General features: G+C 38.7%; 6 protein-coding genes across 8 annotated transcripts; 2 read left to right on the forward strand and 4 right to left on the reverse strand.

Moving 5' to 3' along the window:
• Positions 1-5582: 5582 nt before the first annotated feature.
• LOC135461486 (transient receptor potential cation channel subfamily M member-like 2) lies at positions 5583-53846 on the reverse strand. Of its 3 annotated transcripts, XM_064738611.1 has the most exons (36): positions 53484-53488; positions 48143-48295; positions 44128-44287; positions 43437-43525; positions 40825-41005; positions 40188-40368; positions 39366-39529; positions 37619-37802; positions 36892-37004; positions 36529-36626; positions 35920-36125; positions 35350-35450; positions 34657-34791; positions 34178-34228; positions 33385-33535; positions 32482-32591; positions 31372-31472; positions 30332-30557; positions 29825-29917; positions 28345-28415; positions 27846-27960; positions 26823-26951; positions 25996-26250; positions 25161-25335; positions 24329-24485; positions 21942-22141; positions 19879-20014; positions 17922-18063; positions 17135-17252; positions 12712-12869; positions 11809-11900; positions 10876-11070; positions 10043-10148; positions 9178-9321; positions 8591-8704; positions 5583-8217 (listed from the first exon to the last, which is right to left on the reverse strand). In XM_064738611.1, the coding sequence occupies exons 2-36, from the start codon at positions 48247-48249 to the stop codon at positions 8101-8103; spliced, it is 4875 nt and encodes a 1624-aa protein (XP_064594681.1). In that variant the 5' UTR covers positions 48250-48295; positions 53484-53488; the 3' UTR covers positions 5583-8100. The 3 variants fall into 3 exon arrangements, with proteins under 3 accessions (XP_064594681.1, XP_064594683.1, XP_064594682.1); XM_064738613.1 differs by lacking the exon at positions 48143-48295 and having other exon boundaries at positions 53484-53846; XM_064738612.1 differs by lacking the exons at positions 48143-48295; positions 53484-53488 and adding an exon at positions 53710-53836.
• A 162-nt stretch (positions 53847-54008) lies between these two features.
• Positions 54009-63738, forward strand: LOC135482323 (prefoldin subunit 5-like). The gene is made up of 6 exons (XM_064762251.1): positions 54009-54046; positions 55888-55972; positions 57840-57974; positions 60863-60937; positions 62087-62192; positions 62549-63738. Exons 2-6 carry the CDS (start codon positions 55895-55897, stop codon positions 62620-62622), a joined length of 468 nt encoding a protein of 155 aa, XP_064618321.1. The 5' UTR covers positions 54009-54046; positions 55888-55894; the 3' UTR covers positions 62623-63738.
• A 15451-nt stretch (positions 63739-79189) lies between these two features.
• LOC135481819 (alpha-1,6-mannosyl-glycoprotein 4-beta-N-acetylglucosaminyltransferase-like) lies at positions 79190-98872 on the forward strand. The gene is made up of 5 exons (XM_064761543.1): positions 79190-79236; positions 81095-81390; positions 90583-90641; positions 92987-93023; positions 95215-98872. Exons 2-5 carry the CDS (start codon positions 81252-81254, stop codon positions 96369-96371), a joined length of 1392 nt encoding a protein of 463 aa, XP_064617613.1. The 5' UTR covers positions 79190-79236; positions 81095-81251; the 3' UTR covers positions 96372-98872.
• Positions 98873-102064: 3192 nt separating this feature from the next.
• LOC135482075 (uncharacterized) lies at positions 102065-107876 on the reverse strand. The gene is made up of 5 exons (XM_064761909.1): positions 107616-107876; positions 107128-107189; positions 105854-105927; positions 105432-105455; positions 102065-102709 (listed from the first exon to the last, which is right to left on the reverse strand). Exons 3-5 carry the CDS (start codon positions 105915-105917, stop codon positions 102417-102419), a joined length of 381 nt encoding a protein of 126 aa, XP_064617979.1. The 5' UTR covers positions 105918-105927; positions 107128-107189; positions 107616-107876; the 3' UTR covers positions 102065-102416.
• A 1225-nt stretch (positions 107877-109101) lies between these two features.
• Positions 109102-113968, reverse strand: LOC135481704 (fibrinogen-like protein 1). The gene is made up of 4 exons (XM_064761374.1): positions 113304-113968; positions 112746-112872; positions 112278-112388; positions 109102-110099 (listed from the first exon to the last, which is right to left on the reverse strand). Exons 1-4 carry the CDS (start codon positions 113947-113949, stop codon positions 109709-109711), a joined length of 1275 nt encoding a protein of 424 aa, XP_064617444.1. The 5' UTR covers positions 113950-113968; the 3' UTR covers positions 109102-109708.
• Positions 113969-115156: 1188 nt separating this feature from the next.
• LOC135481692 (uncharacterized) lies at positions 115157-123317 on the reverse strand. The gene is made up of 9 exons (XM_064761367.1): positions 123149-123317; positions 121521-121684; positions 120760-120916; positions 119668-119819; positions 119013-119151; positions 118332-118663; positions 117051-117153; positions 116104-116470; positions 115157-115436 (listed from the first exon to the last, which is right to left on the reverse strand). The coding sequence occupies exons 1-9, from the start codon at positions 123281-123283 to the stop codon at positions 115162-115164; spliced, it is 1824 nt and encodes a 607-aa protein (XP_064617437.1). The 5' UTR covers positions 123284-123317; the 3' UTR covers positions 115157-115161.
• Between the last annotated feature and the right edge of the window lie 7303 nt (positions 123318-130620).

Raw genomic sequence — 130620 nt, forward strand, 5'->3', positions numbered from 1 at the left:
ACAATACCAGAAACGATACAGAATTTGTAGGCGGCCAGTATGGTTAAGCATCTAGAGAAATCCAAACAGTAAAGCTGACAGTCTCAGCCGCAGTCTAGGTATTTCTGACTGTTTCAGCATAGTCGAATACCCAAGAGAACAGGCTGTGGTGGATGAAGATCAGCACTTTTTGTTGAATTATAGCAAACCAATTAAAAGCCGTAGTTTTGTATCGCCATGGAAGACATACAACAGTTTACTTGCTACAGGGGGACACTGGGTCTCTCCAAAGCCTGAATCATCATGTACATGTTGTCGTTGTTTCGTAGAGCTATGGAAGAAATGCTGTCAATGAAGGCTTACGGCAATGAATACCATTCTCTCAAAACCAATAATATTCCTATAAAGATAGTAGTGGATATTACATGTTCTTTTCCAGGCCTCATTGCACCGGGATGCATTGGTGATGAAAGGCTACCCCGGGAGCCAGCTTCTCAAAGTGACTGCAGGACTAAAATTCTAATCCCATAACTAAACTCTGTTAAAGAACATCAGATCGGTAAAAGGGCCAGGTGCAGTAAGACAGAGAATCAGCCACTGAGAGGCACCGTAAGGCAGAGGATCAGCCCCTAAGAGGTACGATAAGGCAGAGAATCAACCCCTGAGAGGTACGATAAGGCAGAGAATCAACCCCTGAGAGATACGATAAGAAAGTGCAAATTTTAAAATCCCGGCACAATGCTGTAAATTTTGGTAGAAGCGCCCATAAAACTTATATGGCCGTATAAGAGATGGTTGCTTAGCAATAACCCGCCAAAAATGCACTCTCGATAACAAAACATCTAATTTTGGTTCAAACGAAGCATTGTTTTTTTAATTAGCTGTTTGAAGAGCGATTTTAAACAGAAAAAATATTTTTACTGAAACTATCACGTATGTAAGCCTATTTCTGTGTGTTTTAAAAAATTCGGTTTGATTAACGTTTGTCTTCATATGTAAAACATAAATTTCATAATGCGATCAGTTTTTAGTTTCACAAGTTTAAATCCGTATTTTTGTTCATAGTGCAATGGACTAACGAAGTCACTTTGGAGAAAAGTAGACCTATTTGAAAGAGTTCAAATCCTAGTGGTTCTTTTTATTTCTGTGGAAAATACCCTTGTGTGTGGAAAGTTATAGGCCAACTTAATTGTACTAAATAAGTGTTATCATGAATTAAACTCGACAACTGTGAAAAGTGTGCTAATAACTAAGATGTGGTAACTATACCGAAGCCATAAGTGAAGCCTGCTTGAGAGCACATGTGGTCGTCTAACATTAACTTGTCATGCTTTGTGTAATATGCAGCAGAATTATAAGGCTGAAAGAAGTCGGCTGACCTCAAGATCAAACCCGGATCGGGTCATACCAAAGACTTTAAAAATTGTACTTGCTGCTGCGTTGCATTGCCTTCAGCACTGAGAGGTTAGAGCAAAGAAACAGAATTGGTTTGCTGGTGTCAGTATAATGTGGGTTGGGTGTCATGCCTGGTGTCTTCGGCATGATACTTCAATGACGGCCGCACGTAAGCGTCATGGACACGGCCTGTCACAAGAATACATCTTTGTATTCAGACTGCAGTTTCGAACGTCTTGTTCTCTCTAATCAAGGAATGAAGTATAACAGTTCGACAGGCTTTAATATGGGCATGTTTTCAGGGAATAAATGGTCACTGGAACATACATGGTTGAAAATTACGTTTGCTATATATTTATTTATTTTTGATGGGTGTTTAACGGTGTGTTTAAGATTTTTTCAGAAAGTTACATTTGTGATACGGTGATTTCCCTCACCCTACAATGTCTAATACAAAAAAGAAATGATATTTAAGTATGAGTGAGTGGGGTACCAGTTTTCGATTTTATGACCTATACATCGCGATGACGGATATAGACTTGCTTTAGCGCATGTTTGGGGCTTTATAACTCGCACGCTTGCCAACAGTAGAACGGGAATAAAACAGAACTGAGTAAAGAGCTGGCCTTACGATGACGTCAGCAGCTATCAATCAGAACTATAGTCAGTTTCGCTCCCTGAAGTGCACAGTTTCTTGCACTGGGGCCGATTCCCGCCCTACCGTACCATACCTTTTGACGACTTATTAAACAGGCCCCATTTACTACTGATATATAGGAAGATCTGCAGAAACATGTTATAATTAATTCGCATGAATGATTGTAAAACAGAACTAACATCCCTCACATAAAGTACCGCTGTGTTTTCTACGATTAGCCTTGAAGGAGTTAAGCCACCCATGAACACCTGTGCCTTGTGACAAACTCGTGTGTTTACACGGCTTACAAGATCACAAAATTGGAATATTGGTCGCCCAGGATGGTAACAACCCGGAGTCGTCTTGGAATGGTTTGACCAGCCAATGACTGCGAACGTAAGTGGCAATCAGCCGAGAGGCTAAGCCATTGAGATGTGACTGTCAGCAATGAATTAAAGGGGAAATTCAGTGGAAATCGATGATCGGCTTTTGTCCGCAGAAAAGGAGAGTTATCTGAAAACGTCACTTGATTAGATCATGCAGTGAAAAAGCACTTATGTTCACGTGTTCTTTCTAGATGTTGGAATACCAATGAGAAATGTTTGAAATAGTGAAGACAGCCACCACGAAGTTCTTACGATGCAATAACAAATTCAACAATCAGGCGTTTCCTTCGCATGGACAAGTACAGCAGTCACATGATTTTGGCAAATGTATAATATGTGATATAATATGAGCATATTAAAAAACCCATATTTGTTGGTGTCGATAAACAGCCTTAATAACAGATTTATGATTTAAGTCTCAATGCCTCAGTACTGAATTTGGATGTCTGTATATTTCATGATACGACAACAATAAATCTATCCCACATCAACGCTATCTAGGACGAACATAACAGTTATATTCGTCCAGATTCTACTGACAATTGACAATCCGTCAGTGCCAGCGTGGTGTTAGCAGTACAAGCGTATTTGGTTACACGTAACTGATTTAGGGTTAACTATAACACATCAATCACTCAGAGTTCACAAATCTGCCAATTACTCATCTATAACAGACAATTCAGATACGATAAGAATTGACAGTATTTGCTGTGTATGCTAACGTTTTAATGACTTATTTCAGTTATTTCGGACAAGCGGTGAAAACACAACTAAACGCTTACAAGCATTTTTTCTGAAGTACTTGGCAATTATATAATTCAACTTTCAATCATGAATTCTTACGAGGTCGTGGGGTGTTAGAACAACCGGAAACACGATGTCGCCTCACTCGTTCCCTACGGTCATATATGGTTAGAAGACAAAACAGACTTCGGGTGACGTAAGAGGAAACAGCTGCGAACTCGGGTTATGGTAAATAACTGACGTTGCACTGTCTCAGTGTGCTCGATTTTTCTGACCGGTACTTTAAACCGTGATATCTCGTTTGTGCTGCATCACAAAACAAACAAGTTATGCTTTTTAAACTTCCTGTGGGATACTTTATCGAAGCATATATACATTTGGCCTAAAGCTGTCTTTTCTTTTAAGACCACTGCCATTATGTATATCGAAAGCAGTCAAATCTGACTTTGGTTGACAATCCCTTCATTTTCTACATGCGTATTCTCATGAGTTATATTCTTGTACGTTTATAACAATTCGTGTGAATTTCAGTTCTGAACTGAAACTATTAAAAACTTGTGATAAAGACATAACAATAAAAAGAAAGAATCAAAAATCTTTTCTTTTGGGTTTAGGTTTACAGATACGTACATACTGATGTGTGTCAACACACGGATTCAGGAAAAAACGTATTCGGAAAATGGTTCACGATCTTCTTTTGATATACTTGAGCATTGTTTTCCTCAGTTTTCCAATTACCATCCCGGATTATCGGCTCTATCTAAAGGGTGTCGTTCAAAAATGCCATTTGTTTGATCTTTGTGTGGACGGTCAACCGTGGCCGCCTGGTCAAAGACGGGTTGGGCTTAATCTGGTTAGTCCAGCCACAAGCATGAGGCACGTATTATAGGAATCAACGGCTGGACTGCAAATCTTTGTCACACATGTATACCTTTTTTAAACATTTGTTGTCATTAACACCAATGAACACAAATTGAAAATAATTTCATCGTAACCAAAGTTCTCGAACACAAAATTGAAAATAATTTCATCGTAACCAAAGTTCTCGAACACAAAATTGAAAATAATTTTATCATAACCAAATTTCTCAAGTAAAAATGTAATTTATGTACGCAGAAGGAAGCGTATGGATTTTTTTTCAGGGGTTATTTTCGACAGGCCCATGATTTAGTAGGGGTATTTCACCAAGTTTTCGACACGACAAATTACAACCTCGCATTTATGACAACTACGTTTGATTGATTTATTGTTGGATAAAACGCCATGCCCAATATTATTTCACTATAAAACAAGTCATTTTCATGGGTGAAGAAATCCACCGACCTCACATATTTTGGCTCTCTGCGTGTACGACATATTTCTGAAAAGCTAGTAATCTTGAAAGAAACTTCATTTAATAGGGCGTAAGCGGCGTACCAAAGATATTCGTGTTAGCAGACTCATTTGTTTCGATTCAGTACTATAATTTTGAAGAAAATTCACGGTATTACTCAATACATGCACTCTATCCTCAGCAAACGTTATCGATCGCTTATTGCCACCAAGGTTTCTATATAGAAGAGTGGAGAACCATATGATTGAAAATGAATATATGTAAGTATGCTTAAGTTTGAACAATATCGTACTTAATAATATTTGACGATGAATCATGAGGTATGTGTACGTATACTGTTTCTTCTTGTGGCGGGGTGAGTCCATGCCGCCAATGTGCTGCCATTATTGAAGTATCGTGCCGAAGACACCAAACATGACACCCCACCCAGTCATATACTGACACAACGGGCCAACCAGTCATGTTTCCTTGCTCCAATCTCTCAGTGCTGAGCGCCAGTAGAGGCCGCAACAAGTACTATTATTAAAGTCTTAGGTGATGCGACAAGTCATGCAAAGTGGTTAGAAATGACAAAACATAATGAATGTGTATATACACGTTAACTCCCTTACCATATCAACAGTGTATAGGAGGAATAATCCGTCCCATCTAGATTAATGGGTTTCTCCAGCTCGAGCGGAGACTTCCCTGTGCTACCACTACACACACACGCACTAGGGCACTCTTGATATTGTCGGTCGTCTATAGATTGGAAAGTTAAAGAAAACAGCTTGCTAGCCCTCGTCGTGTGGTTTTCGGAACAAGGGAATAACTTTTTCGCCAAAACTGCGAACTATCACCACATGAGGAATTTGTGGACAGATGTTCATTTTTGAAGGTCAGCACAATTAAACAAGCGAAATATTTGGATCCAGTTTTCCAGAGTCAGAAATTCTTTTTATAGTTACATGCATATAAGGAAATTTCGGGGGAATTTTTTTTTATACTGGCGTCAATTAATTTCCTTTTGAGGACAAATGTCTGCACACTGGGTTTTATAATAAAAAGGTAAATAAGTTTGAGCAAAGATAAAAACACAAAACAAAAACAGTAGGTGACTTCAGTGTGCAGGGTTCAACAGAACTTTAATACTATATGGATCAGATCTTAAAAGAAATTGACACTGGAACCACTGAGAAAATGTGAACAATATATAAAAGACAGATATCAAAAAGCAACTGACAATAAATTTAACAAATGATTTCAATAAATATATTCTTCCAATTAAAAAGTGCAATCTAAAATCTTCTGAAATATTTAAAAGTTATGCAATGAACCTCCAGTACATCAAACAGTAAAGCTAACTTCATGAATCAGAAAAGCCACAAGAGAAAAAATGCTCATGTGACTAAACAGTTTTCAAATAAAACGATGACACTGGTATACGAATTATCTTCATTATCGAGGGATGACACTTTAGAAATATACACATAAACACTTATGTCCAGAAACTGCCTATAAGTAAAATAATTACATTGTACTTTATATTTTCACCTGTGTCAATCAAACTTACAGCAAGCCCATGGAATTAATTTCATATTGATTCACAAATGTTAAAATCATCAAAAACACCAAAAAAAGATAATTTCTTCCACAAATTTCAAATTACGCTTGATTTGCTGCACCTTATGTATTATTATACCCCACAATATGAGTCCACCAAATACTGACACCACGCTGTATGTACCAAATCACAAATACACGTACACACAAGAGCTTGCTGCCATTTAGGTCCTATTTCACCTGTAGTGGAAGAGCTTTAATCTGCTCTTTACAGATCTCATTACACATGTACTAGAGACTCCACCCACAGTGTTTTCACGAAACATCTGTTACTGTAGTCATACTTCTGGAATATGGCAGAACACAACATGTTTCATGATGACGCAAATGGCCTTCCAACTGTCTAGTACAGATCTTCATACAATGAAAGGAAAAAAACCTTATAAATATTTAATCATCACAAACCTTTGTAATGTAGGTTCAATGCTACAGAAATCAGTAATAATAAGCACAATTAACAATAATTATCACAAATATAAACACAGTACCCTCACAACAATACCCTTTGGTTACACTTTGGTTTTTGGTCGATGACAGTTTGTCATGGAAACAGCAGTATGAACCAGAAAACATTACAGGCCATCTCCGGTTGTGACGGAAAAATCGCATTAACATACTGATTGTAGGTCCAATTAAACTGGGATTATTACTCCACATTAACGTATAAATCCTTCTAAAACTGGTATATATGTTTGTAAGACATAACACACTCTACATGGACTGTATCTGATATGGTTTGGATCTACTCCTTGTTCACTAGATTATACAACCCAGAACTCCTGTTTTCATTTTGGAGCTGCAAGACAACTCTACCCACACAAAAGTATGACTCAAGTAAGATGAATGAATGATAAGGGTTTAATGCACCATTGGCAGTAAAGGTGTATTTGTCAGATTGTGCCAAGATTGAAGTACATGTAGATACCCTACCCAGAGTGCAATGATGATACTAATAATATAAATTACAGTGGATGTGAATTACACAACCTACAGGACTGCAGAGCTGCCATAGATTCATTCATTTATTTGATTGGTGTTTTATGCCGTACTCAAGTATGTTTCACTTATGCGACGGCGGCCAGCATTATGGTGAGAGGAAACCTAAATATATCTTGTATAGATGTACATGTGCAATCAAAGATCTATTCAAGGTATATTCATATACATGTACATTTCAAGTTCTATTTATGGTACATGTATACGTGTGTGTAGTTGATGAAATGTCCCTTAGTCCAAGGGAGCTTTCTTTAGAGTGGAACAAGCCGTTAGATTTAAAACCGATTGGCTATTACGAAACCACTAAGTGTTAATATCTTACACCTAGAAAAATCCAACATAAAGTTATGCTCCAAAAATACACCATAAATACAGCTACAACAGCTCTAAGGTTTTCTGTCATCAGGGTATCATTATGAGGATGAAGGATGTGTTGATGGTACAGATGAGAATGGGTAACTATGGAGGATCATCAAATAACCATATCACAAGATCCCCATCACCATTTATCCTACAATGTCTTGGTTTTCTCATCTTTAGACCTAAAATGAACAAAATGAAAGTGTTCCAGACAAAATCAGAATGACTGGGATCTGGTTTCGTCCAGTGCCAACAAGAGTTACTTCCCTTCTATTACGGCATTTATTATGGTTTTGTGAAGAATAAGCAGTATTTTGGTACTTGACACTTTGGTATTCATCATTTTGGTTCTTCATCAAATCCAAACGACAATATGCAGTATGTGCAAATGTTCACTGGATTCGGGTTTGTACCTTCTGCTGTCAAGTAGACTGGCACAACCTGAAAATCCTGATCACATTTTGTGCCTGGCCATCACAAAAACACAGGTAAGCAAGCTTCATATGACAAACTCCCTGGATATCACAAGACCCTGATTCGAAGGCCACACACGGCCAACACAAACCTGTAGATCAGGCTGTCAATAAACTGGCCCATAACGTCCTAGTTAGAATATGAAGTTAAGTTTAGCTGAAGCCAAACTCCTATCAGTGCAGACACGATGGTGATCAGAATGCACAGCCTCTCTTCTGGGCTAACTTCTGTAGAATGAAGTCATGGCAGCCATACATTGGCACCTTGGACGTGACTGCTAACCAGGTGACTCCCTCTAAGCCTTCTCCTGCCTAAAGGATGTAAAACAAGTTCTTTTCAAAAAGCTTAATAATAAATGTACAAATAACAATTTAACAATAAATGTAAAGAGACATTCTTTTTGTGCAGTATGTTGTTTTAAGTGGCTATACCAGAGATTTTCACAAAAAATCCATCAGTGCAAATTATATCAAACTTTAGCTTTTACTATCGAACAGCCCAAGTACCTTTCACAAGACAGCCACCTTGTCTGTGCACATCCTACCATTCAAAATAGGTCATAAAGTTCTCAAATCTCAAATGTATCCTTTTAACACTATAAATAGTACAGGTATGGGTATGGTATTTACTGACAGGCAATAATTTGATATTGCGAGAACTCCACAAGATTTTCACGTAACTTACCCTGAGTTCAAAGAATTTGAGAATATCTCCATTTTCATCATGATAGTTAACAGCCCTAGTCTCCAGCCAGGCATTGTCTGTGTTACGAGGATCATCAGCGTAGCCTGTATAAATCTGACGGGAGAGAAAAAATCAAACAATTTATCAACAAAACCAGGCCGTTGGTTATTGGTAGTTAAGCATGGTAATAGTCTCAGTCCATACTAAAATCCTATTGGTTTTGTACGAGAATAAGACTGGCTATTCTGCGGGTTTAGGTACTTTTTTTTTGTCAGTTTTTACACAGATCTGAAATTTGCCAGGAGTTAAATGTGATTTCAGGTCTTTGGTATTTTGTGTTGTATGTATTACTGGCTGATGTAAGGACTACAGAAGTCAACATTTATAAGTACAAGTAATGTTAGGTTTGTTGTAAGGAGGTCCAGCCCTTCCACTGGTGTACACTGTAAAAACAACCCTGTCAGTCTGTTGATGTACACTGTAAAAACACACAAACTCCATGCAGGTGATCACAAATGAACACGCACAATGGTACAAGACAGAACAACTCAACCTTTCTGCCTACAACAAACAGCCACTTATCTCACCTCCTCCCCACGGGAAAACAGAGCGTCTAGCTGGGTCTTGATCTTCGCCTTTCTGTCAGGGTCGTTCATCAAGGTACCCAGGGCTTCCTGGGTGAACTCAGACCTCAGACAGTGTACTACAGCCTGACCTGGGTCACAGAAGCCCTGCCAAATGAAATGATTACATAAATCACAAATTTAGCAATGTATGAGAGTATTAGTTGAAGACAACAAGCATGCAGTAAACAATACAGAACATTGTCACATCTCAGTTTATTTAACCTATTTCCATGCACGAAAGTTACAAGTACATGTTTATTTCAAAGAATTATACAAATATTTTTTCACATAATTGTTTATTTCACTGTTTATTGCCTTACTGAAAAACTTTTCAGGTATATGATGGCGGAAACTGAAGGGCCCAGGGTGAACCACTGACAGATGCCAAGTCACTAACAAACCCATGTACCTGTATGTCACATTATTATATAGGGTGCGAGTGAGTGAGTGAGTGCTTGGGGTTTAACGTCGTACTCAACAATTTTTCAGTCATATGACGACGAAGGAATCATTAGGGTGCATGTATGTGTAATGTGCCTCCTTGATGCAGGACGGATTTCCACCGCTCTTTTATTTAGTGCTGCTTCACTGAGACGACTTACCGAAGGCAAGTAAGCCGCCACGCCCGAGCCATTATACTGATACGGGTCAACCAGTCGTTGCACTATCCCTTTCATGCTGAACGCCAAGCGAGGAAGTTACAACTTCCTCTTTTAAAGTCTTAGGTGTGACTCGATCAAGGATTGATCCTGGATCTACCGGTCCCGAAGCGGACGCTCTACCCATTATTATATAGGATCTATTAAACAGAAATTTGACAACTAACCCCTGGGAATGCCCACTGCTTGTTATCTTCTCGCTGGACAGCCACAAACTCTAGCACTGGCTTTCCTCCCTCCATCATCTGCTTGCCATCAGCGCTGCGTTTCCATCTGGGGAAATACAACCATGAAAAACCTTTCCTGTTCAAATTATCTTAACTACATGTAGACAATGCTACCAGTGATAACTTCCAAGTACGTAACAGGCTGTGTATGAACGCTCCAGGATTAGAAACATTAACCGATGAATGCAAGCATGGAATTATTCCAGGAAATTAGTCCGTCAAGGCATTAATATTAAAGACAGGGCTAGATTTCAGAACTTAAAGAGTTGCATTTAATCAAGAACACAATCTATGTGACAGCAATGGGGACCCGCAGTAGAATCTTGACATGACAATGTTTTAACACACTTTTCTGTCTGCAATGAGCAAAAATGATGCTTTGGAGCAGGTCTAAATCTGGAACATTATTATCTTTTGGAATATGAAGGGCCAATATCAAGTAGCCATGCAGTGGAACCCAACCCTCAGACTTCAGCATTCTCAGATATTTCAAAAGTCCTTGTCTCAATATATGAATTACGTACTTTTTGAAATACAGACCTTTACAATGATTCTATTACATAAACAAGGCTGTCATGAAGTTTGTAATGTACAGCACAGTAATTAATACAGCATAGCTAAAGTCAAATTATGAGATGTTTTGGATCCACACAGTTTTTTTTAGATACCTGATCCCACATGAATTTTTAAAAAGAAGCTCACAGATGTGTTTGATGTCCAGTAATTACCAGTACCTTGTTCACATGCAAATTATAAATATGCAACGTCTGTACCTGGTGACGACTGGGTCCCCGCAGTGATTGGGCCCCCACCTGCCCAGTAACCCCCTGCCGATGAGGCCAGTACGACCCTGGGGATTCAGAGGTAGCCCATCCTGTATCTTGTAGGTACCCAAGATGCTCTTCCTGTTCACACGACAGTAACTGTCATATTGGTTCCAGGGTAACATAGGGCGAGCAGCAGGGTCCCTGTAACAACACAACAAGCATAGGTTACAGTACGTACACAGAATCACACAAAGCAAAAGGTAATACAGAGATCAAAAGAGAAACTTAAGCTAAATTAACTATGCAGTATGTTAAAAAAACTTAAGAGCAAGTAAAGAACACAGAAGAGCAAGTATGCAGAAGCACAAGTGAAAAACAAAGAACAGCAAGTAAAATACTACGTACAGGGAAGAGGGAGTAAAAAACACAGGATAGCAGGTCAAGAAGAGAGGCAGTACAAAGCATGTACAGCAAGTAAAGTTCACGGCTAGTGAAGCACACAGCAAGCAAAGAACAAAACCAGCAGAAATATTCCACAGCTGTATTAAAGTCACATTTGTAAGCGTATACAAACTACTAGATAAAAGCAAGCATTTAAATACTGACTCCTATTTCAGTAAAGTTAAATATGCTTTTAAGGGTAAAAACATATGAACAAGGTTTTTGTCTATGTGCCTAAAAATCCAATTGCTTGTAAACTTAACAAATGTAAAATAATATTATTGAGAGCGAGTTTACATTTAAAAAACAGGATGTGTAACTTTAGTTCTTCTAATTTCTCATTTTTTGCCTTTATTTTGACACCAACAGACCAAAGACCACTAATAAACATATCAATAATGAGCTTAACAGATTTTAATACTAGTAGTATAAATGCAATCCATTGTTGTTTGACAGCAAATCTACAGACAGGTAATCACTGTGCACAGAGCTACTCACATATCTAACAGGTTTGCCGAGTCAGCCCAGTCTGGTTTGTTGAGCACCTCACGGCTTGTATATTCCACAGGTGAGTAATCTTCAAACTCCACCTAATCAAGAGTGAGCAGGGTAGAATCAGGCAAATACAGTTATAAAGGTAGAATCGATTAAAATGATCAACTGAAGTTGATTGCAACACATGCAGAAATAATATTGTTCCAGTCAAAACATTTGTACACACTATCTGTGCCTAGTGAAAAGTCACCATATACTAGTACGATCAATAGCCGATACAAGTAACCATTAAGCCTACTACAGAGTGAGAATTCAGGCTTTTCGGATCATACGTATAACAATATTTTATTCCTTTAACTTGCTGTTGTGGTATACTAATACAGGGAGATATCTGGAGGCATTTTTGTTGCGGAAAACTTTTGGGCTTCCTAACAACAAAGCTAATCTAGTAAACTGAATAAAAAATGATGGTTTAAACAATAACAAGTTTACTTTCCATACAAATTTGTTTCATTTACAGACATAAATGCTCTGAGTTGCATTTAATTAAATTTCTAATGATTTAATAAATTGTTTTTCTAGATATGATCCTGTATCATATATACCTTAAAGATAGCTACCTTATTTCAATGTAGACACACACAGCTGTATACCTACAAATAATTACAGTTTAAACTTTTAAACCCACTACATGTATAACCTTGATGATGGCAACAAATTCTACACTTCAACAAACTTCAAACCTGTTCTTCAGCTGAAAGTTACTCTAGATTTTAGCATGGGTCAATCACGTTAGGAATGCCAATTAGCAAATGCAAATTAGCACTGTCAGCCTGATTTGGTCTAACCCAGTAGAATTTATTGTTGTAACACCTAACCGCTTATTTCAGTAATACAGTCCCTCACCTCCCAGTACACCTTCTCATCTGGCACCACCCCCCTCACCACACTGGAGCCTGGGTATGGCGACTGGCGGGACTTGTAGTGTAGCTCTTTACGGTCGACAATCATCTTCTTCACCAGCTCCTTGTCCTTCTTAGCTTTCTCCTCAAGCTGTTTTTTCTCTGGGAAGGTAAAGAGAGAGAAACATGCATAATGTTACAGGATTTATGGGAAAGCTAATGGACAGATGTGATATTTTTGCAATCAGCCACATGTACTGCAATTCTTCTACCTTTTGGTATGTTTTGTGAGATGTTAACTCAAGCATATTCTCAGGCATTATTCTGTGTTGACTGATAAAATTATTTATTTGATATATTTTGCTTATACGACGGCGGTCAGCACTATGGTGGGTGGAAACTGGGCAGGGCCAGGGGGAAACCCACGACCATCCACAGGTTGTGATAAAATTATACATTTTGAAGTTGTAAAATTGGCTAAGCCAAACAATGTAGTTTTGTCTCCAAATCAAATTACACCGGTGCACAATTATGAATGACTGACAATTTTTCGTTCATGTGTGAAAAGTTTGAGGAGTTAGGCTAACACTACTTGTACATGTCGTGAGGTTATTCGGCATATCATTCCTCAAATCTGAGCCACAAATATTTTAAACATCACGACAACTAGATATGCCATATGTGAGAAGGTCTGCCAGCAATCTGCGGATGGTCGTGGTTTTCCCCCGGTCAGAGGCTGGTTTTCTCCCACCATAATGTTGGCCATTGTGTAAGTAAAATATTCTAAGTATGGCGTAAAACACCTATCAAATCAATAAAAACTACAAATGTTTAGTTAGTAACAAATTCCTACAGAAATGTTTCCTAGTTCCACGCTAGTTTGCTGTAGAATGATTAATTTCTGATTATTGCTACAGTTATTAAAGCATATACATACATGTACATTTCAAACACACCTCCGTAACAACAGGAGAAGCTTCAATGAAATACATATATGTGATTCTATAACACTGGGCACTGATGTGACTTAAGACAAAACTTTATACTCTATATTCGCAACATAAAAACCATGAATTATACCTATATCATGTGTCTAACATTGAGCTATTTAATGGGCTCCCCTGGGCTATGGCTGAATCAATTTGAGTCTCTGACATCATTATTCTGACATGTTACTTTCATTCCCAGCAGACGGCAATGATGTCATAAAAAAACCTAGAATAATGCCACAAAAGACACATAGTAATTTAAACGGTTTGTACCAATACAGATTCACTGCAAAAATGCTCCTAGATCTGAGTTGCACAAAGCACCATTATCCGGCATAAAATAAAATGTGAGATTGTCATTAATAAATCAATCATGGACAAAATATAAAACTGAACAAGATATACCACAAAGCCATGAGAAGCTATGAATTCCTACACATGCTAAAGCTTTGGAAAAGCAATAGGTTTGTTGGCTGTTTACCATATTAAATACAGACGGCAAGTATGCTATTAAATGATTATAAGTTGCAACACAAGACATATGCGCCAAGATGCCTTTCAAGGGGAAGTAACTCTGATGAGACATGCATTTCTCAAGACACTTGGATTACTAAATAACCACCCAACCACTCAAAGACTACACTATGGTACTACTCTCCTGAATGATAGCGTTATATATTACCACAAAAACAATCATATTCTTCCTTAAAGGCAAAGAAAACAACAAAATAAAGTTTTTATCAGATAAAAGACTATCAAACACTGTCCTGGAAAATAATTTGATTTGTTTTCTTAGAATTTTTCTAACCGATTAAAATGTATGTAAAACATAGGATTCTATGGTGGTCAGTTGGGACCAACTAAAATGTATGTAAAACATAGGATTCTATGGTGGTCAGTTGGGACCAACTAAAATGTATGCAAAACATAGGATTCTATGGTGGTCAGTTGGAACCCACAGAGTATTGGTGACATCACAACACCATTTGGGGCTTGAAATAGTTTGTTTCAAGGTCCATTTGTTGGATGCATTCATGTCTCTAAATGAAGATGCATTCTGAATGATGAAATGTAGCAATCTATGTGTGCCAAGTGGCAAAAAGTGACATCATTAGTTTCAATATGGTCAGAAAAGGTCAGAGTAGACTCCAAAGTTTTACATGCATTTTACTAGGTCAAAAAATATCTTTTAAAAATTAAAAAAAATATATTTTACCCAAACAATATTTAATGATCTTTCATCTGACATGTACTTCATGCCAGTGTGTTCTTTGATGTTAACATTTCAAGGGGAAGTAACTCCAAAGAGACATGCATTTCTCAAGACACTTGGATTACTGAATAACCACCCAACCACTCAAAGACTACATTTTTACACGCATGTACATTTCAAGCTATTCACAATGAGGTTATATCATATAAAAGCCACAGGTTATATTAATATTTAGCATACAAATTGTAAAATACTTATCTATATGGACTAACGCATGCTTGCAAGCAAGCCTGACAACCTCTATAACATAGCCACAATAACCGACAATATAACGTGTAGTACAAATTAAAATGGCAAAAACTAAACATCACCACTTATAAACTTTTGTGGACAAAATGACCACAATCTCATCTTATGCAAGAATAGAAAAAAAAAAAAAAAAAACAGTGTCAAATCCAACTAACCTGATTGAACTCAACTACAACTACAACAGAATGACTTTTTCAAAGCCACAATAAATAACATGATACATGTACACGGTAGCTTTATCACTACTGCATTACCTGGTTTATGTTTTGCTGTGGAACAAATCAAATGATAAACATTTCATCAAATTTATGTATCATAATTGTTTATTTTATAAAAATGATTCACACAAGACTGTCTTAAGAATCTTATTATGTATACTCAATTATAGCTAACAATTGTTACTAACCATCAAGCAAGGAAGATGTAATATCTCAAAGGCAACATTTTCCAACATGTGTCCCAACATGCAATGCACATTAATGTATACTATGGAAAATAACCTGAAATTTCCTCAAAAAAAGACAAATAAATGTCACAGGATATTACTATGTGGTGGTGTGGCTTACATTTTTCCAGTGAGAAATCACTCAGGCTTTCCACACAAACCTCCACACACCTTTCACAGATCAATAAAACTGGCAGAGTCAGGCCAGATAAGTAGCTTAGATATGTGTGAAGTTTATGCCGTTTTAGTAATGTTACTGTGACACACAAACATTGTACCATCGTTAAAACTGGCAATTCCTTTGTTTATTTATTTGATTGGTGTTTTACGCCGTACTCAAGAATATTTGAGTTATAAGACGGCGACCAGCATTATGGTGGGAGGAAACCCACAACCATCCACAGGTTGCTGGCAGACTTTCCCACGTACGGCTGGAGAGGAAGCCAGCTGGATTTGAACTCACAGCGACCGCAACAGTGAGAGGCTCCTGAGGTCTATTCCTTTGGTAATGACCTTTATATTCATATTCATGTATATTACATAAGTGTACATTAATTGAAATTGGTGAGAAGCAAAGAGCAGGATTAGCACAGGCGATAAAAATGTAAATTCCAGGACTTTTCGGGACTTAAAAGACTAAATTCAAGCATCCACCCGAATTCAAAGTCGAAAGTGCTATATGTTGCATCATGGATGTCATACTCACACAGGCCCCCCACACTCACACAGGCCCCCCAGTCTCATGTGTAAAGCCCATCCATAACGATGCCTGTATGACACTGTCGACCCTCGCCATGACGGCAACTCTAAACTCAGCTTGTGTACAATAGTTAGCAGTTGGTATGTTGGTTCACCTTCACACCCTAACTTCCCACTATGTAAAATAACTTCCACTCCTGCAGCCATTATGGCCCTGGCGAGTTGGACTGTTCATCAACAGTTACCTTCCCAATCAAATATATACTGAACTGGTTAACCTCTAGTTTGTAAGGTATGCCCATCTTTAATACTTGCTGTATCATACACAGCCAAGTTGGAAGCATCACGATGGCTATACAATAAGTATCCATGCTCCAGGGCCACAAACTTGAATTACGTACATGGCCCTGGAACAGTAACACTAAGATGCTGCAAGTTACGAGTCGACCAAATTGTGGTCTGGAGCGTAAAGTATAGTACACAATGCACAAACATGACAAATACAATAAAGGAGAAAGGTTTTATGCTGTTATACTCTTTCACATCTATGACATTTACTTCGACAAGCCTCCTTAATTTGAAGCACCTTCACGGACCTTTACTAAAAACAGTAAATTTCAAGCACTTTCAAGGCCTGGAATTTCTACAAAAAATTCAAGTACTTTCCATGTTTTCACGGCCTTGTACGAACCCTCAAAAAGATACAGGCACATTCACATGTGTTTTAGTCGTCAATCTATCCCAGTCAGGTCAGTAATTCAGAACAACATACCTTTCTGCTTTTGGGCTTTAAGGTTAGGAATGGAAGGACTCTTGACAGATTTCGCAGCCATGTTGTTTTCTGCCAAGGACTTGATGATGAAGTCTAATGCCTCAAACGTAACTCCCATCTATAAAACAAAACCAAACTGAATGATGATCATGTCTACAATCAAGAATGCACTTAAAAAAAAAACTTCATGAAAAAGACCACAAAAAAAAACCCCAAAACATTCAGCCATTTCGTACAGATGTATTTAGCATTTATTAGTATTTATTCATATCATTCATTCTGCAACTTTTGCATACTGCCGAACAAAATGTAAAGTATCAGTATGTATCACATGCACAACATAGCATTTCACTGTAAATGTACTGGAAACTATGAACAGCTTCGAGATGGTGTTTAGCAGTTTATATAACAAGACAATCCAAATGGCACATCATTTACGAGTACCGTAAATGACCTAAAAGTTTGCTCACAAATGGCATGTTTAGAAATACATGTAAATATAGGTCATAAAATATTTGTCACTGAAACATTTTTATAAGCTTCCAATAAACCTTATAACATCTTTCTAAGATCTGTAGAATTCATTCACACAATGCAATTTGTCGTATTCATTCATGAAAGTCAACAACTGGATTTCGTGTCAAGTTCAGGAAACCTGATATGAGTTTTATTTTCATTTCGCTATAACAGAAATGGATTAAGCAGAGGTATTCAACACCCGAGGGTCACAGGTTACAAGGCTACGCAAATGGGAGGGAGGAAGGGGATCAGGCGAAATTGGCCTCACCTGTTCCTCTAGTTTTGCCAGCCTACGGTCAATCTGTGGGGGCATCTTGAGAGTGGGTGCAACCAGCCCAGGGAGGGCCACAGCTGCTGAGGTGTTCTGCTGTTCCTGCAGCTCATCCATACGTGACATCATCTGGTCTAACCTACAAAAACACAACACAGGATGGACTTTGCTGTAGTACTATTCATCAGGATCCACGTCACAATACAATGTATAAACAGTAACCACCTAATCGTCAGGTCAAATAAACCCATGAAAGACTTCCTTTATCATGCGTTCATGTTAGTGGCATGGACATTTATGAGTGGACTTCTTAGTCTACCAATATATCTTATAAATACATCAGCAATCTGCAATTGTTTTGAGTTGAAATCCAGCTCATGTTGGCTTCCTGTCCTGTCAAACATGTATGAAGGTCTTCCAGCAACCTGCAGATGGTTGTGGGTTTTCCTCTGAACTCTGCCCGGTTTCTCCTTAACCTAATGCTGGCTGCCATTGTACAAGTGAAATATTCTTGAGTAAGGAATACAACTTCAATCAAATAAATAAATTCATCACCAATCTGTTCGCAATTGGGTTCATCCTTGATGATGGTAAGGGTATAAGTACATATACTCTTACAGCCTGTTATAATAATGTATTAACTGGATGAGTCTTTCTGTGTATATCATGCTGTTCCAGTGAGGCAGCACTTCACATGTCAGCAATAAGACTAATATGATGAAGTAAACACTGTTGTTTGTTTATTTGATGGGTGTTTTACGCTGTACTCAAGAATATTTCCCTTATATGACCTCGCCAGCATTATTGTGGGACGAAACTGAGTACAGCCTGCCAGAAATCCATGACCATCCGCAGGTTGTGGGCATACCGAGCCGGAGAGGAAGCCATAGACATTGTTGTGACGTGATCATGGAAAGAAATACTGGAAGTGACACTTAAGACACAGGTAAACAAAGTCTTTATGACAGTTCATACTGAACAGTACCCACTGATGATGGAGCAAGCCTTTAGACAAAGGTAAACAGTCAGTCTTTATGACAGTTTTATACCACACAATACCCACTTACCTAAAAGTGACAATTAAGACACAGGTAAACAAAGTCTTTATGGTAGTTTCATACTCCACAGCAGTAACTTCCCTGGAAGTCAGCCTTAAGACACAGGTAAACAGTCAGTCATCATGACAGTTTCATACAGCACAGTAGTCACTTACCTGACATAAGACACAGGTAAACGAAGTCTTTATGATAGTTTCATACTGCACAGTAGTAACTTACCTGGAAGTGAACCTTAAGACACAGTCACACTTCAAGACAGTTTCATACCACACAGTACTCACTTACCTGGAAGTGACAGTTAAGACACAGGTAAACGAAGTCTTTATGATAGTTTCATACTGCACAGTAGTAACTTACCTGGAAGTCAGCCTTAAGACACAGGTAAACAGTCAGTCATCATGACAGTTTCATACCACACAGTACTCACTTACCTGGAAGTGACAGTTAAGACACAGGTAAACGGAGTCTTTATGATAGTTTCATACTGCACAGTAGTAACTTACCTGGAAGTGAACCTTAAGACACAGTTAAGCAAACACACTTCAAGACAGTTTCATACCACACAGTACTCACTTACCTGGAAGTGACAGTTAAGACACAGGTAAACGGAGTCTTTATGATAGTTTCATACTCCACAGTAGTAACTTACCTGGAAGTGAGCCTTAAGACACAGTTAAGCAAACACACTTCAAGACAGTTTCATACCACACAGTACTCACTTACCTGGAAGTGACAGTTAAGACACAGGTAAACGGAGTCTTTATGATAGTTTCATACTGCACAGTGCCCACTTACTTTGAAGTGACACTTAAGACACAGGTAAACAAAGTTTTTATGACAGTTTCATACCGCAAAGTGCCCTGACAGTCTCCGACAGTTTTATACTGCACACTTACCTGACATGAGATGCGGTCACTTTATTCTCCATACTTTCCATTGCCGTTATCTGAGTTTTCCGCATGAACTCATCTCGGTTCATATCTTCCCACAATTCCAGTCTTTTCTCATCTTCTGATCTCTCTATTATTTTTCCTAGAAAATGTTCAGCATGCAAACTTTAGATGTCCATTTTCTGGTGCTATGAAAATGAACAATGTATCATTGGTGTTACATGTATTGATGAATCACATGTACTCATTTTGTACATTTACGTCAATAACCAAATAATAACATCCCGTAATTTCAACTCATATGACATTTCATAATACATGTAATTATAAACTGTATGAAATCAATAGATTAATTTCTTAAATGAAGCTAATGATAAACTGAACATGTTAAATATCTTTTTCTTTTATTTAACATTGTATAATCTTTTCAATTCTTATCAAGCATGTCAATGAATAAATTTTGAAGCTCAACAGTTAGGACAACCACTCAAAGCAAATACAAGACAAATTATTTGAGAGGTTAATATCACTGCAACATAAAATGACTAGGTAAACACAAGCACGAGACACTACAAAAACGGAGGATTAGGGCTACATGTGGGGGCTCCAAAACACGGCTTCACACTCAAAAATGTTTCACCCCCAAAAGTGCATTTTAAGGAGTACATAGATGAATCACAAAATATAACTTTTGGTTCTAACACTCATATTTTTCCCACCACGATATCACTTTAGCTTTCAAACAAACCTCAATACACCTTTCTAAGATTAATAAAACTCTCACAATCAGGGAAAATGTGCAATGCCAAAGGCGGCCCTTTAAAGAGACACGGTTGCCCAAATATTAGGTATTTTTGCGTTGTTACAGAATGACATGAGTATCAGGGATTTTTCTCAAGAAGTGAAAGTTACAAGCTTTCCATTAATCCCATGCCCAGTATTGTATGTTACATGAATGTTTAAAAATAACAAAAAAACTAAAACTGAAAATTGTGCCAGAATATTTAAATGAGGCGCTGTCAGTTCAGTGGAAATGGAGCACACGCACAGCGCTCTGTAAACTTCATATGTAAACAAACATGGCTGATCACGTGGGTAAAACAAGGACTTGCGACTTGCTCATGACAGGATCGGCCAAAAAGAGGCGTAAACAAGAGCTCGCCAGGTTGGCAAGCAAGTCTAAGAGTTGTAACTGGTGGTAGGTTTGAATGGTGGAGTAATCTTCACTGAAGAAAGAAAAGGGTTTCACGAAGCACAGTCAGTGCTTGTTGAACCTGCCACTTACCGGCAGCTTAGTTTGTGGACAACTGTGGTCGGCCTTAAAACTCTATTATATGAAGCATTTTTAACCAAGATTCCTCTTTTTATTACATGTCAGTTATGGTACAATATGTATATCTTCAGTATAATACTTAGATGGAGCAATACCGATTGAGCAGGAAAGATAAGATCACACTGTCCCTGTTTCTGTCACCCACACGTACCTCACTTGACATGTTTGTTTTGACTGGAACTTTCCGAATGCTGTGCATATGCTTCGGGCCCTGACAGCTGAATATTAAAAATGTTCAAATGGCCCATCCTCTTCGTGTTGAATTTGAATAACGGGAGGAATTCTCTGGGCTCGTACGAGCTACATACTCAATGAATACTTTTTCAACATGAGTGATTCAGTTTATGAACGAACTTTAACACTTCATTAAGACGTCGCAATCTGAACTGTTCAAAAAAAAAATTTTTTTTTTTTTAAATTCAAATTTTGGGCAACCATGTCACTTTAACTAGGTTATTTACCTTTGGACAATAAGCTATAATACATGCATATATTAAAAAAAAAAATCGTACTCAACAATAAAATTAATTTTCAAATCTTCTGATCTGTATTAATACTGTTTTCATATAGTTAAATTTTTGGAACCAATAACAAATCAGCATTAAAAAAACAAAACAATTCTTCTCTGAATAACATAGATCAATCACTTTTTATCAAAATCTGCTTATTTAGAAAGCTTGGTCATCTTACTTAAAAACAATCAAAGGTGTCCATCCAAATGTCGACAATGACTTACTGAAGCTGACGGTGGCCTTAGTAGAGGTTCTATTTACTAAACAACATCGCCTGAAGCAGCGGACAGCCAGCAGGTACAGGTGGCTGACAATGATAAAGGGCGGGGGCAGGGGAGGGCGATCATAGTAGTCGTAGATCAGGTTATAGCGCAGAAAGTACCAGTGCAAGTCCGTGTTGTCCTGAATTTTCTGAAATGTGAAACTAAAGCAAAAAAAAAAACAAAACAAAAAAAAAACATTAAAAGCAGGAAAATCACAATATATGCACGCACACGAAATATCAAAACATAAAGCAAACAAAATATTTTCCTAAAAGGTTAATACGGCAGAGAGCTATTTCTTTTGCAGTGGTTTGAGGCATGACGTCGCTACCTCGTGTCTGACATCTGACAAACTAAGTCTCAACTATTCATCATGAATATCAGAGGCTCAGCACACAAATTAGTGTCCATGCCTGAAACCACGAGAAAGGAAGGGCTCCTAATAAGTATACGTCTACCATTACAAAAGAAATAAGCAGGCATTAACACGCCATAAGCAAAAGGCAACAGGACAGTCACAAAATACGTGTAGGAAAAGGAAATTTTACCACAAAGTGTTTTCGGTGAGTTCTAGATCAGGACAGAGTGCCTGAAGAACACAGAAGCAAATTAGATATAGAAAGCTGTGAGAGAGGGAGTCGAGAATGGTGCATGACAGTTAATAGACAGTTTGTTACAACAATTCACATGGTGGAGTATAGCAGCCCAAGGTTTTATAACCAGTAGCTACACTAGCTGCTGAAAGAGTATGAGCCGAATGTCTGCTGTAAGTGTTAGTACTTACTGAATCCCGAAGGTTTAGTCAAACAAGTACCACAACCTTTCTGCGTACAGTAACGCAGTATGAGGAAGAGATGAGCTATAAGGATGAGCGGAGCAGGCAACGGGGGGCGGTCAAAATACTCGTGAATTAAATGGAAGCGAGTGAACTTCCAAATACTGTCTGTGTTCTGGTGCATTCGCTCAAATGTGTAACTGGAAAAAGAGGTTTTGGATAAATTCTAACTACATGTACAGTTTTTCTAAAAATGAATTTTTCTTCATTAAAACACTCATTACACAGAAACAATTTTTGCATACGTTTAGTGCCATAATTTTGATAAATATACGACACATAAAATACAAATATATATTTATGTATGTATACACATGCAAGTACTCTGACTCCACCATTACATAAATGCATTACATGCTATATATGCAACAATGATGTAAAAATGCATATCAAATTTGCAAAGCCATATGTTCCAAATTCCAGCCATGCAATGAACAGTCAGACTGAATTATGTTGCTATAAACACAGTGTAAAAGCTCTCTGAAGCTGTGTAGTCTTTGAATTCACTGTTTATGAGACATATTTTGCACAGAAAAGCAATGAGAAAGTATGCAAACACAGCTGTGTTCACTGTGTTGATTAATATGCATCCAGCCTGAGACTAGCTTATTACAAACAAGAATTGGTCCTCACAAAACAACTACGTTCAAGTCACTGATAATATTCAGAAATGCATGAGTGAAGAACATAATATTATTTCAGTATTAATAGAGTGAGCAATAAGCATGGAATTAGTACTGGCATATTTAAAATCCTGTAACAATATTTATTAATATGGTAAAGACATCTTACTTTAAAAGAGCTTATTTTTTTCTTGGACTGTTGTCTTGAGCAGAGCAGTAATTCATTTATTAAATATATTTCAGGTTCAAGGACAGAGGAAACCAGAAAACCAGACAAAAATAAATAAATAAATAAACTCCAACTTGCCACATAACACTTAATACCCTCAATCATGACTGAATATTTGACAGTTCTGATATATGTAAGGCTACTGCAAAGTGTTATATCATCACTCATATAGTTTATTGGGCTTTGTTGATACCATAATACATTTACTACACTGACAGGCTGATTTGCTGTTTAATGCAATAATCTGTTTATTTATACATGAATGTCTTGAACCTGGCATTTTGTTGCGTTCAACATCCCTTACAGAGCTCCTCAATATTTGCAGACAGGGCTGATTAACCCCAAATGCAAAATTCTGTATGAATGGCCCATAGTACATTATCGTTCCCATGGAGAGTTAATATGATTTCATAACTTTTAGCACAGTCTATTTGAACAGACAGAATCACCCAGTAAGTGGTAACCATATAACTGCCACAAACTTAATCTGTGTAGTTAGACCCGTGTAAGTGAGCATACAAACTGAAAGAATGCATCTCCACAAACAGCATGCCAATAATGTCAAGTTATGTTAGAGAATGTTGTGGAACTGGGATTAATAAATTCTAGATTTGCCAGTGTGTTGTGGCCTCTCACTTTGTCAGTGAAAAGCCTTCCCTACCTGAACATGGCGATGAGGAGGTTAAGCAGTAGGACATTGGTCAGCAACATGTAGAAGCCCAGTAGGATGGGCACCACATAGGTGGCCACAACGGTGGGGCAGCGAGGTAGTGTGTTGTTTGAGTACAGCGCGTAGTCAAAAGTGCACTGATCCTGGCCTAGCAACAGATGAACCAAACTATAAACACCTAATTAAAGTTTATTTTAACGACAAAGAACTGATGAGAGCTTGTTAATCTTCATTACTGAATATCCAATGATCTTTCAATTAATATGTTTAATTACAAAGCACTGACATGAGCTCTTTGGCTTCTCTCAAGAAATATCCAATAGCCATTTAATTAATGTCAATTACACAGCACTGAGTATGACTAGAGCTGATTAGTTTTACTTTTTAAATATTCAATGGCATTTCAATTAATCACCTTAATCTGTTTAATTCATTTTTTTTTTACTTTAAAATATACATATTAGCTTTCATATTCATGCTAGATGCAATATAATGACATCTAATTTCAAATAATGGTCATTAATAGAATCAATGATGTTGCAAGAGACTGGGTATTTTAACCCAATACAGAACATTGCAGAACTACCATGCCTCAAAATCCAATCTACTAAAAAAACGGCAAAATCTCCTATTTCTGCTTACTAAACTTTCAATGAAATCAATAGCATGTATATTAAAAACTGTTTCTTCTAATGAAAACCTACACAGACATTACAGAACCGTGTAATTTTATCCTAGATTTCATTTCTGAAATATAAATGTACACGTACTTTCAAAACACTTTTAATCTGGTGTGGCAAGAAATACATCACATTACTAATACCTTCAATGTCCTCCAAGAAAAGTTCTCCAAACATCTGCCAATAAGCCTTCCTGAGAACATTGATGATAATGGCGGGTTCCAGTTCTGTGTTAGGGTAGAGTATGGCCTGAGAGGCCACACCATAGCCCACGATAATCACCAGCAGGATCACCACAAAGTACATCAGATCTACAACCTAATAGAGGATATTGTCACAGAAAGTAAAGAACGTGGTTACAAAAAACATAGAACATGGTTACAAAAAACATAGAACATGGTTACTGTAACAGATGACTGATTGATGATACAATTATTTTATTGGTAAATGAGCTCAGCACCATCTATGACAAAAAAAGACAAATCAGTTTTAGCATAAAGGTATATCCCTAAGAGTTTTTATTGATTAATTTATTTGATTGGTGTTTTACGCCGTACTCAAGAATATTTCACTTATACGACGGCGGCCAGCATTATGGTGGGTGGAAACTGGGCAGAGCCCACGAGGAACCCAGGTTTTATTGAAGAAATATACCCAAACGAAAGAAAACCTTAGTTTTCTTCATCCCTGAAAATCTAATTTTACTTCACCAGTATTCCATAACTATTTTCCATAATTTTCAATTACACTCCAAATCAAGAAAACTGCGTTTAGAATATTGTCATCTTGTCAGAACTGTCATGAAATCTGATTCTGAGAGATGGGTGATGAATTATTCACACAAAATAACCAAGGGTAGCTGGGGGTTGAGTATTTACTTAAAAAGAACATTTAAGACTCGGCTTGTAGTTCATTAATATGTATACCGGAAGAGAGCCAATCAGGTCATGGGTCTTCCACGATAGGTGCACAACTTACCATTCTACCAATCATGACAAGCTTTGGTCCTAGCTGCTTGTGGACGGAGAAAATATGGAGCAGTCTAGCAAAAAACGTAATGAGATTCAGGGCCAGGATGACACGTGCGGCCTCAAAGGTATCAGAGTGTGGTATTGACCGTAACACCATGCCAATTATGAAGAGAAGTATCGTCAGAACGTCCACCAAATTCCACATGTCACGCAGATAACTGCTGATTTTTGTGCCTAATGACGTGGAGCTCTGAGATATCACCTAAAAACAAAAAATTACAAATCATTTCAAAAAAAAAACAAAAACGAAGAGCCACTCAAATTTATTATTCACATGCTACGGTTAGTGCATGATCATTTTACCTGAAACAAAAATATTTACAATGAAATGTGTAAACGAACGTCTATCCTAAAACCAAGTGTCTGCACCAAAATTCCAATGACCCTAACAAAATTAAAAGGACCTGAAAGTTATGATAATATCATGCTTTCTAAAAATTCAATAACCATTTTACTGATCAACATGAAAACTGGCCAAAGATAAATTTTAAATTTTAGCAATTTAATAACATATATAAGTGGGGGCCCTCTGCTCATAAAACTGACAAGGATCTTAAAATTAAATATTTTTTTACTATGTCCTTGAACCATAATCAAATAAATAAATAAATAAAATAACAGTTTATTGTATAACACTGAACAATTTCTAGCATTGGATATGAAATTTAAGAGATTTTGGTCTTGTTTTATTTCTATAACCTATTTTCATTCCAAAGAATAATACTCTGGAAAGTGTAACCATGAGAAGGTATGAGTTGTAGTAGTAAAACTTACCTGTCTTAATTCTTCTACAAATATTGTGAACACCCAAACAATGAGAACCAGCTCTGCATTGGATAGTTGGGGAGAAAAGACAACCAATAGGATGTAGCTGTACAAAACAAGGAAGGCCAAGTAGGAAATCTGAAACACAAGTAGAGCTGTTTATTTAAGGTGCACGATAATACTCGGCCTCCATCAGTCAAACCTGAAGGCCCACATGAAGATGCGACAAACAGAACAATCACAATCAGGGAACGCACTAGAATATTCTTCTTCTTGTACTTAAGACATGCCCTGAGATGATTGAGGCCTTGTGTATTCCACATCATAAAGTCCCTTAATCTATGATTAGACCTCCTCACATTATGAATAGGACTTTGCTATTAACTATTCACCACACCATATGTTTAGAGTGATTCAGACATACCTCACTCACCAGATCATGATGTGATTTATGTCTAGAACTCACCAGATCATAAAGTTATTTATGTCTAGAACTCATAAGATCATCTGTGATTTATGTCTAGAACTCACAAGATCATTTGTGATTTATGTCTAGAACTCACCAGATCATGAAGTGATTTATGTCTAGAATTCACCAGATGATTTGTGATTTATGTCTAGAACTCACCTGATAATGAAGTGATTTATGTCTAAAATTCACAAGATCATTAAGTGATTTATGTCCAGAACTCACAAGATCATTTGTGATTTATGTCTAGAACTCACCAGATCATGAAGTGATTTATGTCTAGAATTCACCAGATGATTTGTGATTTATGTCTAGAACTCACCTGATAATGAAGTGATTTATGTCTAAAATTCACAAGATCATTAAGTGATTTATGTCCAGAACTCACAAGATCATGAAGTGATTTATGTCTAGAGCTCACCAGATCATGAAGTGATTTAAGTCTAGAACTCACCAGATCATGAAGTGATTTATGTCTAGAACTCACCAGATCACAAAGTTATTTATGTCTAGAACTCACCACATTATAAATGTATGAAAACTGATTTATGCCCAGCACTCACCACATTGTAGCAGAATGTGATCACAGGAGCATTGAAGAAGAACCAGAATTTCTCTCCAACGGTCAGTCCAGATTCTCTGTTTGAGGAGTTGTCTTCTAAAGGCTCATCAGTGGATCTTCAATATAATACATGCTACTAGTATCTCTCCATTTTAATTAATCTTAATTAATTAGTTTCAAATCCTTATATATGATACTGGTGTTATCATTTACTTATGAGTTAGTTTTCAGCTTACAAATAAAAACATTATTTGCTTTTGTCAAGCCTCTCAATTTAAACAAATTGTAGAAAGGTTGAATACTGGCAGCTAGTTTTTTCTCCCAGTCATGAATTCAGGTGTTTTTTGGGGTACAACTTGCCCTTTAGCTACAACTGCAGGGGCACATCTCCTATCATAAGCATGGTTACATCATCAGCACTGTTAAATCATCAGAAGTGCATTGTTTCCCGAACTGCTGCAGCCAACTGACAGAAAACAAGACGATGGTTCTTCACTTACTTGTTACCATTGTTTGTCATCACTGACATTTTTGTTTGTTGCCGCCTCATGCGAGGTTCACTGTGATGATCCTGCAATGACAAAACAAAAAACTTCAAGAAACAGGTATATGACTATGGAAACAATGCTTTCACAATAAAAGTCCCCTACCAGTGTGAGACATCAGAATAATAGCTAATATATTGAAGTCCACACCTAAACAAGTAATTTTGCTGAAAATGGATGAAATGGCCAAAACTTGGTCAGTAATTTCAGTCAATGAAACAAAAATTTTGAAAAGTTTGGAAAACTATTTTGTGCACAAAAGGGACAGAATTTTTACCAAAATAGCAAACCTAAACCAGATCTCTTTACATTCTGATAAATTCTAGCCTGGACTAAACAATCTAAACTAAAAACAGGACATGTTTCTAGATTTACTTCTTAACGGCACATTTTGAAGTGTCTCTTTTAAAGAGGATCTCCAATGCTGTACTGTCATAATAATGCTATAAGCATCCTCATTAGGACTGGGAGAGTTAGTGATTGGGGTCTAATGTCGTACTTAACAATTTTACAGTCATATGACGACGAAGGAATCCTTATAGTGCATGTAATGTGCCTCGTTGTTGCAGGATGGGTTTCCACTACTCTTTTATCTAGCGCTGCTTCACTCAGATGACTTACCAAAGGCAAGTAAGCCACCCTATTCGAGCCATTATACTGATACGGATCAACCAGTCGTTGCACTATCCCCTTCACGCTGAACGCCAAGCTAGGAAGTTACAACTTCCTCTGTTAAGGTCTTAGGTGTGACTCGACCCAGGATTGATCCTGGATCTCCCGCTCCCGAAGGGGACGCTCTACCAACTAAGCTATCGGAGCCGGTAAATCATCCTCGTTAGGTACACAGACAGTACTACCACATCGTTAATAGTTAAGCATTCTTGGAGTTTTGTCATTGTTGATATACCTCTTCAAAATCTACCCTGATACCATGATGTGTTATTTCTAAGCAGCTTTTTATCAAAGACAAAAAAAACCCCACTCACATGAAGTGTATGTCAGATGAGAGACAGTTAAACAAGGTCCAGGGAAGTAGTTTGATTTCATTTTACAATATTTTTTTTCATCTAGTGAAATGCACTTGAATTTTGGTGGCCATATCGGGGCCAGTGACGTCACATCAGGTTTTTACCACTTATCATACATAAATCATAACACAGTATTTCACAGTTATATGAATGCATTCACTGAACGGATCTTGCAACAAAATATTTCAAACTAAAAACATGGCTATGATGTCCTTGATACCCCCTGAGTCCTAACAGGCCACTGCAGAATTCTATATTATGAAAGCATTTTTCTCAGTTGAAAAAAAAAATAACCTACTTTCCATGACAGTGTTTAATGGTCTTTCCTGTGACATACATGATTTTAGTGCTTTCTTTGGCTGTAAAAAGGTTTGTGTATTATAAACAGAAACAGGATAGTTCATTACCTCAGATTTTGACTTGTCATGACTGATCTTTTCCAGTTTCTCAAAGCGGATCAGACAAAACAGCACAGGTGGAAATAATACACACAACAAGAGCTGTAAATACAAAACAATACATGTAGTTTAAGATCAAATACAACTGTCTGCATGAATAGTTTTAGTCTGCTGTAATGACCACAAGAATCATGGCATGACAAACATGCCATGTACACATGCATGCATGGATGTGGGGCACAGATAAATGAAATGCTACACATTAAATTAAAATTGCTTAATAATTTGCAAAATACTACTAAACTAAGAAGAATCAGCCTTGAAGTCATGACAATTAAGATCAGGTTTTTAAAAAACACAAGGGTTAATTTCTATGTTAAATTTAGGCACCCATCGACATAGATCTTGCCTAAATCATGACAAATGGGAAAGATCGGAGGGAAACGTTACACATGTACATGCCAATACATCAACAGCTCACAAGTCCATAGATTTTCTTTGTATCCTCTTTAGTACCTTCCATATCTTTGTCTCCTTTGACATCTGTCCCATCCATATGGTATTGAGAAGAGCCTGGCAGGCGGAGTGTGAGATAAACCTCTTGTTGTCCGCCTGTACAGCTATCAGAACACAGGTAGCTTTTCCCCAGTACTTAAGCTCACGCACCAGCAGAGACAGGGACCTTTTCTCATCTGCCTCATAGCACTCATTTAACACTCCTATGGCAAGGTCCTCGTATTCACTGCAGGAGGCAAAACTTCTTGTTACAAAATTTCAATGTACCTGACAAAAACACCTGCTTTATTCCAAAGGCCAAAATCAAGGTTAAAGAAGATAATTCTATGTATAAAATCAGACTTGGTAGCAAGGCTACCTAGGAGCTTACCTGTAAGAGACACTTGAATGCAAATCTTATACTCAACACAAAGTACTGAGAGATGTGAATTTGGACACACTTCCCCTGAGTCATTGTTTTTTAAATATATATAAAACTTCAGCTCAAAAGATGCAGTGCTTTTTGAAAATACCACCATTAACATTTACTTAAGTATTGATTTTAATGCACTGAAGTCATGAATATGCACTCAGCGCATCAAAAATGGAAAATCCCCCTCATATTATTGTGCTTTAATGTATATCTGTAAAACCTGAGCTCAATACATGCAGAACTTTTTGAGATACCACCGCTAACATTTACTTTATAAGGTAAACAATGATTCTAATACACAGCACACTAAAATATTCAAAGCAATTAATATGTACTAATTGATTAATGATTATCAACGATGGAAAATGCCCTTTGTGTCAGTGTGCTTTACATGTATACAGTACTATTTCACATACCACCCCTAACATTTACATTAACATTGATTCAAACACACAATACACTAATTCATGAAGTTTTTAATTTACAGCAATTAGTATGTACACAGCACATCAATCAGCGGGTTAAAATTTACTTATAATCATCTTTAAAGATTTGTTAAGCATTACCATCACAAAACTGGCCTTAAGGAATCGACCCCTTGGGCCTGGAATAAGAGTAGCTGACTTACACAGCGTGGGCATGTAGTTTGGTTTCCAGGTCAGAATCCTCCGTCTGCTCCCCTAAGGACTTCAGCAGTTTGTTGGCCACCAGGGCAGAAGGGATACATTCCTGCTCAGACAAAAGCAGAAAACACACATGTACACTGCATACATATGTATCAGGCAAAGGTGATAGCTGAATACTTTAATTACCTAGCAGTTCTGAGATTGAAGCTGAAATCCCTGATCAGGATAAAGAAGCATCTTGCTTCAAATATTTCGAAATTCCAATTATTACATTTCAACTGGAGTTGATAACACTAAAGCTGACAAGTGAATCATTGTAAAGACTTTGTTACGCCAATTTGGTCACATTGCTCAAACACTCCCCAGCCTACCTTCACTTCCTCACAGAAAACACACATTCCTTCCCTAAGCTGGTTTGCTTAGAATGCTCGTATATATACATCCCCAAGCTTACTTAAGCCCCTTTTCCCAGAACAGTTTGGTTTATTAAGGCAGTTTGTTCAGAATGCTCCCAAGCTTACTTAAGCCTTTTCCCAGAACAGTTTGGTTTTTCAAAGTAGTTTGTTCAGAATGCTCCCAAGCTTACTTAAGCCTTTTCCCAGAACAGTTTGGTTTTTAAGGCAGTTTGTTCAGAATGCTCCCAAGCTTACTTAAGCCTTTTCCCAGAACAGTTTGGTTTTTTAAGGCAGTTTGTTCAGAATGCTCCCAAGCTTACTTAAGCCTTTTCCCAGAACAGTTTGGTTTTTCAAAGTAGTTTGTTCAGAATGCTCCCAAGCTTACTTAAGCCTTTTCCCAGAACAGTTTGGTTTTTAAGGCAGTTTGTTCAGAATGCTCCCAAGCTTACTTAAGCCTTTTCCCAGAACAGTTTGGTTTTTTAGGGTAGATTGTTCAGAATCCTCTCAAGCTTACTTAAGCCTTTTCCCAGAACAGTTTGGTTTTTCAAAGTAGTTTGTTCAGAATGCTCTCAAGCTTACTTAAGCCTTTTCCCAGAACAGTTTGGTTTTTCAAAGTAGTTTGTTCAGAATGCTCTCAAGCTTACTTAAGCCTTTTCCCAGAACAGTTTGGTTTTTTAGGGTAGATTGTTCAGAATGCTCATACATCCTGAAGCTTACCTTAGATTCCTCCCAGAACAGTTTGGACATCTCTCGTCTGTTCATCATCACAGCCCAAAGGAAAAGCTCTCTCTCTGGACGCTTGAAAGCACTGGCACTCTTATTACCTCCTGTCATAACAATACATTACAGACAGAGAACATGTAGCAGAAAATATTTGATCAGTGGTTTTAATGACCAGCTTTGAAAAACTGTTAACTGCAAAAAAGGTAAAAATTATTCCTGTCCTTCATACTTATTTACCTGTGTTTGATTGCAGGACAATCTCCCTGCAATTTTGCACCTATATGATGACCGGTCACTTCCCACACCTGATATACAGTACAGACTTGCAAACCAAACTGGTGGAAGGCGTGTTGTCTTTTATGCCTTGTCGTTGGAACCTTTTACCACTGAGCTGCATTCAGCTATACTACACTAATTTTCGCTTCAAACTACTACGTTTATTTGTGTTATAACCTAAAACTATCACCAGGGGTTCTGGTCTTCAAACACTTGTCTTGAAAGTCGTACGTCTATTTATTAACTGTACATTTTACCCTCTAGAGTGATGTCTAGAAAGGGTTTATACAGCAGTCCATGAGTGGGTTTGCTTGGTATGATTGCCAGAGCTATTCCCATTGTGGACTGAACATGTCTGAAGTAGGTGAACAACAGGTAACAATATAACAATGAATGGAATAAAATACTGAATAAAAGATAAACACTGATATGACATGTATGTAGAAAATTGCAGTTCTATCAGCGACATCACACAAGCACATAGGTCACCTATAATAATACATGACAAACAATGACCTGTGCAAGTCACTAGGCGATAAAACCCTGGATACACGCTCACTCTGCTGGGATTAACAACCTGCATTACATTATGTATCATGCACAACAAGCGCATATTCTCACCTGGTTCAGTTGTCTCGTGTGGTTCTTGCATGAGGGCATCAGCATCCGTGAACATGTATCTGGAGTCTCGGAAATACAGGGGCTCATAAAAATCCCCCATTAACGTTTTGATCAAGGTTCCAATGTCATGTAAAGAAGCATATTGACGTGTCTGAAAAAAATTGTGCATGAGATAAAGCAAAAAACCTAATACACTGATGCATATAGAATATCATATCTGATGTAAGTTTCAGAAAACTTCATTGTATTCATGGCATTAACAAAACTAAAAACCTTATTCCACTTAAAGCACGTACGGGCCTTAAGATGATACTTTTGATTCCAACACTTAAGTTTTTTCTGACATGACTGATAAGAAATTAATCAAACTTCACAAAAAACTCTTGAATCACTAAGGTAGATAAATCAGACTCCAGCAAAATGTGTCACTTGAAAAAAGCTAAATTTCAGGTGAAATACAGTGGCTAGATATTGATTAAAGTGTGTCCTAACTTCTTGAGGCATACACAATTCAGTAAACCACAGTTGATGTGACCTATATATAAACCTCTGTTAGATGCTTAATACATGCAAATTTCCAAGCAAAATTTGGTAAAAATATAAAATTTCAGATTCCTTTTTTCTATAATGTTAAAAGTTTATTTCACATTTCAAACGGTCAGACCATGTTTAGTTCATATTTAAGACTGGCATCAAATGAAACATGAATGTCAATAGCCAACCTGATCTGCACCACTCACTATTTATTCTTCTAAAGCTGTTTAAAATTATCAACAGAACAAAAAACTTGTACCTTGCTTTTAGTCCTGAGCAACAGCTGGTAGAGTTGACTTTTCAGTGGAATCTAAATAAAAAAAATAAAAATAAAAAGAACAAAAACAAAAAAAGAAAAAAAAAAGAACATGTTATTTTGAAATAATTTTCTAGGATGTTACTATTGCGACACAATAAAACTAATAGTTCCAATCTCCTGAGCTTGCTTTCCAAATGAGATTTTATGTCACAATCTTAGACACTGTGTTGAAATCAGTACACACATACCAGTGACTGTATGTATCTGTTTTATAAAGTATATCTAACAGCTGACTTGACCTGAAATTTTTTCAATAGCCATCATTACTATTTTCCAAATTTACAACATTTCATATGTTATTATGACAAGACATGTCACAAAAATTAAAAATTATTTTTTTTGTTAGTGAAAGTATCTGATACCACAGATGCTACCAACAAATCCAGTCACGATGTAGAAAATGTGAACAACACACATACCTGGTTATACAACTGTAGGAGGCGCTTTATGGTGAGAAACTCTCTCAGACTGACACCATTCTCCAGAAATAGTTTAACAAAGTCTGTTCTGTCCAAGAGTATAGCAGACAGCATAATGTCATCTAAACTGCCCGTCTGGGGAAAAGATCACAGTGACAGCTGGGTTCACATTCACATACTAATCAAACCAAACTCATTTTGTGATGCTTTGCAGATATATGTACTAAGATTCCATGCAAGAACAATGTCATTTGAAATGTGAAGTGGCAAAGAATTAAAACATCTGTATGTTTTTGAATCTCCACTTAAAACCATGAAATCAAACTTTTATATTATCATTTCTCACCTTCCTCTTACAATGAGAATGAAGCATTTATTGTCCAGGTCACCTAGTATATAGTGCATGTACCATGCAGTATATACTGTATGTAGCATGCATATTCAAGTCATCAAAGCTGTAGGGTGAGTGCTCTAGCTTTTATCTAGAATTAAGTTCAACAATATACTCACCCTAGGCATTAAACTAAATCAATTATTCTACCCTACGATAGACCCAATAAAAAATTGTTTGCCCTAATGTAAGAGTTATGTCAATCATCGTAATTTCCATCTCGTAACAGCCTTATAAAAAGATATTTGGAAACAGTGAGTCAGAAAGGCAGTTAAGACAAGGGGAGATAATCACAGGATTACCTTCCATTCTCTGTCATCCGTGAAGATTTCACTCTTGGCCACATCAATTCTGTTCCAGGCAAGAGCAAGTCGCAGCTGATCCATTACCTGATTACTGTTGGCTAGAAACAAGAAATCAAACCAAATATGCATGGTCAATGATATTTTTGCAGCTATCCAGAATAAATAAATACTACCACCAAGGTCTCACATGATTGAAAGGCACACACCTTAACCCATTCCACCACATATAAAAAACTCACACCTACTTGTATCCAAGAAAGTTAGTGAACCAGATTTTATTCTTTTTATCTTCCTTTTTCATTAGTCGTAACTGACAAGTTCCTGTGATGCTGGGGATCAGTTGGTGGATGAAGTGTTACTTTAATCAGAATTTTCCCCACTACTACTCTTACTCTTACAATTAACGGCAGCAATCTTAACACATTGAGTTTTTCGAAAAAACATTGTAGACAGGTTTATACACAGGGCATACATGGCTAAATCCGAAAATGATATCTAAACTGAGGCATGCAGATGACGATTGCAGTTTGCATTTAGACTATGTATATTTTGCTAGTCACATCCTACCCTTCAACATGGCTTTCAGGATAGCGACATCCACATCTTTCGATGACGACGACATATCGTCCAGCTGGAACACAGTGAGGAGGTCAGGGTTCTGCAGACATTCCCGCACCCGCCCCACATGGGTGTTCAGGTCCCTCTCACCAAAGTCATCCTTAATCATCTGTGTGATCTCTGCTTCCGTCTGGGCGTCCATGCCCTTGATCGTCCTGTAGGACATACAAGTATTTCATCTCAACTGCCATATAATGGTCATTTTGTATATGACCATAAGTCAGTCAGTAATTATTATATACACCCCAAAAATTACAGACTATTAAAGGTCTTGAAATTGTACTTATGGTGTTGAACTTTACACCTATCCAACAGAATATTATACTACACTCCAAAAAAACTATAAGCACTTGTGTAATGTGTAACTCAGGAATGGACAAAAACCTGCTGGATACAGCAAACCATAAAAGCAGTTCATTAATTAAAATACACATCATAAAACCTCACATCATAACCCAGGCAGAAATTGTTCTGCTTTTCCCGTCTACTGCTGAGCATTTATGGAGATGAAATCATTACAAAATTTCATGGATTACAAGCAGATTTCTGCACACAGACCTCTTGACCGTCCTCCCTTCTTGGTCAGTGACCTCCACTTCCTCTTCATGGGCATTCTTGTAGGCATATGCAAGTATGTCTGCTACTCTCCCAGAACCCTACAAATGCATGCAGTAAATAGATCTTATCAAACACCATCTTTCCATTAAATATACAAGCTATTCAGTTGTATTACTTGCCTAGTGTTGAAGCATGACAGTCATGAGTCAGAGAATCATTGTCTAAAAACTGCCCTGATGATCTTCCACAAAACAATATCAGGTGGGGTTTTTAAACATTTTTATATTTCAGAGCTAAAAAGGTACATACAAGCTGATATTAATGATGAATAAAAAAATATAAGGTTGTAAACGTATTTCTAACCTGTACTATGACGGCGGGTGTTCCTTTGCGTATTGAGCTGTAGACAGTTTCCAGCGTGCCCGGCCCTCCTTCCAGCACCAGTAACACTAAGGGCACCTTAATGCCATCATCCACTGTGAAAACATCAGAGACCACCATTTCAGCAAACATAACACAATGCTAGGTCTATGGTCAGGTCAGACAAGGTTTTAAATAAAATGTTACGTTTAATCAGTACAGAATGCTTCATGCAGAGGTTTAATTTCTGAAAATTGCGAGGACACTCATTCGAAGAGCTAAAAATAAATATGATGATGAAGTTGAGGTTTAACTTTCAGCGGTCAAAATGTTTGGTTATTCACTCAGTTTATGAGTTGAAAATAAAAATGACAAACTCAGATTAAATATTTGTTATTTTAGACATATAAATGATTGCCACATTTTATGGACTTTTATGTTGTTTTACAATGATATAAAGGAGACCTAATACATTTCACACCTTTTAATCATTTTCTTAAAAAAACAGGATGCTGAGTCAGTGTTTTGATAAAACTACCAGTTGCATATCATTAGTTTGCAATTAATAAGAACATAATTGAGTCATTAAGACTGATCTAATATTGTTTTAATTATGTTAGTATATTCTACATACCAAGCCTTGCTAAAACTGGTACACTGAATTGACTGTCGTAAAGGGACATCACTCTACTGATCGACCCACCCCTAAGTATGTGTATGTGTGTATTACCAGTTCCTGATGCTGTCTTCATTGTAGAAATGGCTGTCTCCAGTTCAGCTCTAAATGGGATCTCCACCCCAAAATGGTGTTGTGTGCCATTATCCACCAGAATAAAATGAGAATGGTTGGAATCTAGTGCAGTCTCTTTTTTCACACGCGTGTCATCCAGGCGATAATGGGCAGGCCACATGCCCTGTACCCAACAACAACAACAACATCTGGTCATGACTTGGGGGCAATCATTGACATTTAAACATGGTGGTGGCTATGAAGTTTTTACAAACGTATATATCTCAAGTGTGTCAGATACAATATGCATACCAAAATATAGCCATACTGGACAGTGTATCTTTTCAAGTTTCTGTTAATCAGATCTTAAGACTATTAGTTTGATTCATGCCTTATTTATTTATCTGACTAGTGTTTTATACTGTGCTCAAGAATGTTTCACTTATACGACAGCAGGCATCATGATGGTGGGGAGAATTCGTGCTTTACACGGTATTCAAAATTCTTTCACTTACATGATGGCAGTCAGGTATTCTATAGGTATTGGAGTCCAGAAATGTACACTTTAAAGCCAATACACAAAAGACTTATTTGTTACCAAAGAGCTTGTCTGTGTGAGACACATGAATGCAAAGGTTCAACTCAACGCATAAAGAACTGAAATCGTGAATTTGGTAATTTATGGGCGTTAATAGAGCATCAGCAATGCAACATCCATCTTGCGTCATTGTGCTTTACATGCATGTAAAACTTCAGGTCAATACATACAATACTTTTTAAGATACACTAAGTCAGGAATTGATTGATTTACGTTATTTAATATGCACACACCCAATCAACGATGAAATAACCCCCTCATGGTACTGTGCTCTGCATGTGATCAAACCCTGAGCTCAATACCTGCAGTACTGTTTGAGATACCACCCCTAACGCTTTGTTTAACATTGATTCTTGTACACAGTACACAGGAATTCAGTGTTCATGAAGTCAGGAATTCAGTGATTTTCAGTACTGTACACACTGAATCAAACCTAACATTTGGCTTACCATTACTTTATTATTGGACGCTGACGCCGACGCTCAGGGTACGACATAAGCCTTGCCTGTATTATGTACAGGTGAGCTCAAAAAGACGCCGACGCTCAGGGTAGGACATAAGCCTTGCCTGTATTATATACAGGTGAGCTCAAAAAGACGCCGACGCTCAGGGTAGGACATAAGCCTTGCCTGTATTATATACAGGTGAGCTCAAAAAGACGCCGACGCTCAGGGTACGACATAAGCCATGCCTGTATTATATACAGGTGAGCTCAAAAAGACGCCGACGCTCAGGGTACGACATAAGCCTTGCCTGTATTATGTACAGGTGAGCTCAAAAAGACGCCGACGCTCAGGGTACGACATAAGCCTTGCCTGTATTATATACAGGTGAGCTCAAAAAGACGCCGACGCTCAGGGTACGACATAAGCCTTGCCTGTATTATGTACAGGTGAGCTCAAAAAGACGCCGACGCTCAGGGTACGACATAAGCCTTGCCTGTATTATATACAGGTGAGCTCAAAAAGACGCTGACGCTCAGGGTACGACATAAGCCATGCCTGTATTATATACAGGTGAGCTCAAAAAGACTTAACATACATATAAATCCTATTAGTTGAACAAATGTAGAAATTTTACTTTGTTTTTTTTTTTTGTGTTTAACCTGACTACATGTGCGAGTACTTCGACATCTGTCTCTTGACTTACATTCTCATTAATTAGCGTTTCTTTCCGCTGAATGCAGCCCCAGGTGGCTATACCAATCGCGATGACTTTCTTCTGTGAAGTTTGTGCTAGCCCGTAGTCCCGTACAGCCTCCCCTACATGCTTCATCACCCCGGCATGTGTTCCTCCAGTGATGATCCATGCTCCTGTTTACACAATATGGTAGACATAAAATACACAGTTTACTTCTCAAATTCTTCTGTATTCAAATTTTTTTGTAACCAGGTTTTCTTGTCTTAGTTTTATGAGTAACATTAGTTCTTAGTTCATTTAAAATACTCTCCTTGTGACAAATGTTAAGTCATAGCATGTTGCAGAAAAATTAAGGGGCGTAATGAAAATAAACTACTGTTAAAAACAGCCTGAAATTTCACTGACAAATTATTAAATCTGACACAGTCTCAAATAATCAATTCTGGCACACTGACAAACAGGGAGATGGTACTGAATTTTGGTGGATTACACCACATGTCCTGTAGTAAGGCCTTATGGCACACAGAATTATTACAATCTGTTAACACAAACATTAAGATAACAGAGGCTATTTTAGGTAACACTGTAAATCTAATTTCTTGTAACTGTTTTCATTTTCAGAAAAAAGACACTGTATAAGTCATAATCACATAAACTGGCACAACTTACACAACCATTTTATTCAAGTTATGAAAAACTGACTCTTTAGAGAGAACAAGGACTCAAATTTCTAAAGCTCTCTGATGTTTTACGGTTAAAAACCATGTTTCCTAGGTTTCACAGTTAAAGCCCTACCACAGTTTCACTTATACGCTGATTTTGTTGACTCACCTGTGCTCTGTGCAGCCTTCATCAGGCCTCTCCTGAAGACCTCCTTAAGTCTGGGTTTCATGAGGAAATTTTTGGCTCCACCAGTAACAGAGATGAGGAGGTTGGGATGCTCTAAGTCCCAGTGGTTCATCATCAGCTGGAGCAGGAGGCCAGTGTCCGTCTTGTGGTCCACTCGTACATACTGAAACACAAAGCGGGAGACGCCATAGACCTCACATACAGTTCATGTACATGTACTGTGAATTCTGGTTTGTCTTTATGAAGTTACTTCAAAACCATAGGAATGACACATCTTGTGCTTCACACACGCATACTTCTGAAACAGGGAGAGTCAGAATGAGTCAAAACCTGGGAAACAGTTGATTTTAAGTGAAATCCCGTCTCTCAACCTGAATTTTCGTCTGATAAGATGATATAGAATAAACCACGATAAGCTGATTGTGGAAATAGGATTTCCTGAGTTAAAGCTTTACTTCAATACAGCAATGGTTTATAGGCTCGAATGAATGTGTTTATACCTAAAATTCAGTAAGCCTACGCATATGAACACCATGCAGCGATGATACTGTATCCATGTATTTTGGGACAACAGGGTGACATGAATGTAAAGATTTGAGAAACGAAACACTTCATGTACCTTGCCAATTTTCTGTCCAAACCCGACAAACTCTATGTCTCCGAACGCATTGGTTGGCACTCTCATGGTGTGTGTTTCTTCCCTCCATGGCTCCTCTGGACGGGGATTGTCCAAGGCAGCTGAGGAATGCTCAGATCTCTTGTATCCACAATAACATTTTGGGTGAGAACTCCCGTGGGGGCTGTTTAATAACAAAAGGGGACTTATCTACATTGCGTATGCAGTAAATATCCTGTAAACTTCATTAATTTTTTTCATTACTACCCAGCTGAGCTACAGAACAGAAAAGTGATTAATTGGTGAAAAATCGTGTGTACATGGTTTACTGTTACTGCATGTCACCTAAGTCTGGCCTGTAAAAATGCACTGTTACATGCACAAAAAGTCCTTAACGTTATACTTTTGATGTCAACAGTTTCTCTGATAACAAAGTACTCAGACTTGACAAAAAACTCTTAAGTGGTTGTGTAAGATTGAGGAATTAATCAGAAGGTTATTGACAGACCTTCCCATGTACACCCAGAAAGGAAGATCGACATGCACCATGGGCTGATTTGTGATTTTAATACTGTAATCAGTGACATGTACTGTGAAAACCTGTAAGAAAACCTGCGTGAAAACCTTGGGTTTGTTATGTTATGTCAAGACTGTATGTAAAAACTGTTCAATAGTTTTCAGCTCTGTGAATTAACACTACATGTAGTAGTCCTTCACTAGTAATTGACTAATGTCTTATGCTGTACTGAAGGTTATTTCACTCATAGAACGGGGGCCAAAATTATGATGGGAGGTAGCCGGGCTTGAACCTGTGGGAAACCCACATCCATACGCAGATGTAGCAGACCAGAGAGGAAGCCAGCATGAGCTGGACTTGAACTCACAGCGATCACATTAGTGAGAGGCTGCTGTGTCATTGCACTGTGCTGGCATGCTAACCACTTCAGCCATGGGGACCTCACACTACATGTAGAAATATTCATTAATGGACTTGAATAAAACTGGTCAAATTGCAAAGAAAGTTCAATATTACATTTCAGACAACTGATTTCAAGGAGAAGACAGCACCTGGATAAAACATATTTCAATCAAAAGCAGGATACTCAAGCTTCTAAAAAGTACCATACCTTATTATTTTAATGAGATTTCACCGAATAACATGCAGAACAAAATTACAATACTGCACAAATGGCTGGTGTGAGTCGAGGGCGCCATCTTGAGAATTTTATCCAATCAAACACACTGCTATCTGACTGTGCAGCCTAAGCTGTGACATAGCATTTACCCATTCACTCCATGAAGTGACATATGACAACACAGAACTACTGCATAAGACATCATTTTGAGATCATTTACAACAATTTTGTTACGTACAGCCAAAGGGCCATTTCACAAAGTGTTGCATGTGGAGCAGAGTGAGTGCTTGGGGTTTAACATCGTACTCAACAATTTTTCAGTCATATGACGACATGTGGAGCAGATCTGTATCATTTATGTACCACGTAAAATCAGCCATGTAGGCCCTAATACTCAATGACAGTATCGCAAATTAGTCAGTTGCATACCGTCTCGGCTCAAACCACATTCATCTCCTTATTGGGCAAATACATTTTTGTCCTTCATTTTAGCGTTTAGTCAGCAGCTTCTAAACAACAAATATCAGAGTTGGTGCAAAATTCATTAGGGATGCTGAAGGTTAATGGGAATGAGAAGACAGCATGTCATTGGATAACGCTTGAAATTAAATCTTATGATCTAATTTTCTTGTCCTAATTTATTACGAATGAAGAATTTAAATTTTGCTCATTCGTCTTTCTCACATACGACGCATGTTTTTTCTGTTTTCTTTCATCAAATCCAGTACAATTATTGAAACGCCTTGTTCACGCCCACGTGCTTTCTCTGACATCTGCAATAACTAGGTCAGCACTGCTTTCAACTTAGAAGCCACTACTGCAAAACTGAAGTTTAAAATCCAGTGGCAGTCGAAAGTCAAGATCAGCCTCAGTGGTGCTTAGATTGATTTCCATTTGTTTCAGAACTGAGCATGAATCTAGTTGTACAACAATCCTATTGTAATCTTGTAAACATTTAACAGTGGTCCAAATCACCAGCACAACTCCTCTGGAAGCTACGACCTGAACCAGGAATACCCGGGCCGTGCATTTTCAGCTAGGTTATTTAAACATAGTCGCTGGAGTTCCTTGTAAATGACATAGTAAGCCTACTGTATCAGCATTTCAAACAGAGGAAAAAATATTCTTCCAGTATGTCAATTTGCGAGAAAACTATATTTATCACTTTGGCCTTCATCGCCGAATTATTATCTGCCAAATAGGCTACTGCTTAGACTATTATATGGAAAATGCCATCTAAGTTGGAGAGCTAGAGTAAACATGATGTTACCTTACTCTCGATAATGGAGACGCTCTGAAGCTCTGTCAAGACAAAGTTTCACCCAATATTTACTGGGTTGAAAGAAATCTAATACTTTGAATGGTAGACTGCGAGTAGACATAAACATTAGCCAGGTGCTGTCATTCAGTTTAACCTCTTTCTGTGTATATACAGAAATGTATGTGTTTATACTGACAATATAGTATCAGTCAACTTACGCCTGTCCGGACCCCTCTTCTTCTCGGGGTTTGTAACGTGAGCATACTCTGCATTTCAGGTGACTTCTTATCCACTTGATCTCATTGTTCTGTACATAAAACGCCATACATACAGGAGACTATATCTGCATTTCATCTACGTTAAATGTAAATCTTCACAACATAATAATGTTAGTAATGTAGTCGAATTTTATCATCAGTATGCTTTGATTTCTTTGAAAATTTAAAAATAATGTTCAAAATTACAAACCAGTGCAAACTTGAATCCCCTGTCCTCAAGAGAACGGTGAATACCAGTGGTGCACCAAAAACATTAGGGTCCCAAACAGTAAGCTATTTACACCCGAATTTTGTGTGAAACTTGTGTGCTAGTAAAAATGCTGCGAGCCATCATGGTGTTCTGAAGAGGCAAGACGGTTTACAGGAAATCAGTCCACATTTAGCGTTAAAACATTAAGTGATCATGATCATCGGTCTGCCAAGGTCCAGGTACAATGGCCGGAGAATCGCGTCACGGTACGAAGGTGCATGGTCTTCGTATTGTACCCTGACCATGAACTGGTCATCAACGTATCCTCCGGCTAGAATGGGTGTAGGATTGATGGCTAGGATCGGGCTCTTCTGTAGATGCATGGTATGTAAGTATAAAAATTATTCATTGCTTCAGGTAACGTTCCTGCTCCATACTTACATCAGCCACCCCGGGGACATGGATGTCCTCAAAATTAACATTGTCCACCTCATCCGCAGCAGGGTTGGAACGAGTCTGCCCTAGGGCCTTATGGCTCATGGGTATAGACTGATAGCCCTCGGGGTGCATCTCATCAGAGACGGGCAACACCTGGGTCATACTGGAAACAAACAAGGCCGTTTGGGCTAAATTTCAGAATACATAATTAATACATTCACCAAAAATAAAACACACTGCATCTATGCAACAAGTAGTTATTATGATTCACATTACATCTACAATTAGAAACAATTTTTTTAAAAATATATACAATGTATAGAAAAAATTTATAGGTGTATGGTAGCCTGAGGTATCTAAAATCTGTACAGAGAAGTTTAGAATACATGTGTATATGCTACACAGTATATCTACATCAAATGGTCCAATTTCCCCTCAACATGAAGTAAATAGTCAGGCTGTGCTTATGGGGTTTGTTTACATGTTGAGGGCCTGGCCCATGAAACAGTTTCTGTACTAGCTATATACAACAAGCATGCCAAGTAGGATAACATAATAACCCCATGGTGAGAGCAGTCCACATGCACAAACATGACACACTGAACAAATGTGGGGCAGGTCAATTAGCACCCACTGCTCACACACAGGGATATAGCCACAGCATTATCACTTTTTGTGATAATGCTGTTTTGTTGTCAAACAAACTTTAGTTTTAGGGTCAAAGATAACGGATAATTAAAGGCTTTGTTATGTGATACATGTGACTTTTCAATCCAGACCATTGCTTTAGAACACGACAATCATTTTATTTCACTGAGTTCAATTTTAAATACAGCGCTGTTACAGAAATTAATTAAGTTATAAGAAGCTGCGTAAGTTCATAAACAAAAAAATCATAATGTCCAAATGCAGGCTAATAACCCAATTCCACCATGATGCAAGGCATTTAGGAATCTAAGATCAGTTTTACTAAACACACATATGTACACATGCAGAAATTCAGTCACTCATGATCAAAAAATCGCTCTGATGAATATTACATGTAAAGATACACGCATTGATCTCTCGTGTCGCTTTTCAGCTTAATACTAAATAAAGCATCATAGATTTTCATCTAATTAACGAATCAAGTCCTGGGCCATACCGGTGAAAGGCAATGAAATGATCTCTGATTTTTTTTTTTTTTTTTTACATAAAACCTCATTAATACTTATTAATGCCACCCAGGCCATGAGGCAGGGGAGGTCACAGGGGGAGACTCTTTAGGACTTGTCAGAGGGTGGGACTGAACCAACACCTCTCGTTACTTAGGGATTGAAAGCAAACAAATATCATTTCAAAGTCTACCTCATATGAATGCACTTTCAGCATTGCCGTTCCTTGTAACACATTTGAGGCTTGATTCAATTAAAAAGGCGTATTCCATATATACAGGTAAACGAGTATAAATTGTCACTACAATTCAACGTCACTCGTGTCATGGTTGAACTGACAAGGTATAAAGTATCAAATCAATTGAAGTAAGGTTTGTTTGGTCACAGCTACTAATAGTAGCATCGGTGAAAAGCGGTTAACAAAATTAAAGTCTTGTCAGCTGTGGGATAATATCCTTTCATAGCTGCAAAAACAAAACATTAACCCTTTTATAGATAATTAACTTTGTAACCTACCATGTAGGGCTACATGATCAAGGTTGACAGCAACACATATATTTAGCACATATATTTATGTTTGGATCACACAGACATGCTGACAAACATATAACAGCTTGAGTAGGAATGTTCACCTAATTACACACGAATGTACAATCATGAGACACTACGCAAGACCCAAACATGTAATGCTTAATGGGCAATCTCCATGTCATTGAAACAACACATGCTGGCACGCATAATACGCTTACAAAGTTACAAGAATGAAGGTACAGGTCACAGCTAGTCCTTCCTACACCTACATGTATGGATAAATAGGGAGGCCTATGCGTGCAGCCAGCATGATCAAGGTGACAATCAGAGTGAGCCACAGTCGGCATATTTGTCGCTGAGTATGTCCACTTAGGCATGCAAGTTAGCTAAATTTAGACATAAAACTAGCTCTCTCTCTCTCTCTCTTTCCACCCAGTTAGCAATTAACAGTCAGGTAAGGAAAATGGCTACAGCTATTTGCATGTACAGTGCATATAGCTTTTCATCTAAAATAAACTGTGGCCTTATAAATAGTTCACAATAAGCATTAGCATATGATTTGCTGTACATGGGAAGGTCTGCAAGTAACATGTTGATGGTTGTGGGTTTCCCCAGGGCTCTGCAGTTTCCTCGCACCATAATGCTGGGCGCCATTGTATAAGTGAAGTATTCTTGAGTACAGCGTAAAACACCGATCAAATGCCTATAAATAAATACACATAAAATATATCAAGAATATAGTCTTTAACTTTTAGAAATGATGTACCAATATGGTTACATAAAAGTTAGACGGTATATAACAATTACCAGTATGAATATTATGTGTCTTGCTGTACCTGAATAAGTGTTCTTTACAGGCAATAAGTCACAAAAAACAACAAAAAAAAAACTATCAACATAGAGTACTTATGGTGTTACTCTATTTCTTCAACCTTTTTAGCAAGATTAAAGGTAAATTCAAATGAAGGCAACAAAAAACTATTTTCTGTTTTAGACAAGCTGACACTAACAATCCAAAAACGAAAAGAAAAAAAAAAGGGAAATCCACCCTATTTTCTTATTAGACTAGACTGGAAAGTCTTGAAAAACAGGAAAATTATCAGAACAGACCACACCATAAGTCCCATGAATTACATGTAGGTGATTGTTTTTAGTTTGTCTTTATACTCTACTTCAACACTGAAAAAGGATTAATCCTGCTTGTAAAACATTCATTTTAATTGGCGTGGCCTTACACACTTATTCCTTAATTTATTCATTATGACTATGAATAATTTATCTTTATGTGGGTTTGGCAACATCAGGGCTTCCAAGACTGTCTAGACTGTCTATTTTTTAGTCTAGGCAGAGAAATTGCCCTAAAAATATGCTTAAAACATATCTGTACACACACTAAACATAACTGATTAAATTCATGGTTTTAATAGACTATTAAGAGATTCTGGGGTTGATTGCATCAAGCCATTTTTCTGACATAAAAGTTAAACTTTTGAACCTCATCATAATACTTAGTTTTTGGTACTGTGAGTTGATATTTAAGTAGATTTATCTCAAGATAACACCGATGACGAGGTCAAAATTTTGATTTTTAGAGCTCAACTGAAATAAACTTGAAAATCATATATATATTTTAAATGTTGGCTTTAGTCAGAAACGGCTTGTGGAATAGGTAAGCCCCAGATTTAGCTTAAAGCCAATCAAGTCTTCAGTTTTGTACATAGGCTGGCCTAAAAGAAATTGTAATTAACAACATAAATATGAACTAAATCTGCTACTGTGACTCTGCACTTTTTGACAGCTGCACGGGTTGCTGAGTTTGGCTAAAATTTTAAGTATAAAATATGACTTAATACCAGTATTAGCTGTTACTCTTTCGAACAAGCATGCCCAGGTCTCATGTTTGGAGGCAGGGATGGGTGCGGGAGGCTCACAAGTACTATAGCGTGGTGTGCCAATATGTACCGGTATCTTTTGATACATATATACGCCAGTACATTTTGAATCAATCCTGACATACTCTTTCTGGATAGATTGACTCCTATACAACAATTATACATAACCAGGGCCCATTCAACATGCCTAAAATCGTGAAACCGTAACAAGCCATGTAGTTCGCAGGAATTAAATTGATCATGTACACAGAAAAGAGGATGTGAAGATAGGAAGGAAAACTGAGGTTTCTGATAATGCCGCACTAGACGCAGGAATACAGGAAAATATACGTACACCGAAAACACACCCACTGAGGATCTGTCAAATTCAGTGACAGACAGGGAATGACAAGACAGACCACCAATTACATGGAGAAACTCTATGTTTCTAGGTTCATTTACTTGTGATCATTTGGTTGCACAGCACCTCGCTGTCTAGATACAAGTGCCGGGTCCATTTTGACTTCCTTCAGCTGAATGATATCTTCCATCAATATTCCAAACGGCATTGGGCGAGAGACTCGTAGACCTGCAGCCCTGGCATCCTTCCACAGCCTGCGTCAGCACATCAATGAGACATTACATGTATATACACGGAATAATCTCCTCCCATCAAGACTATCACTGCTTGGTTAAACTGCTACAATCTGCGGAATGACACAGGCAGAATCTGACAGACCATGCATACACTTAAAGCATGAAACCATGTGATCAATAACTGCAGCCAGCTGAGTAAGTAGACCAGTCACAGTAGTACTAGTAGCATAAGGGGCGCTAAAAAGGTGTGGCAATTCTTGTGCCTATGCAATAGAACTGCCAGCTAATTAAGGTGCCATCGACTAAATAATTAACATGTTTGTCATTAATGCTTTGTACTAATTTCAGTCCATCCTATAGGCTCTTCATAGGTAGACTTAACACTATTTACACTTTGGATTCAGCGTCACAAAGCTGTGACATCAGGTATACGTGTGATCGAAAACTGAAGTGTAACATCAATGTGCAAATAAACACAATTCAACTGTTGAAAGAAAGAATCTTAATTCCTGCCCAAAGTTGTGCACATCTTAGCTTTACGATAACGTTTTATGAGTAAACTGGTCATGTAATACTCTGGCAGTTCAAGCGATTAATGGTTAATCCAACCTGAGTTGCCACTGTGCCTGAAAAGGTAACTATATTACCATGCATGGTTATCTGTTTTTTTTTTCTAGTGAATCCTAAAAACAGTTTTAGATAAAGTCTATAATAAAAATCATACCTGATACATTGGCGGATCTAGAAGTGGTGGGTGGGGGAGGTTTTATGGTCTTATTGGACAGGTTTGTATTTGTTTTTTCACTTTGGAATTCTTAAAGGGCTGGAATTAATTAGCCTTGAAATAGAACAAATTCATGAAAACAAGCTAAGTTAAAGTAATATCCAAAAAGATGAAGAAATATACCATACCCCATTTCCTGATAGACAGATTTTCTGATAAAGACAATCTCACTTAATTTTCAGTGTAAATTTAGAACAAATTTCATACTAGAGAAAAACATCACTCCAACTTTCAAATTATACATCATTTCTTCAGAAAAGTATACTTTCTGAGCCTCACAAACGGAGCCAGGATCAACGAATGAATGAAATGTAAATTTAAAAGGCTGAAATATGTTATGTGTGTGTTTTGTTACCAGGAAAGTATTTTTTTCATTTCTTGAACTTCTGATTGGCCTGATAGTCCAGAATGATATCACAATGACTTTCAGAGAAAACTACATTATAGAAAAAACATGTGACAAAATGAAGACATATCCTGAGGTAAAAATTGAAACATTTTATGCACTGGTAGTTTACATGCTGTTCACTACATCTCTTGTTAGAAAACACTAGGTAAAATGTATAAGAACTCACAATGGTTCCATTAAATATTTTCCAAAGAAAAACTGGGGGATTCTTGGAAGTCAAGATTTGACATTGTTTATTTTTAAACCTTGCAACTACACAAGGTCACAATCTGGGTGCCCAAAATCAACTAAAACATTGCTATCTTTAGCGTACAAGGTCTAATTCATTAGACTAACGGCTAGATCTGTCGTGTCAGTGCGGTAGTAACGTACATGCGTACCGACTATATGATAGTACACAACAACCACAGACTCTGACAAATACATTTTAATATATATTATTGTTAACTGAAAAAATTCAACAAACAAATTCATTACACAGATATCTTTACACAGCTCTGAGGGGTGGGGAGGCTCAAAGAAAAAAAAAAAAAGAATATGAAAGAGCAACTTTAAGAGCAATTTGTGCACGTTTTGGAAACAAAACTACATTGGTTGGTCTGGCCACTTTCAGGGCTTCACAAAAAGTATAATTTTATCAGACAACACAGAATGCCTTCAGAATATGCTTGAATAAACACCTTGTATACATGCGAAAAGGTTGAAGAATTGCAGTATTATGGCTTAAATAAGAAATTTCAAAAGTCTGCTCACCAATTACAATCCACAGAAATATATAGGGCTGTACCTCGAGAGTTCACAACAGTTATTGTCTGGTCAAATTGTTGATTAAAATACTCGTATATTACATCAGAGTGTTCATATATAGCAGTGAATCTCCATGACTACCCCAAGCTCAGCTCAGAGTCTCCATCCAACAACTGGATTTCAACATTGTTCAACACAATGTGGCTTGAAAATAAAACATTCACCAGTACATGTTGCCTTCTGCCCCTGAACTGGCTAAAATAGTTGGTGAAGGGTGTCAATAAAAAGGTCAGACCAGCTTGACCCACAAAACCAGGTATTAAATGCACATATGACCTGCTACTGTGGAAAATGAGCCAACCCACACCTGTACTTGAGAAGTCAGTGGTGAAAATGGACTGGTCCAGCAGAGGTACAACCCCCTGGAAAAGCATGTTATTGTATCACAGGAGCTCACTTGTATGCCAAGATTGCATAATGACATGCTACAAAATTAACACAAGCCAATATATGAAAATTTACTACAAGCAACCTGCCCTTTGTGTGCAAATAAACTCAGCAACTGCATATCATAAACAACCAGGCCAAATCTTAATTCCATATCAAATCTTCCAAAAATGTTTAAATGGTATAGATGTAGTAATTATAATGCATGTAACTTCAGGCTAATGTTTCTACAAATCAACTATTCATGTTTTTCACCACCAGAGATGTCATTCATAATTATCTTTTTACATGCATGTATTAAAATATAGGAAAAAATGTTTGATTTTGTCATGATTGACTGATGATCACTTCTACAGGCAATCTCTAAAGAATTTAACATACACAATAACAGAAGTTCAACCTCGCTTACCAGTAATTTGTTTAAATTTTTCATTATGATCATTTAGTGATATTATATACCTCCAACATTATACTTTTGTTTTTAAGACAACCCTCTCGGGACTGAAATTTGCTTTGTTTTTTCTTTTACATTTTGATTCTCAAATTCTCTGATTGTTCCTTGCAGTTTATGATAAAAACCAAATTCAAATTGCAAATACCTCAAATTTGCCAAAAACTATAACCAAGGCAGTTGATTACTTCACTCACAGAATTACCTGCTGGTAACACACATGCCTCTGGTACACATTTACTGCCTTCTGCAACCATTTGTCTATAAACTCTACACAACTACTTGTGCAGACCTCTGCCCATGTAAGCAGTGTGGATCTTACATACATGTTAACAAAATCTGCTTTAATCTCCCCACTGGTGATTTAAAACATTTAAACACACACTGAACACACTTATCGATACATACCTAGTGTGAAGAGTCATCAAGGCTAGGAAAATGTAAATTCATTTCTTAATTTTCTTATTGTCATTTTAGATTCTTAGCCATTATGGTGTAGTTCTGGCAGGATCTCAGATAACTCCTGCAGAATGCTTGCTAGATAAAATAAATGTGTGCCCAAGAACATAAAGTTCTCTAGTCTGAGTGCACTGACTAAGAGGATGAGTAAATGTCAGTGAGCAGATTTCAGTGCTGGTCAGTTGCATCTTGTCCATGTCCCTCTCTCCTTTCTATCGCCTAATAGAGTTTTGTACTGATTATCCCCACCCCCCAAAATGTATCAATTCTCGGGAGGAACTATTTAAGGTAACTGCCACGTGGTACCGCCTGTCACTTTAAGATGGCTTCCATATCAATAAACAGGTGAATACACTTTTATGACTGTGCCCATCATCAGAGGGTGACGATTCACATGTTCATCTGACCAGTTCAAATGATGAGATTAATCTTTCAAATGTCACAGATAACTGAAGGCCGCATTTCTCAGGACTAAGAAACAATACTTAATTTTTTTGATTGGAATTTTATGCCGTACTCAAGAATATTTCACTTATACGGCAGCATTTTGGTGGGAGGAAACAGGGCAGAGACCGGGGGAAACCCAGGATCATCCGCAGGTTGCTGGCAGGTTTCCCCCAGGCTCTGCCCGGTTTCCTCCCACCATAATGCTGGCCCCCGTCGTATAAGTGAAATATTCTTACGGCGTAAAACACCAATCAAATAAATAAATAAATAAATAAACAATTACAAAATTGTGTGTAGTGATGAGAAGAAGACGTTTTACAATGTACATTTGTTCACCAACACAAATGTGAATAGCTGAGCCTCTTACTAGAGGTTGAGCAGCCATGATTATGGTGTATCCAAACATTTCCCAACCTACTGTTCATGCATTGATCTCGGAACAAAAGTTCCACTGAGTCATACTGAATCTATATATGTATGCTGTATGTGAACATGCAGGCTCCACTACAGCAGAGCCCTAATCAAAGTTATTTTTAATACCAGTTAAGTACAACTAAGAGGACATTAACTATTACTCAGATAGTAAATACAATGAATATACTATGCTGACACAACTCCTAATTCTACAAGAGTAAAACTGATGGAGAAAAATCAGTTGTACGTAATTCATAATTGTTTTACGACCCATCAGAACCTTACAAGAAATGTTGTCAAATACAAGTATCTGATATTTAAACCTCCTGACTAATAAGTTATGGTCAACCCAGCAGGTGTCATACTCAAACAATTAACACCCTGCTGTTAAAGGTATAGCAGTCTGTGTAAAACTGAAATGGAGGTCATCCAAACAGTTATACAGCTTGAAGCAGGTAGGTAGGCATACAGGTTCCTGGCCTAATATTGCTACTTGTTTAAATGTGGGCATGGTATACTTGATGGTATATGTTAGAATTATTGCTCATGTCTACCAAGTATGTGCTATCAATTTTCCCAAAAAATGTTTTTTTATATACACATGTATACATGCACATGTAACTCTGTCCTTTGCTGTACTCAGAGTCATAAACAGTTTAAATCCATCCTTATACATTCCCAGTGTTGACACTTAATTTGCACAGCCTGCAGTTCAATGATTGTCCATTTCACTTATGTGTATTTCTTTGGTAGGTATAGGTTCATTCACTTTACATCATTAACTTACAATACAGTACTACAGGTACCGAAATTCAATATGCATGGTTCAGTATAAACTATATATTTGTGCTCCCATATATCTAATACAGCTGCCTTTGAAATAATACTTCAATTTCCTTTCTGTACTGATAGATTCAAGGCATCCGAGTTGGTGAAAACATGTAAGCCCCTATGTCGATCTTTGTACAACACACGTGCAAGGATAGAACATTCAAATCAACATCAGAAAATAACATTCACACGTCACAACATTTCTAGCTAAAATTACCTTCTCCAGTTTAGTTCAGCAACAAGTGAAATGAAGTGTAGCCGTCACCGAAATAATACTCCGCATCCATGCTTTCTTTCGTCAATAATTCCATGCATGCGGGGGCAAGCATATGCTACATACATAGGTCGCTAACCAACACTACCACAACAACTTTCACGACCGCCATTATTATTATTAGCACACATCGTGGACTATACTTCCAAAAGTTGTAAATATTACAGACCTATCACATTTATATTTAGAAACACTCCCATCGACATAATTTGAAGACATCTCTTCTGGACAAAATGCCCTTTTGGGGCCAATAATTTGCGGGACTGTCCATTTACACACTGTGCGCACCTGCCAATACCATGCCTTGGCTTGTGTCACCTATCTTCCCACGTGATCAAGCCATTAACCTCGTTCTCGTTGTATCCATGACAACAGCAACAGTAACACATGAAAGCTGATCACAACATTGCAGAACATGAACATTGGCCCTGATGCACCATTAAAGTCTGCATCCGAAAAGTCCATCGACATCTTGTTCACTAATACAACAGATAGAATAAGTACAGGTTTGGGATTCTGAAGGACGTACTGCGTGAGACTTAATAGGCCTAACCTATAACAAAAATATCACTTCTGAAGTGCAGGAAGCAATTTCAAAGGGGGAGGGGGGTCCTAGCGAAAAAGGCGAGGGTCCAGGGGTCGCCAAGGCCCCGGAATCTCTGAAGGAGCTATATCGCCTTTGAGACGATTTGTCGTATCTTAGATATGCCAATTGAGGTGTTATTGACTATTTAAGCCTGTCTGTAAAAATTGAAATAGACGTTAAGCTCAATTGTTAATTTAACCACGGGTCAACAAAGAAGATTATTTTATCCAGAACTCAACATTAAATTTACGCATGTCGGAGAAAGGTTTGTGTAGATTGACTAATACAAGCATTTAACTCGTATGGAGGAGAATCGGTGGAAAGAAACATCCGTGTTTTTACTGGGCCTTGGTGGTAAACTTGCCGGCCTATTCGCGATGGCTTGCTTTGGTTTGAAAGCAATGGCATTCATATGTATACGTACACTTTTTGATCAGGCCTTTGGCTCAGAAAAAAGGCGTGCGTCTGATTTCGGGGCACTGTCAGTAATGCGCCAAAGTCAGTGGTTACAACGGTTACTTATCTTTCCTTTCCTGATGAATCTTGCAACCCTTCCTCAGTGAAATGATCTTGGAATGACGACAAACCATAATGAAATACATAACTCAACATCGATGAGTTAATATAGGCCTATTGTACAAATATATTAATTATTCTGCTTTTTGGGCTGAATAGAACTGCAACGTCATGGCGTTGAAACAGTCGCCAAATTAGAAAAAAGATTGTGCTTGGAGACAAATGAGTCCACTTTTTTTTTGTCAAATTACACTGTAGATGATTTGCTCTTCCATGAGAGAATTGTATATATTAATATATGCTACTTCTGTAGGGCCTATGTTCACCGGGAAAATTGCATTTTTTCTTGTTTAGTTTCTCGAGAAAATATATTTGCAATAGTGTGATGTTTTATTCGGCGAGGGCGCCTGTTCGTGTTACAAGTAGGCTATATATAATTTCCGGAACATGAAAAGTGAGGGGGGGGGGGGTATATCCCCCCCACACACACTTTTGCCCCCCCCCCCCCCCCCCCGGCTTCCTACGCCCCTGCTCTATTTACGCATTCTAACAATTATCATTATGTATGCTAGTTATATCCACAATGTGCAGTTTATACAATTCACATAAACTTTTGTGTCTGCTCCTGTGTTTGTTTTTTTTTGTTTTTTTAATATCTAAATATATTACGCCTAAGCCAATATGAGTGTAAAATGATACCGGGTATGCAATTTTGCATATGTTTGTTATCTATATATATATATAACACATCAGAAATGATGTTCAGTTTTCTTATTTTTGTTTAAATACGTAATGACGTGATTATGCAGCGTAAAATCTATCCTAGACGCTCTATATATTAAGTATATTTCTAAATAGATTGCAGGTGATTATTTATTAAGTACGCGTTTCGTATGACGGCACTTTTGGGTGATATCTGTGAAAAACCTTAATTAGTCAAATGAAACAAATTAATGATCGACGGATAGGCATTCTTAGTTAATCGACAGCAGACACAACTTTCAGCCTGGCACTTGAACAAAAGATGTAATGTACCTGTATGTCGAAAGATACATGGCCGTACCGTTAATACTGTATGCATGGAATTGTTACCACCTCAGCAAATGGGGCCTTCTGATCGATGAAGTGAAAAAAATAAGTACTTGTTATGTTTTGTAACATGAAAATAAATGAAGTCTGTCACACGTTCAAGACAGAATTTCAGTACAAGGGGGATAACTAACACCGACATGTGCATAATTTTAGAAACAAAATGGCAGGCAGACAGCAGGTAGACATCTCTCAACTGCAAATTCCTCAGCTGAATCAGCTGACCCAACAACTTGACCAGGTTAGTACATATTCATGAAACTGCATGAGTGTTGTATTCTTCTTTTTCATCTATAAAAGTTCATGATGAAGTGCTCAAGTTCACGAGTGAACCAAATCTCAGCCAACAAAGTATCGGAAACTGGACATTGAATAGTCTACAATGCAACAGCCTTGGCTTACCGGCACAACATTGTGTTAAGGGTATCCTGATGTGTTATTTGTCAGAAAATGTGCATATCTGTATTTGACTGCATGTTTGTCCTTGTTTTACACAGCACAACCACCAACCCATCAAAATAATGCACTGATCATGTAGAGTATTCAGACCATATCAAGATTATACACTCAAAAAATCCCTTCTAATAAGCCTAGTCGACATTTCTGGAATGTAGCAAACTAACGTGGCTAAAAGGTGAGATTTTACATCAGCTGCTAACAGCGCTGTTAGGCTAGCAGAACTGGCAGTTCGAGATGTGTATTCAGTCTAGCAAGTACCAAAAAATCGCGCCATATAGCTGCGTTAGTTTGTGAGAGCACCCACCCTGTCTTGTCCGAATCTGCGCGAATCAGGGCCCCGTGAAATGCCGACACAGCTCATTGTATACTGTAAGACGGGTTGGAATTTGGGGGTCACAAGACCACCCATTTGCGTCTAAAATAAACTGCATTGGGGAAAAGGTAACTTTTTGCTACTTTGCTAGCACCAGTAATGCCTAGTTGTACAAAATAACGTCATGAAAATTCAGCATAAATACTCAGACAAAATATTTATTGACTCATACTCAGGAAAGCTCAAAATTATACAAATCCAACGGATACAAGATCACTGGCAGCGATTCAAAAATAGGCATTTCCTATGCAGTAACGTTGGGAGAACCGTGTTCTTCACCCACGCCATTTGTTCCTAAGAAGCTTTCGATTCGTCTTACAAAAGACGGTCACTTGCGCTGCGCTAATATCAAAAACAGAACGATTGGAAGCTGAAGTAGGTCAAGTTATTTGTGAAGACCGATTTAGCAGAGAGCAAAGAAGCTTACTATGTGTCATGTTTGATTTCATATGCCCCACTGCTTCCAGAAGTTAAAAAAATCTAAGCAACGTAGAGGATCATGAAGATTTCCGAAAAAGGGAGATGACTCATGCAATGAGGTTGTTCGTGTAAATTTGGATATGTTCAAATTGAGTTTATCTAAAATTTTGAATATTTCTTTCTAAAAACAACCTCAAATTGAATAAATATAACCAGTTATTGTGTTTTTTATTCAATCGACAGACCGAATACTGGCTCGTCCAGACAACTTCTATGAACCCCTGAACTAGAATTATCTTATTTGCTGATTGTTTTGTATATGTTGTATAGATTAACCGTTGGATAAGGATTATTTTGAGCCTTTCATTGTTGGGCTGTGTTTAGTATAAGCCAAGATATCATTGGAAATAAATTTGTTGAAATGTTACATCAGGAGACCCTTCAACCACTGTCAAGTTTAAAAAAGATAATACATGTAATATATAGAAATAATTATATTTCAGTATGGTTGCATTTGTAAGAACAAGATTGATGTCTTTGTTAGTTGCTGACCTACTTCTTAGATGTTCATTGTGAAAAGCAGATTCTTTAATGAATTGATGTCACTCAACCATGTGACGGCAATCTCGGCTTATCTCCAAAATGTACATAACTTCCTGTTGATAGGTGATATATTTGTTGGCTTGTATCACTTTCAGGACACACAAGTGATTCAGGCTATTGATTGCATTGTCATAAACAAACAGTAATCAACAGACTGGTTGCTTGGCGTGTTTTGGCCGTTAATACTGTGTAACATGCTTTGTTCATAACCACATCAGCCTTGTATGATGTATTTATGATTTTTTTTTTCTAGGAGATAGAATTCTTTACAAGTTCTTTGAATCAGCTGAAGCTGGCTCAGAATAAGTTTGTGGAATCGCAGGAATGTTTGAACAAGTTGAACCCTGATAATCTCAGCAAAGACATCTTGGTTCCACTGACAAGTTCAGTATCCTTGAGTGAAACATAAGCTGTTATTAAAGATTTCATTTTAACATTTTAACATCCTTCTACAAAGTTAATAAATGACCCAGGAGTTTCTCACCAATGTAGTCACTGTGAGTTCAAGTCCAGCTCTCGCTGGCTTCCTTTCCATACATGGGAAGGTCTTCCAGCAGTCTTCAGATGGTCCTCTGACCGTAACGATGGCCATTGTTGTACAGGTGAAATATTCTTGAGTACAATAATGCGTTGACCTTTTCCAGCAGCTGAACAGCACTCGTGGTCAAAATGCTCAAGGGAAAGTTGCCAAAATGGGACCAGGGCTGTAGGGGAATCTGAACAGATAAGTTGAATAGCGCACCGCAGGTGGTTGATGGTACTCAGCCACATGACAAGATAGCAGTCGGTGCAGCAAACCGATAACACACGTGCAGGCACAGCAAACATTTTACTGAGATACTAAATTTCTACTCAGATGTTGGCTGTTCTCAGTAACATGTGAGCCGATGCAACATGAGGTGAAATTAGTTGTCTGTTGGGTGTAATTCGATTGACCTGCCCATAATCGGTCCAAGTCAAGCGTTTTTTTTTTTTTTCAGCAGGTTGAACACAACATCGTTAAGAATGAGCAACTGCGCTGCTCCGCCTGTAAATACAGAAATTAGACTCAGCATTACACATTTCTTCCCCGTAAGAAAATCTGTTTTCACCCACTTTGTTTGCCTCAAAACATACATGTCTTCACATCTTACCAATGCAGGCTTTCATTATCTAAGGATATGATTCTTTGTGTGGAAATTTTGGGGAGGAAGGGTCAATCTAAAACTGACAGGGTATTCAAATACAAACAGTTGTATTAATATGCAAATAACAATTTCGCCCAGCTCTGGATGTAGCCTTTGAAGGTCCAAAGCTCAAATTAAAATGCACAGGCCCTTCAAAAGGCTCCTGACGGTGGGTAAAATTTGGGCCTCCGTCTGCTAATTGTGTTGATTTTTATTTTTTGGCCCAAGGGGCGGATGAATGAAAATAAGTTCATCTATTTGGTCAGTGTTGAATTCTCTAAGCTGTTAGATATCTGTAAGACTTACGCAGTGAATGAGGTCCCAAAATATGCGAGTAGAAATAGATTTACCCTTGCATTAACCCAATGTTTACTATTGTTGCAATATGAAGCTGTCAATGGGCATCCATGTCTACACATATGAACACAATGTTCAATCCGTGCATATTGAGGTTATGATCGCCATTTTATGAAACCGGAAATGTGTGGAAGATTGTTTTCGTCTACCTCTAGCGGCTCATTGCAAATTTACTGATGTACAGACATTGCAGTTGGCTGTCACAATAGTGAGAGAATGAGTTTTGAACATGGGTTGGTTTAGGAAACCTCGTCCAGAGTATGTTATATAACTGACGGTTTCCGAAATGAAAATGGCGGGAACATAGAACACTTCTGGGGCCTCCGTGGTTCAGTTGGTTAGCGCACTAGCGCAGCGTAATACCCCTTGAGCCTCTCACCTATGCGGTCGCCATGAATTCAAGTCCAGCTCATGATGGCTTCCTCTCCAGTCATAATTGGGAAGGTCTGCAGCAACCTGCGGATGGTCGTGGGTTTCCCCCTGGGCTCTTTCCTCCCACCATAGTGCTGGCCGCCGTCATATTAGTAAAATATTCTTGAGTAGGGCATAAAACACCAATCAAATAAATAAATAAATAGAACACTTCTAAAATGGGACGACAAAACACCACGTGCGCTGGTAAACTTCCTCTATATGTTACAGGAGCTTAACTACAGATACTTGTCAGTCAGGTCTTTATCGCTGAAATACATTTACATTCTGATTGATTTAAGGAACTGCGAACAGACAACACTGTTTCTCGTTGAATAGTGCATTCAGCGATACAGTGTAGCTGACAGCTGGAGAAGCAGTCGTTAGCTTGCGAGTTTGACCTGAACATGCTTTGAGACAGCTTTGGAATTTACAGATACTTTCTTCATTTTAATTCATGGATAAAAATAAAGGTGTTGTCTGGATTTCTTCAAGTGGGTATCTACTGGACTACTTCCATCTCGCCAAGCATGTGCACCGTGCTCCCGTGGCGATGTTTGTCCAGCCATGGATCGAGCTGAGAAAACAATTGCCCACTCCACCAATGCGACACCGTTTTAAGTTTCGATCGTTTGAAGTAAAATTGGCAAAGTTTACAGTGTGGCCCACAGCTGTGGTTTGATGCCTGCTGGTGGAAAAGGTCAACGAATTACGGTATTTCGTAAAACACCATTGAAATAATTAATTATGTGAATTTAAAATTTAAAATCTAAATTTAACTTTAGCTCCATAAATGGTCATCGAGATTTCCTTTCATCTGAAAAGTTGTGACACAGAATAAATTAATGTTCATATGAGGTGGGTGAACTTGCGGTCAAGTAGTTGTTGTGCTTGCTTTTAAGTAGATGTTGTTGTGTCATGTTAAACGGCATTAATCCTGTTTTCTCGCAGTTAATTTAGTAGATTGTTCTGCTTTCATTCAGTGCTTTTGTATGCAATTATAAAAAGTCAGTGGTATCTTGTGCGGTGTTGCATGAAGTCCTCTGGAGATATTTATCATATGTAGGGAGTTTGCAGTTACTCTCCAGTGGTTGGTGGTTTACTCCAAGCAATCCATTTTATTCACTCATAAAATTGGCCCTGGTTTCTTTCCACCATAATGCTGGCTGTCGATGTATAAGAGAAATACTCTTGAGTCCAGCGTAAAACACCAATCAAATAAATAAAAAAAATATAACTGGCTACCATCATATGAGAGTATATACTTGAGTATAAATCAGATAAATATGTCAGGTGTACTTAGTTTTTATTTATGTCAGTTTTCCTTGATGGAGATTTAAAGATGTATGTACCAGGAAATCTGAGTGATGTTGAGAACATTCTGGTGGATATAGGAACAGGTTACTATGTAGAAAAGGTAAGAGTCGTTTTTGTTTTCTCAGTATTTGTTTTCCATTGAATATTTGAATCTGTGGAATGAGGAAATGAGTTACCATTTTTTTACCAAAGGATTGATTAAATGTACCTAAGCATACGATGTCAATTATTCTATTTAATAAAATATAAGTTTCCTACCCCATAGGTACCACGAAGGTCCATGCATCTAAAATGAGAGAATACTGCTTCCGAGTATGCACTGGTCACGACGTGCGTCACAGCACCGAGTTTTGTTAACATCATTTCAAGTAGGAGGATCCTAGGAAGTGTTCATCAAAATTGTCAATCAATTCATGAACACAGATAACAATAAATCTGGTCAATAAATAAACAAAACAACATGGCAAATACAGTGCAATGCATGTGAAAACTAATGTGAAAAAGAAATTCGTGAAAAACAAGTAAACAGAATTGATTTGCTGCAAAAATGCCTTTTTTTACTGTACTAAAGTGAACAACAGTGATTAGATAAGGAGTCATTATTTTTTAATTGAAAATGTTTCTTGTTTAAGTTAACACTACAGATATGAATCAAACAGTTATATGTCATTTTTGGGTCGCAAAAGCCATTTTTTGGGAAGGTATGTCAGCGAGCTAGGTTTCCCCCCAGGCTCTTCTGGGTTTTCTCCCACCATAATGTTGGCCATCATCATATAAATTCAATATCCTTGAGTACAGCATAGAACACCATTCAGATAAATAAATAATATATCTTACCTCCACATGACAGACCTGACCACTATCAGAAATTTCCACTGAAATTATCTTGTATTGACCATGAAAGAATAGTAGTCAGGTGGATAGATAAATAAATAAATATCCTAAATGACCCTAAATTTCGCCCACAAAAGTGCATTCTTAGAGGCAAGTGAATGTCACAAAATATTGTTTTTGGTGATGAAGTTCACAATTTTTTAGTAATATATCATCCCATGTTCCAAATAAACTTCAAAAAACCTTTCTAAAATCAATATAACTCACAGGCAAGTTTTCATAGACGAAATTTATTGTCATTTAGCGTAAGTAAATAAATAAAATTAACTAACTGGTTAAACTAAATAAATTAATGACCGATATTGCTGTGGATTTACACAGCCTCTGTTTATGAATGTGTGTTTGTTTTTTCCAGACAGTAGACGACGGGAAAAGCTATTTCAAACGTAAAATAGAATATATCACAAAACAGATTGAGAAAATCCAACCAGTGCTACGAGAAAAATATGCCATGAAACAAGGTAATGAGGTTCTCATATGATACGCATGGTACAGATGCATAAAACAAGTAACACTCTAAACCATCTAAACTTCACCTTTGGACTATGTGTGTACAAATAGTGTATATAGCTGACCGTAAACCTACTGGTGTGGTAAAGACAAGGGAGATAATTCTGTTAACTATTTCATGAAAGGATTGCTTGTACGGTATCTTTCCTGTCCATGGATAATTTGATATTTTAAGTTTTCTGCAAAGCAAAAAAACTATGGCTTAACATTATAAAAGATTAAAGAAGAAAACGCGTAATTTTCTTTCCATTATCTACGACTGGTATCAAATTGAAATATTTAAACATTTCAATGTTTTCTGTTCTAGCGACTGTGGATATACTACAGGCCAAAGTTCAAGCTCAAGTTCAAGCTCAGATGTCAGGAGCTGCCAAGTCGTGAGGATGTCAAATTTGAATTGTGCTGTTCCCCAACAAAGTGTAACCATGTTTATAGTGCTACAGTCTGTCGGCTAGCTCATTGATAGAACTTTAGTCCTTAACAGGACTCCTGGAACAGTGTCTGGAGTTTTTGTTTTACAGTGACTGATGATGTCCTATCAGCATCTTTTGTACAGAGTTGACATGGAGAAGGAAAAACAACAAAAAATTGTCTCATCAAGATGACATAATTTCTGGTTGATTTGAGTTGATTAACCATTGAAAATATTAGTCTTGTAAAGCCTTCTTGTTGTTTGGTGCTATTGCCTGCAACATGGGTAATGTATTGATCACTGATACAGTCATCCATTATGTAAACAATAGAACTCAAAAGTAAACAGTTTCATTACTTGTATGTCTCTTGTAGTTTCATTGGCTAAATATATCTGTCCAGTCATCCAAACAAAATATGTTGTTCAGACAAGACGTTATGTCTTGAAGAGATCATTCTTTAGTTTCGAGCTTGAATTGCTCTTTGTTTTTCACACTGTAAAACCTGATAATTTTCATACTTCAGAAACGTTTTGTCATGCCAAAGCTTGAAAACATTTTGGTATGTTGTTTTCTAGTGTAGTGGTAATGAAAGAGACTAACACAAACATAATTTTATAAAGTCTCCATACCTTATTTTCTAAAAACAAGTAATCCTTTAAGAAATAAAGCTGGCAGTTAAACAAGAGAGGTAACTCTTCTTAGGCAAAGAGTTACCTCGCTGGTGGAAGTGGTTAAAGCACTGGCTGGGTGCAAGTGTCAAACCTTTGACCACTTAGGTCTAGTGTTCAAATCCAGTACCCGTTGGCTTGGATCCAGCTTTAAGTCAGGAGGGTTGTTGTGTACCTGTTGAAGATGTATGGTTTACCTCAGGCATTCCGGTTTCCTACAACCATTAACCTTGCCGCCGTCATATTAGTGAAAAGTCCTTGTACATTGAGCATAATCAAATGTATGTTACCGGCAGATGAAGGGAACCTTCGTATTTGGTGTCCAAAGGAAAGTGACTGAACCTTGATAAATGAGGTCGTGTGCGTGAATCCAGCTTGTGTTTATGTGGTTATGTCTTATTCTGGAATATCGTCATATACCCGTGGAGATCCAGTGGTGTAGCCTTATGAAATTGTCCTCAGCCACATATGAAAGGCTCTTGTTTAGAAGGTGTTATTATTGCTGAAACAATAAGGGCTCGATGTCACAAAGGAGATTTCATTGATTACTGGAATCGGGTGTATGATAATGGTTGGGTGCATTTCACTGGTAAATAGAAAGAAATTAAGAGGAAGTCTAAATATAATGATTTGTAAAGTGAAATCGGTAGGACAACCCAATAGTCAGTTTTAAAACTTTTTCAAAATTTTGAAGTTGTTATTTTCAAGCCCTTGTTATCTTCAGGTCTTGAAGAGGGCATATATTTGAACTTCCAAATCACTCTTGGCTATGCACGCCAACTACTATCATCATTTTAGGAATGTTTCTATTTGATCATTCGTGATGGCTTCTACCAGATACCTGATTTGTTCTTAGTCCGAACGCCCAGTGCATGCCATCTAATCACAAAGACTTAGGAGCAATTTAACTTTCGGGATAACTTATTCCTCAAACTGGGAATATTATATACTTGTATTCTCAGCGCGAAAAGTGATTCAGTTTTCATGATTAATTTACATATACGCTTAATCTGAATGTTCCTCGATCTCGTGGGGCCTTTGGCGCAGCCTTAAGTTAGTAAAAGACCTATTTTTCTTTCACCACTGTGGAGTGCGGCGATGCTAGGCAGGCAGATTTCATCCCACCATAATGCTGGCTGCCGTCATATAAATGAAATATTCTTGAGTACTGCTTAGAACACAAATCAAATCAAATAAAAAAATAAAAATTAACTTCCCGATATAGACTATGCTTTGAAAGTAAATCACCATGGTGTCATCACTTCTGAGTACAATATTATATGGCCTCATAGCGCAAATATATTACCGCGAAATGTCATCTAATAAACAGATTTAGTAGATGGCATTGACCGGTGCATGAAATAAAGCAAAGATTGTATTAAAATACAGAATGTAAAATAACTGGTATATTTTCCTCCAATAATAAAGGCAACATGTTTAAGAATGTCAACAGTATACAAAATAAAAAACACACATGCACGTAACAATTTTGAGTACTACCAGTGTATTTTTCTTTTAGGTTGATTGTGTGTTTAAAATTACCGTCGTTTTTCATGGCAAGAGAAAATCAGAGCCTGCAAACTACCGACGTTGACTTAGTATATATTATACTATCCGATTGGAGACGTTTTGATTTCCAGCACGGGAGTCTTGGATTCCCCATGCATGGCGGTTTTCTGACAAACCACAAATTAACGAGCAGCCTACAGCTCGTATTTCAGCTCGTTGATGTACTGACGACCACATACGTCCACCAATGAAGTTCTATGGCCCGTTCATGTACCAAGAGTCATGAGAGTACTAACCAACAGCCAACACAAGAATACATACCAAAAATTGTCTCGGAGTAATAAAATTTTAAGAAAGTCTAATAAATTTACCTTTCACCAAAAGAAAATATTTCTTATGAAGTAAGGAACAACAGAGCATACAACTACGTCCGAACATTGGAAATCAGTTGAAAGGAAATGTCGTAATTCTTGACTCGGGAGCGGTTGTTTTTTAACTTTACAGGGCCAGGGCCTACGTGCGTGCCCATTTCACATTCCCGGGTGTTTGTCTGTGTTCGCGTGTACACAGATCTTACACAACGAGTAACACACAACACTGATCATGCAGAATTCGTAGGGAAGCTGTGTTTTTTTTCTCGAGTAGTCCTATTTGGTAACTGTCTGGTAGTGTAGGGCTATACTTACATCTATTCATGAGGTATAGGGTTGCATTGTGCTATAGCAGAGCTTTGTATTTACGCGGTACGACTCAGCACAACTAACAGGGTGCCTTTTCTTTACCATAAGCCGCGTTTAGACTACAGCCGGGCCGGGCCCATTTTAGCAGGGTCGCGCTTGATCAGGGCCGAGCCCCCTTGACAAGTACCGTTTACATTACACGCCTCGCTGGCGGGCCAAATCCATTATCACAAACAGGAACGACAACTCAGGTTGAGTTGGGCTATTTATTTGTGGCACTCTTCAGACATTGGAGGTACAAACACTTTATTCAGCTGCGAAAATGGCGCTGCCAGTGGTTGCAAGTCGAATCCGCCCTTCTCTGCCAAGGATGCACTGATCTGCTCAAAAATCTTGTGGTTGTGACGAGCGCTCTCAAGTTGCGCCTGCACGTTTTCCTCGCCCCAAATAGCTAATAGCTGTTCTGTCTCCTCTTTTGTCCAAGTAGCGCCACGATTTGTTGACATATTTAAATTCTTATTGTTCGAAAAAAAGTGCGCCAATTGAAAAGCCGCAAGTGGAAGGTCAGAGGAAGTTGCCTTTAAGCATGCGCAGTTAAGTCCTCTGAGCGGGCCAGGCACGGTGACGCGTCTACACTACACGTTTGTCTAGCCGAGCCGAGCTTCAGCTGGGTCGAGCCTACCTCTCGTTGAGGGGTTCGGCCCGGTCAAATCTGGCACGGTGCCGAGTACGCTTAACCCGTTTAGACTACCCAATTTTTTGCCGGGCCGTGCCCCATCAGGGCCGAGCCCGGTTGAAAAGCGGTAGTGTAAACGGGGCTTATATAGACTAGTGCAGCCCCTAGGCATTCCTTCTCTTACATAACTGATCATATAATAACACTCTTGTCCGTCCACCAGTTGCGTAAGTACATAATCAAGCCGCCATGGAAGAACATGATAACCCTGACTCTGTGGATGTTGTCGAAAGCAGGACGTTGGGTAAACGTCCACGAGAATTTTCTGTGGAGCTTAAGCACGCAGAGGAAAGAAATCCACACTGGTGTCCCAAATATCGGCAAGTTCGGCGAGTAACTATAATGCTGTAATATCGTCGGTGGGGGGACTAGCAGTTTTGATATAAGTCCTGCCCATGGACAACCACAACAAAGTACTTCAAGCCGTGGCAAATTTTCTTACCCGTTTCCATAGGTTTTAGCCAGATTTACCCATCACCCCCACCCCCTTCGCGAGGAATCATTTAATCAGCATTCATCAATAAAATTGTTTCAGAAATCATGTTTTGCATACTTCTGATAGAGAAACTGAATTTGTATGAAGTATTGTTCGAAACAAGGATTGAGACAAAGTTTTTGTGTTTCATGACATCACTTCCTGCCTCATCAGTGTGACTCCAGTGACCTTGGCATTGTTCAAGGTTTTTGTACACCACCAATCTCTTGGTTGCGGCATTGAACGTAGGGAGCGACACTTGCGCTGTATAAAGAATATATAGTTTTGAAGACGTCCTGCTGGAAAATTATTCCTTCATATAGAAGAGAACGTGACGCATGCACAGTGTAGGCCTATATATTTTAGCATACCGGTGTGTCATATCGGGTATTCCAAGATATACCGTATTCAGCCTATATGACCATAAAAGTTCCAACTTGTAAATCAATTTCAAAAATCAAGGAATCAGAATTTTTATAATGTAGCGAGCACTGAAGAGTTGCCATTCAGACGCTTTGGAAACACGCAAGCCATGCACGCAGATCCACATCGCAGTTCCCAAATCTTTGACCACGCTAACGTGTACTTCATCTACTCCCCTTCTTGTATTTCAACACCGTTTTACCTTGTAATCCATATTTCTTGAAATGTCAACATAATTTAAGATAGGGAGATTTTTGATGATATCGGGGCCTCCGTGGCTCAGTCGGTTAAAGCGCTAGCGCAGCGTAATGACCCAGGAGTCTCTCACCAATGCGGTCGCTGTGAGTTCAAGTCCAGCTCATGCTGGCTTCCTCTCCGGCCGTACGTGGGAAGGTCTGCCAGCAACCTGCGGATGGTCGTGGGTTTCCCCCGGGCTCTGCCCGGTTTCCACCCACCATAATGCTGGCCGCCGTCGTATAAGTGAAATATTCTTGAGTACGGCGTAAAACACCAATCAAAAAAAAAAAAAAAAAAAAAAAAAAATTGATGATATCAAGAAATGGATTGATGGTATCATGAATTGGATTTCAGACAGGACTTATATCAACGACTCACTGAATGATATCAGGAATACTGACCATTTATTTTTTGACAGGTTTAATTCAGTGGACATCATTAATACCTTGAATCGAATTCCTGATATACTGAATTAAATTCTTGATATTATTAAAGATGGCAGAGCCATTTGGCCAGATTTCATGCATTGCGCATGCCGATAACTAAGAGGATGGCGGACGTAATTTCAGCTGGGTCAACTGTTGACAGACTTAGCTTCAGACTTTAGCTACATGTATTTATGTGAGGTTCATCGCTTGTTTCTGGACAGTTCAAATGATGACTGGGAAGTTACCATCACTTGTATCTAGGAAGAAGTAATATTCACTAGGAACCACAGGACACTACTGTACTTCAATCCAGAATGCATGTAATAATATTGTTGTACTGTGCATGTATATAAGGACAATTGTTATTCGAATGTGTTCGATATTTCTACTTGCTCAGCTCGATAGAAACCATCAAGGATGTCTGGACGTGGCAAAGGAGGCAAAGGTCAACTTAACCCCCTTTCTTGTACGGTCGTTTATTGAGAGTGCTTTTTATAGTGTTGTATATTTGATATTTTTTGGATTTATTTGTAATAGCTTTCGGTCTTGTAAATTCCAAATTAATAATACACGTTTGTTGCTTAGTATTGGGCTTTTTGACAGGAATTTTTTTTTTTTGGCTGATAAGCTGTCACACCTGATATTAGAAATATAGTTAATCCATAGAAACAAATTTCTATAATTGATTGTATATATAGTAATATATAGTGTATATATTAATATATAGTGTATAATAGTAATATCATTAGTATTATTATATTATATAGTAGCATAGGGCTATAAGTTGCTATACTTTAGGTATAGTGTACAATTGTGGGATAGGAAATCCTGTACTTACACTGTCTCTTCCACACCTAACAGAGCGCCTTTCGTCTTTTCTCCCTGGCTCGGAGCAGCTCCCGAGCATCTTCTGCTATTTATAACTGTCGTCTTGTAATAACTCCCCTGTGCATACACCACTATAGTCATTAGTTACAGCCATGGATGACGCAGAAGGAGACGACATGGAAGTCGTGGAAACGCGATCCACTACAAAGCGAACGCGTGATTTTTCAGCAGATAGAAGCTCCCAGGAAGGGAAGAAAGCAAAGCAGGTGGGTCAGAAGCAGGGAAATAACAATAACAATGTTGTAATTTCATCTATGGGGGGCTTACCCGTCACTGGGTGGAACCCAATTAAATTTGGTCAGACTTTACAAGCATATTCAGCAAGGTCTAGATGATGTAATGAAATGGAGCCGGGACTGGGGGTTTAAGTTTTCTTCTGTTAAAACAGAAGCTGTTGTGTTTACACGGCGCCATACTGGTAATGTTTGTCTGACCCTTAATAACTCGACTTTCTTCTTTTAAGTATCTCGGGGTTATATTCGATAATAGGCTTACTTGGGGTAGACATATTGATTATTTGATAGCAAGATGTGATAAAGTTCTAAATTTAACTACTGCTATATCGCTCTCTCATCCGTACCAAACTTGATTATTGTTGTGAAGCCTATGATTCTGCTTGCATTGCGCTTAAAGAAAAATTAGAGTCTGTTCAGTGCTGAGGCATGCGCACCACACCACTTAACGTTCTACAGGTATTCTGTAACGAGTGGCCATTGTCTATCCGTCGGCGTCTGCGCACCCTCAAGTTCTTTTTCAGGCTCAAATGTTCGGTTAATAATGCTTCGTCTCGTTTGCTCGAACCTTCCTTTTATGACAACTTGCATGACTTAAATAGTTATGCTGAGTTACCATTTAGTTTGAGATCAAAGAACATATCTTCGTCTTTAGATTGTGATAATGTTGCTTTGCAGTCCTCCCGTGTTCCTGATTTCCCCACATGGAATCTAGAACCTCCCTATATTTCGACTACTCTGAACGATGATAGAAAAAAATCTGATAATCTGATAATGGCCTTCGGCATTTTACCTTAGCATTTGTTTTAAACCCTAAAACGAACCGAAATAAGACTTTCCAGGCCCTGGCCAATTTTCTTAGCAGATGTCGTCGTTTTTAATAATCCGTAGTATACAGAATATAACACTCATATGATTGTATACATATAATTTGCCTGAGTATTATTAATTATATGAAGGTATATTTTGTAGTGTTAACATGGTTGGATCGGCCTATCTGTCGCTTTTATAGTGGTTGTTGTCGTTTTTTACCCATACAGAACTGATACGAGCTGACGCTTCAACTGTTTTTGTCCAGGTATTATCTATGTATACTGTTCAGCTCTTCCTATACCATACTCTGTGTTCCGTATATGTTATAACATCTTGAGTGTTCTGATGCCCACCTTTCCCAAAAATCTCTTTAACCCATGTACCTGCACCTCTTGTACTGTAAATATGGATTGTATAACTACATTAAGTAATGGTCATCATAATGAATAATGACCCCTTACAAAAACTTATTTTTTTCTTTTAGTCATCAAGCCCAAAATTCGTCGGCTATAATGCTACAAATGTTACAAGCTACAATGTCCATAGCAGTAGTATTGAAATTTTTTTTTGTTCTAAATAATATACTCTTCCTTTATATATTATCCAGGTTAAAAGCACTTTCAATGACGCCAAGTTTTGGCGCTCATCGGCCCTTTGGGCCGGAAAAGCGCCAGTACAAATCAATCCCCCCCCCCCCCACAATGTGTCCATGTGAATACCAGTTTTGTATTATATATTTATATTAAGGTAAAAAATTATTGTATGATTTTACGTCCATATGCACATATGAAATAAGCTGCATGCACATAACAGTATCGGTTAGGTATTACATAAATGTATTGATGTAAAGAATTATTGTATGATTCTATGTTCACAGGAACATGTGAATAAATTGTGGTATCAGTTAGGTATTACCTGTATATATTAAAGTGAAGAATTATTGTATGTTCATATGCGTATCAAGTCGGTATACACATGAATTAATTGTGTATTTTTATATACCAATATGGTCTTATTTTTAACAATTAAGATGTAGGAATAAGTGTGTATTATTTTGTCATGCTAAATGCGTAAGACGTATTAATATTGATTTATTAGGTACCTTATTGAAATCAGGACAAGCCTGGAGGCCTCGCCTTTTTTTGGGTTTGTTTAATAATCAGTAGTCCTCTTGTTACCATGTCTAATCAGACGGTGGTTTGAGTGAGTGAGTGAGTGCTTGGGGTTTAACGTCGTACTCAACAATTTTTCAGTCATATGACGACGAAGGAATCATTAGGGTGCATGTACGTCTAATGTGCCTCCTTGTTGCAGGACGGATTTCCACCGCTCTTTTATTTAGTGCTGCTTCACTGAGACGACTTACCGAAGGCAAGTAAGCTGCCCCGCCCGAGCCATTATACTGATACAGGTCAACCAGTCGTTGCACTATCCCCTTCATGCTGAACGCCAAGCGAGGAAGTTACAACTTCCTCTTTTAAAGTCTTAGGTGTGACTCGATCAAGGATTGATCCTGGATCTACCGGTCCCGAAGCGGGCGCTCTACCAACTGTGCTATCCGGGCCGGTAACGGTGGTTTGAGATTAGGTCACCACAGCGAACACAACACAAGCGTAACCTGAAGGGACACGTCGTGGTTGACAACTGTTCTCTGTGTCTTTATAAGGACAGCCAGCAGTGAACACTTTACTCACAAACTTGACTTTCATCATTCAACTTATGCCACCCAGTGGTACGAGAGTCAAACAGAAGGCACGAAAAGTGACTGGACTGCGTTAGTAAGAGCTTTCCAGACTGTTTTTCCACAAGACTGCAATTTAGTAGACATTCCGGCCAAAGCAACTGTACACCACACGAATCCGTGATAGAATACTTTTCTCGTGTCCGGCAGCTCACAGTAAATAAGCACTTGCCGGATGCAACAATGTTTTTTCTCATGAGCCAGGGAATACAACCACATTTAGAAAGCTATATAATTCAGAGCAATCCGCAAACAGTGGAAGAACTGAGAAAATGTGTCCTTGTAGCAGAAAAGTCACATTTAGCCGTCACACCTGGAATGGCGGTTAACGTCCTGAGAGCGGAAATAGTAGATCTAAAAACAATGCTAATGCAAAGAACAGAATGAATGTGACAAATCCATCTCCACGCAGGCATACGGACTTTGCTGGACAGAATCAGCCGCAACAACAGTACACTCCCAGGCAAGGCCAACTACAGCACAACGACAGCAGGCAACCCCGAAAAATAGATAGGTAAACATAGATCTACCAACAAAAACAATGTACATCAAGGACAGCACGCATATCTGTAAACTGGTGCATTTCAGACTTAGCTAGAACAATATCAAGCATCGCAGTTTCACCTAACTTGCAGCAAACCATTCCAGTACGCATTTTGAAACATTAACCAAACACTATTGCACTGTTAGAACCTGTTAAATCTCTGTTACCAAAATTTAATTTGCCAGGCGGAAGAAGTCTTGTTAAAACACAAAATGGTAAGGCATGATTTACTCTTCTTAACCACACAGATCAAGCTATTCGAATTCCAGTTAATAAAGTCATAGCTCAAGTCTGGGAAGTAGAGGAGAACGAAGGAGTATTGGAAGTAAAACCAATTAAAGAAACCAGTGAAAATCCCTCCTTCTTTAGCCCTTTGTTCTCGTCTATTGACACAAAAGACGATACTGGCAAGGAAGCATTGTTTGACTTGTCAAGTTCAGATTTAAATCAGGAACAAAAGCAAAGGCTGTTAGACCTGCTGAAAAACAATGCAGACATATTCTCCAGAAATATGAGTGAAATTGGAGAAAACTCTACCACACTGAAACTGGAACTGCTCGTCCAGTACGTCTGCCGCCATATAAACAGGGGCCAGTTATCAAAACCGAAAATGACACACAAGTAGACGAGATGCGAGCAAATAACATTATTGTTCCGTCCAGCTCACAATGGCATAACCCTGTTGTCATGGTGAAAAAGAAATGTGGCGAATACAGGTTTGCGGTTGATTATCGGAAACTTAATGCTGTCACAAAACCAGTGTCATTCCCAATACCCAGATTGAACGATGTGTTCGATGCTATAGATCAGTCTAAGGCAAACTATTTTAGTTCTCTTGATCTAGCTAGTAGATTTTGGCAAATACCTGTGGACCCTTCGACGAGACACAAAGCAGCTTTCATCGTTCATTCGGGAATTTACGAATAAAGCCATTCGGCTTGATGAATTCCCCGATGACTTTCCAACTAGTTATGAGCCAAGTACTTAAAGGCATCCACTGGAAATATGCATTAGTTTACATTGATGACATTTTGATTTTTAGCCAAACCTTTGACATGCACCTTTCTCAGTTGAACAATGTTTTTCAGCGGCTAAGGCGGACGAACCTTACTCTAAAGCCTAGTAAGTGTAGGTTTGCTTTAGAAAAGGTATTATATTTAGGACATGTAATAACTGAAGACGGCGTCAGAGTTTATACCCCTAAAACAGATGCTATTGATTCATTTCCCGTCCCAGAAGACGTAGCCCAAGTACGAAGTTTCTTAGGTTTACCAAACTACTACCGGAAGTTTGTTAAAGACTATGCTCAAATAACCCTCCCAATAAACAAGCTGTTACAGAAAGATGTAGAAAAGCTTAAAAAGAGCCCTAACGACAGCACCTATCCTCGCATATCCAAGAATGGATAGACCATTGATTTTAACCACGATGCTTCTCCGTCTGCTATAGGGTACATTTTAGGACAATTGGACGAAGAGGGAAAAAAGCATGTAATTGCCTATGGAGGAAGAGGCCTTCGGCGACATGAAGTTCCATGGCACATTACGGAACTGGAATGCTTAGCTATTATAGAAGGCATCAATACTTACCATGAGTATTTGTCTCACACCAAATTTAGGGTTATCACAGACCATAAGGCCCTAAAACCTAAACACTTTTAAGCCTGCCAATAGTCGGTTACATCGATGGTCACTGACCTTGCAGTCATACCAGTGCGAGGTTATGAATAGAGAAGGAAAATCGCATGGTAACGCAAACCCTTTCTCTAGACGCACCTACCCTAATGAAACATCCAAAACGACAGAAACAGTTAATTCCAGAAATAGAGAAGTCATTGAGGTACAACCCATTTATCATTCAGATAACAATCCCACTGTTGCAAGGATAGATCCATCAGAAGGGCATCCATTAGAACACCCTTTAGGCGACATCTCCAGCAGAAAAATCTGAAACACTTGCAAAGAGAGTGTCCGGATTTTAAAGACATGATAATCTACTTAGAAGACGACAGGCTACCGGATGATGAAGGGAAAATCAAGTCCATTGTACATACATCTTCACAGTTTGATCTTCTTGACGGCATATTGTATCATTTCTCCCAGCCACGATCTAAAAATGTAGTCAAAGCAGAAGGCTTAATTGCACAAGTAGCCCTACCTAAAACGCTCAGACCCAACGTACTTGCCTGCTACCATAATGCCAAAACAGGAGGCTGCCACAAAGGGGTATCGTTAACGTTTGCATCAGTAAGAGATAAGTATTTCTGGCCAAGAATGTACCAAGATATCAAAGATTACATCTTCAGCTGTAATGTCTGTCAGCAAACCAAAAAGCACCCTCATGCCCTTAATGCACCTCTGACTTCAATGCCAGTCACGTCGGCATTCAGCCGATGGCACATAGTCTTCATAGGGCCATTGACAACAACACCAGAGGGGTTTAAACACATAATCTTAGTTACTGACAGCTTTACACGATGCCAGGGGCATTCGCCTTAAAAACGCAAGAAGCCACTGAAGTAGCAAAAGTACTGTATGAGCAAATTTTTACTCGCTATGGTGCCCAACATGTCCTTCTTTCTGACAGAGGTAGAAATTTTATGTCAAAATTAGTTAGTGCCGTGTGTGAACTTTTTGAAGTGAAAAGAATGACACCAGTTCGTATCATCCTCCAACAAATTCGACTTGTGAACGACAGAATAGGACCATCATGGAGATGATGCTTGCTTACATTACCCCATCTCATGAAAACTGGCCGCCCCTGTTGCCAGGAATAATGATGGCTCTGCGCATGTCTCCCGGTGTCAATTCAACAGGACATTCACCAGTTGAACTTACGTCTGGTAGACGGATGAACATGAACTTTCATACCGAGAAGATTCCCAAACAAACGTTAGGAAAACATGCTAAATAGCATCTTGAACACCTAATAGGGAACTTAAAGCATATAGAGAAGATCACAACTGAAAATATTCAGAGAGCACAAATAAAAAAGTAAAACTTATTTTGACTAAAACATCCAGAGCAGCCACGTTTAAGGTGGATCAAAAGGTGTGCTTGTTCGATCCTAAGGTTAAAATAGGGAAATCATAAACCATACGTTGATAAGCCTGGTGTTGAAGAAATATTCACAACAAAGGATACAAATATTGATGCCCAGAAGACCGAAGTCGCAAAGGGCAACGAAATAGAAAAGATACATAAGATGAAATTCTTTGGAAATGTAAAAAAGTATCTAATAACAAGAAAAGGTCAGGTAAAGGATTCGTGGGAGTGTCTGGAAAACATTCCACAAGAACTAAGACAGATTTGCATGTGTCCAGGACGGCATGAGGTAGACAGCGAAGAAACCTGATTGGCTAAAATACTTCATTTAGTAAGAAATTTGAATATGGTATCAGTCAAGATGACACGAGTTGCGCTTGCTTCCAGATATGCTTACTACTATTTTTCCCAAACTCAGTACAGCACGCCAACCGACACATCGTGTCACAGTGCTAACAGAATTGATCACCCTGTATGGTGTAGTTTACCAATCCCATGTCTCGTTCTCTAATCTTTACCCTCTTTTCTTTCTCTTCAAGGCAACATCTGGAAGCATTTGTAAGCTGATAATCATCTTGACCTTGCTGCTAACCAAATTTGGCCTATCCAGCTCTACGACACCAGTGCAACGTCCAAATTACGGCATTGTGTTCCAATATATTTTGCCTCTGCGCAGGATTATCGAATCCATGCTTAGATTTTAAAATTCCACAGAGGGAGATGAAACAAAACTTTCAACTGTGCAGTCAAGAGCACAACATTGCTGCTATATGCGCCACCCTTCACACATAAATGCTCTACGGTTAACTAGCAGACAACTGGTTAACCGAACAGCTGATCAAATTACGGAGCTGATCCCTGAAAAACCCCAATCGAAGAGGGTTAGAACAAGGAGATCTTTATTACTATTTATTGGATCTCTATCCAAAACTCTTTTCGGCACTGCGACTGTCAGTGATATGAAGATACTTGAACAACATAGTGAATCATTCAGAAAACCAAATTTAAGAATGATTCACTTACCACAACGGCATAATAATCATTTTTCCTATTTCATAAGCCAAGTACACCATAGACTCAATAAAGAGAACTGGCGGTTTTCCCTTCAGATTATTGTACGGAACACAACAATATCACGATTTGAAACTGTGGCATCTTGATGAGAATTCATAATATTTTAAATGAATTGGGGATATGAAGAAACTGTGATATGTCTATATCTCTGATATTTTTCACGATATCTTAAAATGTAGGCCTATACCAATGTATCAGCGATTGCAATAGGTACGAAAACTACTTAATCATGATTTCAGGAGTGAATTTATGAGAGGCCTATCTTGTATGAATTTAAGCCATCGTAAAGTAATACTTTTAAATATATAATTAATTAAATTTATTATTAAAATGACTTGTATTATTAATTTAATTGAAACAATCATGTTATATTTTGCGTAATATATCACGAAAACTCAAACAGACACACGTAGTAAAAGGGTTTAGTTCTGATATATATGCACACACCGTGGAGGTCATATATTTATTTATTTATTTATTTTATTCCGTACTCAAGAATATTTGACTTATACGACAGAGGGAGGAAACAGGGCAGAGCCCGAGGGATATCCCACGACCATCCGCAGGATGTTGCTAGACCTTTCCACGTACGACCGGAGAGGAAGCAGCATGAACTGGACTTGAACTCACAGCGATCACGTTGACCGTTCTGACGTGCTAATCCCCTCGGCCACGGAGGCCAGGGTCATATATTGAAGTAAGGGTCATACTAGTACAATTGTTTTTTTTTTTTGCTAACTGACCCCACCGATAAGTACTGCCCTTAGAACTGTGCTACAGGGTCAGAGTCTTACTTTGTGATTATGAAAACAAAATTTTCAAATGTGATTAGATGGATATAATAGAATTCTTGTTTTAACGGTTTGACGATTAATCTTAAATTACTCAGCTTTCGACTCGACGCTCTCGCACAATCCTGATACACGTCTACGATAACACTCAGAGCGTACTGGACTGCATGAAGAGATAAGATTTTCATACAGATAAAACGGTGTGTAGGTTATTAAAGAAACAAAATGTGTTGCTCACGCGCACAGCGGCAATAGTATTTACGCAAAAAGGGGGGGAAATGTCCAGATTCAATAGATTTGTGTGGGTGTGTATTTTTGAAGAACCATTTTGAAGCTGGGAAGAACCATTCGCAGGTTGTTGGCAGACGTTTCCTTTTTCTCCGTATGACATGGATTTACCTATACATGTTTATGTAATCTGAACAAAAACCTGCACGTGTTTCCGTAAGCTACACAGTTCGTGATAGGGCGCATGCAGTTTGCCAGCTAATTAGACTTAAGCTATATTTGCTATAATATCTATTGTTTTTTGTGACGGATCTAAAATGTCAGATATTTGCGCTTTATTTACGGGATTGAATGAAAGATATTGCCAATTAAGGCATGCATCACATATGTTTACGGGAGAGATATCTTAGGTTTGTCGAAAGAATAGATCAACTAAAAACAGACACAAATAATACAGTTTAATTCTATGCTGGTGTATAGCCCAAGGCAATTTGTTTTAGGGTATAGCATTAGAAAAAGAATACAAAAAAAAACAGAATATGTATAGGTTTAACTATTTTTACTCTTTGGTAGACACCACCAGTTGTAGACTTAATTACAATGCGTACATTTGTAATTGATAAAGCAGATTTAGTGTCACCGAGAACAGGAATTATTCAGCCTAAAATGCACTTCACACATATGTTTTAAGGACATGAAAGATCTCCTAATAAATGACGTATTGTACAAATGTTATCCATGCGATACACTAAATTTTCTTTCACCAGTGTTGTGCAAAGAAGTGATGTATAGAGTGTGATACAGCTACTGGCGATATCAGCATAACGGTAAATCCCTTTGTATAAAACACTTTATATTGTTAAACACATAGTTTAGCGATGACTAAGGTGTTATGCGTGTGGACCTAACTGTACAAAACATGCTTGAAATATGCATGTGTTAATAGATGGGATATCGCTACATCCATGATTCTGACTGATGGTTATCACTGTACACTATCTGCTTCAAATACTGTTTGATTTCAACCAAACTGCGGGCTCGGGTTGTGTTGCAAGTCAGATCAAGACTGAAAACCAGCGTATATATAATCCGTGCATATACAAGTTATTCATGTTTAACAAATTCGATCAGTGGTTGCATTTCAAGCAATAACTGCACTAAGTATTATCCGATTTAGTAGGTTCAATTTGTGTAACCTCAGATCAAATTTGAAAACCATCCCGCTCAGTGCCTAAGTTTTGTACCTTTAATGCCTTCTTCGAGTCTGAATAGTCGTAGATTTACATGACTGTTGAATAATAAGCCTACTGTCGGATTTTGGTTTCGTCTTGTGTGCAGATTTATTTTGAAGACCCTCAGAGAAAGTTCCAAAACCAGTTTTATGCCCATGCCACAAGTGTTGCATGTTTAGTGTGGGACATACAATGTAAGCTCTCTGAAAATCGCATGTTTTATCCTTGTCTGGTAAAATGCAGATACACATAGCGATTGCAGGTCAGGTGTTATGTAATTTGATCATATTTCTTGAGGACTAATTATATAGAGGACATCACATGACACTTACAGGTTACACTGAGTACGTGAGACACTTGTGGTTGGTGCAGATTATAGTAGTCTATCAAAATTGATTTCAGCACATTGTAACCCGCCACGGCGATAAAAGGTTCGCAAGCAAACCAGCGACGTTTGAAAGTTGACACAAGTTTAGTAAATGGTGAGTAAACTAGCACGACTCAACGTTTACACGCTGTTTCAAGACTATTTAATATCTGAAAAGCTTTGCCCATACCTCTGTCTCAGCAGATAAATTTATAATGTAAGACAGGAAAACTGAATATTGACATGGGTAAATTGAAGCTCCCGGAGAATGGCAGGAAAATGCGCAATGCCGGATGTACTTCCGGAACAAATCACATATTTGACAGTATTAAAACATCGACTTTGACAGCATCGCTTCGCCATGACGGAAAGAAAGACTAGGATGGATGCCTTTGCTATTTGGCATTACCACAATACAAAATTCATAGTGTTTTGGGCGATTTCCTGGGCGCATGTTGCTGTTGTTCAAAGGTAAGTGTATTTGAATAGGAATAATGTAGCGCGGGGCGATATGACTCTGTGTCAAGAGAAATCTGTCCGCGTTAGGGATATCAGGCTCCCATGCGTCCTGTCCATTTGATGGACAGCGGATTCAGTATGGAATATCTCAGTGGTACGTATAGCTAGAGAACTTGGGCATCTACTTGTGTATTTTGTGGAGAAAGGCCAAACGAACACAAAGATAAGAACGCCAATGTGACGAGCGAGTCCGTCACGGTGCCTACTTTACCAGAATGGCGAGCGTAGTTCAGCACACATATATGCCTTCGTTAAAGCTTATTGTGCGAATGAACTAGCTTGACCACATATCAAATCTGGAAGTATTCCGCTATAATACATATATAATGCTACACGTCACAACCTAGAAGATAATGACATTTATTGTTGGGAATTTTCATTTTATCTAAGGATAAATTAAAAATTATTCAAGTAGTCATCAAACTAATGGTTTTCATTACTTATTACCGTTTGAGGAACAAAATCACCTATAGGTAGACAACAGTTTTTCAAACGATAATTATCGGTAAATTACATGTAATAAACAAGTAATCTTGGATGGCTAAACTATTAATACATAAATAACGTGAGCAACATTTAGGGGTGTTTACAGAATTATATCCAGTTTTAATGATAGTGAGGGCAATATTACCTGAGTTTGTCGGGAAGGAACATACTTAAACTATAGACCATCAACCACCTAGCCTAGGTCGTACCTGGATTTCTCAGCTTATGCTGTGTCAGACCTGAAACTGTTGTAGGAGACATACGTTTGCTCATACGTACATGGTCATTTAGCCTAATTTCTCTTGACGAAAGATTCTATAAATGAACATTTACACAATCCAGTAATAGTTATTTAATCTCTTTTACCATTGTCTAATCTAGGTCTGCGTTTAATTCTGTATTGTCTACATTTGTTTGTGATAAAGATAAAAGCTTAATTGCATGTAAATATAGAACGGTCTGATCGGAGATTGCGTCAGGGCGACAGTGTATAATGCATGTGATAACGACGGCAACATGGAGAGTAAAACTATAGAGCAGTGACGACAGAGTGAAGTGGTCACACGTAATCCGTGAAATCCAGCCTCTTGTCAATTCATCTCAGTTACGGCTTTATTCCAACTGTTCATATAACTATTAGTCGCCTCTAGCACTATAGCTGCGGTTACACTAGCGTAAATTTGTCGCACTGCAAAGGGCCAGCTTTGGAGCTGGCTACGTTCATTTCACTACTTTATGGCTGTTTCCGTTTACACGTGAACCTCAAATGTTTGTTTCGCCTGTAGGGAGCGCAGGCTTGCACCGGTCGCATCCGAATTAGTATGCTTCAGAACCTGACAAGGATATACACGTATATACATGGGAATTTACATCCTTACCTTAAGGACAGTGAAAATATGTCAGAACTATGTCAGTAGTTTACATCTCTAGATCTGTTGATATAAGCATTGCGGGGCTGGAATGCCACCTGTCATTATTCCATGCTGTAATGCTCAAGCCCAGTCAAAGCGATAACGATAATGCTTAGTATCCCTTCTGATTTATGCTGTTTTAGTTAACAGGTCGTGCTTGGAAATGCGTAGGCCGGATACAAGGTAAGATAATACCGTATGCTAATTGATTACTTCTGCCTTCTGCGCAGTGACCAGAACGGGAGAATCGATTTGTTGCAATAAAAATGAACCGGCCCATATAGGCGCAAAATAGTCAAATATTAAACACTTTGCAACACGGCCGCCTGTTTGAGTAATTTTACACCAGTGCCGCACCTACCGCACCTATCGTACGTTACATTACAGGTTTGTCATTTATCTTTGTACAACAGGTTGCAAGTGGAGTGGAGGTGAGCAGTGGTGCGAGGGGGAAAAATCTAACCTCACAGTCAAGTAAATTCACTGAGTACAGTCTCCCTGGCTGCATGAGTTGGTGACTTCAGAGGCCAGCTGTTAGTCGCACTAAAGCGGAGGAACACAGCATTCGAAATGAATATACAGCCGAGGTACCGTGTAATGTACATCTTTCTCTGTACGTCCACCTTGTACTTAATTTGGTTTGTAACACAGCGTGGGGACATGAAGGCCCATGTCCTTGATATTAGGGGTGTACCACTGGAGTCCACAGGTAAGTTTGATGGTCGGTGCGGATGTAACTGTAGTTCAAATTATTGATGACCGCTTGCGGGGTATAAATGAGTCGCCATGTTGTCGCATGTGTTTATTTTAATGTTATTGTATGTTACATGCGGCAACAAATCATTTGGAGTAATTAATAGCAATTAACATAACAATATTTATTTTGTTTACCTAATCCAGCTTAAGCCATGCTGCCACAGGAGGCTTGAAATTTGCTCCTTTTTTTAAAATTTGCATTTACATGAACAGTTAAAACCCTGAGGTAAATCGACCAAATTTCCGTATTTCACCAAATACGTGTGACATTTGCCAATTACAACACTGTCGTCGGTGCTTTGGCTTTACAATGAAAGTCTCTGACATGTCTGAAGCTAAGAGCTATTTGATAGCTTAGTTGTAGGAAATTGACTGGTCTTGAATTCTTTAGCCTCGAGTACAGTCACCTTCACTCATAAGCCCAGTGACCGCCATGTCATTTAATCTCCTAAAGAAGGGTATGAAAATCATATATTTATGCACATATTTATGTATGAAAAAATATATAAATTTCTATAAACCTTGATGCTTTTGTTCAGTATACCCACACGGTAAGGTAATGATGACTGAGCTCTGTAACATCTTCATTACTCGTTTTTCTACCCCACGGCAGAGGTTTGCATAGATGTTTTAATCCCCTCCTTCTCTCAGTATTGATTGAGTGAAAGTTTATGTCTTCTAGACCTGGTTAATACCTGTATCAGTGAACAGTAATATAAATAGCAAATGCTAGGCGCACATACATTCATTAAAACGGAGAAAATGTCTCTTGATTTAGAAAATTTGATCTGGAAATATTGTTTAGAACATCTTGTGAAATAACAAGCGCATATACAACGCAGACTTGATGTAAAATCTGTATTCTGATTGTATGATAAGAGTCACAGACATAGTGTAAAATTTTTATCCTGGCTGTGTAGTAGCGGTCGCGTAGACATGGTGTAAAATCTGTATCCTGACTGTGTATTAGCGGTCACATAGACATTGTGTAAAATCTGTATCCTCGCTGTAAAGTAGCGGTCAAATCTGACTTCATGTAAAATCTGTATCATGGTTGTTTAGTAGCGGTCACATCTGACATAGTGTAAAATCTGTATCCTGGTTGTGTAGTAGGTGTCATATAGACATGGTAGAAAACCTGTATCCTTGATGTGTATTAAAAGTGACATCTGACATGGTGTAAAGTCTGTATCCTGGCTGTGTAGTAGCGGTCACAAAAACATGGTGTAAAATCTGTTTTCTGGCTGTTTATTAGTTGGCACATAGACATGGTGTAAAATCTGTATCCTGACTGTGTAAAAGCGGTCACATAGACATAGTGTAAAATCTGTATCCTGATTGTGTAGTAGCTGTCACATAGACATGTTAGAAAACCTGTATCCTGGCTGTGTATTAAAAGTGATATCTGACGTGATGTAAAATCTGTTTTCTGGCTGTGTATCAGTGGTCACATAGACATGGTGTAAAATCTGTATCCTGGCTGCCTATTAGTTTTCACATAGACATGGTGTAAAATCTGTATTCTGGCTGTGTATTAGCGGTCTCATTGACATGGTGAAATATCTGTATCTTGTGTGTGTTGTAGCGGTCACATCTGACATGGTGTAAAATCCGAATTTTGGCTGTGTAGTAGCAGTCACATGGACATGGTGTGAAATCTGTGGCTTAGCTGTGTATTACCGGTCACATCTGTAAAATGTGTATCCTGGCTGTGTATTAGCAGACATATAGATATGGTGTAAAATATGTATTCTGACAGTGTAGTAGTGGTCACATCTGACATGGTGTAAAATCTGTATCCTGGCTGTGTAGTAGTGGTCACATAAACATGGTAAAAAATCTGAATCCTGGCTGTGTGGTAACGGTTACATCTGACATGGTGTAAAATGTGTACCTGGCTGTGATATTAGCCGTCACCACTGACATGGTGTAAAATCTGCATCCTGGCCGTGTATTAGTGGTCACATCTGACATGGTGTAAAATCTGTATCCTGGCTGTGTAGTAGTGGTCACATAAACATGGTAAAAAATCTGAATCCTGGCTGTGTGGTAACGGTTACATCTGACATGGTGTAAAATGTGTACCTGGCTGTGATATTAGCCGTCACCACTGACATGGTGTAAAATCTGTATCCTGGCTGTGTAATAGCAATCACATTAACATGATGTAAAATCTGCATCCTGGCCGTGTATTAGCGGTCACATCTGACATGGTGTAAAGTCTGTATTATGGCCATGCATTAACAGTCACATAAACATGATGTAAAATCTGTATCCTTCTCGTATATTAGCGCTCACATTGACACGGTTTAAAAGCTTTATCCTGGCTGTGTTATGGCGGTTGCATCTGACATAATGTAAAATCTGTATCCTGGTTGTTTAGTAGGGTTCAAAAAAGCATGGCGTAAAACCTCTATCCTGGCTGTGTATTATCGGTCACACCTGACTTGGTGTCAATTCTGTATTGTGGTTGTGTAGTAGCGGTCACATAGACACTGTGTAAAATCTGTTTTCTGGCTGTTTATTAGTTGTCACATAGACATGGTTTAAAATTTGTGTCCTGACTGTTTAGTAGCTGTCACATCTGACATCGTGCAAAAGCTGTATCCTGGCTGTGTAATAGCGGTCACATCTGATATAGTGTAAAATCTGTCTCTTGGCTGTATAGTACCGGTCACATCTGACATGATGTAAAATCTGTATCCTACCTGTGTATTAGCGGTGACATAGACATATTGTGAAATCTGTACCCTGGCTGTGTATTAGCGGTTACATCAACATGGGGTAAATGTGTGTTTTCTGGCCGTGTAACAGCGGTCCGGAGATATGGTGTAAATTCTGTATCCTGGCTGTGTAATAGCGGTCACATAGACTTGGTGTAAAATCTGTGGCCTGGCCGTGTAATAGCGGCCATATAGACGTGGTATAAAATCTCTTTTCTTTCTGTGTAATAGCGGCCCTGAGATATGGTGTAAATTCTGTATCCTGGCTGTGTAACTGCGGTCACATGGCCATGGCGTAAAATCTGTATCCTAGCTGTGTGTTGGAGGTCACATAGACATGGTGTAAAATCTGTATACTGGTTGTGTATTAAAAGTGACATCTGACATGGTTTAAAATCTGTATTCTGGCTGTATATTGGTGGTCACATCTGACATGGCGTAAAATCTACAACCTAGTTGTGTAGTAGCGGTTACATAGACATGGTGTAAAATCTGTAACTTGGCTGTGTATTAGCGGTTACATGAACATGGTGTAAGATCTCTACCCTGGTTGTCTGGTAGCGATCACACAGTTATGGTGTAAAATCTGTATCCTGGCTGTGTATTAGCCGTCACATCTGACATGGTGTAAGATGTGTATTCTGGCTGTGTATTAGCGGTGACAGAGACATGTTGTAAAAGCTGTTTTCTGGCAGTGTAATAGCAGTCACATCCGATATAGTGTAAAATCTGTATCCTGGCTGTGTAGTAGCCGTCACATAAACATCGTGGAAAACCAGTATCCTGGCTGTGTATTAAAAGTGACATCTGACATGGTGTAAAGTCTGTATCCTGGCTATGTATTAGCGGTCACATCTGACATGGTGTCAATTCTGTATCATGGTTGTGTAGTAGCGGTCACGTAGACATGGTGTTAAACCTGTCTCCTCTCTGTGTATCAGTGGTCACATAGACATGATGTAAAATCTGTATCCTGACTGTGTATTAGCGGTTTCATTGACGTGGTGAAATATCTGTATCCTGTCTGTCTGGTAGCGGTCACATCTGACATGGTGAAAAATCTGTATTTTGGGTGTGTATTAGCAGTCACATGGACGTGGTGTAAAATCTATATCCTGGCTGTGTAGTAGCGGTCACATTGTCATATTGTATAATCTGTATCCTAGCTGTGTATTAGCGGTCACATCTGACATGATGTAAAATCTGTTTTCTGGCTGTGTATTAGCGGTTACATAAACAAGGTGTAAAATAATTTTTCTGGCTGTGTAATATTGGTCACATAGACATGGTGGAAATTCTGTATCCTGGCTGTGTATTAGCGCTTACATAGACCTGATGTAAAATCTGTGGCCTGGCCGTGTAATAGCGGCCATATAGACGTGGTGTAAAATCTGTGGTCTGGCTGTGAGAAATCTGTATCCTGTCTGTGTGTTAGCAGTCACATGGACATGGTGTAAAATCTGTACCTGGCTGTGTATTAGCAGTCAAAACTCTGTATTTGTGGTCACATAGACATTGTGTAAAATTTGTTTCCTGGTTATGTATTAGCGGTCACATCTGACATAGTGTAAACTTTGTATCTTGGCTGTGTATTAGCGGTCACATAGACATGGTGTAAAATCTGTATCATGGTTGTGTATTAGCGGTCACATCTGACATAGTGTAAAATGTGTATCCTGGTTGTGTGGTAGCGGTCACATCTGACATGATGTAAAATGTGTATCCTGGCTGTGTATTAGCGGTCACATGGACATGGTGTAAAATCTGTATCCTGGCTGTGTAGTAGCGGTCACATTGCCATGATGTATAATCTGTATCCTAGCTGTGTATTAGCGGTCACATCTGACATGGTGTCAATTCTGTATCATGGTTGTGTAGTAGCGGTCACGTAGACATGGTGTTAAACCTGTCTCCTCTCTGTGTATCAGTGGTCACATAGACATGATGTAAAATCTGTATCCTGACTGTGTATTAGCGGTTTCATTGACGTGGTGAAATATCTGTATCCTGTCTGTCTGGTAGCGGTCACATCTGACATGGTGAAAAATCTGTATTTTGGGTGTGTATTAGCAGTCACATGGACGTGGTGTAAAATCTATATCCTGGCTGTGTAGTAGCGGTCACATTGTCATGATGTATAATCTGTATCCTAGCTGTGTAGTAGCGGTCACATCTGACATGATGTAAAATCTGTTTTCTGGCTGTGTATTAGCGGTTACATAAACAAGGTGTAAAATAACTTTTCTGGCTGTGTAATATTGGTCACATAGACATGGTGGAAATTCTGTATCCTGGCTGTGTATTAGCGCTTACATAGACCTGATGTAAAATCTGTGGCCTGGCCGTGTAATAGCGGCCATATAGACGTGGTATAAAATCTGTGGTCTGGCTGTGAGAAATCTGTATCCTGCCTGTGTGTTAGCAGTCACATGGACATGGTGTAAAATCTGTACCTGGCTGTGTATTAGCAGTCAAAAATCTGTATTTGTGGTCACATAGACATTGTGTAAAATTTGTTTCCTGGTTATGTATTAGCGGTCACATCTGACATAGTGTAAACTTTGTATCTTGGCTGTGTATTAGCGGTCACATAGACATGGTGTAAAATCTGTATCATGGTTGTGTATTAGCGGTCACATCTGACATAGTGTAAAATGTGTATCCTGGTTGTGTGGTAGCGGTCACATCTGACATGATGTAAAATGTGTATCCTGGCTGTGTATTAGCGGTCACATGGACATGGTGTAAAATCTGTATCCTGGCTGTGTAGTAGCGGTCACATTGCCATGATGTATAATCTGTATCCTAGCTGTGTATTAGCGGTCACATCTGACATGACGTAAAATCTGTTTTCTGGCTGTGTATTAGCGGTTACATAAACATGGTGTAAAATAATTTTTCTGGCTGTGTAATATTGGTCACATAGACATGGTGGAAATTCTGTATCCTGGCTGTGTATTAGCGCTTACATAGACCTGATGTAAAATCTGTGGCCTGGCTGTGTAATAGCGGCCATATAGACGTGGTATAAAATCTGTGGTCTGGCTGTGAGAAATCTGTATCCTGCCTGTGTGTTAGCAGTCACATGGACATGGTGTAAAATCTGTACCTGGCTGTGTATTAGCAGTCAAAAATCTGTATTTGTGGTCACATAGACATTGTGTAAAATTTGTTTCCTGGTTATGTATTAGCGGTCACATCTGACATAGTGTAAACTTTGTATCTTGGCTGTGTATTAGCGGTCACATAGACATGGTGTAAAATCTGTATCATGGTTGTGTATTAGCGGTCACATCTGACATAGTGTAAAATGTGTATCCTGGTTGTGTGGTAGCGGTCACATCTGACATGATGTAAAATGTGTATCCTGGCTGTGTATTAGCGGTCACATGGACATGGTGTAAAATGTGTATCCTGGCTGTGTATTAGCGGTCACATTGCCATGATGTATAATCTGTATCCTAGCTGTGTATTAGCGGTTACATAAACATGGTGTAAAATAACTTTTCTGGCTGTGTAATATTGGTCACATAGGCATGGTGGAAATTCTGTATCCTGGCTGTGTATTAGCGCTTACATAGACCTGGTGTAAAATCTGTGGCCTGGCCATGTAATAGCGGCCATATAGACGTGGTGTAAAATCTGTGGTCTGGCTGTGAGAAATCTGTATCCTGCCTGTGTGTTAGCAGTCACATGGACATGGTGTAAAATCTGTACCTGGCTGTGTATTAGCAGTCAAAAATCTGTATTTGTGGTCACAGAGACATTGTGTAAAATTTGTTTCCTGGTTATGTATTAGCGGTCACATCTGACATAGTGTAAACTTTGTATCTTGGCTGTGTATTAGCGGTCACATAGACATGGTGTAAAATCTGTATCATGGTTGTGTATTAGTGGTCACATCTGACATAGTGTAAAATGTGTATCCTGGTTGTGTGGTAGCGGTCACATCTGACATGATGTAAAATGTGTATCCTGGCTGTGTATTAGCGGTCACATGGACATGGTGTAAAATCTGTATCCTGGCTGTGTAGTAGCGGTCACATTGCCATGATGTATAATCTGTATCCTAGCTGTGTATTAGCGGTTACATAAACATGGTGTAAAATAACTTTTCTGGCTGTGTAATATTGGTCACATAGACAAGGTGGAAATTCTGTATCCTGGCTGTGTATTAGCGCTTACATAGACCTGGTGTAAAATCTGTGGCCTGGCCATGTAATAGCGGCCATATAGACGTGGTGTAAAATCTGTAGTCTGGCTGTAAGAAATCTGTATCCTGCCTGTGTGTTAGCAGTCACATGGACATGGTGTAAAATCTGTTCCTGGCTGTGTATTAGCAGTCACATCTGACATGGTGTAAAATCTATATCCTGGCTGTGTATTTGTGGTCACATAGACATTGTGTAAAATTTGTTTCCTAGTTATGTATTAGCGGTCACATATGACATAGTGTAAACTTTGTATCTTGGCTGGGTATTAGCGGTCACATAGACATGGTGTAAAATCTGTATCATTGTTGTGTATTAGCGGTCACATCTGACATAGTGTAAAATCTGTATCCTGGTTGTGTGGTAGCGGTCACATGGACATGGTGTAAAATCTGTATCCTGGCTGTGTGGTAGCGGTCATATAGATATGGTGTAAAATCTGTATTCTGGCTTTGTAGTAGCGGTCACATCTGACATGGTGCAAAATCTGTATCCTTGCTGTGTATTATCGGTCACATCTGACATGGTGCAAAATCTGTATCCTTGCTGTGTATCAGCGGTCACATAAACATTGTAGAAAATCTGTACCTTGGCTGTGTGATAGCGCTCAAATCTGACATGATGTAAAATCTGTATCCTGGCTGTGTATTAGCGGTCACATCTGACATGGTGTAAATTCTGTATCATGGTTATGTATTGACATGGTGTAAAGTTTCTATCCTGGTTGTGTATTTGCGGTTACAATGACATAGTGTAAAATATGTGGCCTTGCTGTGTATTAGCGGTGACATGTGACATGGTGTAAAATGTGTATCCTGGCTGTGTATTAGCGGTGATATCTGACCTCTCCGGTCACACGTGGGATGGTCTATCAGCAACATGGTGGTGAGATGGTTACATCTGACATGGTCATTGTGCCGTAGTGCCGTGGTAACTACCATAGGTCTACATGGTGTAAAATACCTGTTTTTTGTTTTGTTTTTTGTTGTTTTTTTTTGGTAACGTTGACATCTGTCATAAGCATGGTGTAAAATTTGTTTCCAGTTTTTGTGGTAATAGCGAAGCCTGACATGATATAAAATCTACTAGTGTGTTTGTTTAGCATCAGTGTGGAGTAAAATCTGTGTTGTTGTTGTGTGATAAAAGTGACGTGATGTAAAATATGTAGCCTGGTTGCGTACTAAATGTGGTTATGTTTTTATAATAGAAGAATTCCGTCGCCTTATTGAGCGTACTACAGTCGATGTTAAGTTATGTAACAGTCGCCTCAAATGAAAGCATCATCTTTTAATCCATTTCAAGCTACAGCGATGTGTTTAGAGTTCCTCTGGATTAGATCAGTCCTTCTTGACTTTTGTACCTAACAGAATCCTCAATTTTCTGCCCGACGGATCCTTGCCAAGGAATATTCATCATTCTTAAAGAATATACATCATCAATGCCAGCTAATGAGTAGAGAGGATCAATTTTGGGCTTTGAGCGTTTCATTTGTGTGTGAAACAATACTCAGTGATTGTTACTGAGCCGGGTTTGATATCTTCCAGACAAGCAGCTATTGAAGGCATTTTCCTTCGTAAATGTCACAGTCGTGCTCATTTACCTGTGTGTGAGCTATACGACTTACATGTATGAACTGCGCCACAGGTGACCCCTATAATGGCGTGTCTTGCCTTCACATGGCGAATATTCTGTGCAAAAATGCGTTATTTTCAAAGGAATCACCTAGAATCAATAGCTACAATCTATCCAGGTCTCCTGTAAGCAAAAGTGTGAGGCCTCAGACTTCAGCGTAAACATTTTGCCCGAATCCGAGTCATCTTCACCGTAGGTATTTAGGTCCCTAAATATATTTTATTTTGAATGGGAAATTTTGCAATGTCACACTTTGCGCCACACTCAATTTATCTTCTGGCACACGAGGTGTGATTTCAATTCCGGCTGTGGCCAGGGGATTTGCTGGGTCCCTTTCTTTCATTATTCAGAGGGCATTGGTGACAGCTTATGCTTTTTAAATTCCACTTATCTTCCACCAGTATGGCGTGTAAATCAAAGTTTAATTGTCGTGGTAACTTCCTACACCCCGGTGGTCTATCCTTGATACTCCGGCTTTATGGCGTCAAACAACGATCTAATAAATTTATGTGTAAATAAAGCTCTTGTAAGGATCAGGGCAAACCGTTTTACATATGATCTCCAAATTGTGTTTTTCAGATGCGCAAAATCTAACACCGACTGGTTTGGGACGTACATCCGACACGGATATGTTTAAGGTAAAGGAATTCTGTGAACTAATATGCATACCTACAGAAAACACAAGTTTTTTTGTTAGATTTTAACACAAGTGTTTTTGTCGTTTTACGACATTTCTGTAGTTGTCTCAAAGCAGTGCACATGTATTTCTTTGTATAGTCAACTTACTTGAACTATTATCATTGATATCATCGTTTTATCTCCTTTTCAGTGTAGAAGATTGTAAATTTATTGTAAATGTATATTGTTATAGCTTGTTTCATGCCATGAGATAAACGATACCTGCGTTAGCAGTAAAACTGGTGAGGGCTACAAATTGCCTTTTGTGAACGATAAAACTTATCCACGACCTTTTGCCTTCTTTATCGCCAACATTAGCTTATGCCATATAATAAGTCACCTGGTTATGAGCACGCGACCAGTGTGGGAAAAACCCTATGGTCCGTGACACTTTTAACTATTCACTTCTATGGTTAAAGTGACTATTCATAACAACATGATGTCGTTTGCATTCAAACACCAGGCCCAAATCTATTTTCATTTATTTTTTAGAACTTTTAAAGCGAGATGAAAAGCATCTAGAGTATGATAATAGGTGATGGCCTTTTTTGAAAAATCTGTATGTGAAGTGTCATATCTCTTCCATCATAAGATTTTCCGCTATTTGGCCATGGAACATTTTGAAAATATTTCTGTGAGATCATCTGGGATGAACTACTTCAGAGTCAGGTAAATTCCAATGTATTTTAAGTTATCAGAATAATATAACAACCCTTTGGAAAATATGGTCCCAAAAAAGTCCACCATAAAAACAAGTACTTTAAATTTCTTGGTAAGGAAAAACTATACGAAACAGTTTCTGCTATTTATGACACAGTTGTCCGTTGTCTTTCATTTGAATCTATCTGTCAAAACAGACATTCGTATACCAGCCTTTAATTATATTCAAATACTGTAACTAGCATTAGAAAGATGTCATTTGATATATGCAATGTTCACAAACTCTATGTGATATTTGTTTAAGGTTCCCTCTGTGTGGTATTTGTTTAAGGTTCCGTGAATGCCACTCTTGTTTTGACAACGTCAAACATAACTCGACCTTCCACGAACTAACTAAATTAAATTAACTAAATAAATAAATAAATTAGCAAACCGAGTGAGGCATACATTTATATTGTGTTTATGACGAAAGAAGAACAACGTGCATAAGTTGTTCGCATTCACGGTCGATGGCAGCTAAAATTTCACATCACAAACACACCCCTCTCCATTTATAAGTGGTGGAGAAAACGCCCTTATCGAAATTGGCGGAAACCACTATTTGCTGGTGTGCTACCTGGAACGTGATGTCGAAATATACCTCTATCTGCGACTGCTTTCACTGTACAGTGTGTATTTAAATGCCACAACGGAAATTTTCCATTTTGCATATTCAAGCCTTTGCAAACTTAAACACAAAGGTTTAATTGATTGGATACCGACGAGAGTTTGTTAAATAATTTTGGTAGGAGGACTTTTGCGTAACCGTCGATTAAAGGCTGTAAACGGAGCTATATAAAGCGTATCGATAGACCTATATATATATAATGTCTGGCTTGATTAAGAAGAGAGGGGTCTGCATGACCCAAGGGATAAGATGGCCAGTGCGGCGCAATGGCCCAGGAGCCTCTCACCAATGCGGTCGCTGTGAGTTCAAGTTCAGCTCATGCTGGCTTCCTCCTCGGCTATACATGGGAAGGCCTCCCAGCAACCTGCTTATGGTCGCGGTTTTCCTCCGGGATCTGTCCTGCTTCCTCCAACCGTAATGCTGACCGCCGCCGTATAAGTGTAATATTCTTGAATATGGCGTAAAACACCAATCAAACACAGAAATAAATATTTAAATAGCAATGTTATCGGCGTTGGCATATCTTTGACTCTTGAGCGGATAACAAGACTGTAAAATCCCGGATACCGTCAGACCTCGATCAAGGTCTGACAGTTCTATTAACGAAACACCTCATATCCAGGTGGCACATAATATTACATATTAAAGCACACAAGCCCGTTGGCGCCACCTCCCTTTCCAGGTAGCATAGTGACATCACAGAAGCAAGCGCACAAGCTCGTTGGCGCCACGACCATCCGCAGGTTGCTGGAAAACCTTCCCGCGCACAGCCGGGGAGGAAGCCAGGATGAGCTGCACTTGAACTCACAACGACCGCATTGGTGGGAGGCTCCTGGGTCATTGCGCCGCGCTGGCGTCCCTAACCCCCATCGGCCACACAGGCCCCTGGTTTTTCTTTGAGCTTCAAATATAAGGTACCACCTGAAATAACAGATATAAGTGAATCTGCCCGCCTAACACCAGTTTGTTCTCTTACAGCATGCACTGGTGGCAGGAAAAAGGAGACCGACCCGAGGTAGAGTTAACGCGTTTAATAAAAGTTGAACAGAGGAAGTCTTCATTAATTACATGATCAATTTTTAGTCCTTCCCCTTTCATTCAGTACTTGGCAGACATGGCCTCCGTAGATGAGGAAGTATAGGCTATAGTCTTTTCTGATCCATTCTGTATTGATTCACATTGTTTGCATAGAGCATAATGCTGTGTTCACACGTATAACATAGTGCGTCGCTTACAATATCGGGGCTATAACATGGACATATATACGGCTTTACGTCAGTAAACTACGTCTGGTTCCTGTCGCCAGTAAATCTAGAAATTTTACTTATTAGTATTGCATAAAATACTAAATAAATAAATATTAATAAATGAATTTACCGACGAAGTATTACTATGTAAACTACCATCAAGCCTCTGTAGTTTACATACAAGAACATGTGCATGTCAGTCGCCGAATGACCAACGTCGGCTGCTAAGACAAGCCATATGGCTTTGTTACAAAAACCACAATGGAAACGCCAGGCAGATGATGTTTTTGTACCTTTGTCGATACTTGCCTATACCAACGTTACATCACACCAGAGAAAGCCAGTAACTTGCAAGGAATTGACGGTTTACTCGGACAGTGATTAAGGAACCTAATATAATGAGTCTCCGCTCTAGCGCAGGGGCGTTTTTACAGGTAACAGTGCCAGAGAGCGGTAACAAGTCAAATTAATCACTTAATCAACCAAGGAATCAATTAATTCATCAGTCAGTCAACTAATCAGTTGTCATTAGCGTCCGAAAACATTCCCATATGCAAGTACTACCTGCTAGCTAGAACCTCAATTTTGAAGGATGAAGGAATAAGCATAAGAAGAGTTTATCGGGCAAAAACACCACCCAAGTGATTACCATTTTCACCAGCACAATTTTTAAAGTCTGATGTTCACTTGACCAATTCTCATTGTCATGTGAACTTCAGTCAGACTCGAGTAACCGTGTGTGTAACCTTTGTGGATTATGTTGTGACTGGGTGGGATGAGATTACCTTTTTAGAGGACGCTTCTGTTCGTTTTAGAGCCTGCTTTTCAGGCTAATCCATACATTACAGACTAATACATGAGCCTAGTGACGTTGTCGTTGCTCAGGATTTCTGTACAAAGTTTACTAGTGATGTAAAAACAAACATAGAATGCGGCGCATGCGCTTTAGGAGTATGTTACCTCTTTGTAATCCATTGTTTTGATACTTGCCTATCAAAGCTTCCCAAAACTAATGCGGAAGATACGAGGATGATTTATCTTTCGATATCATTTTAGCACTATTACCAGTGTATTTATTTATTTATTTATTTTATTCGTGTGTTACGCCGCACTAATACAACGGCGGCCTACTAACGGTGGGAGGAAGCTGGGCAGAGCCACGAACCTCCACAGGTTGCTGGTAGACCTTCCCACGTACGTCCGGAGAGGAAGCCAGCAGAAGCTGGGGGTATAACTCACAGCCACCGCCTTGTTGGCAGGCTCGGGGGTCATTGGGCCGCGCTCGCACGCTAATCTCCTCGGTCATGGAGGTCCACATGAGTGTATTTAACGTAATGTATGTGGGAGAAGCTTTACGGTGCCTATACCAGCAGTAGCTTGATGAAAATCCTCTTCAGCTGAGTTAGTAGAGCACTGAACTTCTGCTAAGGGATTCCCGTGCAAATCGTGGTGTGACTGATAAGTACACAGAAATGGTGACAGACATTCCAGCAATCTGTTACCCCTAACACACAAACTCCGTCAATTTCGCGAGATATCATTAACCCGTAAAGAGCCACGGCGACTTTCTCATCGACTGTACTCATGCAGGAGCTTGTTAAGCTTCGCTGCCTTCACCGCCAAGTTTCCGGCTATGTGGAACTTGGTGAATTGAATTTAAATTTAGACGTCTACAATTTATTGTGAAACAGACATTCGTATATCACGCGTAAACCAAAATCGGACGTTCTAGGAGACGTTGTACGTGATATATAATACAGTTGCTCGCTGTGTCTTGGGGATCATTACATACCCATAGTGTGACCAGTACTGTATTCTGAATATATTCATAAAAAATACAACATAAACATACTCGCGATTTCGAGAATCATTACAAAATAGAATATCACCCTTTTCTGTGAAAAGTGCAATGAAACTCATTGGTTTCACCATTTAATAACTCAATGGTTCATGCTACAGGTTTTCTGACGCTGGGTATACCCACTGTAAAAAGACCAAAGGATGCCTCTTACCTCAAAGCTACCATAGAGGATTTACTGAGAAACGCCAACGAAGAGGAGAAAAGAGAACTGACTCTGGTGATATTTCTGGCGGATTTTGACAAGGCAGCCAGGGATGAAATAAAGGCGGATATTATTAATAAATTTAACAGTCACATTGAAGATGGCCTTATACAAGTCATAGAGGCTCCGCGCATGTTTTACCCTTCCCTTGATAACCTCCCGAAGACTGCTTATAAACACTCACCGACAAAGGTTCGCTGGATATCGAAACAAAACTACGATTATGCCTTTCTGATGCTATATTCGAAGGATTTGTCAGAGTACTATCTGCAATTGGAAGACGATTTGTCTACGATTCCTAATTACATAACAGAGATTCGAAAATTTATTCAGCGATATCAAAAAAGCCAATGGACATGCCTGGAGTTCTCAGCTCTTGGATTCATAGCTAAGCTCTATCGATCGCGAGATTTATATAAACTTGCAAAGATGATGATGTTATTTTTCTACGAGCAGCCAAATGATGTAACCTATTTAATTTTCAACCAACTGATGCAGCAACCTCACCGGATAGTCCGAAAACCTACCATATTTAAACACATGGGTTTGCATTCATCGCTTCCGGAGAAACTCGAGCAACGAGTGGATCCCCTGTTCTTACAAGACAACAATGGGAACAGAACAAACAAAGTCAAAACGGTTCTTAATCCACCTGCTAAAGTGTCAACTAATCTTAGAATATACGAGGACCATAGGCTCGAACATTGTTACGGGAAGAAAGGTCCTCTGTGGACATTTGGCCCACGGAAAGGGGCGACAATCTCAATCGTTTTTAACCAGCCACAGCGTCTTTTGTCTGTGACCGTCCTGTCTGGACCGGATGACCATCCAGATGACTTCTTGCAAAATGCCGTACTTCGGATTGGTCAAAAGTTTAGCGTTACATGCACAGATATATACGCCGTGCAAATATTCAAATTCGGACAAGCTGACTTAGAGCTGGATAAAGAGGCCCAAGATATACCCGCAAGTTGCATACAGATACAAACGCTGGCAGGACAAAACAACTGGTTGATGATATCTGACATCAGTGTAAGAGCAGTCGAATCATGACTTGTTAATCAGCAGTAGCGACTGTACAGAGAGGTTATTATGTTTTACTTGGTTGCCATGTATTATTTTCAGTCCGTGGAAAACTATATGTTCACGCAACCTAAAGGTCGAGACTTGTTTATCGCCATTTATTTACCTTTCTATGCGTATTTCGTTTATTTTAGGCATTTATGAATGCTTTAATACTGACTGATTTAATTTTCACCGTGCACTCTATGGAATTAAACACACTTCGTGGAAATTACGGGTACCGCGGTGATTTACAAAAATAATTGTCTGAGTCCATATGGTTTTATTCAGTTAGAGTATATATAATGAGTACATAAAATGTGGTATATAAACTACTGGCTCTACATGGGAAGTGTTTCATGACTCATGTGACAAAGCAGCCAGCCAATAGAAATATTAGTGCTGGTATATTTCAAGGCTTTTGAGTGTTATAGGAAAGGAAATAGAACTGTTACAGGTTGGCTACTGTCACATGACACTTCAGATAATCTCTGAACTGCTCACGAGTGTAAAGAGGTGTAATTTTTTACACTTATAGAGTGTTATATTTTTAGCACTTTAATGTTTAGCGTGTACGGTCAACCTAGGCTTAGACTTCTTTTTGCAAGATACCCCTGTTGAATAGTTATTTTTCAGCGACAAAGCTTAAATTATCTCGGTATTGTAGAATAAACGTCAAACACTTGCACAACTATTGTACACCACATATTAAATTGTGTCATGCTGGCTTCCTCTCCGGCCGTAAGTGGGAAGGTCTGCCAGCAACCTGCGGATGGTCGTGGGTTTCCCCCGGGCTCTGCCCGGTTTCCACCTCAAATATTCGTACAGCATGGTATATCAAGAGTTGTGGAGGTAACATCAGATATTTCTACAGCATGGTATATCAAGAGTTTTGGAGATAACCTCAAATATTCGTACAGCATGGTATATGAAGAGTTGTGAAGGTAGGCTCAAATATTTGTACACCATGGCATATCAAGAGTTGTAGAGGTAAGCTCAGATATTCCTACAGCATGGTATATCAAGAGTTGTGGAGGTAACATCAGATATTTGTACAGCATTGTGGAGATATCCTCGGGCATTGACACGGGCATGAAATGTCATTAGTTGAGGAATATACATTGAAACAGCTTATTAACTTAAAGCATTTTTAGGGTTTGGATAGCCAAATCTTGTAAAACTATATCCGAAAAATCATAACAATGTATAGTTGTTCATTGAAGATGGTACCTGTATTTTTATAGCAAATTCCAGTTGGAGTGCTTTTTATTTTATTGTATTATATATTAATAATTTAGCTCCAATGATGCCCCCCCCCCCACTCCCACCCTCCGTCAGTTCCTTCGTGACAGCTCGTGTCACTGACAGCCAATTGTATCTTTATGCTAGGGAAGTTTTTGAAGAAATTGCATCTCAACATTGATTTATTTGATATTTAACGCAGTAGACCTACTAATAACCTACTAAGTTTTCCCTTATGCAATGGCAGTTAGGTTATATGTCTTTGCCCGGTTTCCTCCGACCATATATAATGTTGGCGGCCGTCTTATGAGTGAAACATTCTTGAGTGCAGCGTAAAACACCAATACCATAAAAGAAATAAATCAAACATTTGAATGCATTTAACTTTCTTAAAAAATTGTTAAAAGGAAAGTATTTTTATGTAATTTTTCACTTGTCTCTTTAATTAATATTACTTTATGTTTTAGCTTTTTTCCATGTTAAAGCCCGCACCGAAGTTGCACTAAATTAATTCCAAAATGTTTTCCTTAAAAATGTCATCATCGGTTCCATTTAGTTACTTCCCTAAGATCATATTCTCACAAAAAAATTTCACTTTCGATGACTGCAAGCTCCCAAAACGAAAGTAGAAGTACCCATGCGCCTCGTCACGTGATTTCGTAGATCCTCTTCTTTCTTGTGTGATCTAACGGAACCTTTAGTTTTTAAATATACACGTACCATGGACAGTCGTGCTGTTATATCCTGTGGCCTTCGTTAATTCTGATTGGTTTATGTGATTTGTACACATACGTTACACAGAAGACGTCTGTCATACAATGGAGAGGTAATTTGGTATCCCATGAGGTCATGTGCATATTGGTAGTGTAGGTAAAAATTCAACTTTTTCCACGGGCGAATTTAACAGGGTCGTGTTGCTGTATTGCAATTTTTGTTCGTCTGTCCGTATCTGTTTCCGAACTACAAGTCCATTTATTTGGCATGTGAAATTTATTTTAATCTATCACATAAACAGGTATGGCTTCGTGCCTGGTCTACAACACCAGCTGTTCAGTATACGTAGTTCAATAGATACATAGGTGGCCACACACAGAGAGTTTACTTTATGTCGGGCCTTTCCGCGGTTGCCATGTTAACCGGATTGCCAATTTTCCTATATCTCCTATGTAAATACAATATGTTTTATAATGAATTCATCTCTTCTTCACTGCTCTGTTACATATACAACGGTGTCCGCTGAACGACAGGTGTCGGTAGGCCTATCCATAACGCGAGAAATTATGAGGTTTTGTGAGAGTATTTATCACGGAAACCTTTTTTAACATGGCGACAGGCATATGCAACAATAAACAGATTGGCTTTGTGTAAAACTTCCCGTATGTAGTCTCTCACAAAGACTTATTGTGAACAGCATGTAATATGGAATATTACAATATGTAGAGTAGTTAGGTCTAAAACTTCCCGTATGTAGTCTATCATAAAGATTTATTGTGAACAAGATGTAATATGGAATATTACAATATGTAGAGTAGTTAGGTCTAAAACATCCCTAATGTAGTCTCTCATAAAGATTTATTGTGAACAGGATGTAATATGGAATATTACAATATGTAGAGTAGTTAGGTCTAATACAACCCTTATGTAGTCTCTCATGAAGACTCACTGTGGACAAGATGTAATTAACGGTACTCATGGACATGGCTATTTCAACTCCGAACCCGATAAGTCCTTTTTAAATGATGTCTACTGTCCAAAGCCGGTGTCAGCTGCACCTCTTAACCATAGTAATGGTAAGCTTTTCTGAACGGCACATGCGTGTTTAACCTACAACGAGGTGCCCATAAAGCCGATTTGTTTAAACAGTTTGCCTTGTCGTGAATATATATATATATATATATATATATATATATATATATATATATATATATATATATATATATATATATATATATATATATATATATATATATATATATATATATATATATGCAATGCACGCATGCGTGCGTGTATAATTTAACATTGACATAAAGAAGATTACAGATGGTATATGTCGACAAAAAATGAAAAAGCAATTTTTAACACATTTTTTATCAATTTTAGATTTGTCAAATAAACGCCTCACGGCTGTACTTCTTTATATAGACTTCTCTATACATACTCATTACGAACTGTTAATGCAGTGAAAAGGCATACTTTTACACAGTGTGACTAAAACCTGACCGGTAGGCCTACATGTACCATTCGACACCATTGAGTGTTTCATATGATGGTGCGAGCACCATCCTCCATAACATAGTGCCAGCTTTTGTATATTGGAAGCTTCATCTACACCATAAATCCGTACAGCTAACCGGTAGTGGACGGCACGCTACGAGTCTCTGCACTATAGACTGTTTCCATGGAAGCGTGACGACTGTGTCACCCTTTCTTGTATGTATATGTTTACTTCACCTTCAGGATCTTCGGTGTATCAGGGTTGAAAAAACAGTTTTTGTCAGTCAGAAAAAAACTAGGTCGATCGTAGTGAACTGAAAAGCCACGGGGCTTGATGGTAATGAGGCTCTTCGACTGGTCCTTATCATACATGTTGTGGTAAGAACACATGATAAAATCAAGCTGTTTTTGATATAGTGGTTGGGTGTGAGACATTTTCCGGACATTGTAAAAATAAATCGGTATACATTGCCCTATATTTTTTTAACGTTCATTATGGGCCTAGGGTGCTGTTATATTTGAATTGAAAAAACTAAATCGAGCCATCTTGTTTTCTTTTATTTTTTTGATTGTTGCTTAACGCCACACAAAAGAATTTTTTATAGCCGCAATAAAATTGCACGGTTTTTAAGTAATTTATGGTTCGAGAATACCATGCACGACTTACAATAGGATCTATGCCTCCAAACAGACATTCCAGCCTTCCACCAATAAGGAAGTTCCGGGTCAATAATCGCAAGGTCATTTCCCAAAACGTTTGGCACAAACTACCAAAGAATTCAGAAAGTATGTAAAGTACGAAAAAAGGACGAAATCATACAAAGAGAAGCAGTCAACAGTTTTCAGTGATGTGAGAAATACGCAAGGTATGTTTTAGGGGACTTAATGAAATCTGTATTCAAATCGTGTAGTATGCTAGAAAATAAGTTGTCAATATTAACATATATATCTCAGTTGCGCTTTGACTGCAACTGTTTATATATCCAAAGAGGCGATTTAATTCAGCATGATGAATATACCGCTTATCCTCGGGTAAAGCAGAATTAGACACAGTCAGGAAGAGATTCTGAACCAGACCAGAGATTCTGGACGGTCTGTCCATATTTACTTACAAAAGAATTATACTCTTTGTGAAACTGAAGAAACTTGGAGCAAAGGCGTTTGATCGAAAATGGGGCGGTGACCAGTTTTATTAAACGCCCATGCAATTAGTGATAAAATTCTGTCAATTAAATCTGTGTGAGGAATTGAAGTATAAAGAGTGGAGAAATTCCAAGTGGAGATGTCTATATATTATACCTGCATGTAGTTCTTCAGTGAGATGTTTTGAGTTTTTTAAGATCCACACACAGTTAACCCCAGAATTTTTTTCAATTGCACCACAGTACTTGTTCCAAATTGACTATACTTCTTTTAGTGTCTTCGTGTGGATACAAGTTTGGCGGTACAGCCTCTTGATCCCGCAATAAAGCCGGCTTTGCATGGAGATTTATTCAAGTTTGCAATCCAATAAAGTTGTCGTGTATCGGTCTGACGTGAAGGTACGGATACACTCCTCTGTTTGAGAAAGGACTGCTGCTTTTCAAATAATTTCTCCAGAGTAGCCTACTGGTCGTTCGAGAATACGTTGATGTTGCATCAGTTCCTGTAGTAATATTAAGATCTTCAACAAGAACCTGAACCTGCGGATGGTCGTGGCTTTCCCCGTTCTCTGCCCGGTTTTCACCCACCATAACGCTGGCCGCCGTCGTATAAGTGGAATATTCTTGAGTACGGCGTAAAACACCAATCAAATAAATAAATAAATAAATAAATAAATAAATACAAGAACCTGCTAGTAATAATTCTAGCAAACAAATATTATATTACTGGGAGCTTTGTTCACAGGAACAATAACGTATTTGCTCTGAAGGTCATCAAGTACCTTTCACGCGGTAGGATCCTTCAGAACTTGTTTGGCTGTCACATGAGCATTAGTAACATGGTGGATTGCATACACAATCTTTTTCCTCACTAGCTCAAGCCAAGTGCCAAGGACTGAAGGTTCTACCATCTCCCGTTTACACCATTTTTTTCGCCAAGTTTGCCAAGTGCATCTAAGTATCATGTGCATATCTTCAGGAGACTATAAATAGCCTAACTAAAAAGAGCATTATTTAATTAATGTAATTACATTTATTCACCCTATATACATTACTGAGGCATCCATATAAATTTTTAGGTAGCAGTAAAATTCCGAAGAGCTTTTATTCCAAGATTAGAAGTAACAAATGTTGACAGTGGCACATGAAATATAGGCCCATATTATGGTTTATAAGCTTCACATGTAAAAAATGATATGAATAAAGCACAACGCAGGAAAAGTCTTGTCTCACAGTCTAGATTAAAAAAAAAAAATAGAATTAATTAAAATAAGAAACAAGAATAATTTATTTTATTCTCGAGAACTCTTATTATTTGATGTATTAAGTGACAAAGTCCAGTGACAAATTGCTTGTAAAGATTGTAGTTCAGAGTTTATTTGGGTAGCTGTGTGCATCGGGTTGTCAGAAGTTTTAGCACGACGGGCGGAAAGGGTTAGGCGTAGGTCAGTCCACAGGCCATCCAGGATATGCGAGCCCTGTAACACCACGAGCCCGCCCAGCATCCGAACGTCACAGACAGGCCACGTGACGAGGTCACCACGTCCACGTTGATGCGGGTGTTGTGGGACTTGTCGCTGTCAATGTGCACGAGGCCATATGAGACGGCGGGGGGTTTAATGAAGCGATTGGAGAATGTACATTCGTTGGGCACGTGGAAGCAGTTGGCCATGTTGACGCTGCTGTCACGTGGATCACAGAAGCTGCTGTCCACTTCTCCGCTTTCGCCTGTGCAATAAAAAAACGTATATCTATTGATCACCATATACTCAACATTTTTTCTATTATATTACAGTGTTCAGATTTATGGGTGGAGTGCCCTGTCCTACACGAACAGTGTTCATTTATTTTTTCTATTATATTACGGTGTTCAGATTTATGGGTGGAGTATCCTGTCCTACATGAACATTGTTCATTTATTTACATTACATTTGTAATTACTGGGTCAGATCACAAGAATTCATCAGCTCTTCGCTAGACAGATCACAGATGTATGAAACAGATTAGGCCCATTAGTTTTGCTTCATTGGATACACCCAACATTTGCTGGTCAGATCAGAACAATCCATTAGTTTTGCTTCGTTGGACAGACCCAGCATTTGCTGGCCAGATCAGAACAATCCATTAGTTTTGTTTCGTTGGATAAACCCAAAATTTGCTGGTCAGATCAAAACAATCCATTAGTTTTGCTTTGCTGAATTAGGCCCAGGTTTCTGGGTCAGATTGGAACAATTTATTAGTTTTGTTTTGCTGGATAAGTCCAAGGTTTGTGGGAAAGATCAAAACAATACATTAGTTTTGCTTGGTCGGATAAGCCCGAGAGTTGTGTGTCAGATCAGAACAATCCATTAGTTTTGTTTCGCTGGGTAAGCCCGAGATTTCTGGGTCAGACCAGAACAACCCATTAGTTTTGCTTTGCCGGAAAGGCCCAAGGTTTGTGGGACAGATCAGAACAATAAATTAGTTTTCCTTTGTCAGATAAGCACCAGATTTGTGACTCTGATCACAACTATGCATTAGTTTTGCCTCGCTGAATAGACCCAAGACTTGCTGGTCGGGTCAGAACAATTCATTAGTTTTGCTTCGCTGGAGAGGCCCCAGATTTGTGGGTCAGATCAGAACAAACCATTAGTTTTGCTTCGTCGGATAGGCCCCTGATTTGCTAGTCAGATCAGAACAATCCATTAGTTTTGCTTCGCTGGAGATGCCAAAGATTTGTGGGTTAGATCGGAACATCGCATTAGTTTTTCTTCGCCGGACATGCCCCAGATTTGTGGACAAGGAGAACAATCCATTAGTTTTGCTTTACTGGGTAGGTCGATGGTTTGTGAGACAGAGGGGAACAATCCATTAGGTGTGCTTTGCTGGATAGGCCCCATATTTGCTGATTAGATCAGAACAATTCATTACTTTTGCTTGGTAGAATAGGCCCCAGATTGGTGGGTCAGATCAGAACAATCCATCAGTTTTGCTTGGACCGATAGGCCCCAGATTTGTTGGTCAGACAAAAAAATCCATTAGTTTTGCTTTGCTGGACACACCCCAGATTTACTGGTCAGGTAAGAACTACACATTACTTTTGCTCGGTAGAATAGGCCCCAGATTGGTGGGTCAGATCAGAACAATCCATCAGTTTTGCTTGGACCGATAGGCCCCAGATTTGTTGGTCAGACAAAAAAATCCATTAGTTTTGCTTTGCTGGACACACCCCAGATTTACTGGTCAGGTAAGAACTACACATTAGTTTTGCTCGGTCGGATAGGCCCCAGATTGGTGGGTCAGATCAGAACAATTCATTAGTTTGGCTTGGACCGATAGGCCCAGATTTGTTGGTCAGATAAAAAAATCCATTAGTTTTGCTTTGCTGGACACACCCCAGATTTACTGGTCAGGTAAGAACTACACATTAGTTTTCCTTGGTCAGATAGGCCCCAGATTTTTATGGGTCAGATCAGAACAATCCAGTAGTTTTCCTTAGTCGGATAGGCGCCAGATTGGTGGGTCAGATCAGAGCGATCCATAAGTTCAGCCCTGTGAAGGTCAGGCGTCAAGCATGTCAGGAAATGTTGTGAAGGACATGTATTTGTAGCACGACAAATCATTTAGGTTCATTTATGCACGATACAAAAACTTCTTTAAGTTTATTCAGGTCTGAGAACGAAGGTGCATTCCGCTTTCATTCAGTGAAAAACTCTTCATTACGTTATACACCAAATAAAAAAATAAATTACAACATATACTTAAGAAATGTTTCACTTTTACAACAGCTGCTAATCAAATGTAAACACGGGTATGTGGCAAGTTTCTGACAAACTTTCCCATGTGTGACACATTTTTTGGAACTAGAATTAATGCCTTAGGAACAATGAGTAAAGGTTAAATCTACAAATTCTCTCGCCAAGGTCAGGGCTGAACCCCATCTTGTGTGTCAGCGGCGAGGGATTCCAAGTCATATAGTATATCCATATATGCCAATGGGTCTTAGTTATAATCACTTACCGAAGAGGCTTTGTTTGAAGTCTCCATCAGAATAAGTCATAATCAAGCTGCAAGGTCAATATTAATGGCACACTAGGCATCTTTGGATTTATTTATTTTATTGATTGGTGTTTTAGGCAGCACCCTGAAATATTTCACTTATTCGACGGTGGTCAGCATTACGATGTACCTTAATTTCAAACATGTCAGTGACAGTTCAGAGAAGATTCACACCTTTGGTTAGACGCGGTATACAGTATCACTGATAAAAAGTGCAAAGCGTTAGTCGGAATTTTTCCTTTCGATGAAGTCCTCCTCATAGCGGATAAGATGTAAGTGTCAATTGTAAGGGAGAGATCCAAATAGGTATCGCTCGGCGACAATCAGACCCTGTAGGGGTTTTACAGTGCATAACACGTAATACAGGTAAAAATATATACTAGTATATCATATGACAAAATTAACTACTTACATCTTGTTATTACCGCTCTTGAAGCTGAAAAGGCAAACAGTATATATTTTGTATTTAGTCGTGTCTTTCCAAATCATCTTAAACATGAATAAAATATATCTTGACATGTCTTGCAAGGCGAAAGACATTCATCATGGGAGACAACTTTGTAAGAATTTGGCAGGCCTTAAGCACTTGATGTCTTATAAATTCTATTTGTGATGAATACAATTGGTTTTCATGCCGATTGCACGTATACATTGCCAGTTATTTTAATGGGTGGTTGTGGAAGCCGATGTGCCTGGAGTAAACCACCAATCGTTGGCAAAATTTTCCTCCGTGTCTCACACAGATTTTCAACAGCACGGTGATCTCCAACGACCTTCATAAGCCCTTAAGCCAAACAATACATCGAACTATTTCATACTTAGTGTGATACATACCATATGCAAGAGAGAGAAACAGCCAGATGAGAGAGACAAATGTAGGATAAATCATCACAGACATCTGCGATAACCTGGAGTAAAAGTGCGAGACAATGCAAAATAAAACCCTCTAAATCTGCATATTTTGCTTTTAGTTATTTGATTGTTGTTTAACGCCATAATAAAGAAGTTTTCACTTATATACCATGCTGGTCATTTTTATCGGTGGTGGAAAATAACTGACGAACATTTCCAGATGTAATATACACATATGCATACCAAATCTGAATAAGACAAGTGGCCTTCAACAAAATTTAGACAAGTGGTCTTCAACAAAATTTAGACAAGCGGTCACAAGACCATTTATCGCCGACCGTTTATTATCACCAGTGATAGCCGAGGAATCAACTAATTCCCTGTGCAAGGCCCGGATTGAATCCACATATCGTGGTGTCCTAGCGGTTACAAAAAAGGTAAGCGCGTCCCTAGCCACATAACCACGGCCCGCCACAAACAACTTTTGTTTTGCAAAGTCTTTTAAAAAGAGGTAATATTTAGACACTTGCAATTTCCTGTTTTGCCTTATATGTCAAAAATGCAGGCTTGCCAGAATGCAATTTGTTTCCATTCGCGAAAATAATATTTGTTTCCATAATCATTATAGGTTTCCCGAAACACCGTCGATAGTGGAGAATGTTTAGAACATAAATAAGCACTATTGCCATCTTTCATAAATCCACACCAGTGAAAACGAAAAACACGTAACTTTATATTTGTTATAATATACTTGTTATACTTGTTTTAATAATCTGGTGACAAAAATTTTAAATAATAACATTTGTTTATCCCAGCTTTACTACTGTTTGAAAGTCCCCCCATTCACGTAAAGATGCATGTACCACATTGCGCGTTGGAATTCAACGTCTTTGGATGCCCTCAAATACTGCACTACACTACTGTAGACTGTCCCAAGTCATTGCAATCGGCCTAAAACTGGCAAATCACTGCGGCCTATAGTTGTCTTGTATGAACACATTTTTTATTAAAAATCTGTACAATTGGTGTCATTTCTATCAAGGTAAGAGTGATTCTTTAGGGTCTGTGTTTTCATACGTTGATGTATTTAGCCAGACCTTAAAGTAAATTAAGCAATTAAAGAAGTGAATTAAGGACAGTAAGGCCGTCTTGTATTCATGCCCGTCGGTAAGTGATATGCCCATGTTAATAGATAGGATCTCAAAATTTTAACCATGTTAAAACACAAGATATCAAAAATTTGATCAAAGACTTACCCACAGACAAACAGAATATAGGGCTGGTGGTCGTAGCTAAAGTTGCCCCAAGAAGGAAGTCACTGGAAAGATAATTTGAACATATATACATCCTTTACTTATATTTTTTCTCTCTGAATAATATGATGTCTAAAGTTTTAATTTTTTGTGGATTTTTCGTCCCAATTTATAACGTCACAAACATTTTTATTATTAATAATCCCAAACACCACATTTAAGGTTTGGATGGGTGTTTTCTTATTGGTAATCATGTGAATTGAACTCAAAGGTGGAAATAATAGCACAAAAAGTGAGTCTCAAATGACTAGCAACGAAAACTACCAATATATGGTCTATAAACAGAAATGAAGCATTTAACTGCAATTTTTTTCAGAAAAAAACAAAGTAGTTCGTATAATTTTTATTCATCGTTTCATCGATGCCAAAATGCATATTCCTTCACATTGTGTTCCTGGAGGAAAATTACAAGGAAAATAAAACCTACTTACCTGAATATGTCGAACTCTCCGTGGAGTGCAGTTAGGTGCTGTTCTTTCCACCTGTCGCCCGCCTGATTGTCAAAGATTCGTACATATGTGTGTATATAAGTTGTCCAGAGGACGAGCTATATGTGTTATTCTGCACAGCCCGCCCATTCACACCGAGGGCAGGGCGTTTAAGGGAGTGTAATATTCAGAGGCTTGTCATGCCACTTTCCGTTATGTCTTCATTGTTAATGACTGCTTTGTACACTTATCTTCAAAGACAGTCCGGAGATCGGTACATTGTTACTTGTGAGAGCTTTTAACTAACAAAGGCACGCGCGAATTAGAAGAAAACAAAATACCTCACGTGCGCACACTGGCCATGTACAAGGATGTGCATGGTACAATATCTTGTAGTTCACTGTCACGCGCATTCAGGAGCTTGTATCTTAAGGTCTTCGGCACTTTCAGTGATAATATACACTGGAAGCGCATTTACATTACACTGCTTTGTTTAGATATTTATTCAAGTGACGTTAAACGTGTACCTGACAAACCTCCTGATTAAAGACCGGATCCGATAGGGCTGCAGTCAGATTTAACCCAGCGACATGATTGGTAGGGAGGTTGGACTTCCGGCGGAAGTCATGGTGCCTTCAGCCATCACGAGGCCTTTTGTGGTTCAATGACGCGCAAAAAGCAGGTCCTTTTTACCAGGTATGCTGGATGAGGGACAGTTGATTTCAATGCATCTGGTTGTCTTTCCCACCACTAACTAGGCCTATGCACGTTTTTTTCTTCTGCTTAGCTAGCTTGAAGCATTGCAGATAACAAATCCTATACTAGAAACACTTAATTAAGTATAATCGACATGACCATATTGATCGATTTTTGATTAACTTCTAACAAGAAAATTCTTTAATTATACGATGGTGATTAATTTTATCGGTGGAGGAAACCGGAGTGTCCGGGAGAGACCATTGACCATGTTACTGTCAAACTTACCCACATCTGACCTACAGATTTGGTCATCATAGGGGTGGAAGTAGTCAACGAACGTTATAGGCCTACTATGCAACGGCCACACGACCATCGGGGACTGCTTATATTCACACAAGCAGTAAGAGCGGGGCAATTAAAAAAATTTCTTGTCAAGGTTTGAGCCATCACCTCATTAGTCCTAGCCTGTGAAAGACCCCTCTCAAAGAGATTAATATTCACTTATTTATTTATTTGTTTGTTGTTTTACGATGTACTCAAGAATATTCCACGTCTATGACGGCAACATTATGGTGGGAGGTAGCATAACCATTCGCAGGTAGCTGACAAACCTTCCCACTTACTACCAGAGGGGAAGCCAGCATGACCTGGACTTGAACTCATGCCGATCGCACTGGTGAGAGGCTCCTGTGTCATTGTCCTGTTCTAGCATGTCAACAGTCAGGACACGAAGTCAACGCCTACGATGATGGACATTATTTCAATAATAAACAACCTCTACCCACACGTTTGAGGATTATTTTATTAAGATATTGAGATGATTGATTATGAATCATCCATCGATTTACTTGTAGCGAAGATTTTTAACACTGTATAACATAAATCGAGTTATGAATGTATCATCTTAGCAATAATGAAATTGTGTCTGAAATTACATAAACGATATGTAAGATTGAGACTATATAAATTGCGCAAAAGCACGACTATATCTACTTGGAACGAATATTTTATAATGATAATATGTAGTATACTTGTATGCTTTACATAGGTCAGAGTAACAGATAGGCAGAAATACATGCACTAATATCAAATAATTTAATTACAGAACTGTCTTCCATTCTGACAGTCATAGTTTATTCAATTAAAACATATCTTTTTTTAAAAATTATTAGAACTGTGTACATTGCTACCTCATACTGAAATAAATCTCTACTGATTTCTCTTGATATTTTCTCAACACCGTCCTTTACTCAACACTGTCGTAGGCGCAACTTGTCTAACTGTCCTTATTGTGAATAAACTACCACCCAGCGCAGCTACATTGTAGCGACATACTTTCGTTCTGGCTTGGAACTCTTGGATTAATTGTCTTGCTATGGAACACAAAGTAAGACTTCTCATGCGTTCTCTTTGACCTTCATTGTGACCTTTTCCATGGTGTACTTCTCAAGCATGCCGTACCACACAATACAGCTGAGCATGTCTGGTTCTTCCGGCTGGCAGTGCCTGCCGTTCAGGTTGGACGCATAGCAATCATTGTACCACCAAGCCCCTTGGTACTTTAAGGCGCAGTTGATTGTCGGGTTCTTATCATTGTCTTCATCGTGCGTGGAAAACTCCATGCCGTTGTGATTAAATTTGGAGTCCTCGCGAAGTATGGAATCTACTAAATTACCGGTAAATCCTTGGACGTGAAGGCGGAATTTGTTATTCACACTCTCGATCCAGAAATGGGAATATTCGGCAAAGTATTCTCTGCCATACCAGTCCATCATTTCAATCCGTAACCTAAAACAGTTCAAGGGCCAAGCAATCAGTGTACTTGGATCGTTGCGAAAGTCAAACGTGAAAAGGGTAATGATTGCTAAAAATTCTAAACATCACAGAAAAGACAAGTGAAAATAGTTCACAAGAGAATAAGTGTGGACGCCACACGAATGACATCTTTTGCGCTAATGGATTAACAATTTGTTAATTTATCTGATTGTTGTTTGTCAATGAATTCAAGAATTTTTCACTTATATGACAGCATTCATTATATATTTGCTGGATGAGAAATTAGATTTCTGAATATCCATTATCCACATCTGCACATCAACATGTACATAATATTTGCGTCAGCTTGACTTCCAATTTTAACTTCAATTTTAGAAATTTCTACATCTACATCGGGGCATGTTGTCTTTGAACGAAAAATACCAGTATATGACATCATTACAGCCGTGTTTTGCACCGAATGGAGAGTATCAGAGTCACCGAAGCCCGTTGGGTGTAACATATTCTCGTTCTGATGTCTCACGTTTATAGTTATCATACTCGGTGACATGGCATCGTTAAGGGATAACTGAAAAAAAAAATGCTTACACCGACTTCCCAAACTTCACCTATTTTCTACTGACTCAAAATCCGTTTGAACACATGGGCCTGTATAATTCGTTTGTCAAAATAAAAAAAAAAACGCAAAGCATTGACAAGTTATTGGTTCATTTCACATGTCACGTAAAAGTATATATATTAAACTGCTTTTATACACTTCCATAGTACCGACTGGTACCCAGTCTTTCTGTACCTTGCCTATATTAACGCCTAGGACCATATGTGGTCAGAAATCACGTACGGGAACACTGCACTCTCTCTCTCAAAATGACATGGCGTAGACGTAAACTTTTGTCACAGGCTATATGCCATACTTTATTAGCGCCCGAGTTTCTAATTTTACGCCTTTCATCACACAACAGAATCAGTATCTACGAAGGTCTGTTGTCCTGTATTGATAGATGTACATAATTTGTGAGAAAAATGCTAGAAAATACATCATTAGTTACAGTAACCTGAAAATTGTATACGCAATAGTCAAATCGCCCAACTCGTATCTATGGGAGATCAGAGCTCAAACCCTATTCAGGTCTTACCTATTAGTTTTGCACTGTCCACCAGTCATCTATACAAGTTTTTTTTTTAGGTTTTGGTTGTAATCATGCTGTACATAGTCTAGATAAAGACAATGCATGTATATAAAGTATTGTTAGAGACAAAGGTTGAGACAGATTGTTTGTGTTTTCTTATATGACTTCCTGCCTCATCACCGTGATCACTGTGACCTCCGCGGTGTCCAAGATTTCTGCACAAAATTTACTAGTGCTGGCGGTGATGTAGAGCGAAAGGTAGAGATCGACGCATGCTCTGTAAGGAGTATGAGGCGTTTGAAGAAAAGACGTTCTTGATGGTTGGCGTTTATATGTGTGTTCGGTTCGCTGTTTAATGCTATGTGAGGCCTCAGTAATAGCAAGGGAGCTCTGTTGTTACACGGTAACGGTATACCATTGAAACGATGTTATAATCTGATGTCTATCTAAATATAGCAGATTCTGGCACGCACTTATGGTATAGACAAATCATTCATGGAACATTTCTCTATACATATAACACAAATCACTGTATTTTGACAGATCAAGCAGCTGTTCGTAATTGTCCTCACAATTAATTACATAACAGACACAGGTGCAAATGGAAAACAGAAGTCGCACAACCAAAACAGAGCGACACCAGTCTGCATTCTATCTTATTTGCAAAAGGTGAAGAATCATTCCAAAAATTTCACAAATTCGATCCCGATCCGAATCGCAACCAATATGTATATCTAGCCCACGGTCAAGCTGTGCACACAAGGACAAGCTGTACACCCACGGTCAAGTTGTACATACAAGGTCAAACTGTAAACCCAAGGTCAAACTGCACAACATTTCATCCAAGTGCATGCATAACTTTTTCCGTGAAGTTGCGGATAGTTAGAAACTCTTACAGACAAATAAACGGAAACACAACACCTTCGGCGGGGAAAATACTGGTCTGTAAACACCAATTTTTGTGGCAGGCACAGAGCACAATATCAATCTGAAACATTAATTTTAATCTATATGTTTTAATCTGGATCACCGATTGTCGTGTAAATCGTAAGATACTTACTTATATTTGCTCTGTGTAGTTAGATAATGGATGTTATCGTTTCCTAGCCAAAATTCTCCATCCATGTTTCCGAATCCTCGTCGGTAGGACTCCCAGTTTTGGAAAAAGTTTCTGAAATATTACAAAGAAACAATTAAAATATTGATACGCTACGCTTAACCATGCTTTAAACGATGTTTGGGTTTGTCAAGGAATGCACCTGAATGATGAAACCGTTGCACAGCTTTTGTCGTAATAAGCTTTCTTTGATCTGATATCATTGGGAAAGATAATGAAAGTGACGAAAGAAGTATTAATTGACAACAAGAATTTGTAGCTGGGTATCGATTGGTTGCTTGGTTGATTTGGTTGGTTTCATAGGCCTTTATAATTAAAACATTGTAAAAAAGAATTCCAATTCATTCCATTGTTTCTTGTCTTTCCATAACACTAAAAAAAATTCCGTTATTCAATGAAAAGTCTACGTACACAGTTCCGTTATAGCGTTTCTGTATGACAGTCCACGTGTTGTCACAATACACTTTCATTTTGCCCGGTCCCCGGAAAGGACGTATTAAGTAGATCCCTGGCCTCCCCATTAACCGGCAGTCAATGTCTGTCGGAGACAAATATACAGACACATCTATTCAACAAGGGTTGCTCACGGTACGGTATATTTGTTGGCAACGGCAAAACCATACAGCATGTTGGCTGATAGCAATCATCGGAGACCACAACCGACCTTCGCAAACACACGGATGGCACGGTTGTGTAATGCAGCCACCATATTATGGACAGATTACCGTAATAAAAAAAAAATCAATTTATATTGCAAAAACATTGCGAAAATAAAATTATGGAGTTAAATGCTGAATATACTTTAAATGTTTTCATATTTGAATTTTATTTGTTATACTTCTTTCCTAGCTTTCAGGAATCATTCCAGTTTTATATGGTCGTTTTTATGGCTGAATACTGTTAGTGAAAACCTAGTATCAACCAAACAACCAAGAATTTGGTGTGGAAAACGTGTTCAAAGAAAATTACCTTGGTTTCTCTTCTCCAGATCCTGTAGCCGTTTCTCCAGCGCCGTTCTGGATACTCTTTCTCGTCGGAGGTTCTGTATGATTCTGTTCAGCACCGGATGTCGGGAACCATGTTTGGTAAGGTCCAATGCATCGTCCAGCTGAACTTGTAGACGGTACACTTTGTCCTCCAGATGCTGCAAGCTGTCCCTGTCCCCCTCATCACTAAGCACGTCACTCACGCGGTGTTCCAACACGTCCAGCCTGGAATTAAAGCCGTGTTTTATCTGCTTCAGGTTTTCCTCCAGCCCTTTAACCTGGTCACAGCCATTAACGGCGCTTACTGGAACCCTCAGCGTCAAAGAACAGGTACTGTCATCAGATTCTTCCGAAGAACCCTGCTCTTCTGAAGATTCTTCGTTATCATCTTCTGAGGTTCCTCCGTGCATTGTTTCCTCTTGGGTGTCAGAATTGTCTGCAGTTTTTTCTTTCTCTGCAGTATGTTTTGACAAAGTAGCATCCAGGGAAAGTTCTCCCTTAGAAGACGGTGTTGATGCCGTGGAACTTTGTGCCTCGTACACCGCTGTCGATGCGTAACTTACTCTCGTCATAGCGAGAAATACAACAAGCAGCAGGAAGGCTAAAGATGACAAACTGGGAGCAATCATATTGTTAATACAGAATAAAGCCGTAATTTGCAAGCTAATTTCGCTTAAAACCCAAGCTCTACTTACGTAAAAAGCTTCGAAGTCAAGACAAATCGGAAAGGAAGAAAGAAGTTGGCAGAATAACTTTAGAATAGCTTCTCCTGGCAGCTGAACTTCAGTCCGTAATGCTGTGTTGAATTTACGGTCAATCAGGCCCAGATATTCTATACACGCAGAAATGCGTATTTTAATTGATGTATACGGGGTAAGAGGCGGACATTAACATTCTGGAGTCATGAACTTTCTCCGGCGTCTGTCATGTGTAGGCCATATGTAAGATATCAAGCAGTTACGTAGAAGACATTGTCCCACATTCAAAACATTCAACACATCGGATAAACGTTATGAGCAAAGACTTGTATACATGTATGCCAGTCAATAAACAAAAAGAAATAACAAGTAATGAAATCATGCAATCAGTTAAGCATGATATCACGAGCTATTGGCTCATAGTCGGACAAAGAGCAATCAGCTGAAAACACAGTCGACAAAACAACAGACGCAATTTATTCATAACACCATCATTTGCACTGAACCAAAACAGTGTGTAGAAACTATCTATAAAGTAGTTTTTAAATTCGGTTTAAGCTGTGACACCGTGCGCATTTTGTCTACATAAACGTACACAATATTTGTTAAATTCGCTTTAGCTGTAGCTGTAACACGCTGTGCAGTTTGTCTACTGAAAGGTACACACAGTATCTGGGAAATTCGGCTCGGCTATAGCTGTAACACGCTGCGCAATTTTTCTACTATAAGGTACACACAGTATCTGGGAAATTCGGCTTGGCTGTAGCTGTAACACGCTGTGCAGTTTGTCTGCTAAAAGATACATACAGTATCTGTGGAATTCGGTTTGGCTGGAGATGTAACACGCTCTACAGTTTGTCTACTAAAAGATACACACAGTATCTGTGAATTTCGTTTGGCTGGAGCTGTAACACGCTGTGCAGTTTGTCTGCTAAAAGGTACACACAGTATCTGTGGAATTCGGTTTGGCTCGAGATGTAACACGCTGTACAGTTTGTGTACTAAAAGGTACACACAGTATCTGTGAAATTCGTTTGGCTGGAGCTGTAACACGCTCTACAGTTTGTCTACTAAAAGGTACACACAGTATCTGTGAAATTCGTTGGCTGGAGTTTGCTTGAAAACAGCTGCACAGTATAAGTGTTAAATGCGGTCTGGTAAAAGCTGTAACACTGGTCGCACTCCTGTCAGAGACTGTCTCGTTTGGCACGTGGCTGTAGCCGTGTATCTGACACGCGGACGCGTTACCGTGGTTAGCAAGCTCGATTTGATCCTGTAACAGGGTGGCGCAGATTTCACATAACAACCTTCTATGTGACGAACTCCCAGGAGGGAAGGCTGAAGATGCGTAGTCACGGTGTGCGGTCGGGTGTTGACACAGGAGTTATCTCCCTTTGTTGACACCTGTCGAGTTGATGCTAAAACAGTGTGAAAAAATGAAAAGTCTGAGTGTCTGTTATGTCGCAGGAAATCACCTTAGCAAAAAGGAAAGAACCGAAAAGAAACAGCGCTGTTAGAGGTACTTAATTCTTTATCTCCGTCTTTGTAACTTGGAGATTTGGAGATATGATCCCGCATTTGCTTCATGGCGGTTTATTATCATGATTTTACACAATAAAAGGGGATACATACGAGTGTTCTCTTCCTGTATATGAGTATTTGTAGTTCATTAACACTCTCAAATGTTGTAAATCATAAATAGAAACATGCTTCTACATGACGTTCATTTGCCTTTCAGCAATACGTCCAACCCACATTGAACTCATACTTGTTTGTGTTTTACGTCGTACTGACGACGAGGAGTCGTTAGTTGTGTGTACACATACTATGTCTTCTTGTGACAGGATGAGTCCATGTCGCCAAAGTGCTGCCACCACTGAAGTATCATGCCGAGGACACGAGAAATGACACCCCATCAAGTCACATTATACTGACACCGGGCAAACTAGCCCCATTTCCTTACTCTAACCTCTCAGTGCTAAGCGCCAGGGTTGTGATATTCTGGAGTACGGCGTTAAACAACAGTCAACCATGAATAAATTTGGTGAACAACTCTTTCTTCCCTTCACATTTTGCGTGTCTTACCTTTTCGGATTTCTGGTGTATAACCTATCATCCTGCCGTGTGCGCTTTCTGATGTTAACGGCACAATAACGTTACGAAAGTAATAAGTGTTAAGTTTACGTCCCCTGTGCAGTGTTGATACGTCTTCGTGACTATCTGACCGGATAGAGTTGACGAAACTATTCTTGAAATATCCCCAAACCAACACTTTGGCATACTTGGTGCACATGTCCTCGACACTGGGAACAGCAGAAAGGTTAGCTCGAATACTTGCGGTGACGTCACGAGGTGACGTCATGGCAAACACAGACGCTGGGATAGCAAGGACGGTACATCCTTTGCTGAGGAAGAAAATGTCTTTGTTTTCACGGCTTAAAAAGCCAGCACCCTGAAAACAAACAAATCAAATATAATATATTTATTTATTTATTTGATAGTTGTTTAATGCCATACTCAGAATGTCTCACTTATATACAATATCGGTCGGTCCCGGGGAAAACTACCGTTTTATGGCAAGTTACTGACGAACTTACCAACTTGTGACATACAGTTGTGAATATCATATTGGTGGAAGAAACGCCATCTTCAATGAGCTTTAGACTGTGCCAATGAGCTTTAGACTGTGCCAATGAGCTTTAGACTGTGCCAATGAGCTTTAGACTGTGTCAATTGCTATACAGGCGTCGTTGACCACTTAATGTCATCAGCACCGCACAAAACAGAGGAATGCACCCAAAACTGATGGTATGAATGGGTTTGAAATCATACCTCAGCAATCATCTCAAAACGAAGTTGGAAACAAAATGAATATTTTGGCAGGACTAAGCTTCGTAGCCAATAAACAATCTTCATTTTTGTGTCCAAGAATTTACACCTACATAATGTATACTCCGTATGATATTCTACTATTAACCTCTATAACATGTCATCATTCGCAATGCTGCAGACACAGATTATAACATACTTACGAATACTGAGCCCTTCTCCAGATGTCTCAGGGTAAAGTTCAGGTAGGGTGAATTCTTCGGTTTACAACCTGGTAACGTTTTACCGCTGCCGCTCGCACTAAAGCTGTAATTAAGATGTACAAAGCATTACAGTCAACAAACATTTTCACAGGACCGTTTTTTCACAAACACACAGTTTAGTTTTTATTAAATGCGGAAAGGGTGCTCATTTCTTGTAAGCGTTGTCCTCATTGCAGTCGATCGTCTCTTGAACGATGAGTTCGAATCCAGCTTTCGCTGGTCCAGCCGCGACTGTAGGCCTACGTCAGGATGTTAGTCAAGACACCTGGAGAAGTGCGGTTGTGTACTCCGGACATTCCAGTTTCCAGTAATATCCACACTCCTGACCGCCGTAGTATGAGTTAAAAATCCTTCAAAATTGATGTTCAAAACCAACAATATCAATTATTAGATAAAAAGGGAAATAATTCACTTGTAAAAGTAGTAAAATCGAAAGGACCTGGAGTAGCGAAACTGACTATATGGCTCTGAGTGACACTTGCTGACACACTAGTAGGGCTACTTCTTTTTTCAGTTCTGTTTTACTCGTCTTTTCCTGTTATATGGCAAGCATGCGGCTTAGAAAGCTTGAAAACGCAGTTATACACCATTCCAATTCATGATAACACTTATTTAATGTTAGACGGCCTTTGTATTTACTCACAGAAAAAGTAAAGGAAAAGAAAAACAGTCACGAAGACTCGTACTTTTATATGCAACCTTTTCTCCGCAGCGCGTTAGTTAGTCCGCTGCACTGCGAATGATGCATGATAGACCGTGGCAGAAGTACAGATTATAAACTTGCTAAAATATGACAAAACTCATCACACTACAGAGTTTATGTTTTACATATGAAGACAATCATTAACCAACACAAAACTTTGACAGCACGTAGATATACACACATCAGGGTTTCCGTAAAGATACTTTTCTAGTTAACGTCAATCTTCATACTGTAAATTAAAAACACAATGCCTCGTTTTGGCGAAAAATTAGTGTTTTTGATCGAGAGACAATTTTTGGAGGGTTATTACGAAGCAACCATCTCTTTTATGACATTATAACTTTCATGAATGCTTCAATCAAGTTTTATACTTCTGATTTGGAAATTTACAGAATTGTACTGGGATTTTGAAATTTGCACTTTCTTATCGTACCTCTCTAGGGCCGATTCTCTGCCTTACCATGCCAGGCCCTTCAATAGCGGAACGAACATATGAGACAGAGAACAGTGTTACCCACCTCCCGCATCTCATGCCTTGATTCGATGACCTCTGGCTTTGGGATTGTTGGCTGGAGGTATCAGACGATCCGCTAGTCTCCGTTGGTGGAGACTTTAGTCGATGTCTGGACCAGCAAGAATTTACTCTGGAACTTACGTTGTTATCCACAGCATCGAGGAACCGTAACAGTTTCTGTCTGTCAGTCAATTCTTCTTCCTCCTTCTGGTTTAAGGTTTTCAAGGAATCCGACCAATTTCCGGTATCCGAAGTGTCCATAAGTCGTGTTATATTTTGTCTGAGCTTCTCTGGAAGCTCATTTACCGAACATCTTTTAACAACATCACATGATCCCTGTGACATGGAAAAAAAGCGAAGGTAAAGGCGTCTTTGATTATACTGTAGGCCTTCATTTTCTGTATAAAATGAATGCAAACAACCCGAAAATTTTTCATGGTAAAAAGTACTCCAAATCTTCATTTATATACCTTTTCAAAGTAAAGCATGCATGTATGTCATTTATGTTATCGTTTAAAACTTCCAAGTACTGTTATTCCACTGCTGCAAACGTTAGAGTTACTTCGAACAGAAGTTTCTGTGCATGTGACCTGGTGAACAAAATCATGTCTTTCACGGTTTTGCCTTTCTCTAATTAGGCCCCCTAGGGGTACCTTACTCCTTCTAAGTACCCAATAAGCTTTACCTTGTACAGGACGTACGTCCATCGTGCCTGTGGAGCCCAAAAGTCCACGACGGTCTGGTCATCAAAAGTCACTGGGTACGAGGTAGATACCAGCTTGGCGATAGCTTCCTCAGACAACGAAGACACGTCGCTCTTTTTTCTTGATGATCAAATACGCAAATTAAAAGTAATTACGTGCAGCAACTTTGGGCGTATTCTATAATCAATGTTTACTGAATTGAAACGGCGCAGTACCTTAAAGAAGCTATATTTCTTTTTCTATCATTTCCTTTTTAAGAACAGAAATGACAATTCATTACCAAACAAATAAAAGTAGGCCTTCTACTGTAAGGGCAAACTCCCCTTTATTGCAAATGGGGTATGACTAATAATGGAAGGATTAAACGATTACACCTAAAAGACATGTTAAATATTCTTTAATTAAAGTTAAATCATGTGACAATCCGAATACTTATGAATATATTTCCTACAAGCTTTATTGCTAATATACACGTAATATGCTGTTCGGATGTTTTTGTGAGTTTTTTTTTATCTTCAACGTTTTATTAGGAGCATCGTTTCAGAGCATAGACTGGTACCTTTATTCAGTGAACCATAATTCAGTTATTTACAACTTCTACAACTTCAACTTCTATTGCTACAAAAGAACCCTGACCGTAATATGTTAAGTATATCCATTGTCTCCCACTCTAATGCTTCTATCAGCTGTGTATTTTTTATTTCGTCGAGATCCAGGATCAGCACTTCAGTTAAATCATCACATATAAACGTCGTACTTCTGGGTTGTTTCAAGACTATGTCAACTATCTGTAAACAGACAAAACAAAACGAGATTGTCTCAGTGGTTATTAAAGACGTCGATTAGTCAATCGCTACAATACTACTTGATTCGAGGCAGTGTGATCAAACTGGACGCAATCGCACTGGCATAAAAAAGACATCAGGCCTGTCTAGATAAAATGGATTAATATAGCAGTGTCAGCGGGTACTGCTCCGTTTCCGCCTACCACAATGCTGGCCGCCGTCCTATGAGCGAAATATTCTTAAGTATACGGCCTAAAACACTAATCAAATAAACCACGCGAATCGTAATTAAAAGTGTGTTAATTGATTGAAGCTTTGTGGCGAACCTCCATCAATAGTGTCTAATGGTACAAAGCAATGCATATGTAGTGTGTACCGTTCTTCAGGAAATATGGTAGAAATAAAAGAAACTAAATTGTTGGGAAGCTGCATTTAAAAGCTTTTGAACTTCAATACTATAGCGTCACTGAAGGCTTCCTCTATTTTCCACGTGCTACTTCTGTCTGACATTTTCCAATGCTACCTCTGCTGGTTTCCCGTGATACACGTATCTCTGTTTACTGTTGTTTCCATACTATACCTCTGTTTGCTGTTTTCCCACGCTACCTTTGTTTGACATTTTCACCACGCTACCTTTCTCTTCTGTTTTCCGATGATACCTCTGTTTTCTGTTATCCGCATGCTGCCTCTATTTGCTTTTCCACTATACTACCTGTGTTTGTTAGTTTTACAATGTTACCTATGTTTTCTGTTATCCGTATGTTACCTTTATTTGCTTTTCCCCTATACTACCTGTGTTTGTTAGTATTATTTTTATCAACCTCTGTGTGCTACTTGTCACATAATAGCTCTGTTTTCCCTTTGTGTGCTATTTCCTCTCTCTATCTGCTACTTTGTTTTGCTGATAAAACCCCATGGCCAGTATGTACAGATCCACACTCACCCCGAGCATATCCCCTCTCCGATACAATCGTATCTCCGGATGTCTCACTAGCCTGTCAGTATGATCAGAGAACGTCTCGGTCACGGTGCCAGAGAACAGGAAGTACACAGCTTGTGGTTTATGGCCCTGTTTGAGGATCACTCTGTTTCGTGTGTATCTGTGTGAAGAACAAGAACGAGTGTTTTTTTTCAGTGATATTGATACACTATACCGCAAGGAACCGATGCATTAGAAAATTAAAAGAAAAAAAAAACACTAGCAATTAAAACCATTGTAGACACGTGTTTATTTATTTAGTTATTTGATTAAAGTTTTACGCCTTACTCAAAAATACTTCACTAATACGACTGTGGCGACACATACACGTAACGGTATTTGTTTAACGTGTGGTCTGCTGAAAATCTTTGGTGTACATGTAGATATACATGTATATGTTTTCATATTTTATGAATGATTTATCTGACTTATCAACAGGTAATTTCTAGACACTTTTGCACTAATATAGTTAATGTGGGAAGTCCAGTTAAGTTTGAAACTGAAGACATTGATTTGTTTTGTTTGTACTCTGAACTTTTCACTTCCGTTGGACCAGACGGAACTCTGGAACTGAGAAAAAGCATTATTTTTTTTCTCTCGTCAGAGATGATGAAATGAGTCCTTCAAAAAGTTAATCTATCACATAGTACAAATTACTCCACTTGCTATTTATGTTATATTGATCCTTTTGTCAAAGAATTTGTGATATTCTGACGGCTTCTCACCTTTCATATTTAGCATAACGACAAATTCCCTTTTGTGTTTCAGAGCTGAACTTGCGGAAACTTCGGAGACAACGCATCATTTTGTGAAGAGTCCGAATGCCGCTGGGTGTTCGACTTGCAGCAGACTTCCGGGCAGTCTCCAGATACACCGTGGGCCAGCGGAACTGGAAAGTTCAGAATACAAACAAAACACATCAATGTCTTTATTTCCAAACTTAACTGGACTTCCCACAGTGACTATATTAGTGCAAAAGTGTCTAGAAATCTCCTGTTCATAGGTCATATAAATCATTCTGTTAATAAGAAAAGATTGTTTATTCTGTATTTTTCTCTCATATATCTTTACCTTTCATATGGAAACATCATATGGGGCAATACATATCGAACTCATACCCTTGCAGATTCCGCAGAAACGCGCCATTCGGACGATCACTCATTCAAAAAAGAAATGATCAGACGCTCCTGCTGTTCCGTCAGCTATGTATTCTACCACTGCGAGAGCTGAACATCCTATCTTAGCACACACGTTTTTTTTTCATCATTGCAAGTTTATTCCTCCCAGCTTCGAAACTTGTCTGTTAAAACAATGTGCTACCCATCACTATGTGAACAGAGCAACGCGATTGGATTATAACAGACCAGGACAGAACAGAACCAACTTGACGTACTTCTCGTTAAGAACAATTTGCTCTCGAAAACTGAATGAACTACGTAGCACTCTTGGTGGTGTAAAATCCACATCTCTTTTATAAATCAAGGCTTAAGTTACATCTCAGCTTAATTAAGGTGCACTTTGGTTGCTTATGTAGGTTAATGACAAATATAAAAAAGGTAAATAAAATTCCCATAGTAAATGTTCATAAAGTTTCCAGCGTCTTTTATGATTCCTGTTTGTGTCCATTTGTCCTGTTATCGTCTATGTTTATATGTGACACACTATAATATTATTATCATTAATCCATGTATATACCTTATTATATAACATTCTACATTCCACGGGAGAGAGCGGGATTCTCGACAAATGTGTTCCACGTGTATACCTATTTATTTTATATAAGGTTTACGCTGAATAAATATGAAATGAAATAGAAACATCAATGTTTTATTTTTTTTTTAGATCGGTGTTAACCACAAGGAACTCAACAATACTTATCTTAGGAGGGCGGTTAGGAAACCTGTGGGAACACTGTGCTTCGCGAGACTCATAGCTAACCTCATGGCCTAAGGGGAAAAATTCGAGTTATGCCGTTTTTTATGCCGTCCCTTAGGCCATCTCGGTTGATTGCCCGTAGCAAGACCAATCAAACTATAAGGGGAAGTATTGGAGCACTTGACAGATAGAGGAGAGCGAGATATTATACCTATGAGCCAGCGAGAGCTCTATACGAAACACATGGACCTGCGTAAAATGGGACCGAGCTGCTTAGCCCGTTTCACTGAAATTAAACCTTCGTAAGTACCCGTAAATCATCTTTAACGACAAAAGATGTTTAGCAAATCAAACTGTACTTATACAGGTAGCGCGAATATCATTGGAATGGCTATATTTTTCTTTGAAAAGTTTACCCATCTAAGTTAAAATTCAGTATCAGTCAGTTTTATAAGTTGTATACAGGGCTAAATCTTACCTCTTTTCGTCGGCGGTACCGATCTTTGTCAAACGCTAGTCCTTCATCATGTGAACCGATGTTTAATTTGATGGAGTCGTAGTCGAGAATGCCTGACTGCGCGTAGTTCACAACTCCCCTACACACCTTCAGCATTAGGCGGACTGAGCGACACACCCGGGAAAACCTCCCTGGTTTCAGGGACTGCTGGAAAATTCAGGATCAGGAACCGTTATGGAAATCAACATTTATTAACATGACTTAGAAATCCGCGGGAAAGACAACATGGCAATAAACAAGTACAATACGGTTTCTAGCCTGCATAGATGTTTCCGATTATTTCACTAGAGTTAAAATCTCTAAGAATTCAGTGCGCATTTCATTGAGATAATACATCATAATTTATTTTATCAAACTATTAAAGTTACGCCTATATATATTCGAGCCACAGTTGAAGGACTACTATACAGGTCTATAATCTGGTGAAGTTTTCTGGCCCATATTGTGAACTGGCCGGAACTTAACCCTGAGTTTACAAATTCTTCGTACATGCAGTTAGTTAGTCAAAATCTGTAGGAATTGTCTGTTCAGCCTGCGCTATATACAAATCCAACATGTAAACTGGAAAAGCGTTATCGTGCTGAGCGCCAAGCCAGGCATAAGCAAATACCATTTTCAAGTCTTTGGTATGACCCGACCCGGGTTTGATCTCAGCCACCCCCCCCCCCCCCCCCCCCTTACTTCGATGCGGACGCTCTAACCATTGAAAACACTTTTGGAGTTTCGCAATTTCATGTTCATGATAATGGACCGCTATAGACATGTGTTCATATAAACATCTACACCTGGTCGGAATGACACATGATGTTCTACCCATACTCATCTGACCAGAATTCATTTCTCCGTGGTAAGAGATATCGTAGTGTGAGAATAGGACTAAGTAAGGAATTCCACTTTATTTGAGTGTCGACCCCATCATCACATAAGTTGATGATGTGATGCACTAAAACCTCTTTGACTGATTGGTCATGAAAGTTTAATGGCGTATATCGACAAAGCGGTAATGTGTATAGCCGTTAGACCACACCCTATTTACCAGACAGCATCCATTATTCACAGGATCCCACTTAGTTACATCCAACCTTCAGAGTTGTCTAATGTGGCGTTTTAACGGCCCCTTTGCCTAATTAGAACTGTTATCTTAGCACTCGGATTTACCGCAATAAACTAGGTGTGGTATTTAGAGACAGATCACGTGCCTTCGACCTAATTGGCAGTGCTAGGATACCCAACCTCTGCACTTGTCGGTTATATGACGTCACGAAAGGCCTTTAGGATAAGCAGGTGCAATGGAGACGGCGTGTACCTTCGACTGACAAGCTGTATGGGGTTTCCAAAAATGTCCTCCATACTTCATGATTGACTTTCTACAGCATCCGTAGCATTTTACAATGCCAGCTTGTTGCCTCGTGTACAGGAGGTCACGGTGAATTTATATATTAGTAGTATAAAACTTGTATGAAGTTGCAGAAATACCTCTGTACACATCCCATTAGTCAGTAATGACAAAATTAAATTAGTATAAAACTTTCACATTTTAGCGGCAACATGCACATATCTTACATGTAATAGCATTTATCTATACATTAACCCAGCACTATATATCGGTAGGCCTGTACCGCGGCATAGCACATACATGTACATAGTAGCACGTGCATACATTTTCAAGAGCACTCATAACATATATTTGCAGAAGCACTTGCATGTATACTAAATAGCCGATGTGGCACGAACCGATTCTTGAGAGAGATATCTTGTGTTGTTCAGAATAAAATACTTATATTGGGGTTCCGGGTTTGAAATCACGTATATGATAAAAGAGAGTTATACAACAAAATTAGTTAGACCTCACTAATGGACACTAAGGCTGTGTTTTTGCCAGCCACACAAGTGCTTTCTGCTGTCAAACACAGGATATACATGCACGGACATTGTTATTCTATCGTCATACATACCGCTGTGTCGTGGCTCGTGCATTTCTTTATGGTATTTATTTAAGCTCTTGAGAGCTTCAAGGCTTTTAGCAAACCACACTTGAAACTTGAGTAAAATTGGAAGTGTTGGAATTTAAGGTCAAAAGCAAATTAACCTTTGTGTATTTAATGATACTTTAAATGTCTTCCTGGTAAATGGGCAGAGATCTATATGCGAGCTTGTGTGCATACCGTTTGCATGCGTTAATATGGCGTCGATTGCTTTTTAATAACAAACCTGAAAAAGCAGAAATAGTATTTGCAAATTGATGACTTGCAATTTCAGGTAGTCTTGTGTTATGTTGCCTTGTTGCTTTGTGTGTGTGTGTGTGTGTTTGTTAAATTAGGCTTTGCATGAAACGACTAACCATAGAAAGTACTGGTTACACATAAAGGATTTTGAACGAGAATCACCAATTCGAATCCCTACATACACATTATATTAAGTTGATCTTTTAGAATATTCATCGGGAGCTTTTAATGAATATGTTAAATGGTGTGTATAATGAAATGCGAATGTGGTGAATATGTCTTTCTATAGCCATAGGACTACAATACGTGTTCGAAAATGAGTCTCTTTATATACAAATCGAAACGCATTTCTGATTGACAAAGAGTAAAGGTTTATTTCGTGCATGGGCCTTGTCTATTTTCTCACTTTACATACACAAGGGTTTCTAGCTGGAACCACGCTCAGAACTAAAATACAGGCAATTAACCTGGGTTCAACATCAATCTTCTCTACAACACAAAATCACCACTGGGGGGTGAATCAACTCCATTATACTTTACTACGCATCAACTTCTCAGAGCCCCTGATTCGAATTCCACTGCAGCTGAATAATTCATGAATACCGCATAGAATAATCGCATTAGGTGCACAGTAACATGACAGTAAGAGTGAGAGTTTGGCGTTGACATGTGGCGATCCTCTGTGTTGAATACTCTGCCATAGACAGTCTTCAAGTTTAGGCCTAAGCAATCCTGTCTAACTCAACCTGGATGCTGCGTAACGTACCCATACAGCATACAAGCACGAGCAAAAATCACCAAGCTGGTTAATTTTGTATTATGTAATATCTGCAAGGTGTAAATGACAAGAATAAGTATGCATATGTAAGTATGTTTGGGGTTTAACATCGAACTAAATAATATGTAGTCGTACGACGACGAGGAGTCAATAGGCGTGTGTACATATATTGTATCTTCTTGTGGCAGGGCCAGCCCATGCCGCCACTGAACTATCACGTCGAAGACACTAGAAATGACACCCTATCCAGTCACAATATACTGACACCGTTTAACTCTGAATCTATTCGTTGCAAATCTGCTTCAATATACAGTATACACGTATTCTCGGTACCACCACCACACTGTAAATACAACGTCAAACTCAACAACATAAACTGTGCTTTTCTTGTGCTGGGTTAGATGTCATTGTTAAACATATTGGCCTACTCCCGGAATATTTAATCGACTCCTGAAATAAGAATGTGACGAGTATAACTAAAATGAAGGCATGGAATAGTAAGATTTCAGCCGGTCTATATAGGTAAGCCTACAAATGCCCCAGTACAAAAGTACTATCTCCTTTCCATAGAAATTCATATATTTCTGTATACCTGTACCTGTGCTTTCACTTTGGTTTCCTGACCAATTTCTTCATTTGAGCTTAGGTCGTCATTCGATGAAAAACTTCCTGAGTTCTCGTCATCCTTATTCATTTTAACCTGCAATAATCGTACTGTGTGAGAACAACCCACGCACTTAGGTTTTTAAGTCCCAGTCTCAGCAGGTGCGCGCAGTATCTGTGTAAGCTGACAGAACAATTGACAGTGGAGTGTTAGTATCCCGTATTGCAAACACCTGTTCTCCACAGGGAATAAACGGACAATTCCGCCGCAAATCGGAAATCTATCACAGCAGCAGAGACCTCAACAATTTTCACCTGCACGTGTTGGTCTGTTGCCAGCCATTACAACTTGTCATTCTCATGCTAACATAAGAATGTCTATTACCATGCGCGCGGAAACCAACACGTGGCCACATAAGTTTGCAGTCAGGTACTTCACTTTTTGGTTTCCAGAAGAAATCGTCCAAAAAAAGCACACACTCAGACCCACTATACACTTTTCGGCTATTACAAATGCCTTTGTAACCAAAGACCGAGAGGCTCTAAGTACGTTATGTTCACGCCCAAAAGAAAATATATCGCCACAGGTAAAGCTTTTTAATTATCTCTTTAGCGGGCTAGTTTTTCCTTGAATTATTAATACGGTTAGACTTAGTTCATGTCCTAACCTCACAGAACAATCGAGTGCTTCACACCATGGTTTGTTTACAAGTGTGTTGATCAGGGAAATCATTGATAGATATACAATGGGCCTTGCTTTATCAGGAAACCATCGGTACAATGAGCAATCAAAACACGCCAAAATTTGATACAGATCAGCTGATATAATGGAAGCAAGTTGCTATAGGAGCCAGATAAATGATATGCTTGGTCTCCTGCAGATTACATTGCAGTTGTGTACATTGATAAATATCTATCCCGAGTTCAAAAGAAACCTCAGATATTTATTTTAAAAAAAACCCTGAGTGCACCACAAGTATAGTTTCAGTGATAAGTCAACTCAAATGACAGCCAGAACAATATACCAACGACATAAATCGACACGCTTTGACATGCACGAAAACTCGGTGTATGCGCTAAGCACATGTAGGACGAAGAACTTCAGCCCATGCATGTTGAAACCCAAATCTATGATATGTGGAAGCCGGTTAAGGCTATCATCGTACCATCGTAATATCGCCCGGGAATGGTACGAAAGGATGGAACGATGACACGAAGTGATGAAACAATATGCTAAAAACGATGACACGATGGATATCGCCCAATGCCACGTACCGTGCCGTGGCTTGGCATCATGCCTTATCTTGCTTTGTTTGCTCGGTGCTATTATATGAAATCACCTTGTACCATCGTCCAAGCGTTTCGTACTATCGTTTTATCGACACAAAGTACTATGTGCAATCGTGTAAATAGTACTTTGTCTCATCGTAGAATCGTCCGTGTCATCGTTGGACGAATCTACCTTAACACGATGGTACGATGGAGGCCTTAACCGGCTGCCATACCGATCAGAGGTCAACACAGAGTAACTACCTCATCAATAGGGAAGGATTACACTTGTTCGCACAATATTAGGAAATCTAGATGAACGTGGTGCGATCTTTTGGTGGCACTGTTCCAATGGTCATAGAAAATACTGTTACTCCTTTGATACCAAAAACCTAATATATCACCTCGCGTACAAGCATTGTTTTTTCAACAAATAGATCTGTTTTCCCTCACAAATATTCCGAGCAGTGTTTGAACCGATCCTCTACAAATGACATGTGAGAAGTAATAAAGCTTCGAGCCCAAGCCCGCTTATCTGTAATAGTCTTTATTAACTTTCCTTCTCAAACAACGAAGCAATCAAAGCGGAACTGACGGCGCTATATGTGGTATTTTGGTCTGCAAGCTGTACACCTTATATCCCAGAATCGATAACTGTGATCCTTGTATAAACAAACGTTTTTTAGGCCATGAAACGTCAAGTCGCAGGTAATACTTTGATGCATTCAATCTTGTTACACTCTTATTGAAACACGAGGAACGACAGCCATAGAAATTAAAAGTGATCCAATATAATTTAATGAATTGCGCCAGGGAGTGTAAATCAGTCAACCTTTTTATTTGTTTGCTTGTTGTCTGAAACGTTCAGCCCAAGAAAAGCAAATATTAGGTTTTGTTGGCCCAGTACAAATATTCCTGAAATGGAACTCGTATCCTTGCTGCGTACAGGGTCAAGGCGCTAAGAACACGAGTACGGCGGTCTAATGCAGAAGTGGAGTAAGGCTACAGCTTTGTGGCCATCTGTTTTCAATAGTGTCAGAAAAATGAGATTGTATCGGATGGGACTGACATTGCTCAGAACAATTACATACATACTGTCAGTGTTATTAAACAGACGGCTGTATATATTCAACAAATAGCGCGCAAGCTATGTTTTCGGTGAACAAGGAATTTATATGACATGTTATGCATTTATTTCTGTCATTTGTTAAGTGATTTAATTTCAGTCAAAATTACGATACATATACTTACTACACATTAAATGATTTTTGAAGAAAAGGCAGTAGATTTTTAATCCAGACAAAAGCAAAACTGACTATACCTGTTGAACAACCACTGAACAGTATATATAGATGTAACTCTGAAACTGTCCATATAATCAGTCAGAATTTATATAATACATAATAAGTCAGCGAACCCCTTGCAAAGGGCAAAGGCAAGAGAAATATGTGTTAATATGTATGGCTACTCCATACATGGGAATAATACAGGCACCAGTTGGCTGAGCACCGTGTACTGGAATTATGTAATCACTATCGAACCGCAGGCGATGAGTACACAGACTTCCTGGTTACCATGGTAACTGCTTCCTGGCGGTACATGTCATCTCCAAAGTAGCAATATATAAGCTATAGCCATTTGATTAATTTTCTGAAATAGGCTATATATGGTGTGAATGGTTCCGAACGGGCGATGCCTTATATATAAAGATAGTTGGGTATATGGTTTTGTAGTTTGGTTTTTGTAGTTTCAGTTCTGCTCTGTATACCTGTATCTAATTATGCCAATTATGGTGACAGGGTTTGAATGATCTGGAAAGAGCATCAGATGTTCTCGGGAATAATCAAGCATCCACGTTGGTTTTTTTACCTTCAGATTTGTCTGCTGATAGCTCCTGTCCTTTCCAGTAACAACTTTTATTTTTTTAAGGGCAATACATATATTTATTCTCATTAAAACCTTAATCCGAAGAGGGCATTATTTTCCTTTAGATGATTGTGCATGGCCTGGTCAAAATCAGCTGTAAGAGCTAGCTATATCAGTTATTATTTATTTGAATGGTGTTTTACGCCGTACTCAAGAATATATCACTTATACGACGGGTGGAAACCGGGCAGAGCCCAGGGGAAACCCACGACCTTCCTCGGGTTACTGGCAGACCTTCCCACTTACGGCCGGAGAGGAAGCCAGCATGAGCTGGACTTGAACTCACAGCGACCCTGCGACCGTGAAAGACTCCTGGGTCATTACGCTGCGCTAGTGCGCTAACCGCCTGAGCCATGGAGGCCCCAGCTATAGCAGTAGCGTTAAAGCGGAAGACCTGTTTGGTTCTTCAAATGGTTTTGTTATTCCTGCTATACAAGCGATAGCTAAGTTGGTAGAGCGTCCTCTTTGGAAGCGGTAGATTCAGGGTCAATCCCGGGTCGAGTCACACCTAAAACATTAAAAGAGGAAGTTTTAACTTCCTCGCTTGGCGTTCAGCATGAAGGGGATAGCGCAACAACTGGTTGACTCGTATCAGTATAATGGCTCGGGCGGGGCGCCTTACTTGCCTTCTG

This window comes from Liolophura sinensis, chromosome 1 (genome assembly GCF_032854445.1).
Source record: "Liolophura sinensis isolate JHLJ2023 chromosome 1, CUHK_Ljap_v2, whole genome shotgun sequence".
NCBI lineage: Eukaryota > Metazoa > Mollusca > Polyplacophora > Chitonida > Chitonidae > Liolophura > Liolophura sinensis.

Bases quoted from the DNA above. Each gene is read 5' to 3' on its own strand.
- LOC135461486 (XM_064738611.1), bottom strand. From the start codon at position 48,249: ATGCCGTTTGGAATATTGATGGAAGATATCATTCAGCTGAAGGAAGTC. The intron at 34,792-35,349 runs GTAATCCTGTGA...TCTTTTCCCCAG, and splicing joins CGGATGACAGAGAATGGAAG to ACGGGCAGTTTAGATGACAT. The intron at 26,251-26,822 runs GTAAGTTTTACT...TTTTGTTTTTAG, and splicing joins TTGTAGAAGAATTAAGACAG to GTGATATCTCAGAGCTCCAC.
- LOC135482323 (XM_064762251.1), top strand. From the start codon at position 55,895: ATGGCAGGCAGACAGCAGGTAGACATCTCTCAACTGCAAATTCCTCAG. The intron at 57,975-60,862 runs GTATCCTTGAGT...GGAGATTTAAAG, and splicing joins TGGTTCCACTGACAAGTTCA to ATGTATGTACCAGGAAATCT. The intron at 62,193-62,548 runs GTAATGAGGTTC...TTTCTGTTCTAG, and splicing joins AAAATATGCCATGAAACAAG to CGACTGTGGATATACTACAG.
- LOC135481819 (XM_064761543.1), top strand. From the start codon at position 81,252: ATGAATATACAGCCGAGGTACCGTGTAATGTACATCTTTCTCTGTACG. The intron at 90,642-92,986 runs GTAAAGGAATTC...GTTCTCTTACAG, and splicing joins CCGACACGGATATGTTTAAG to CATGCACTGGTGGCAGGAAA. The intron at 93,024-95,214 runs GTAGAGTTAACG...TTCATGCTACAG, and splicing joins AAAAAGGAGACCGACCCGAG to GTTTTCTGACGCTGGGTATA.
- LOC135482075 (XM_064761909.1), bottom strand. From the start codon at position 105,917: ATGTCTGTGATGATTTATCCTACATTTGTCTCTCTCATCTGGCTGTTT. The intron at 105,456-105,853 runs GTATGTATCACA...TTGCCTTTTCAG, and splicing joins GTTTCTCTCTCTTGCATATG to CTTCAAGAGCGGTAATAACA. The intron at 102,710-105,431 runs GTAAGTAGTTAA...TTTATTGCACAG, and splicing joins AAGAGCGGTAATAACAAGAT to GCGAAAGCGGAGAAGTGGAC.
- LOC135481704 (XM_064761374.1), bottom strand. From the start codon at position 113,949: ATGATTGCTCCCAGTTTGTCATCTTTAGCCTTCCTGCTGCTTGTTGTA. The intron at 112,389-112,745 runs GTACGTAGACTT...GTAATATTTCAG, and splicing joins AAACGCTATAACGGAACTGT to AAACTTTTTCCAAAACTGGG. The intron at 110,100-112,277 runs GTAAGTATCTTA...GAACTGTTTTAG, and splicing joins ACTACACAGAGCAAATATAA to GTTACGGATTGAAATGATGG.
- LOC135481692 (XM_064761367.1), bottom strand. From the start codon at position 123,283: ATGCTGAAGGTGTGTAGGGGAGTTGTGAACTACGCGCAGTCAGGCATT. The intron at 121,685-123,148 runs GTAAGATTTAGC...TGAACTTTCCAG, and splicing joins GGTACCGCCGACGAAAAGAG to TTCCGCTGGCCCACGGTGTA. The intron at 119,820-120,759 runs GTGAGTGTGGAT...GTCTGTTTACAG, and splicing joins GGAGAGGGGATATGCTCGGG to ATAGTTGACATAGTCTTGAA.